Source organism: Ranitomeya imitator, chromosome 4 (assembly GCF_032444005.1).
Source record: "Ranitomeya imitator isolate aRanImi1 chromosome 4, aRanImi1.pri, whole genome shotgun sequence".
In the NCBI taxonomy this organism is placed as follows: Eukaryota; Metazoa; Chordata; class Amphibia; order Anura; family Dendrobatidae; genus Ranitomeya; species Ranitomeya imitator.
In genome coordinates, this window is record NC_091285.1 from 382,300,908 (window position 1) to 382,422,803 (window position 121,896).

General features: G+C 45.4%; 1 protein-coding gene across 1 annotated transcript; it reads right to left on the reverse strand.

Annotated features, from left to right (window-relative positions):
* Positions 1 to 57,065: 57,065 nt before the first annotated feature.
* Positions 57,066 to 118,756, reverse strand: PRPF18 (pre-mRNA processing factor 18). The gene is made up of 10 exons (XM_069765183.1): positions 118,623 to 118,756; positions 110,468 to 110,545; positions 103,995 to 104,099; positions 69,512 to 69,625; positions 69,272 to 69,418; positions 67,490 to 67,558; positions 67,148 to 67,288; positions 63,898 to 63,969; positions 57,814 to 57,969; positions 57,066 to 57,287 (listed from the first exon to the last, which is right to left on the reverse strand). Exons 1-10 carry the CDS (start codon positions 118,686 to 118,688, stop codon positions 57,207 to 57,209), a joined length of 1,029 nt encoding a protein of 342 aa, XP_069621284.1. The 5' UTR covers positions 118,689 to 118,756; the 3' UTR covers positions 57,066 to 57,206.
* Between the last annotated feature and the right edge of the window lie 3,140 nt (positions 118,757 to 121,896).

The window sequence follows — 121,896 nt, forward strand, 5'->3', positions numbered from 1 at the left end:
TGCTAACCTGCCGGGGTTGGGGTTCTTCTTCCGGGATCGGCGCCGGGGTCGGGGTTCTTCTTCCGGGATCGCCACCTCACTGCGTCTTCCCGGTCCGCGCTCTTTTCTAGCCGGCTCCACCCACGAAGCTATGGCTCCTCCCCTCGCGCTCCACACGGTGCGGCAATGGCGGATTTTTGGCGGCAAATAGCGATACAGTGTCTTTGCAATAAGTCACAGTTCAATCACAGTTCCAAGGCACACATGACCTGATTCTTCAGGCTTAAGTACATCCTGTTCGTGACGCCAAGTTGGAGCACCCCCAGACGCAGGGCCGCGGGGTACTCGGTCCTGGGTTGTCACGGTGGCTAGACCCGGTCCCTGACCCTGCTAAGAGGCATCCAATGAAAGGTGATAGCGCGTGGTGCAGAACGCGAGGAATAACAAGGACACAGAGTTGCAGTCTTTTTACCTTTTTACTGAAGGCTTCGGGGTCCGCAATCCAGAGCACTGTTAACAGGGCTGGCTGAGACTGGCCGGTCCGAAGGCACATCCAGAGTTCCCTTTGCAGGTGGAAATCAGTGTCTAACTTCTAGCGCCTGTGTATTGTAGTCCTTCCCTGCTGAGCACCACGGGATAGTCCTCACAACTGTCGTATCCGTTCTTTCTCTCTCCGTCCCCCAGTATAATATGGCTAGGATGCACCCGTATGACAGGTAGGCCTGGAGTTATTCTGGGACCCTAGAGACGCCCCTCTCCCACGATTGCCTCCTATGTCCATTCAGGTGATTTAGGTCAGACAGCCAACCTATAATTAACTGTCCTGCCGCTGTTTGAAGTAATGTGTAGAGTCTGTTACTTCCTCGGTGCTCCAGCCACCGGTTACGCGCATCAGAAGGATGTTGCCGCGGTATTAGGGGCACGACTCCTCCTGATTCTATCTCCTTAGTACTCTGATCCCGTTTCTCACTTCTCCACAATATACTTCGCTTCGTGTCCTTTCTTAAGATGCCGCCGCAAGGTAGTGCAGGCGCGGCTCCGTAACAATCTGTCCTTTCTGCTAGGTACCTGCCAGGAACCCACTTCTAACAGGTCCTTCCTGGAGCTCTCCCAGGCTGCTTTCTCCCTAACTTCCTGTCCAACCCTCAGTTTTACCAGAGTGTGAGGAGTAGCCTAATATATAGAGCCTTTTGCTCCCCCTGGTGGCCGGAGTGTGAAGTGTAATGTGTGACTGTGATACCTGGTCAGGTGAACTCCTTTAGTGCAATCAAACATAACATCACTCCCCTTAGTGGCAGAGCGACATTACTGCAACGACCAGGACTCTGGGGCGCTGCACATACAGCGCCCTCTAGCTGTAACAGGGGTCACTGCCTCACATATCCTCCCCCCTGTTCATACCTGTGGGGTTGAACATTTGTTACCCCGTAAGGGCAAAAGACAGGGCATCGGTATGCCCCCCTGACATCCCCACTCACTCCATTAAGAAACCAAAGTAGGGATCGCAACCATCGCTCAATGCACGCATCCCTCCCCTTTGCCTTTCTCCTCCATATTTCATTACGGGACCACCCACCCTGATTTCCATTGCAGAAGCCAAACCCTCTTTTCTGACTAACCGTAGATTTAGGCCAGTTTTGGGTGGTCTTTACTTTGTTTACTAACCCCACGGGTCATCCTGTCACCTAAGTATCTGCTTTCGGGCCCCTGGTACCGCTTCCTCTGTACCCTTACCCATGCCTCAGTGACTATATCACGCTGAAACGCCACAGACCGCCCTGGCAACTCTGGGCATATATCTGTACTACGCCGCACCCGAACCGCAGCCTCCCGACAATGCTGTCTAGCGAGCACTCTATCAAATTTACTCTGACCCCCGGCCCCTTCCTTGACCGATGCCAGAGGGTTTCTCGTGCGCACGTCCCTGTCGCCTCTGCGATCATACACTCTCGGTTCTTCTCATACCTGCGTCTTTTATATCTGCATCTCCGAAAGAGACCCTGGATCTGAACTGTCCCAACCTTACCAGGGAATTGCCTGTGAAGATTTACTTACCTGGTGCCGCACAGTCTCTGTATCTTGGCTTGTTTCTTACCAGGGAACACCTCCAGCTCAGGGTTCAATGGGGTCCCCACAACCTCTACTGCCACAACCTCTAGAGGGAGCCTATCGGGATTACACTCTAATCCTAAATTGGCGACCCCTGTGGCATACATCTTATGATCTTCAGGTTCTACGCCCGAAACATCTTTAGCTTCTCCTGCCATTACCTCTAGGGGAGACTATCGGGATTACACTCTGTCCCTAGGTTGGTGACCCCCATGGCAGGTATTTCAACATCTTTGGGTTCTGCACCTGGTATAACTTTTTTCATGAGAGGGTTTACCCTGGTCTCCCACAGGGACCAAAACAGGGGAAAATCTCTTCCCAACACAGTCCCATAGGGAAGGGTCTTTGCCACTCCCACCACATGTCTAATGTCTCCACATGGTGTAGAAACATTGACCTCCACGGTCGGGTACTCCCGGATTTCCCCATGGATACCCATCACCTCCACTTTCTGTCCATTGGTGTTGTCCCCAGCAACAAGGGAATGATGGACCAGAGTCACTTTACTCCCCGTGTCCAGGAGAGCCTCTGTTCGGCACCCATTCACAAGTACCTGGCACAATTCTGGTTCACCGCCAGCTGTGCCCCTAGTGGTGATACAGACAGGCCGGTCACCCATAGACTCCTGATCAGTGTTCCCACAGTCCACGGGCTTAGATGTTACTGAACAGTTACTAGCCCCATGCCCGGGCTCTGGTGCAACGTCCTGAGTGGACTTATACCGCTCAATCAATTCTATCAGCAGTTCCAGGTGGCCTAGGTCCCTCAGCCCGACCCAACGCTGCATGGTGGCCGGCAGAGCCCTCACCATCCGATCAGCCACGATTCTCTCCATCATCTCATATGGAGAACAGAACTCAGGCTGGAGCCACTCCTCCACCAATTGCAACAAGTCACTTGCTTGAGACCTGGCAAACCGAGTCTCTACATAGGACCACTGGTCCACCCAATGATCGCCCCTTACCTTTGAGGTCTCTTCAGGACTTTGCTGTTCACCCCTCACAGAGGTCTCCACTAGGGTTGAGCGAAACGGGTCGAAATTTTTAAAAAGTCGCCGACTTTTGGCAAGGTCGGGTTTCATGAAACCCGACCCGACCCCAGTGTGGGGTCGGCCATGAAGTCGGCGATCTTTTGAATCTAGAATCGGAATTCCGATACCGATTCCCGATATGTTTAAGATATCGGGAATTGGTATCGGAATTCAGATTTAAGTGTAAAATAAAGAATTAAAATAAAAAATATCGCAATACTTACCCTCTGACGCACCCTGGTACTAACCGGGAACCTTCCTTCCTTAGAATCAGCCTTCCAGGACCCTGCGGTGACGTCGCGGTGACGTCGCGGCTTGTGATTGGTCGCGCGGCCGCCCATGTGACCGCTCGCGCGGCCAATCACAAGCCGCGACGTCACCGAAGGTCCTGGAAGGGCTGATTCTTAGGAAGGAAGGCTGCCGGAAAGAAGCAGGGCGCGTCCGAGGGTGAGTATATTCCTATTAGGTATATACTCACCCTCGTGATTGTGATTGGCTGCGCGGCCAATCACAAGCCGCGACGTCACCGCAACGTCACCGCAAGGTCCTGGAAGGCTGATTCTAAGGAAGGAAGGTTCCCGGTTAGTACCAGGGCGCGTCAGAGGGTAAGTATTGCGATATTTTTTATTTTAATTCTTTATTTTACACTAAAATATGGATCGCAGGGCCTGAAGGAGAGTTTCCGCTCCTTCAGACCCTGGGAACCATGGAAACCCAATGCACTGCATTGGGTTTCGGGTTTCGTCCAACCCCGACCCCTTTATAGGATCGGCCGATTTCACTCGACCCGACTTTTTCAAAAGTCGGGTTTCGTGAAACCCGACCCGATCCTATAAAAGTAAAGGTCGCTCAACCCTAGTCTCCACTTTACATCGTTGAAGCTCTGTTAGCTCCCTCTGCATTGTCTCCTGCTGCCGCTGCTGCAAATTCTCTTGCTGGGAATGTTGAAACTGCAGCGTCTCTTGTTGAAGCCTTTGCTGACTGAGCACAACGTGCTCGAAAAGTTCCTCCATTTTTCCAGCTGGCTTAAACTGTAGCTTTGCAGGCTTAATCACTGACATGCAGCACGCTTTGGGTATGCCTCAGTTCACATGGCCCGCATTCTTTCCACCATATGTGATGCAGCGGTAGGACCATACACAGTGAATCGGCAGTGACCCAAGCAAGTTCAAACAAAATGTTCTTTTATTGTGTTACTTCACACAGTCAATATAGTATGCAGCTTCTTCATACAGTCCATTAATAATGCATGGCTATATGACGCAGTCAATACACAGGCCGAACTTCCCTCTGTCCAGTTTCCCTGGGTGACCGCACGCTGGTAACAAGTCTCTGTACTCACTCAGCGCACTGCACTCTATCCTCTGGAGTGCAGCTGGGTACACATAAGACAGCCCAAGACGCAGGGTGTCAGTCTCTCTGGTTCCTTTAGCCTCTGTGCTGCTCCACACAGAGAGAGCTCTGCAGACAACTGCCCTGTCTGGAGAGCACATACAGCACCCCCTAGCTGTAACAGGGGTCACTGCCTCACAAGTAGATAGTATTTAATATATATTATCTAAATTATAACTTCACCAGATTTATTTTTATATATTCATGTATTCTAATATATATTATCTAAATTATAACTTCACCAGATTTATTTTTATATATTCATGTATTCAAACATTCGCCCCTTTAATAATAACTCTTTCTTCTACAATTGTTATTCAAGTTATATCCACACATGTCACACAGAATATGGTCTCTTCCCATTTGGTAAGGTACTTGGATATACAGAACACTTCTTTTCATGCCCGTCATCTTTGCAGCACTTGATACCTATCATTGCCCATACCGTATCTTTGGTGGTGCGCATGCGTGTTCGGTTCCCTGTTGTCTGGGCTGTGGCGTCTCTGTGCCCTTGGCATCATTATAGTAAATGGATCCCTCGGGGTTTCATCTGAATCACATTATTTGGAGATTGTTGGAAATCCTGAAGGAAGTGCTCAACATAGAGTGCAGGATAAATGTGATCCAAAATGTTATGTAAAATGCTCCCAATAACAGGTTCAACTTAACCCACAAATAAAAACAAGTCCCCACTCAGATCCATCATCTGTCAATGGAAATGTATGGGGTTTCCACATTACTGATAGCACAAAGGCTCTGCAATTGCACTATGACTCCTGACTCTACAAAAGAAATCCAACGAATTCTGCACTGCTAAATCGAAATGCCCCTCTCCCATATGAGCCCTACAGTGTGCCTAAACCACATTTAGCATCCACATTTTTGACATTTCCCCTTATGGCTATGCAGTACTGTACAGTCACATGTTAGGTATATCTAAGTTCAGCAGAAATTGTGGGACAAATTTTGGCTTCATCTTTAACCATTTACCCTGTGAAAATGTGGAGCTGAAACTAAATTTTTGTGGTGAAAACGTAATTATTTTTTTCTTCACTGCCAAATGGTATAAAATTCTGACAAACCTGTTGTATCAATATTATGACTGCACCTCTAGATGAATTAATTGAGAGGTGTAGTTTGCAAAATAGGGTCACCTATTTGGGGGGTCTGCTGTTCTGACACATCAGGGGCTCTCTCAGTGGGACATGGCACCCGCAAAACCATAACAGTAAAAGCTGCATTATAATATGGTGCTTCTTCCCCTCTGAGCTTTGGCATATTCAGAAGAAATTTTACAACAAACTGAGGTCCATTTTTTCCTACTAGCCCTTAGAAAAATTAAAAACGTGGGTTTTACTTTACTTTTACTTGGCTTTTAGTGGTAAAAATGTCATTTTTCTTTACCACCCAAATTATGCGAGGAACATGTGGTGTCAACATGCCCACTGCATCCCTAGATTAGTTAATTGTGGGGTGTAGTTTGTAAAATGAAGTCATTTATTATGGGATATCTCTGCTGTTCTGGCACCTCAGGGGCTCTGACAATGTTTTTGATCACATATCAGGTATCTGTGTACTCAGGAGAAATTTCAAAACAAATTTTGGGGGCCATTTTCTCCTGCTGTCCTTGCTGTTCATCATTTTCACAGATGAACGTTGTAAAATTTTGTGAAGCACTTGTGGGGGGTTTCCAGTGTTTAGGCACATCAGGGGCTCTCTAAACGAAACAAAACATCCTCAGACTATTCCATCAAAGTCTGCATTCCAAAATGTCACTCCTTCCTTTCAGAGCCCTGCCATGCGCCCAAACAGTGGTTTTCCCCCACATATGGGGTATCTGCGTACTCAGGAGAAATTGCACAACAAATCTTTTTCCATTTTCTCCTGCTACCCTTGTGAAAATAAAAAAAATTGTGCTGAAAGACCATTTCTGTGGGAAAAATTGGATTTTTTATTTTCATGACTTTATGGTATAAACTTCTGTGAAGCACCAGGGAGTTTAAAATGTTCACCACACATCTAGATAAGATACTTGAGGGGCATAGTTTCCAAAATTATGGACACTTGTTGGGGGTTTCCACTGTTTAGGCACATCAGGGGCTCTTCAAACACAGGCTTTGATTCCAATCAATTTTGTGCTCCAAAATGGAGTCCTGCTCTGCGCACAAACAGTAGTTTTTCTCCACATATGGGGTATCGGCATACTCAGGGAAATTTGAACAAAAAAATTTAAGGTGCATTTTCTCCCATTACCCTTGTGAAAATAAATCTGGACCTAAAGTAAATTTTTTGTGGAAAAAAAATAAAATGTTCATTTTTGTTTCTTCCACATTGGATTAATTCCTGTGAAGCACCTGAAGGGTTAATGAACTACTTGAATGTGGTTCTGATGGACTTTGAGGTGTGCAGTTTTTAGAATGGTGTCACTTTTGGGTATTTTCTGTCATTAAGGCCCCTCAAATTCATTTCAAATGTGATGTGGTCCCTAAATAAAATGTTTGTTTTTTTAAATTTTGCTGTAAAAATGAGAAATTTCTGATAAACTTGTAACCATTTCTAACTTAAAAAATATATGTTTAAAAAATGATGTAGATGTAAAGTAGACATGTAGTAAAAATTATTTAACTACAGTATTTGTGTGACATAACTCTCTGGTTTAAGGACATAAGAATTAAAAGTTTGAAAATTGCTACATTTTCGTCAAAGTTACGTCATTTTCACAAGTCATATTGAACTAATTTTACCATTATCGTGAAGTACAATATGTCACGAGGAAACAGTCTCAGAATCAGTGGAATCCATTGATGCGTTCCAGAGTTCTTGCCACATAAAGTGACACTGGTCAGAATTGTAAAATTTGGCTAGGTTCGGATAGTGAAAACAGGCTTAGGGGTTAAAATTGTTAACTTAACAGTGGCATAAGGATACAATGCTGATTGTATAAAAAAAACACACACAATTTGGCAGGGGCAGGCTTTTCCCAAGGCAGCTCTGGTGATTGACAGGTCTCCCGCTATAGGACAGAGCTGTTAATCACCTATAGAGTATCTGAGAAATGCAAGATTAGTCTCACCTCTGGCGTCCCTGGCCGGATCTTTCAACTGTATTTACTCTTTTACACTGGAGCGTTTCGGAAATAGATATACCTAACTACAATCATGCAGCCAGGTTCTGATTCTTGCGGTCTTTGGTTTGGACAGCATGCAGGTGACCAGTTCCCTTTAAAGTTATTGCATTGGCCACTACATGTCATGCTGGCTTGACAAGGACCCATGTGAGGGTTTGAATTTTTCTGCATGTTTTAGTGATGCAAATTGGTTTCTTGCCAAAATGGATGCTAGCAAATGCTCTTTTATGCCAACAGAAATATACTGTGCTGGCAGGCAGATTCCTGCTTCGAATGATTTGGGCAGCATAAATTAGTTGACAGGTTCCCTTTAAAGGGCCACTGTCACCCCCCTCCAGCCGTTATAAACTAAAAGAGCCACCTTGTGCAGCAGTAATGCTGCATTCTAACAAGGTGGCTCTTTTAGTTTTTGTTTCTGTTATTCCCACAATAAATGTATTTATAATTCTGCTGAAATACCTGTCTTTGTCCATGGAGGCGGGACTGAAGCCTCCTCTTAGAAGCGCCCAACTGCCGTCAGTCATCTCTTCTGGGGCGATTGTCGCCGCCCCCTCAGCACTGTTATTGTCCGAAATCCAGCGCCTGCGCTCTGCTCTTCTGCCTGGAGCAGGCGCATAGAGCATTATCCGTCCGAGCGCTGGTGCCGGGTTCCTTTCTGCGCCTGTGCGGTCAGTGCGGCCAGCCTGTTACTGAATCCCCGCCCCGCACTGTGTTATGCAGTATGCACAGTGCGGGGCTGGGATTCCTGGGCATGCGCACTGCGCTTGTCAGACGCTCCACAGGTCCCCCGCCTTCCAGCGTTGTTCTGTGCGGCTGTTCCAAACGCCGGCAAGGATACCTGTATATTCCGGCAACTCTGAAAGGCGGGGGACCTGGGGAGCGTCTGAGAAGCGCAGTGCGCATGCCCTGGAATCCCAGCCCCGCACTGTGCATAATGCATAACACAGTGCGGGGCGGGGATTCAGTAAGAGGGTGGCCGCACTGCCCACACAGGCGCAGAACGGAACCCGGCACCAGCGCTAGGACGGCAAATGCTCTATGCGCCTGCACAAGGCAGAAGAGCAGAGTGCAGGCGCCAGAATTCACACAATAACAGTGCTGAGGGGGCGGCGAAAATCTACACGTAGATGTAGACGTAGATCTGGGTATTTATTATGATGGAATATAGGCTGAACTGGATGGACAAATGTCTTTTTTCGGCCTTACTAACTATGTTACTATGTTACTATGTTACACAAGAGATGACTGACGGTAGTTGGGCGCTTCTAAGAGGAGGCTTCAGTCCCGCCTCCATGGACAAAGACAGGTATTTCAGCGAAATTATAAATACATTCATTGTGGGAATAACAGAAACAAAAACTAAAAGAGCCACCTTGTTAGAATGCAGCATTACTGCTGCACAAGGTGGCTCTTTTAGTTTATAACGGCTGGAGGGGGGTGACAGTGGCCCTTTAACCCCTTCATGACCCAGCCTATTTTGACCTTAAAGACCTTGCCATTTTTTGCAATTCTGACCAGTGTCCCTTTATGAGGTAATAACTCGGGAACGCTTCAACGGATCCTAGCGATTCTGAGATTGTTTTCTCGTGACATATTGGGCTTCATGTTAGTGGTAAATTTAGGTCGATAATTTTTGCGTTTATGTGTGAAAAAATTGGAAATTTGGCGAAAATTTTGAAAATTTCGCAATTTTCAAATTTTGAATTTTTATTCTGATAAACCAGAGAGATATGTGACACAAAATAGTTAATAAATAACATTTCTCATTTTTACAACAAAATTTACGAAACCATTTTTTTTTTAGGGACCACCTCACATTTGAAGTCAGTTTGAGGGGTCTATATGGCTGAATATACCCAAAAATGACACCATTCTAAAAACTGCACCCCTCAAGGTGCTCAAAACCACATTCAAGAAGTTTATTAACCCTTCAGGTGTTTCACAGCAGCAGAAGCAACATAGAAGGAAAAAATGAACATTTCACTTTTTAGTCACAAAAATGATCTTTTAGCAACATTTGTTTATTTTCCCAAGGGTAAAAGGAGAAACTGGACCACAAAACTTGTTGTCCAATTTGTCCTGAGTACGCTGATACCCCATATATGGGGGGGAACCACTGTTTGGGCGCATGGCAGGGCTCGGAAGGGAAGGAGCGCCATTTGACTTTTTGAATGACAAAATTAGCTCCAATCTTTAGTGGACACCATGTCGCGTCTGGAGAGCCTCTGTGTGCCTAAACATTGGAGCACCCCCACAAGTGACCCCATTTTGGAAACTAGACACCCCAAGGAACTTATCTAGATGCATAGTGAGCATTTTGTACCCCCAGGTGCTTCACAAATTGATCCGTAAAAATGAAAAAGTACTTTTTTTCACAAAAATTTTCTTTTAGCCTCAATTCTTTTCATTTTCACATGGGCAACAGGATAAAGTGGATCGTAAAATGTGTTGAGCAATTTCTCCTGAGTACACTGATATCTCATATGTGGGGGTAAACCACTGTTTGGGCGCACGGCAGAGCTCAGAAGGGAAGGAGCACCATTTGACTTTTTGAATGAAAAATTAGCTCCAATCTTTAGTGGACACCATGTCGCGTTTGGAGAGCCTCTGCGTGCCTAAACATTGGAGCACCCCCACAAGTGACCCCATTTTGGAAACTAGACCCCCCAAGGAACTTATCTAGATGCATAGTGAGCATTTTGTACCCCCAGGTGCTTCACAAATTGATCCGTAAAAATGAAAAAGTACTTTTTTTTCACAAAAATTTTCTTTTAGCCTCAATTTTTTTCATTTTCACATGGGCAACAGGATAAAGTGGATCCTAAAATGTGTTGAGCAATTTCTCCTGAGTATACTGATACCTTATATGTGGGGGTAAACCACTGTTTGGGCGCACGGCAGAGCTCAGAAGGGAAGGAGCACCATTTGACTTTTTGAATGAAAAATTAGCTCCAATCTTTAGTGGACACCATGTCGCGTTTGGAGAGCCTCTGTGTGCCTAAACATTGGAGCACCCCCACAAGTGACCCCATTTTGGAAACTAGACCCCCCAAGGAACTTATCTAGATGCATAGTGAGCATTTTGTACCACCAGGTGCTTCACAAATTGATCCGTAAAAATGAAAAAGTACTTTTTTTTCACAAAAATTTTCTTTTAGCCTCAATTTTTTTCATTTTCACATGGGCAACAGGATAAAGTGGATCCTAAAATGTGTTGAGCAATTTCTCCTGAGTACACTGATACCTCATATGTGGGGGTAAACCACTGTTTGGGCGCACAGCAGAGCTCAGAAGGGAAGGAGCGCCATTTGACTTTTTGACATACATAGTGTACATCAGGTTGGTGTGTGTGTGTTCTAGTGTACGTCAGGTTGATGTGTGTGGTGTATACTGCACCACACACACCAACCTGATGTACACCACACCACACACCAACCTGACATACACTACAACACACACACCAACCTGACGTAGGGTCAGGTTGGCGAGTGTGGAGTAGTGTACATCAGGTTGGTGTGTAGTGTACGTCAGGTTGGTGTGTGTGTGTGTTGGATACTACACCACACACACCAACCTGACGTACACTACACCACGCACTAACCTGACATACATTAGAACACACACACCAACCTGACGTAGGGTTAGGTTGGCGAGTGTGGAGTAGTGTACATCAGGTTGGTGTGTAGTGTACGTCGTGCACATCAGGATGTGGTGTAGTGTACGTCAGGTTGGTGTGTGTGGTGTAGTATACACCACACACACACCAACCTGACGTACACCACACCACACACCAACCGGACATACACTACAACACACACATACACCAACTTGACGTAGGGTCAGGTTGGCGAGTGTGGAGTAGTGTACATCAGGTTGGTGGGTAGTGTACATGTGGTGTAGTGTATGTCTGGTTGGTGTGTGTGTGGTGTATATTACACCACACACACACCAACCTGATGTATACCACACCACACACCAACCTGACGTACACCACACCACACACCAACCTGACATACACTACACCACTGACGTAGGGTCAGGTTGGTGTGTGTGGTGTAGTGTATGTCAGGTTGGTGTGTGGTGTAGTGTACGTCAGGTTGGTGTGTGTGGTGTATTGTGTATATCAGCCTGGTGTGGGTGAGTGCTGTAGTCGAATATCAGGATGTGGCTAGTCCACGGACGTGTGATGAATTCTGAAGCATTCATCCAAACACAGTCCAGGTTTGTCGGGACACGTTTCACATTGGAAACGAGTTTCCCTTCTTATCCCCCTTTTATAACATACCCGGCACCTTTTTCTTTTTTGCCCCTCACCGGGAAAATGTTGCCCTGGTACCATACGGGAACCTTGAGTTCCAGCAGTGCTGGGGCCCGCTCCTTCCTCGTCTCCAAACATCAGGGCCTTTATCACCGCCTCCTGGAACTGAAGGAAGGTGTTGTTGGTCTGACCTGCACATCGTGATAGCACGTATGCGTTATACAATGCCATTTGTACGATGTGCACAGCCAGTTTTTTATACCACACCTTTGTCTTCCGCATGGCACTATAGGGCTGGAGGACTTGATCAGAAAGATCAACTCCCCCCATGTGTTTGTTGTACCCCAGCGCACAGTCCGGTTTGTGGACCTGTGCTGTGGTACCTCGAACAGGTGGTGGCCGTGGTGCCGGGACCATGGATTGTTGTCAAGAAAAAGACGTCCCTTTTGTCTTTGAACTTGACCACAAGCATGTTGCCACTACATTGGGCCCGGCTCTCACCCTTTGGGAGAACCTGCTCAATTAGTGACAAAGGTAGACCCCTCTGGTTTCTGCGCACGGTACCGCAAGCAACGGTAGCTCTGGCAGAGAGGGATTGAAAGAGTGGGATGCTTGTATAAAAGTTATCAACGTACAGATGGTAACCTTTATCAAGCAGTGGGTGGACCAAATCCCACACTATTTTCCCACTCACCCCCAGAGCAGGTGGACATTCTGGGGGCTGGATCCTGGTGTCCTTTCCTTGATAAACTCTAAAGCTGAGAGTGTACCCTGAGGTACTCTCGCAGATCTTATAGAGCTTAATCCCGTACCTCGCCCTCTTGCTGGGCAGGTACTGACAGAACTGAAGCCTCCCTTTGAAGTGGATGAGGGATTCATCCACACAAATTTCCCTTTGGGGAATGTACACTTCAGCAAACTTGTTGCTGAAGTGTTCGATGACCGGCCGAATTTTGAACAGTCTATCAAAATTCGGGTCATCGCAGGGAAGGATGTCCGTGTTGTCCCTAAAGTGGAGAAATTTATGAATCGCCTCAAAACGCTTGCGAATCATAACCATGCCATCTATTGGAGTTTGATATAAAATATCAGTACTCCAGTATTGGCGAAGTTCTGGTTTCTTCACAATTCCCATGTGAAGGACCAGTCCCCAATATTTCAACATTTCTGCAGAGTCAACGGGACTCCAAGCAGAAAATGATGAAACTGGGTTTTGGGCAAAAAATTGCAGGGCATATAAGTTTGTTTGCTCCACCATGAGACTGACGATTGACTCCGAGAAATAGACTTTGAAAAAGTCTATTTCCCTGAGGTTGGCAGTCTCAAATTGGATTCCTGAATGGGGAATGAAATCAGGAATCCGTGGAGCTAAATTTTCAGGGACGGGGGTCCAGGTGGGGGTACTAGTGCTAGGTTGGGCGTGACTAGCACTAGGTTGGGGGTTACTCACACTTGGTTGTGGGTCTTCTCCCCCGGCCTCCGACTCTTCTTCCCTGGGCTCCGGCTCTTCTTCCCTGGGCTGCGGACGATTTCTCGTCCTGCGACTTCGTGGTGGTGGCGAGTCCGTGTCACTGGAGGAGGAAGAGTGGGAGGAATAGAGAAAGGTAGGGTCCTCTCCCTCACTATCAGCTTCGGAGGCAATAAAAGAATATGCCTCCTCTGCCGAGTACAGCCTTTGTGACTGGGACGAGCGGGACATTGTGTGTGCGTGCGTGTAAAAAAACTAAGCTTTATTAGTGTGCGTGTGTGTATGTGTGAGTGTTTAGTGAAACTTTACTGCAGGAGGGGGCTTTCAGGCGTGGGGGGCTGAGGAGATGCAGGAGCCGGCAGCAGCAGTAAGGGGAGCGATCAGCAGGGTGCGGGAGCGATCACGCGGGAGCGATCAGCAGGGCGCGGGAGCGATCACGCGGGAGCGATCAGCAGGGCGCGGGAGCGATCACGCGGGAGCGATCAGCAGGGCGCGGGAGCGATCACGCGGGAGCGATCAGCAGGGCGCGGGAGCAATCACGCGGGAGCGATCAGCAGGGCGCGGGAGCGATCACGCGGGAGCGATCAGCAGGGTGCGGGAGCGATCACGCGGGAGCGATCAGCAGGGCGCGGGAGCGATCACGCGGGAGCGATCAGCAGGGCGCGGGAGCGATCACGCGGGAGCGATCAGCAGGGCGCGGGAGCGATCACGCGGGAGCGATCAGCAGGTCGCGGGAGCAATCACGCGGGAGCGATCAGCAGGGCGCGGGAGCGATCAGCAGGGCGCGGCAGCGATCACGCGGGAGCGATAAGTGGGGCGCGGGGGAGCTGTCAGGCGAAGGGGCCTGAGGAGACGCAGGAGCCGGCAGCAGCAGCGCGGGGGGGAGGGGGGGATGGGTGATCAGGGTGATCACTGGGGCGGGTGATCACCGGGGGGGGGGCAGGAGGTGGCTGTCAGGTGCGGAGGAAATGTGGGGGCAGGGGAGATGTAGGAGCCTGCAGCAGGGAAGGGTGATCACTGGGCAGGGGGGTGATTTCCGGGGCGTGGGAGAGAGTGGCGGTCGGGAGGGGGGATCGGACGGCGGGGGGAGCGGGAGGCAGAGAGGGGGAGTACCGGAAGGCGGACAGGCGGCGATCAGCAGACCGGAAGGAGGACAGGCGACGATCAGCCGGGCACGGGGGAGCTGTCAGGCGAAGGGGCCTGAGGAGATGCAGGAGGCGGCAGCAGCAGTGGGGGGGTGATCAGGGGGGCAGGGGGTGATCAGAGTGATCACTGGGGCGGGTGATCACAGGGGGGGCAGAAGGTGGATGTCAGGAGCGGGGGGAAGGTGGGGGCAGGGGAGATGTAGGAGCCTGCAGCAAGGAAGGGTGATCACTGGGCAGGGGGCTGATTTCTGGGGTGTGGGAGGGAGTGGAGGGGTTAACGGATGGCAGGGGGGGGGATCGGACGGTTGGGGGAGCGGGAGGCAGAGGGGGGAGTACCAGAAGGCGGACAGGTGGCGATCAGTGGATGGGAAGGCGGACAGGCGGTGATCAGTGGGGCACGGGGGAGCAGTCAAGCGAAGGGGCCTAAGGTAATGCAGGAGCCAGCAGCAGCAGGGGGGGGTGATCAGGGGGTGATCAGAGTTGATCACTGGGGTGGGTGATCACGGGGGGGGTCAGAAGGTGGCTGTCAGGAGCGGGAGGGGGGGGGAGGGGGCAGGGTAGATGTAGGAGCCTGGGTGATCACTGGGCAGGGGGCTGATTTCTGGGGCGTGGGAGGGAGTGCAGGGGTTAACGGATGGCGGGGGGGGGATCGGATGGTGGGGGGAGAGGGAGGCAGAGGGGGGAGTACCGGAAAGCGGCAGCAGCGGCAATCAGGCAGCAGGGGGCGATCTGGCAGCGGCGGCGATCTGGCAGCGGTGATCTGGCAGCGGGCGGCGGCGATCTGGCAGTGGCGGCGGCGGGTGCGGCACGCAGGGACCTCACTCTCCAGCTTCCACGGACGGGATGAAGCTGGAGAGTGATGTCAGACATGTTTCACTCCGCCCCTCCACCGCTGATTGGAGTGAAAGCGTCACATGGACGCTTTCTCCAATCAGAGCTGGAGGGGGGTGAAACAGGGGGCACAGGAGCGATCGTGGCCACGGGGGGGCAAAGCCACCCCCCCTGGGGTCAACTAGAGGTCCTCACGTACCTGCGGGTCGGGTGACATTTCATTGACCCCGGTCACCCGACCCGCAGGAACGCGATCAAACCATGACGCATACGCTGCGTCATGGGTCGGAATGGCACCGACTTTCATGACGCAGCGTATGCGTCAAAGGTCGGGAAGGGGTTAAGGAGAACCTGACAGCTGATACATCCTGTCCAATCTGTAGACCAAACTCAGCCAGGTAAATTTTACTCTGAAACACCCTTTAAAAGTCATGAGTGATAGGCCTCTGCCAATATGTGCACATATAGACAGAGCCCTGACAATCCAGCGCAGCGGGCAAGGAGAAGCCACTGGTGACCCACCTGTCCAACTAGTCTACAGCGAAGCTCAGTCCCTGGTGGTTCAAAAAGTATGTTCTTCACTGAAACGCCGCAGCATTTCAGAATCAATCATACCTGGCTGAATTTATAATATCAGTGCCTGACCGATGCCACCCACAGATTAGGCACCATGCATTGGCTGTCAGGTTCTATTTATTATTACAGTTAATTTTGAATGATTTAAAACAAAAAAAATTTCTATAACAGTATGAACCATGTAAGGGGGCTTTCACATTGCGTTTAGGCACCCTCCGCAAAACGGGATTCGGACTTAAGTGCCAACAGGGCCATAGACTATAATGGTGCAGGAAAAGCTAATGTGTGCTCCGATAAGCATCCTTTGCGGGAGTGTGTGCTTACTGGAGATGGACACTCAGGCGTAGTAGACGACGTCTGAGTTTCTGCCTCCAGTAGGCGTTCACACCCAAAAATGATGCACGTCAGAGCGCATGTTCGACTGGCCGACACCATTCTAGTCTATGGCTGCATTGATGCATATGTCCAAATCCCGTTTTCCGGGAGGTTAAAACGTAATCCCCAACGGGGCACACTGAGCGGGTGCCTAAACGCAGTGTGAAAACATCCTTAAAGGCCAGGAAAGCATATATAGTGGAATAGTTTAACCCCTTCTATTGTTGAACAAAATAGACACTATCAGAGTTTTGGAAACTGAAATTAACCAATTCATTTCACACATACTGTGCTGTTAAGTCAATAATGTCTGCTCTATCAGCACTTATGGATAAAAATTAGGTTAATAGGTTAAAAACGTCTTGCACAGACAAAAGTGGAAATGCTTTATATAAGAAGGATCAGTCCAGTTAGAGGTCCAGCTAGTGGTGTAGTGACTGCACTAGAGGGATACCGTCTGTGATGAAATCCAGTTACCATAACAGTTTCGCCTGCTTTTCTCTTGGGACAAGGTTTGGATCTCACATTGAGCAGCTGCAAACAATTACATACAGATGCCGTGAGAAACAGGTCCTTTCCCTCCCCTTTAAGTTTCTACAAACACTACATGCAGTCCTCCTGTGAATTAGTATGGGGATATAGACATATTCTGTTATACTGAATAATGGATTCTATCTTAGTGCCTGTGCCACAAAGAAAATATTTTTAAGATATACTAAAAGCAAGGAAATACACAAAACTGATAAGTCCAAAAGATTATTCATCTATAAAAAGTAGGCCTGTGTTGTTTCAATGTCCCATCAAGGCTGACAAGATTGTGCTTTATTAAAATGATGATTTATATTCTGCCTTTACAGTAAGTGAACATCTGCAGTATCAAACAGTCGTATTAGACCATGATCGAAATGTTGGAAATTCTTAAGCACTCCTGAAGATGAATCTATTATGTACAGAAATCTGGTATAGATGCATGAAAATAACCAAGTGGAGACATACAGGAGTGTAATGCCTATTAAATGTACAGAAAGTTTGGAGCAACTGCAATGATTACACTAGGAAATTGCAGAATTGGGTTCACGGCCTTCAAAAAATTAAAATTGTCCAATTCATACTCACTGACATTGTCCCACAGACTAGGTCATCAGGAGATTACAGCCATCTCTGTACGATTTGATGGACTCCAGACACAAGTTAGACCCATTTCACATCACCTTTTGAGTCTACATTTAAATACATACTAGTTGTTAGACAGAATTATGCCATTCTAAAGCATTCATCTTTTTTACCTATGTAGCACGTATAATAAATTGGCAAGGCATACATTTTCATTAATTTGAATTTACTTTTACAATGAAGAAAACAGTTTTGTTTTTCCTTTTTTTATGTCAAAAAGTTAAAATATATGTTTGGCTTAAGCCTTAAGTTTGAATAGGTCACCCAATGATTAAATGAATTAAAAAAAAATTGGATAATATAATAAAATTTTATTGTGTAATTATTTTCCAAGAACAGTAAGATTTACAATTTTTGTTCATTGAGGCTGTGTGAGGGCTTATTTTTTATACCCTGAGCAAATATTTTCATTGATACCATTTTGAGGTAGGCACAATGTTTTTATTGCCTCTTATTTCAGTGTTGTTGACACTGAAAAAATCTAATTCTGGCATTTAGATTTTTTTTCCTTTTTAAGCAGTTTGTCGATGCAGTTACTTAATTTTATACTTTGACAGATCGGACTTTTACGGATGTAACAATATGTGTAATTTTTTTTATTCTTAAATGGAATCTGTCACCCCAAAAATCGTATATGAGCTAAGGCCACCGGCAACAGGAACTTATCTACAACATTCTGTAATGCTGTAGATAAGCCCCCCATGTAACCTGAAAGGTAAGAAAAACAGGTTATGTTATACTCACATACTCACCCAGGGGTGGTCCCGTATGATGGGCGTTGCGGTCTGGGACCAGCGCCTCCTAGCTTCATACAATGATGTCTTCTTCTTGTCTTCCTGCTTCGGCTCTGGTTCAGGCGTACTTTGTCTGCTCAAAAAAATAAAGGGAACACTAAAATCCCACATCCTAGATATCACTGAATGAAATATTTCAGTTGTAGATCTTTATTCATTACATAGTGGAATGTGTTGAGAACAATAAAACCTAAAAATGATCAACGTAAATCACAACTAATATCCCACGGAGGTCTGGAGTTGGAATGATGTTCAAAATCAAAGTGGAAAATGAAGTTACAGGCTGATCCAACTTCAGTGGAAATGCCTCAAGACAAGGAAATGATGCTCAGTAGTGTGTGTGGCCTCCACGTGCCTGTATGACCTCTCTACAATGCTTGGGTATGCTCGTGATGAGGCGGCGGATGGTGTCCTGAGGGATCTCCTCCCAGACCTGGACTAAAACATCTACAAACTCCTGGACAGTAAGGCTGCAACATGACGTTGGTGGATGGTGCGAGACATTATGTCACAGATGTGTTCAATTGGATTCAGGTCTGGGGAATGGACGAGCCTGTCCATAGCTTCAATGCCTTCATCTTGCAGGAAATGCTGACACACTCCAGCCACATGAGGTCTGACATTGTCCTGCATTAGGAGATACCCAGGGCCAACCGCATCAGCATATGGTCTCACAAGAGGTCTGAGGGTCTCATCTCGGTACCTAATGGCAGTCAGGCTACCTCTGGCAAGCACATGGAGGGCCGCACAGCTCTCCATAGAAATGCCACTCCACACCATTACTTATCCACTGCCAAACCGGTCATGCTGAAGGATGTTGCAGGCTACAGATCACTCTCCACGGTGTCTCCAGACTCTGTCATGTCTGTCACATGTGCTCAGTGTGAACCTGCTTTTATCTGTGAAGAGCACAGGGCACCAGTGGCGGATTTGCCAATCCTGGTGATCTGGGGCAAATGCCAAGCATGCTGCATGATGTCGGGCTGAGCACAACCCCCATCCGGGGCACTCAGACCATCCTCATGGAGTCAGTTTCTAACCGTTTGTGTAGACACATGCACATTTGTGGCCTGCTGGAGGTCATTTTGCAGGGCTCTGGCAGTGCTCCTCCTGTTCCTCCTTGCACAAAGGCTGAGGTAGCGGTCCTGCTGCTGGGTAGTTGTCCTCCTATGGCCCCCTCCATGTCTCCTGGTGTACTGGCCTGTCTCCTGGTAGTGCCTCCAGCCTCTGGACACTACGCTGACAGACACAGCAAACCTTATTGCCACAGCTCGCATTGATGTGCCATCCTGGATGAGCTGCACTACCTGAGCTACTTGTGTGGGTTGTTTAGTCTGTCTCATGCTGCCACGAGTGTGAAAGCACAACCAACATTCAAAAGTGACCAAAACATCAGCCAGAAAGCATTGGTACTGAGATATGGTCGATTCCCCACCTGCAGAACCACTTCTTTTACTGAGTGTGTCTTGATAATTGCCAATAATTTCCATCTGTTTCCATCTAATTTTCATCTGTTGTTCCATTTGCACAACAGCATGTGAAATTGATTGTCAAACAGTGTTGCTTCCTAAGTGGACAGTTTGATTTCACAGAAGTTTGAAGTACTTGGAGTTATATTCTGTTTAGGTGGTCCCTTTATTTTTTTGAGCAGTGTATATATACACACATATATATATTGTAGTGCAATGAAGTTTATACAGTGTGACAGATAGGCAGAGACCACAGAACAGCATAAAAATGTCTATTTCCAGACTCACATAAGCAGAAGCGATATCCTGGGGACAAATACCGGCCCTCGTATATGACCCCCCTCTCTAATTTAAAAAAAAAAAAAAATATATATATATATATATATATATATATATATATATATACACATATACACATATACATACACATACATACAAGAAAAAAAGAAAAGCAGCACAAAAAGTAAAAAAATGTGGACTTTATTGCCTGAACGGCGTGGCAACGTTTCGGATATCAAATCCTTTCTCCAGTAGTAAACACAACATAGGTGAGACAATCATTTATATGTTACTCATACCAATCTCATTACAGAGCTCATTAAATATAATATTAAAAATATAAATCAGTTATAGTCAACACCACTCCATAAAGTAAGTGATTCCATGTGAAAAGGATATCTCCATTCAATGTATTAGCAGTGAACAATAAATATAATGTGTCACGTGATTCTTCCCAAAATATCCTTAATAATCAATTATATCCCATTAAAATCAGGTGTCCCACTTCTGATACGTTACGAACATATGAAACTTACAAAAATATTCTTTGTCCTGCACGCCTCGGATCTCGGCGTTCGTCCGCGCAACCGCGCATGTCCGTGACATCAGAGTCAATAGACCCATAATGCCACAGCCCACAGCCGCGCAGAGTCTCTCCGAGGATCGCAGGCGCCATGTTCATTAAGGGAAAACATTGCCCATAAAAATGAAAGAGTAAAAACATAATTGCAGTACGTATTTAATATTTAATAGCATCTGGCCATAACGGACTTACAATTATTTCAAAAACAGACATTGTATGGCTAAAAACAGTCCCGTAGTCACTGATGTTCCTGAGCACCACCACTCAAACGAAAACAGGCATGAACATCATTCTTAATCCAGGGAGGACTTAAACGTGCCATGGACTGAAGGACCAGAGCATAAGCCCTACTTACTGTCACAAGGTCAGGGAGACCCCTACAAAAGGGTATAATGTCCCATTCCTAAATATGGAAACAAAGATCTCTGGGGGGCGGGAAACCCCCCACATCTCTCCACTCCATTCAACGTGACAAAAACGGTCCATATCCTATGGCCACCTTCTGCACATCCCTTTAAGGAAAACAAACACACAAACACATCGTGGTTGCTCCCATCATAATTTATTATATTACACAGATGCTGTTACACAGTGAGTCCGATAATGCCATGACAGCTCAAATTCATTACAAAAAAAGTTGTTTAAAGAAAAATACAAAAATACAAAAAAGTACAAAAAAAATTTTCAAAAAAAAGAAGAAAAAAATTTTTTAAACCAACATTTTCATGGGCAAAAAAATATAAAGACATTTTAAATAAAAAAGTAATAAATTTGTCATATATTCATAACTCAGGACAGGACATCTGAAACAAAAAAAGAGAACAAGAAGGAAAACATATTAGTAATCCCTTAGTCAAAATACGTTCCAAAAACCAATAAAAGTCAAGAAAAGAATCAAATCCTCACCATATTACGCACAATTTCACATAATTTGACTATATTTAAAATCTACATTAAGACCATGTGGCTTTAGAGTCTTGAGTCTCATTATCCACTCCATTTCCCTTCTTTTAAGTAACTGAATACTATCACCCCCTCTTCTTTGGGCTGGTATCGTATCAATAATGCGAAACCGAAGCTCCTTTTCCGTGTGTGATTTTTCCGCAAAATGTTTAGAAACAGGTAAGTCCACGCGTTTTTTCCTTATGGGATGTCGATGTTGATTGATTCTTGTTTTGAACTCACATGTAGTCTCACCGACATACCATAACGAACAGGGACATTGTAGCAAATAGACCACATAGTCTGAATCGTACGTCAAATAATGCCGAATCTTAAATTCCTCATTGGTATTGGGATGAGAAAAACTTTGGCCTTTTAACATCAAAACACAGTTTACGCATGACAAGCACGGGTAGCATCCCCTCCTACCAACACCAGTCAATCTATTCTGGCCCTGTTTCTTAAAAGAGCCAATATCTGATTTAATCAGAGTAGAAGCGATGGTGCGGTTCCGTTTATAAGAAAAAATTGGGGGTTTGGCAAATTCTGTTACCTGGGGTATACACTTATGTAACATTCCCCAGTGCTTGCGTATAACATCAGCGACCATATTGCTCTCCTCACAATAGGCGGTTACAAAGGGGATGCGATTAAGTTCATTTGAACGCAGTTTTTTTTGGAGTAAATTCTCTCTATGCAGTACGTCTACTCTGTTTTTTTGTCTTTGCAATAAATTTTTGGGATACCCTCTTTCTATAAATTTTTTAAGGGTTCCCTCCATAGATTTTGCTAAAGAGTCTTCATTGCTCTCAATTCTTTTAATTCGTATCAACTGACTGTATGGAATGGACTCATCTTTTCCGGATGTTGGCTACTAAAAAGCAACAGATCATTTTTGTCAGTGGCTTTCGTATATAACTGAGTCGCTAATCTGCCATTTTCCATTTGGACATTCACATCCAAGAATTGTATATTTGTATGTGAGTATACGAGGGTGAATTTGATTGACTCGTCATTCGTGTTCAGATATTCATGGAATTCAAGTAATTGGTCCTTCGTCCCTGTCCATATGAGGAAGACATCGTCTATGTATCTCCACCACGCCGCTACATAGCTGAAGTGGTGGGACACATAGACGAGGTCCTCCTCCAAGACACTCATAACAATATTTGCATACGCGCCCAAGGCGGTCCCGTGTAATTGCAAATAAAAAGAATCACCAAATAAAAAATAATTTTTTGTCAACACTAGAGTTGAGCGACCTTGACCTTTTTAGAGTCGAGCCGGGTTTTGCGAAACCCGACTATGTCCAAAGTCGGGTCGAGTGAAATCGGCCGATTATGACGTAAAGTCGGGATCGACCGAAACACGAAACCCAATGCAAGTCAATGGGGCAGCATAGTCGGCAGTGAGTGGGGGCCAGGAAAACACCTAGAGTGGCCATTTTAATGTCAAAACCATCCATTCTTCTTAATGAAGCTTGTCAAGCGTAATTTACCTTATAATAATTGGAAGGCATTTGAAATTGGGGGTCATTTGGCTAAAGTTGTGGGGGGTAGGGCTGGTTCAAGTAATTAGTGGGCCCAGGAAATCTGCACCACGTCACGGCAGTGGAGCAGGGAGAGGTAAGTATTTCAACTTTGCAAGTGCTGTGAACCTGAGCAAGCAGGGGGGGCCCACTCGTTGGCATTGGCACTGGCACAGGGCCCCTCAAAGTACAGCGGTGTGTTTGCACGGCGGGGGCGCCTCCCACCGGCAGCAACACTTTTGCGTACTATGAGAGGCCCTGTGCCAGTGACGTCGCCAACTAGTATTCCTCCCCCCACCTGATGAAGGAACCTGCACTTTCATCTGCACCTTCCTCTTTGTCCCCGTGTAAGGTGGTATGGTATGCGGGAAGAGCAACCTGACTTTCAGCAGGGTCACAATGTTGTTGTGTAGCGTGCACGGGGAATGTTGCGTTATGGGTCAATGTACCAGCAGACTCATCTATCACTGGCTGGGCAATGGGCACGATGAAGTGGAAACACAGATATAGGCCCAAAGAAGAAAGTGGGTTAAATGCAGTTCAAAATTGGTAACACAGGAATAACCAGGGGGCATTGCAGTGGAGGACAACTGGAATGAGAGGCTGACACAGAGAGTAGGGCCAAATCAGTAAGTAGTCGAAATGCAGTTCAAAATTGGCAACCGTAGTAAACAGGCGGCACAGCTTTGTTCAGTGGAGGAGAACAGCAAGGAGTGGCAGACACCGATAGTAGGCCCCAACCCAACTAGTAGGCCAAATGCAGTCTAACATTAACAACTACTTAACGAGAGGCTGAAAATGGTATTTCAGGACAGGAAACCAGGAGAACAGCAAGGAGTGGCAGACACCGATAGTAGGCCCCAAACCAACTAGTAAGCCAAATGCAGTTGTTCCATTTAACCACAATTTAATGAGAGCCTGAAGATAGAAGCTCAGGAAAGGCAACCTGGGGAACACCTTGGAGTGTAACACACCATCTCTCTCCACCCCATACCCATTTTGTAGGCCTAATGCTGTGTACTTTTCTACAACTACTAAACGAGAGTCGGAAGACCGAAGCAATGGCAAGGAAACCTGGGGAACACCTTGGAGTGTAACACACCATCTCTCTCCACCCCATACCCAATTTGTAGGCCTAATGCAGCCTACTTTCCGACACCTACTAAACGAGAGCATGAAGATCGAAGCTCAGGAAAGGCAACCTGGGGAACACCTTGGAGTGTAACACACCATCTCTCTCCACCCCATACCCATTTTTTAGGCCTAATGCAGTGTACTTTTCTACAACTACTAAACGAGAGTCGGAAGACCGAAGCAATGGCAAGGAAACCTGGGGAACACCTTGGAGTGTAACACACCATCTCTCTCCACCCCATTCCCCATTTTTTAGGCCTAATGCAGCCTACTTTCCGACACCTACTAAACGAGAGCATGAAGATCGAAGCTCAGGAAAGGCAACCTGGGGAACACCTTGGAGTGTAACACACCATCTCTCTCCACCCCATACCCATTTTGTAGGCCTAATGCTGTGTACTTTTCTACAACTACTAAACGAGAGTCGGAAGACCGAAGCAATGGCAAGGAAACCTGGGGAACACCTTGGAGTGTAACACACCATCTCTCTCCACCCCATACCCAATTTGTAGGCCTAATGCAGCCTACTTTCCGACACCTACTAAACGAGAGCATGAAGATCGAAGCTCAGGAAAGGCAACCTGGGGAACACCTTGGAGTGTAACACACCATCTCTCTCCACCCCATACCCATTTTGTAGGCCTAATGCTGTGTACTTTTCTACAACTACTAAACGAGAGTCGGAAGACCGAAGCAATGGCAAGGAAACCTGGGGAACACCTTGGAGTGTAACACACCATCTCTCTCCACCCCATACCCAATTTGTAGGCCTAATGCAGCCTACTTTCCGACACCTACTAAACGAGAGCATGAAGATCGAAGCTCAGGAAAGGCAACCTGGTGAAAACCTTGGAGTGTAACACAACCTGTCTCTACACCCCATACCAAATTTGTAGGCCTAATGCAGCGTAGTTTCCACCAACTACTAAACGAGAGCCGGAAGATCGAAGCTCATGAAAGGCAACCCGGGGAACACCTTGGAGTGTAACACAACCTCTCTCTACACCACGAAAGGGCTGATTCTTAGGAAGGAAGGCTGTTGTAAATAAGCATTGCGCGTCCGAGGGTGATTATATTCTTATTCGGTATCTACTCACCCTCGGACGCGCCATGCTTCTTGATTTGTAATTAATGTTTATTTGCAATGTGCTTTTGACTTACTCAATTATTTTTTTAATTATTGATTTTATTAAATTAATAGTTTAACATCTTATTGGAAATAATTTAAAGGAGACGCGACAGGACAACACTCGGTGGATGCCATATCTGTGTTAACAACTCCAAAAAACTTTCAGTTAACTTCTTGCAGGAGAAAGAAATTGTAGCTGTTGGACCTTTGTAGTACAGTTCCAGATATTTGTTGTGTGTTTGTTTTGATTGTTAAAATGTCTGCATTTGAGATCTCAACACGATCTTATTTTTTATAATCAAATTAATTTTTTAAATATTTTATTAGGTTGGTTCAAGGGGTACACGGGCCGCAGTAGACAGGTCAGTGGAGGCCTAGTGGAAGGAGGGACCGCAGATGCGCCACTGTTTCACCCATACACAATTAGTAGGCCTAATGCAGCGTAGTTTCCAACAGCTACTAAACGAGAGCCGGAAGATCGAAGCTCAGGAAAGGCAACCTGGGGAACACCTTGGAGTGTAACACAACCTCTCTCTACACCACGGAAGGGCTGATTCTTAGGAAGGAAGGCTGTTGTAAATAAGCATTGCGCGTCCGAGGGTGATTATATTCTTATTCGGTATCTACTCACCCTCGGACGCGCCATGCTTCTTGATTTGTAATTAATGTTTATTTGCAATGTGCTTTTGACTTACTCAATTATTTTTTTAATTATTGATTTTATTAAATTAATAGTTTAACATCTTATTGGAAATAATTTAAAGGAGACGCGACAGGACAACACTCGGTGGATGCCATATCTGTGTTAACAACTCCAAAAAACTTTCAGTTAACTTCTTGCAGGAGAAAGAAATTGTAGCTGTTGGACCTTTGTAGTACAGTTCCAGATATTTGTTGTGTGTTTGTTTTGATTGTTAAAATGTCTGCATTTGAGATCTCAACACGATCTTATTTTTTATAATCAAATTAATTTTTTTTATATTTAATGATGTTGGTTCAAGGGGTACACGGGCAGCAATAGACAGGTCAGTGGAGGCCTAGTGGAAGGAGTGACGGCAGACAGGCATCAAAGGCCTAACATTGGGCTGGCTGTAGGCAAGTTAAAATTGGTTCCAGGGGAACACGGCCATCAGTGGCCTGGTCAGTGTAGTTGTAGTTGAAAGAACGGGACGCAGACAGGCTTCGAAGGCCTAACATAATAACATAGGGCTGGCTGTAGGCAAGTTAAAATTGGTTCCAAGGGAACACGGCCATCAGTGGCCTGGTCAGTGTAGTTGTAGTTGAAAGAACGGGACGCAGACAGGCTTCGAAGGCCTAACATAACAAACTTGGGCTGGCTGTAGGCACTTTTAAATTTGTTCCAGGGGTACATGGGCAGCAGTGTATGGTCAGTGGAAGTCTAGTGGAAGGAGTGACCGCAGACAGGCTTCCAAGGCCTAACATAACAAACTTGGGCTGGCTGTAGGCACTTTTAAATTGGTTCCAGGGGTACACGGGCAGCAGTGGTCTGGTCAGTGGAAGTCTAGTGGAAGGAGTGACCGCAGACAGGCTTCCAAGGCCTAACATAACAAACTTGGGCTGGCTGTAGGCACTTTTAAATTGGTTCCAGGGGTACACGGGCAGCAAGTGGTCTGGTCTGTGGAAGTCTAGTGGAAGGAGTGACCGCAGACAGGCTTCGAAGGCCTAACATAACAAACTTGGGCTGGCTGTAGGCACTTTTAAATTGGTTCCAGGGGTACACGGGCAGCAGTGGTCTGGTCAGTGGAAGTCTAGTGGAAGGAGTGACCGCAGACAGGCTTCGAAGGCCTAACATAACAAACTTGGGCTGGCTGTAGGCACTTTTAAATTGGTTGCAGGGGTACACGGGCAGCAGTGGTCTGGTCAGTGGAAGTCTAGTGGAAGGAGTGACCGCAGACAGGCTTCGAAGGCCTAACATAACAAAATTGGGCTGGCTGTAGGCACTTTAAATTGGTTCCAGGGGTACATGGGCAGCAGTGTATGGTCAGTGGAAGTCTAGTGGAAGGAGTGACGGCAGACAGTCTTCGAAGGCCTAACATAACAAAATTGGGCTGACTGTAGGCACTTTTAAATTGGTTCCAGGGTAACACGGCCAGCAGTGGCCTGGTCAGTGTAGTAGTTGTAGAAAGAAGGGACCGCAGACAGGCTTCGAAGGCCTAACATAACAAAAATGTCAAAACAATGGTATTGTCAGTGCCAGGCATTGAAGGATGTCAGCGCCTAGACTACACATTGGTGAAGCTGTGAGAGATAATTTTGCTAGTGGTAGAGCACTGTTTGAGCTGGGGGGGGGAACTGTCTTGTGGCCGGCGGTACAGGCACAGGGCCCCTCATATTACAACGGTGTGTTTGACGTTGGGTGCGCACCACCACCGCCAGAGACACTTTATTGTACTATGAGGGACCCAGTGGCAGTGCCGTCGACCAAAAGCGGCCACACCCACCTCTTCAGACAAACAGCACTCTCAAGGGTCCAAGCGCAAAGTGGCGATAGCACGGCCCCGTGTGGGGAGTTTGGCCATTTCGTGAGGTGGAAACATGTCGTATGCTGGACAATCAGGTGAAGAAAATTACGAGATTGGAAAAGTCATTCAGAATAGTCCACAGGCAAGACCTTTTCATAGGAAAGCTAGGTGTCAGCCGGGCAGGGTGGGGCAAAAGATTTTGAAATCCAGTTGTGGTTCATTTTAATGAAGGTTAGATCATCTACATTTTGGGTAGCCAGACGAGTCCTTTTTTCTGTTAGTATTGAACCTGCAGCACTGAATACTCTTTCTGATAGGACACTAGCTGCCGGGCAAGCAAGCTCCTGCAATGCATATTCTGCCAATTCTGGCCAGGTGTCTAATTTGGATGCCCAGTAATCAAATGGGAATGACGGTTGAGGGAGAACGTCGATAAGGGATGAAAAATAGTTTGTAACCATACTGGACAAATGTTGTCTCCTGTCACTTTGAATTGATGCTGCAGTACCTGTCCTGTCTGCGGTCATAGAAAAATCACTCCACAACCTGGTCAGAAAACCCCTCTGGCCAACGCCACTTCTGATTTCTGCCCCTCTAACACCTCTGGTCTGCTGGCCCCTGGAGCTCGTGTGAGAACGATCACGGGCGCTGTGTGCAGGGAATGCCAGAAGCAAACGGTCAACAAGAGTTGATTGTTTTGTTGCTAATATTAGTTCCAAGTTCTCATGTGGCATAATATTTTGCAATTTGCCTTTATAGCGAGGATCAAGGAGGCAGGCCAACCAGTAATCGTCATCGTTCATCATTTTTGTAATGCGTGTGTCCCTTTTGAGGATACGCAAGGCATAATCCGCCATGTGGGCCAAAGTTCCCGTTGTCAAATCTGCGGTTGTGCTTGGTTGAGGGGCAGTTGCAGGCAAATCTACGTCACTTGTGTCCCTCAAAAAACCAGAACCCGGCCTTGCCACGCCACCAATTTCCCGTGCCCCCGGGAAAGCTTCCTCATTAAAAATATACTCATCCTCATCATCCTCCTCATCCTCCACCTCCTCTTCGCCCGGTACCTCGTCATGTACACTGCCCTGACCAGACAATCGCTGACTGTCATCAAGGCTTTCCTCTTCCTCTGGTGCAGACGCCTGATCCTTTATGTGCGTCAAACTTTGCATCAGCAGACGCATTAGGGGGATGCTCATGCTTATTATGGCGTTGTCTGCACTAACCAGCCGTGTGCATTCCTCAAAACACTGAAGGACTTGACACATGTCTTGAATCTTCGACCACTGCACACCTGACAACTCCATGTCTGCCATCCTACTGCCTGCCCGTGTATGTGTATCCTCCCACAAAAACATAACAGCCCGCCTCTGTTCACACAGTCTCTGAAGCATGTGCAGTGTTGAGTTCCACCTTGTTGCAACGTCTATGATTAGGCGATGCTGGGGAAGGTTCAAAGAACGCTGATAGGTCTGCATACGGCTGGAGTGTACAGGCGAACGGCGGATATGTGCGCAAAGTCCACGCACTTTGAGGAGCAGGTCGGATAACCCCGGATAACTTTTCAGGAAGCACTGCACCACCAGGTTTAAGGTGTGAGCCAGGCAAGGAATGTGTTTCAGTTGGGAAAGGGAGATGGCAGCCATGAAATTCCTTCCGTTATCACTCACTACCTTGCCTGCCTCAAGATCTACAGTGCCCAGCCACGACTGCGTTTCTTGCTGCAAGAACTCGGACAGAACTTCCGCGGTGTGTCTATTGTCGCCCAAACACTTCATAGCCAATACAGCCTGCTGACGTATGCCAGTAGCTGCCCCATAATGGGAGACCTGGTGTGCAACAGTGGCAGGTGCGGATGGAGTGTTTGTGCGACTGCGGTCTGTGGACGAGCTCTTGCTTCTGCAGGAGGACGAGGAGGAGGAGGAGGAGGAGGGGGTGCGAACGGCTACAGACAACTGTTTACTAGACCGTGGGCTAGGCAGAACTGTCCCAAACTTGCTGTCCCCTGTGGACCCTGAATCCACCACATTTACCCAGTGTGCCGTGATGGACACGTAACGTCCCTGGCCATGCCTACTGGTCCATGCATCTGTTGTCAGGTGCACCTTTGTGCTCACAGATTGCCTGAGTGCATGGACGATGCGCTCTTTAACATGCTGGTGGAGGGCTGGGATGGCTTTTCTGGAAAAAAAGTGTCGACTGGGTAGCTCGTAGCGTGGTACAGCGTAGTCCATCAGGTCTTTGAAAGCTTCGCTTTCAACTAACCGGTAGGGCATCATCTCTAACGAGATTAGTCTAGCTATGTGGGCGTTCAAACCCTGTGTACGCGGATGCGAGGCTAAGTATTTCCTTTTTCTAACCATAGTCTCATGTAGGGTGAGCTGGACTGGAGAGCTGGAGATCGTGGAACTAGCGGGGGTGCCGGTGGACATGGCAGACTGAGAGACGGTGGGAGATGGTATTGTTGCCGCCGGTGCCCTAGATGCAGTGTTTCCTACTACGAAACTGGTGATTCCCTGACCCTGACTGCTTTGGCCTGGCAAAGATACCTGCACAGATACAGCAGGTGGTGCGCTAAATGGTGGTCCTACACTGCCGGAAGGGATGTTGCGTTGATGACTAGCTTCATTGGCCGAGGGTGCAACAACCTTAAGGGACGTTTGGTAGTTAGTCCAAGCTTTCAAATGCATGGTGGTTAAATGTCTATGCATGCAACTAGTATTGAGACTTTTCAGATTCTGACCTCTGCTTAAGGAAGTAGAACATTTTTGACAGATGACTTTGCGCTGATCAATTGGATGTTGTTTAAAAAAATGCCAGACTGCACTCTTTCTAGCATCGGATACCTTTTCAGGCATTGCAGACTGAGCTTTAACCGGATGGCCACGCTGTCCTCCACCAGGTTTTGGCTTTGCCACGCGTTTTGGGCAAGATACGGGCCCGGCAGATGGAACCTGTGGCGATGTTGATGCCTGCTGCGGCCCCTCCTCCTCCTCTGCTTCAGAACTGCTGCCGCCTGCACCCTGTTCCCCCAATGGCTGCCAATCGGGGTCAAGAACTGGGTCATCTAATAACTCTTCTTGTACCTCCTGCGCAACTTCGTCTGTGTCACCGTGTCGTTCGGTGGTATAGCGTTCGTGATGGGGCAACATAGTCTCATCAGGGTCTGATTCTTGATCAGCACCCTGCGAGGGCAATGTTGTGGTCTGAGTCAAAGGACCAGCATAGTAGTCTGGCTGTGGCTGTGCGTCAGTGCACTCCATGTCAGATTCAATTTGTAATGGGCATGGACTGTTAACTGCTTCACTTTCTAAGCCAGGGACGGTATGTGTAAAGAGCTCCATGGAGTAACCCGTTGTGTCGCCTGCTGCATTCTTCTCTGTTGTTGTTTTTGCTGAAGAGGACAAGGAAGTGACTTGTCCCTGACCGTGAACATCCACTAACGACGCGCTGCTTTTACTTTTACCAGTTTCACGAGAGGAGGCAAAAGAGCTAGAGGCTGAGTCAGCAAGATAAGCCAAAACTTGCTCTTGCTGCTCCGGCTTTAAAAGCGGTTTTCCTAATCCCAGAAAAGGGAGCGTTCGAGGCCTTGTGTAGCCGGACGACGAACCTGGCTCCACAGCTCCAGACTTAGGTGCAATATTTTTTTCCCCACGACCACCTGATGCTCCACCACTACCACTACCCTCATTACCAGCTGACAATGAACGCCCCCGGCCACGACCTCTTCCACTAGACTTCCTCATTGTTTTAAAAACGTAACCAAACTAACGTTATTTGTTGCAGTCACACAACTTACACGGTGAGCTATAACTTCAGTATGATTTAGCTACCCCTTTACAGGTTGGTGAGACCACAGCGAAAATCAGGCCCAATGTTACACACTCTTTTTTTGGTGGCTGCAAATTAGAGAGATGCCCCACACGCAGGACTGTCACTGAAGCACAAATGTTAATATTAATGTCACACTATTATTTTTTTTTTATTTTTATTTTTTTCAGGAACACTTTAGAAACCCCCCCAAAAAAAAAAAATAGATTTTTGCAGGGAGAATTTAGAAAACAAATGTAACAAACTATATGCTTTCTATGGGCCACTGAGTGAGAGATGACGCACACAGGAATCAGGAGTGGCACACAAGCCCAGAGGCCAATATTTTTCTACCAATGATTGATGGAGTTATTTTCTCTGGTAGATTTTGGAACCCAAATCAAGGAAAAAAAATATAGGCTTTCTATGGACCACAATTGGAGAGAGAGAGAGAGAGAGAGAGAGAGAGAGAGAGATGGCACACCCAGGAGTCAAGACTGGCACACAAGCAGAAAGGCCAATATTAATCTCCCACTGTTTTTTTTGTTTGTTTTTTTTTTTTTTTTTTCAGGGAGACTTTAGAAAAAAAAATAATAAAAAAAATATGATTTTATCAGGAAGAATTTAGAAACCAAATAAAATAAAATGATTTTTTCAGGGAGAATTTATAAAAAAAATAAAAACAAAAATAGGCGTTCTATGGCCCACTGACTGAGAGATGACGCACACAGGAGTCAGGAGTGGCACACAAGCCCAGAGGCCAATATTTTTCTACCAATGATTGATGTAGTTATTTTCTCTGGTAGATTTTGGAACCCAAATCAAGGGAAAAAAATATAGGCTTTCTATGGACCACAATTGGAGAGAGAGAGAGAGAGAGATGGCACACCCAGGAGTCAAGACTGGCACACAAGCAGAAAGGCCAATATTAATCTCCCACTGTTTTTTTTGTTTGTTTTTTTTTTTTTTTTTTCAGGGAGACTTTAGAAAAAAAAATAATAAAAAAAATATGATTTTATCAGGAAGAATTTAGAAACCAAATAAAATAAAATGATTTTTTCAGGGAGAATTTATAAAACAAATAAAAACAAAAATAGGCGTTCTATGGCCCACTGACTGAGAGATGACGCACACAGGAGTCAGGAGTGGCACACAAGCCCAGAGGCCAATATTTTTCTACCAATGATTGATGTAGTTATTTTCTCTGGTAGATTTTGGAACCCAAATCAAGGAAAAAAAATATAGGCTTTCTATGGACCACAATTGGAGAGAGAGAGAGAGAGAGATGGCACACCCAGGAGTCAAGACTGGCACACAAGCAGAAAGGCCAATATTAATCTCCCACTGTTTTTTTTGTTTGTTTTTTTTTTTTTTTTTTCAGGGAGACTTTAGAAAAAAAAATAATAAAAAAAATATGATTTTATCAGGAAGAATTTAGAAACCAAATAAAATAAAATGATTTTTTCAGGGAGAATTTAGAAAACAAATAAAACCAAAAATAGGCGTTCTATGGCCCACTGACTGAGAGAGAGAGAGAGATGGAACGCTTAGTACTGGCACACAAGCCCAAAGGGCAATATTAATCTCCCTTTTTTTTTCCAGGGAGAATTTCTAAAACCCAAAAAAAAAAAAAAATAGGCTTTCTATGGCCCACTATTTGTGAGAGAGATGGGACGCTCAGGACTGGCACAGATGGCACGCTCAGGACTGGCACAGAAGCCCAGAGGCCAATATTAATCTCCCTTTTTTTCTGGGAGAATTTATAAAACCAAAAAAATATTTAAATAGGCTTTCTATGGCCCACTATTTGTGAGAGAGATGGCACGCTCAGGACTGGCACAGATGGCACGCTCACAACTGGCACACAAGCCCAGAGGCCAATATTAATCTCCCTTTTTTCAGGGAAAATTTATAAAACCAAAAAAAAAATTAAATAGGCTTTCTATGGCCCACTATTTGTGAGAGAGATGGCACGCTCAGGACTGGCACAGATGGCACGCTCACAACTGGCACACAAGCCCAGAGGCCAATATTAATCTCCCTTTTTTCAGGGAAAATTTATAAAACAAAAAAAAAAATTAAATAGGCTTTCTATGGCCCACTATTTGTGAGAGAGATGGCACGCTCAGGACTGGCACAGATGGCACGCTCACAACTGGCACACAAGCCCAGAGGCCAATATTAATCTCCCTTTTTTTCAGGGAGAATTTATAAAACCAAAAAAAAAATTAAATAGGCTTTCTATGGCCCACTATTTGTGAGAGAGATGGCACGCTCAGGGCTGGCACAGATGGCACGCTCAGGACTGGCACACAAGCCCAGAGGCCAATATTAATCTCCCTTTTTTTCAGGGAGAATTTATAAAACCCAAAAAAAAATAAAATAGGCTTTCTATGGCCCACTATTTGTGAGAGAGATGGCACACTCAGGACTGGCACACAAGCCCAAAGGCCAATATTAATCTCCCACTGTATTTTTATCAGGGAGAATTTATACACCCCACAAAAAAAAATACAGAAAAATGAAAAGGCTTTCTATGGCCCACTATGTGAGAGAGATGGCACACACAGGGATGGCACTCTAGCAGAAATGCCAAATTGCCAATCTTAATCTCCCACCAAAAAAAAAAAAAAAAAAAAAACAGGGAATGTCCTACAATTACTATCTCCCTGCCTGCAGTAATCTCAGCCAGGTATGGCAGGCAGCTACTATCTCCCTGCCTGCAGTAATCTCAGCCAGGTATGGCAGGCAGCAATAAGGAGTGGACTGATGCACAAATGAAATAAAAAGTGTGGACAAACAAAAAAGATAGCTGTGCAGAAAGGAAGGAACAAGAGGATTTGTGCTTTGAAAAAAGCAGTTGGTTTGCACAGCGGCGTACACACAGCAATGCAGCTATCAGGGAGCCTTCTAGGGCAGCCCAATGAGCTACAGCGCTGAGGGGGAAAAAAAACAAAAAAAAACTTCCACTGTCCCTGCACACCGAGGGTGGTGTTGGACAGTGCAAATCGCTGCAGCACAAGCGGTTTTGTGGTTAATGGACCCTGCCTAACGCTATCCCTGCTTCTGACAAAGCGGCAGCAACCTCTCCCTAAGCTCAGATCAGCAGCAGTAAGATGGCGGTCGGCGGGAACGCCTCTTTATAGCCCCTGTGACGTCGCAGACAGCAAGCCAATCACTGCAATGCCCTTCTCTAAGATGGTGGGGACCAGGACCTATGTCATCACGCTGCCCACACTCTGCGTTTACCTTCATTGGCTGAGAAATGGCGCTTTTCGCGTCATTGAAACGCGACTTTGGCGCGAAAGTCGCGTACCGCATGGCCGACCCCGCACAGGGGTCGGATCGGGTTTCATGAAACCCCGACTTAGCCAAAAGTCGGCGACTTTTGAAAATGTTCGACCCGTTTCGCTCAACCCTAGTCAACACCAGTTTCAATAAATGTAATGTAAAAACTCTTGTTGTTCAGCAGAATATTGTGTAGATAACAGCTTCCTGCGAATCGCATCCAGCCCTCGACTGTGGTCAATAGATGTGTAAAGCGATGTGACATCGAAAGATGCCAACACCACTTCACCCACCATCTCTATACCTTTCACTTTTTCCAAGAAATCAGCCGTATCCCTAATAAAAGATTCTGCGCAACCTGCAATTGGATTGAGAACTTTGTCCAAAAGGATTCCAATGTTAGACAAAATAGAGTTACACCTAGAGACTATAGGTCTATAGTGTATATATACAGTTAGGTCCATATATATTTGGACAGAGACAACATTTTACTAATTTCGGTTATAGACATTACCACAATGAATTTTAAACAAAACAATTCAGGTGCAGTTGAAGTTCAGACTTTCAGCTTTCAATTGAGGGTATCCACATTAAAATTGGATGAAGGGTTTAGGAGTTTCAGCTCCTTAACATGTGCCACCCTGTTTTTAAAGGGACAAAAAGTAATTGGACAATTGACTCCAAGGCTATTTCATGGACAGGTGTGGGCAATCCCTTCGTTATGTCATTCTCAATTAAGCAGATAAAAGGCCTGGAGTTGATTTGAGGTGTGGTGCTTGCATTTGGATGGTTTTGCTGTGAAGTAAACATGAGGTCAAAGGAGCTCTCCAAGCAGGTGAAACAAGCCATCCTTAAGCTGCGAAAACAGAAAAAACCCTTCCGAGAAATTGCTACAATATTAGGACTGGCAAAATCTACAGTATGGTACATCCTGAGAAAGAAAGAAAGCACTGGTGAACTCATCAATACAAAAAAACCTGGGCGCCCACGGAAGACAACAGTGGTGGATGATCGCAGAATAATCTCCATGGTGAAGAGAAACCCCTTCACAACAGCCAACTAAGTGAACAACACTCTCCAGGAGGTCGGCGTATCAATATCCAAATCTACCATAAAGAGGACTGCATGAAAGTAATTACAGAGGGTTCACTGCACGGTGCAAAGCCACTCATAAGCATCAAGAATAAAAAGGCTAGACTGGACTTTGCCAAAAAACATCTAAAAAAGCCAGCACAGTTCTGGAAGAACATTCTTTGGACAGATGAAACCAAGATCAACCTCTACCAGAATGATGGAAAGAGAAAAGTATGGCGAAGGCATGGTACAGCTCATGATCCAAAGCATACCACATCATCTGTAAAACACGGCGGAGGCAGTGTGATGGCTTGGGCATGCATGGCTGCCAGTGGCACTGGGTCACTAGTGTTTATTGATGATGTGACACAGGACAGAAACAGCCGAATGAATTCTGAGGTATTCAGAGACATACTGTGGGCTCAGATCCAGCCAAATGCAGCCAAACTGATTGGTTGTCGTTTCATGCTACAGATGGACAATGACCCAAAACATAAAGCCAAAGCAACCCAGGAGTTTATTAAAGCAAAAAAGTGGAATATTCTTCAATGGCCAAGTCAGTCACCTGATCTCAACCCAATTGAGCATACATTTCACTTGTTAAACACTAAACTTCAGACATAAAGGCCCACAAACAAACAGCAACTGAAAACCACCACAGTGAAGGCCTGGCAGAGCATCAAAAAGGAGGAAACACAGCATCTGGTGATGTCCATGAGTTCAAGTTTTCAGGCAGTCATTGCCAACAAAGGGTTTTCAACCAAGTACTCAAAATGAACATTTTATTTCAAATTATTGAATCCGTCCAATTACTTTTGGTCCCTTTAAAAACAAGGTGGCACATGTTAAGGAGCTGAAAATCTTAAACCCTTCATCCAATTTTAATGTGGATACCCTCAAATGAAAGCTGAAAGTCTGAACTTCAACTGCATCTGAATTGTTTTGTTTAAAATTCATTGTGGTAATGTCTATAACCAAAATTAGAAAAATGTTGTCTCTGTCCAAATATATATGGACTTAACTGTATATATATATATATATATATGTGTATGTATATGTATATGTATATATATGTATATACGAGGGGCGATCCAAAAGTAATGATAATCGGTTATTTCTATTGCACACAGAAATTAAAATAAAATGTTTTCTTCTCTCTTAGGTACCCACTAGTCCAGGAAAAAAAATTACTTAAATAGACCACGATTCCCGGGAGCTACATTCATTTGAATATGAACTGCCGAGGAGTGAACATCAAAATGGAAAAAAACGAGCTCAGAGCTGTCATCAAATACCTCTGCTTGAAAAAAATGACTACCAAAGACATACACGGTGACTTGGTGGAAACATTGGGGGACTCTTCTCCTCCATATTCCACAGTTGCACGCTGGGCCAAGGAATTTAAGCTGGGAAGAACATCGACGGAAAATGAACATCGTGAAGGATGCCCATCCACGTCCCTCAATGAAGAAAACGTGAAAAAAGTTGAAGTTGTATTGGCAGATCGAAGAGTGACTATCAGGCATGTAGCTGAGGTCACAGGGATCTCATATGGCAGTATTCAAAGAATCCTTGCAAAAGAATTGCATATGAGAAAGGTCTCCGCGCGTTGGGTGCCAAAAATGTTAACCGACGAACAAAAGAAGAAACGAGTTGACATTTCAATAGCAAATCTCGAAAAGTTCCAAGTAGACAAGGAAAATTTTGTCACGTTTTTTGACCATGGACGAGACCTGGATCCACCACTTTGATCCCGAAACTAAACAACAATCGATGACATGGAAACGAGCCGACGAACCGACGCCGAAGAAATTCAAAGTGTCAAGCTCAGCAGGGAAGGTTATGGCGTCCGTTTTTTGGGACGCTGAAGGAATTATTATGGTGGACTATTTGGAGAAGGGAGCCACTATTACGGGCTCCTACTACGCAGAACAAATAAGAAGATTGCGGGAGGCTATCAAGGAGAAAAGGCGTGGCAAACTGCGGGCTGGAGTGTTGTTTCACCATGATAACGCGCTGGCTCACAAAGCTGCAGTTGCCATGGCTACCATTCAAGAAGCGGGCTTTGAACTGGTGGAACACCCCCCCTATTCACCAGATCTAGCCCCCAGTGACTTCTTTCTCTTTCCTCGGCTCAAGGAACACCTCCGGGGCAAGAAATTTGACGACAATAGCGACGTGATAACCGCTGTTGGGGATTTTTTTGAGGGTCAAGATCAAAATTTTTTTTCGAAGGGAATTCTAAGTTTAGAAAAGAGATGGACTAAATGTATAGACTTGTTAGGAGACTATGTAGAAAAATAAATTTATTTTTTGACTATATTCATTGTGTTTAGTATTGATTATCATTACTTTTGGATCGCCCCTCGTATATATGTATATGTATATATATGTATATATATATATATATATATATATATATATATATATATATATATATATACACACACACACACACACGTCATCCCACAAAAAACAAGCAGCCATACAGCTAAATCAGCAGAGAAACAAAAATTATAGTTCTCAGAATATAGCGATAGAACAATATTTTTTTTCTATAAAATATATTTTTTTCTGTGTAAAAGCATTGAAACAAAAAAAAATATCAATGTGGTATTGCTCTAATCGTAGAATAAAGCAGACATCAATTTTACCACACGCGTCATAACAAAAAACAATTCCTGAATTGCTGGTGTTTGTTCATTCTGCCACTCAAAAATCGGAGTGCACAACAATCAAAAGAATGTCATGTGCCAGAAAGAGCTACCAATAAAAACGTTATTTCATCCCACAAAAACAAAGCCTTCACATGACTGTTGGTTGAAATAAGGAAAAATTATAGCTTTCAAAAATATGGCGAAACGTCTTTTAGTGTGTGGCAGCTGCCAAACAAAGACAATCATATAAATTTGGCATTGCTGTAAAAAACACACCAGCCCGAAGAATAAAGTTGTCTAATCACTTATACCACACGAGGTACAACATAAAAATGAATAAAACCAATTTTTTACCTGCTGTTGATTTGTTCATTCTGGATCCCAAAGATCACAGGCTCGGCTGACATTTACCCTGCACTATATGCTGAGCACTTACACAGGGAGTTCCATGTAAATCTTTGAAGTATGTGATACAGACAGAACCCCCAGTGGAAGTTTTACAATAAACAGGAACATGGAGGCACTGTGGATGCTTTCTGACATGTGATCCGACGCGGTCAGTCTTTTTTCTTAGGCTTGCATAAAAGTGCAGTCATCCACAGTTTTATACACTTCTGAGGCCAGATAGAATCCAGAGTAACTACTGCCTCATTACAGGGAGTGGATTCCTCGGTTGTTTTATCTTAATCACATCACTCAGAGATTTATATGGAACACCAATGTAAGTGCTCAGTGTAGAGCGCTGGATAAATGTGATCCCAAAAGTTATGTAAAATGTTCCTAACAAAAGCTTCAAAGCAATCCACAAAAAAAGCAAGTCCCCACTCAGGTAAGTTTTCGGTCAATGGAAATTAGTGGCTTCCACGCTACGGGTAGCACAAAGGCTCTGGAAAAGCGCTTTGACTCCTCGCCCCCCGAAAGAAATCCAGTGATTTCTACTTTCCCAAATCCAAATGCCACCTCCTTTTTGACCACCAGTGTACCTAAACAGCAGTTATCGTCCACATGTTTTGCATTTTTGTAACGATGAAACCTCGCCTAATTTACGGGTGCATGTCTCCAGAAGCAGAAGCTGGGCACAAAGTACTGGTCACTACAACGTACTGGTCGCTTGAGGGGGGGATTCTGCTCTTTAACACTTAAAAGCTCTATATATGGGATCCGCAAACTAATCTATGAAATGAGCACCTCCGGGGCTCTGCCAATGTGGCATGGCACTCTTAAACCAGTCCAGCAAAATGCCACAGGGTGGCGCTCATAGCAATCCGGCAGTGACAACCATAGAGGTTGACCCGCAATCTCAGGTTCAAAACAGCTGACTTGCCAGGAAAGATGTGGGCTTCGACCCCTGACGAAGCCACGGTGTGTGTGGCGACACGCGTCGGGTCTGTCAAACCCCCTTTCTTCCGCTCCCTAGGTGGTCTTGTGTGCACTTTGCAGCTCCGGGTATCATCATGATACGCCTGATCTCCATATAACTGTTCAGGCCTGACAGCCATGGTATTGTATCAGTAGGGGGTTCTCTTATAGCAGGTAGCAGTTTATATTAAGATATTTGGTATCTTTGATTTACTATACTTCTGACCCATTGATTGTTTCAGGGTCTGTGGGGCACATATTCCATTATACTATGTGTATACCATCTTATCTGCGACATATGCCTGCACTTTATCGGTGATTTATCACAAGATATTTTGACCTTTTGGACCCATTAGTACTGTTTTGCTATGGTGTGAATTTTCAGGCATGAGTTTCTATATCTATTCTGTCTAAAGCGTATGACACTGTTCACACAGACATCACCTTTATATATGTTTAGACTGCTCAATCAGGTGTAGGTCTCATGCATGGTTTATTATATGTACTGGGGAGTTGGTACTTAGGGGGTTTTCTGACCTTATTATGGGTCTAAGTGTTATCTTTGTAGGTCTTGTGTATGACCATTTTTAAATGTTTTTAATAGTTGTTTCTTGATGTTTTCTTGTGTCCATATGTATATGGTCTCTATGTATCAATAAAATTTATTTGTCTTTATACTTGATCCGTGTCTGAGGTGATCCCCTTCTATGGTCTACTGCTTTTTTTTTTTTTTCTTTTTATACATTGAAAGATGTGGGCTCAGCGCTGGAGCCCACATGAAAGAGGGAGAAACGACATGTGCCGCACTAATACGGTGCATGTCGTGAAGGGGTTATTAGAGCTGAACTGCAATATATGGCAGGAAGATCCCTGCACGGAGGAAAAAACTGAATAGGATGGTGAACGGTGGCCCTTTCATTTTCCGCATCAGTGAGTATCCCAAACGTTGTCCCAGTCATTATTAGGTGATCGCATATAATTACAATTTGCTGCCCGCTCACTTCTCTACATCCCTGTTTAGCACACTTTAGTCTGTAGTAAAGGCATTTTTCTTAAATGAGTCTCTCATCAGGTTTTAACTATGAAATCTGAGAGCATTATATTGTAGGGGCTGAGATACAATCACAGTTTTCCCTGCTACAGATCTAGAAGTGTTCAGATTGCAAAACTGTATATATCCCCGCCCACAACACAGATTGACATCTTTATGTGTACACTGTACATTGACAGAAAACTGCTAACCAGTGGTGGAGGTGGTTACTCAGAGGAGGACTTCATGGCACAAGACAACATGTCCTCTAGTGATAATCTCCTGATGATAAAACAGATTTTAGTAAACACCACAGAGCCTAGTAGGTTGCACATTGTCTCTGCCACTACATCATATTGCTCCCAGATTATATAGCAAAAACATGCTGACATATTCCCTGTAAAGAACTAACAAAAACCATGGATCCTTTTCTCCAATCCACTCATTGGGGAACACAGGACCATAGGTGTATGCTGCTGCCACTAGGAGGCTGGCACTAAGTGAATATATAAAAAATTAACTCCTCTTCCTCTGCTGTATACACCTACCACTGGCTCCATTCCAAACCAGTTCAGTGACAAAGCAGGAGAACAAAACTATCAAATACTGGTACAACATGTCAAACCAAAGAACAAACATAGCAGTCAGGCCAATAGGGTGGGTGCTGTGTCCCCCAATGAGTGGCTCAGAGAAAAAGAGTGAGTACACAAAAATCCGTGTTTCTCCTTCACCTCATTGGGGGACACAGGACCATGGGACGTCCTAAAGCAGTCCCTGGCAGGGGAACCTACGACAGATCAAACCCCATGTACCAACTGTCTATAGATGCACTACCGCCATCTGCAAGATTCGCCTGTCCAGGCCCACATCTGCGGAAGCCTGCGTGTGAATCTTGTAGTGCTTAGAGAACGAGTGCAGACTGGACCAAGTCGCAGCCTTGAAAACCTGTTCCGCTGATGCCTGGTGCCGAATAGCCCAAGAAACACCCACTGACCAAGTGGAGTGCGCTTAATCCCCTCTGGGATAAGCTTGCCTCTGAGACGGTAAGACTCTTGAATAGCCGAGCGGATCCACCTGACTATTGTGGATTTTGAAGCGCCGAGTCCCTTCCTTTGACCCTTAGGAAGGATGAATAAAGCGTTTGACTTATGGAAGGACACTGTCCGTGAGATGTACCTCCTGAGAGCCCTCACGAAATCCAGAGTGTGAAGAGCCCTCTCCACCCGGTGTACCAATGCCAGGCAAAATGAGGGCAGGACAATGTATTAAGGTGAAAAGAGGAAACCACCTTGGTTAATTAAGGAGGATGGCGACGACCTGAGAACTACCTTGTCCTGGAGGAAAATTAGATAAGGCGCTTAACAGGACAGAGTGGCCAGCTCTGAAACCCACCTGATTGATGTCACAAGGAAAGCGACTTTCCATGAAAGGTGGGTTAGAGAAACGTCCCGCAGTGGTTCGAAAGGAGCCTTCTGTAAAATACTCAGAACCAAGTTAAGCTCGCAGGCATCCAAGGGCATTCTATAGGGAGGCACCACCTGGGAAACCCCCTGAAAGTCCTCACCTGCGGCTTTGAAGCAATCTTGCACTGGAACAAAACAGATAAAGCGGAAACCTGACATTTGAGGGAACTAAGTGCTAGACCTGAGTCCAGACCGGACTGAAGAAACTCCAATATGGTGGGAATGGAGAAGACAAGAGGAGTTCTCTACACCATGTGAAAAACGTTTTCCAGGTGATAGATGCGCACTGATACAGGCTTCCGAGCGCTAATCATGGTGGACACTATCTCCTTGGAGAACCCCGCTTGGGTTAGGACCCAGTATTCATTGGCCAGGCCGCTAAACACAGAGCCCTTGAGTTCTGGTAGCAAATCGGGTCCTGGGAGAGTAAGAGAGTAAGATCCAGTTATCGCCAGGGGACGTCAATGACAAGTTGCACCAACTCTGCGTACCATACCCGAGGTGGCCAGTCCAGAGCGTCCAGAATCACTAGGACCCCCTCCGCCTTGATCTTCCTGATGACCCTTGGGAGTAACAGAAGAGGGGCAAACACATACAGAAGATGAAACTGACACCACGGAAGAACCAGTGAGTCCGCCCCGACAGCTTTTGGATCCCGGGACCAAGCTATGAACTCTGGCACCTTGGCATTTAGTCTTGATGCCATCAAATCCACGTCCGGATTCCCCCAGCGATGACAAATTTGTTGGAGGACCTCCAGACGAAGTGACCACTCTCCTGAGGTGAGGCCCTGACAGCGGAAGTCTACAACCCAGTTTTCCACACCTGGGATGTGAACTGCTGAGATGACTGAGTGGTTTCTCTCTCCCCAGCGAAGGATGTGTTCCACCTCACCCATTACCGCCCTGTGCGGGTGCCCCCCGATGATTGATATATACCACAGACGTGGCATTGTCCAATTGAACTTGGATCACCTTATCTCTGATGCCAAAGGTGGGAAGAGTAAATTCCTCCCCCAGCAGAAAGTTAAGCATCCCTTTCATCACCTGCAACAGTCTCGTTTCCGGTCCTTTTGCAGCAGTCCTGGTTGGTCCACTACAACTCTTCTGGATCGGGGCACTCTCCTCATGGGGACAAAGGCCCCCAGGTTTTGTATAAGACCAACCAGTTATGGAAGAGCCAACCTAAGCAGTCCAGATCTAAGGGATCCAGGTCCCATAGATTCTCGCCCAAATGACTCTTGGCTTTACCCAGTCGACACTAGCAGAGTAGGCAGCTGTCTACTTTGGTTTCATCATGCCTGGCACTCTGTCATTCATGACAAATGGGTCAGGGACCTGGTGTCCTCTAGATAGAATTTTCCTCCCACCCTCCAGCAAGGTTCTTCCCCTCTCATCCTCCCAAAGTGAAGGCGCAGACATGGTCCTTTTACTGAGCCATCGATTCACTTCGTCAAGAGGGGGTCATTATTTCGGTACCAGAAAAGGAGAGGTTCGAGGGTTTCTACTCGAACCTATTTGTGCTCCGGAAAAAGGTGGAACAATGACGCCCATAGTGGACCTAAAACTCCTAAACAAATTTGTAATGATCCAGCACTTCAGGATGGAGTCCCTCCGTTCTGTCATTTCCTCTATGGAGAAGGGGGAGTTCCTAGCATCTATCGACATCTGAGAAGCTTACCGTCACATTCTGATCTTCCCCCTCACCAGAAGTTCCTGCGCTTCGCTGTCCGAGAGGAGCATTTCCAGTTCACAGCCTTACCCTTCGGCCTCGCTACTGCCCCCAGAGTGTTCACAAAAGTCATGGCGGCCGTCATGTCCATTTTTTGCACTCGTTTCAAAAACCTGACCTGCACATCCAAACATAGACTGAGTGTGAACAGGTGCTGAACCCAGAGTCGCCAACTCGTATATAGTTTTTTTTTTGTTTAAATAGTTTTTTATTGAAAGCAAATGTGAACAATACAATTTATGCATTTTCCAGTATTTTGCAAAATTTTAACATTTTCCAAGCCCCCAACAAAACCCAACCCCCCCCCTCCCCTGACAGCTCATACCCAGTTATACTTTTGTTACCAGTATTGATGGTTCTTTGAGCCATTTGACTCACTTATGTCCGCTTGTTCCTCTAGCACTCTCTTCCTTTCAGAGGCCCTCATCCTCCCATTTCCCATAACTACTCATCCCAGCTCGAGCCACGGAGACCACATTTTGTCAAATGTTTCTATTTTCCCACGTCTTTTATAGACCCCCTTTTCCAAATTGAGACCATATTTAACATAATTCAGGAATTCACCCCTTGTAGGCGGTTCCTCTTTGATCCAGTTCCTTGCTATTACCTTCCTTGCCATATATAATAGCCTAGCTATTGCTATCTTCCAGGTGTTATCCACTCTGATTTCCTCTACATGTCCCAGTATACACACTATCGGATCCCTCGGCACTCTGCATTTATACGCCCCTTCCACACGGCTCATTACCACCAACCAGAAAGCAACCAGTCTTGGACATGTCCACATCATGTGGTATATTCCTGCATTCTCAGTCCCACATCTCGGGCATTCGGAGTCAACACGCAACCCCGCTCTGTGCAACACTTCCGGTGATTTATAGACTCTGTGTAAGATGTACAGCTGCGATAGTCTGTACGGCTCACTCAGTGACACTCGTGGAACCCACTCCAACACCGACTCCCAGGTTTCATCCTCCATTGGGCCTAAATCTCTTTCCCATTTCGCTCTCGCTTTTAAAGGGAAGTCTAGCAGATGTGCATGTAGAAGGTCCTTATAAAGGGTGGTAATGATTCCCCTTGTGGACCCTTCCCCACACACGTATTCCAGAACTATGTCCTCCTGGATCTCAATACCACCACCCTTGTTCTGAGCTTTAAAAGCATGTTTCATCTGAGCATATTGATATTCCCCAGTCGGTCTCAGTCCAAACTCCCCTTGCAGCTGCGAAAAGGACTTTAATCCTTGTTGTTGAATTATCTGAGCCACCAAGTGGATTCCTTTGGCCTGCCACTCCGCCAGCACTCCAAGGGCCGCAAACTCAACCAAATTATTATTAAACCATATCGGTGTAAATTTAGTCAGCCCCGTGACCCCCCGAATCTGTCGCAGTCTGGTCCATAATTTATATATCAAAAACATAGTTGGGTATAATTTCCCCAATGCATCCAAGGAACCATCCTCCAGACACTGCGCTACCGGTCGTCGGTCCGTCATCCCCTCCATCAAGTGCTGTACCGCACTGGAAGACGCCTCCCGCGCCCAGCCCTTCAAATGTTGGCTCTGGGCTGCAAGAAAATATAACTCAGGATTAGGTAAAGCCAATCCTCCATCTTCCTTGGGTCGCTGAAGCGTCTCCAGGCGAATACGTGGGCACCGCCTCCCCCATATCAGACTTCTAAATAGAGCATTAATCTGCCGGAATTTCCCACGTGGAATCCAAACTGGCGCATTATGTAGGACGTAGAGTAATTTGGGCATCACAACCATTTTAATGAGATTAACCCTACCTACCACCGATAAGTGTAATTTATTCCACGCATCCACTTTTGCTTTAAGAGCGCCCATGAGAGGTGTCAAATTCCTATATAAAAACTCTGTAACTGGCATCGAGATCCATATTCCCAGGTATTTGAAAAGGGATACTACCTTAAGCCGCCCCTCTCCCAATGGCTCACTTCTACTCTCCTCCACCTCATCCACCTCAAAGAGGACCGATTTATCCCAGTTTATCCTCAATCCCGATAAGTCTCCAAATTTCCCAACGATCTCGATAGCCCCCTTCAAGGCTTCATCCGGGTCCGCCAGGAACAGTAAGATGTCATCTGCATATAATGCAATCTTCTCCTCCACACTCCCATATCTGAACCCAGGGACCTCATCCGATTGCCGGATCTTGGCGGCCAGTGGCTCCACAGCTAAGGCAAACAGAAGGGGCGACAGTGGGCAACCCTGCCTCGTACCTCTGGCCAGCTTTATAGGCTGAGAAAGCTCCCCATTCACTCTAATTCTAGCTGTTGGTAGTGAGTATAACAGTTGAGTCCACGCCACAAATTGCGGGCCAATACCCATACATTTCAACACCCGCCAGAGATATCCCCACTCCACACTGTCAAACGCCTTATGGGCATCCAAGGATGCAATAACCCTTCGGCCACAATTGTCAGACTTCAGCTGCAGGTTCATATGCAGCCTCCGCAGATTAACCGCTGTAGATCTGTCAGGCATAAAACCAGATCGATCCGGATGTACAAGGTTAGCAATGACGCTGGACAAACGGGTAGCTAACACCTTGGCCAAGAGCTTGACATCGATGGTTAACAGAGAGATTGGCCGATATGACTCAGGCTTCCCCAGATCCTTATCCTCCTTCGGAATAACCACTATATTAGCCTCCCTCATAGATGCTGGGAGAAACCCTTGGCATCCAGCCTCCTCCAGTACTAACTTTAATCTGGGAATCAGCACTTCCTCCAAACTTTTATAGATTTCGGCTGGTAACCCATCAACCCCAGGTGCCTTCCCATTGGCCATAGACTTCAGCGCCCGACTCAGTTCCTCCTCGGTGATAGGGGCATCGAGGCTCACCCTATCCTCCTCACTCAATTTCGGAAGACCCAGACTCTCAAGGAAAGTCTCCGTTTCTCCGGCTGACTCATTGACCTTGGAGGAATATAAGTCCGCGTAAAAGTCCGCAAAGACCTTTATAATATCCGGTGTTTCAGATACCCTGCTCCCCCCATCCGAAACCAACGAGTGTACATACGAGGTACTACGCTGAGCCGCGGCTACCACCGATAGCATGTGTCCAACTGTCTCTCCCTCCTGAAAATAAGCCACCCTCTGAAACTCCCGCTTCCTTTCAGCTTTCCCCAGCAGAATCTTTTCCATACAATTTTGCGCTGTTCTCAATCTTTTCTCTGCCTCGGAAGTCCCCAGCACAACCATCTCGTCCTCCGCGGCTTTCAGCTCCTCCAACGCCACTCTCTCCGCTTCCCTCGTCTTCCTCTTACACCTACTAATGTCTCTAAATAGTAACCCTCTCAGGTACGCTTTCATTGCATCCCAAACGGTTAGAGCATCTGTACTCCCATCATTTAACGCAAAGAATTCCGTCACCTCCTTCCCTATACCGTCCAAGTCAATGCTCTGTAACCAGTTAGGATGGATCTTCCATTCTCTCCCGCTTGCGGTCCGTGTCCCCAACAACCTAACCTCTACCTCAATTGGACAATGATCCGAAAGGGCCCTCGGCAGATAACGCACCTCCCCCACCATTGTGTCCAACAGGCGATTACCCAGTGCCATATCAATTCTGGATAGCGTAGCATGAGCCGGTGAATAGCACGAGTATCCTCTCTCCCCAACATGTCTGACTCTCCATAGATCAATCATGCCTAATTCACGCACATAGGTTCCAAATGTTGTAGTGTGCCCCTCCGACCTATTCTGGGTGTTCTTATTTTTATCCCAAAAGTCATCACATATATTGTTCAAATCCCCAATAATTAAGATTGGCAGTGGTTCCCATCGTCCCACCCTCTCCAATACCTCCCTGATCTTCTTACTTGAATATGGAGGTGGAATATACATTGCCGCAACGCACAATCTCACTCCATACAATATACATTGTATCACCACATACTGACCCTCAGCATCCACGCATACTTTCACCTCTTCATATTGCACTCCCACCGGCACCAACACTGACACACCTCTTGAGTACGTCGAAAAGGTAGAATGATACCCCTTCTGTATCCAACGTCTATTCAGTACGTCCACTTTCTCCTGTATCAAGTGCGTCTCTAGCAAGCATATCATAGAAGCCCGTTGATCCTTCGCATACTGCAAGCTCGCAGCTCTCCTAGACTTATCCGCCAGGCCTCTCACATTCCAGCTCAATATCTTAAAGCGGTCCCCTATTATGTGACTCATCATCTTTAGTTGTGTCGTTACTCCCGGTTCTGAGCTGTCTAACTTCCCTTCCCACCCTCACCCCACTCCCCCCTCCCCCACACCCCCCAATACTATACATTCTGCCTCTTATCAAGAGTGGGGCACCATCACCCATTGCGAACACTCTTGTTAACGTAACCTTCTCCTTCCGCCTCCCGCTACCGTTTATAACAGAATTCGGCGCAATTCTTAGAAGAACAATATAATTGAACCTGTATTGTATTACAACTGCAAGAAACTAAATAAACTTTTAGTACGCTGCACACCCTTCCTCCCTCGTACTTCTCCGCCGCATCAGCACTCCCAGTGCTTTCCCTGAGTAATATCCAACTCCACCCTCCAACCTTCACATTTCAATTACCAGTGTACTGTCAATCAATCTCTTTTTTTCCCCCCTTTTTGAAAGATTTAAGATATCTCCCGACCAACCCGCCTCACATTTTCAATCTCCTTTCCCTTTAAGTTTTTTAGCGTTAAGATCTATCCACTGGGTAGCGTCCTCCGGCGTCTGGAAAAAATGAATCTTATCCAACGCTACCACTCTCAGTCGTGCCGGAAACATCATGGAGTATTGCACTCCCAGTTCTCTCAGCCGTCTCTTGATACCCGTGAACATCATCCGTTGTTTCTGTACCAGGGCGGAATAGTCAGGGTAAATAGCAATTCTTTGACCTCCAATTGTCAGATCCGTCATGTCTCTAGCCTTCCTCAGGATAATGTCTCTGTCTCTGTAGTTTAGGATTTTGGCAAGCACGGTACGGGGACTTGCTCCAGGGACAGGTGGTTTCGGTGGGACCCTGTGGGCTCTCTCTACCGCAAATACTTTTGTCAGTGCTGCATCACCAAAGGTCTCAAGGAGCCAGCTTTCAATATACTCCGTGGGATTCCTCCCCTCAGTTTTTTCAGGGACACCCACTATACGAATGTTATTTCTTCTGGACCTATTCTCCAGATCCTCATTTTTTGCAGCTAGCTCCGATATTGTTTGAGCAAACTTCCTCTCCGCTTTCTGCAGCTGCACTATATGGTCTTCTGCAGTGCTCACTCTTTCCTCCACAGCCCCCACACGTTTGTCAATCTTCTGCAGGGCTGCATTTATCTGGGCTGTATCCCCTTTAACCTCCTGTATCTGCTGGGTCAGGGATTGTTTGCAGGATGATACCAGTGCAAAGACATCTCTAAGGGTGGGCTCTGCTCCTGACTCCTTATCTTCAGGTCCCCCCGCTACCACCGCCATGTCACCATCCCCACTCTCCTGTTGTACCTCCTGCTCCTCTGCTGGGCTTTCCTCCTCTCCTTCTGTGTCTGTGTCCCCTCCGGCGTCCTCCTCTGCTTTTCCTGTGTTCCCTGCGGCTTCCACTCTAGCAAACTGCTGGAGCTTTGCCGCCACCGCCATTCTTTTCTGGCATGCCGCGTTGTCCTTCTCCGCCTTCTCCCTGGCGTCGGCGCCATCTTGGCCGGTCCCTGCCTCGCCGGCTCCGGCGTCTCTTTGTCTCCTCCTGGTCATGTTTGCCGATCTCGGGGCCGCCGCTATTCACCGCCGCACTCCCGGGACTCTCCTGCAGCCGGTAAGCGCTTTGAATCGCCGCTCAACTGCGGCTTATCAGGATAAACTCAGCGTTAGCAGCGGGAGCGCTCTGTCACGCGTCCGCTTACATGGACGTTCAGGCCACGCCCCAACTCGTATATAGTTAAATAAATAGGGCAGCACACTGCAGCGCCAAAACATGCAAACTTGAAAAAACGAAATTTGAACTGCATTACTGCACTAGAAATATGAAAAATGAGAGCATTTTTTGCACTCGGGCATGGTCACCTCAGAAATCGCATCTTTCGATCAACGTCCTGGAGATTCGGGCAATCTGGTTGTCCCTGTGGCGTTTCCATCGTCTTCTAGCGGGTCATCCCATCCAGCCTTTCTCCATGCCTTCCAACTATGTCCTGAAACTCAGGGTGATAGGATGGTGTAGGTACTGTGGGGTCCAATCAAATTGTCAACCTCAGTAACTATAAGTTATCGTATGATGAATACAATGTGTTACTTAAAGGCCTTAATTTTGTTCCCACAACTAAGTTTAATGCATTTGGTTGGGTTAAAGATATTAATTTGTTTGCGCGTAAACTCAAGTGGCACAAATTTTACCTTGGCAAGGATAGAGAAAGGTGTGAAAGTTTGGGTATAACAGCTGATGACCTTGAAGCCGTTGATATTTTGACGAATTTATTAGCGGATAACGAGCGTACTGATGGTTTGGGTCCTTTTACGTCTCTTAAACGGAAGAGTACTAGAGCACCCCCGGTGGGGGGACTAGATTCTGTGGATATCTTCCTCAAAGTTGTAGAGGAAGAGCTATTGAGGATAAACCCCAATGACAAGGGGAATGATGTACATTCTAACCTCTCTAGATCTGAAATGATGGCTTAACTGGATTGGAGAATAATAAAGAAATTGTTATCAAGCCCTCCGATAAGGGGGGCAATATGGTTATAATGAGCCACAATCAATATATGTCTATGTGCCAACTGATACTTGGTGATAAAGAGACTTATGAAATATTGAACAAGGACCCTACTCCACAGTATACCAACACCTTGATGGACATCTTAGTCAGAGGTTTGGACCTCAGATTGATTACTAAGGATGAGTTCGATTTTCTTTCCCCTTCCCTTCCTCTCGTGCCTGCCTTTTATTGTCTCCTCAAGATACATAAGGGACTAACTCCCCTTAAAGGTCGCCCCATAGTGTCTGGTGTCGATTCTCTGTGTCAGAATGTGGGGACGTATGTTGACAAGATTCTTCGTCCTTTTGTTATCGCATTACCCTCGTATTTGAGGGATACTATGGATCTACTTACGAAACTTGAGGATATTGACATTGGGAGTAATACCTATCTAGCATCTATTGATGTAGAAGCATTATATAGCAACATCCCACATGAGGCAGGCATCAGGGGGATGGAATTTTTTCTCAACACCAGGTCTACCCAATGTGTTCCACATAATAATTTTGTGGTGGAACTCATGTCGTTCATTTTGAATCATAACTGCCTCCTTTTTTTGGGGGGTACCTACCACCAGCTCAGGGGGACGGCGATGGGGAGCCCTTGTGCCCCATCGTATGCCAACCTCTTCCTGGGCTGGTGGGAGGAGACTATTATTTTTGTGGAAGAAGCCTGGTGGTTCCCCAAGATTTTGTTTTGGTCGAGATTTATCGACGATGTGTTTATATTATGGACTGGCACAATTGATGAGTTCAACCAATTTATTTTGTGCATCAATGATAATACAATCAATATGAGGTTCACATCGGAGATACAGGTGGAATCCATCAATTTTCTTGACCTCAACATAACAAAGAACCATAAAGGTGGGATTTCCAACAGGACTTTTAGGAAACCAACATCGACTAATAGTCTCCTCAGATGGGATAGTTTTCATCCCGGAGCTTTACGTAAAGGTATCCCCAAGGGTCAATTTTTGCGTATAAGGAGGAATTGTTCTGATAATCATGAATTTACTACACAGGCTTTTGATCTGAGGTGTAGATTTGGCCAGAGGGGGTACCCTGGGGGAGTGCTCGACGGAGCTTGGAGGCATGCAGCAGGTTGTGCTCGTCATGACCTACTTCACCCACCACCCAAAGTGGACACACCTGAAATCCCGAGAATTATTGGCATGTTTGATAACAAATACAGTGTGGTACAAAACATTCTAAGAAAACATTGGGGGATCCTTAGAGCGGATCCTGAATTAAAAGACTTTGTTCCACCTATCCCTCAAATCACGTATAAGAAGGGTAGATCCATCAAGGATCGCTTAGTCCATAGCTTTTATGATCGACCCAAACCATCTGGCACTTGGCTGGATCGTAAGTCTTGTGGTACTTTTAAATGTGGGGATTGTAAATTTTGCCCATGGGTCAGGAAGGAAAAAGTCTTTAAAAGTACCACATCAGCTAGGATTTACTCTATGAGAGATTTTGCCAACAGTAAATCCGAGGGGGTGGTGTATATGGCCACCTGTGTCCACTTAATTACATCGGGAAAACCAAGAGGGAGCTGCATAGGCGTATTGGTGAGCATCTTGGTGACATCAAACATGGACGGGATACACCAATAGCAAAACATGTCAGACTAGCCCATTTAAATGATAGTAGGGCAATCTCGTTTTGTGTTCTTGAAGTTGTGCGGCATAACCCTCGTGGTGGTAATCTAGATAAATTACTCCTTCAAAAGGAGTGCCAATGGATTTTCAAACTGCGTACTCTTGTACCGGATGGTCTGAATGAGCAGCAGAATTATTGCTGTTTCCTATGATGCAGTAATCCACTATCACTAGCCAGTCTGTTTATTTGGATATGTTTATCCGCTATTTATCATTATTACTATTTATCTGTTTTATGTATATCTTTTTTTGTGCAGTACCTGGTTTGGGCTTCCATTTGGTATTTTATTTTCATTAGCTATATGTTGTTTTGTGTGAGCAATATCATATGTATTTTTGATGTAGGAGCCTATTTATCTGTGTATGGCGTATTACACTGTGCGCTCTTTCTCAATCGGCCATTTTAGCTGCATTCTAACTATCTTTCATGTTGCTACGTTTGGGCGATTTGTATGGCGCTACAGCGTTCGTTCAGTCTTTGCGCCTGCGCATTAGTCATACCGCTTTTTAAGACGTTTGGTCTTCGCCGTTTGGCGCCTGCGTACTCATCATCTGCCGCTTGACAGCGTCACTTTAGGGTTTGCGCTTGCGCATTAGCCTTCTATCGGCCTCTAAGCCCTTTGGCTTTCAGCGCGTGCGCCGTGTTAGGTAGGGGTGTGTTCTACCCCATGTCGGGCGCCTGCGTACTTAGTATCTGTTGCTCCACTAACCATCTAGCCTATGGCGCATGCGCCGTATCGGGTGGTTTCTCTGTCTGAGCTTCCGCCGGCGGCTAGAGCATGAGAGCGTCCCCACGTGTATATGGGGGCCTCCATGTTCTTCTTTTCTATGGAGGCGCAATGTAAGTTCAAATGCGCCTTTGGTCTTACGGTCTGTCTGTGGTGCTTTCATCTTGGTGGATCGTTAAACAGGAAACCATCATGCTTGGGCGGGTGTTTAAAAGCGGGACCCACAGGTAATTCTCTGCAGCCCTATCTTCTCAGTCTATCACTGCCATGTTGCTATCTGGTCTCTCCTGATGAACCCAGTTATATTTGGGGGAAACGCGTCGAGAGGTGTTTTGGAGATGTTGTCTGCGCGGTTATCGTTATTTTAGCCACTACATCTGGATTGATCTTCAGCCGTGGACGATTTAATACAGTAGATGAGTATATCATTATTTTCTTCACTGTATTGTACATTGGCTGCATTGTCTACACTGCTGAATATATCTAGACGTTATGTATCTAGATGTTTGTGGTGGCGCGGCTTTATTTATCTATATGGTATATGTGCATTATTTTTAATCAGTCCTAAGCATTTACTATGTATCATATGGTATATGTGTATCATTTCTAATCAGTCCTGAGCATTTACTTTGTATCTTGTATTATAGCATTTGCCATGTATCTTGAATTATAGCACTGGTATATTCATTTTGTTTGTCCTATAGTACTTTTTTTTATGTATATATAGTTCTATCCCTTGGTCTTACATCACATTTGAGGGGAGGGCCTGTGTTGCTGTATTATTGGGATCACATATCTCCACAAGTTATTTACAGCCATCTGGCCTTCTGTTTCTGTACCTATCTCTTATAGGGAGTGGGTAGGAGACCAGGGACAGTCGTCGTACGAGCGGGGGCGCCATTCTCGATATTTCTTAGGGTGCCAACCTCCGCACCTAGGATCAGCCTGTAGGTATAAATATTTTGTATAGCCTGTAGGGATATTTTCACTTACATCAAATCACCCTTACAGTTGCTTCTTTATATCACGAATTGTTGTTTCACACATCAATTTGGTTATCTGTATTTATCTATATGGGGCATTCTACCAGTGTGTATAAAGGCTCTTTGTAGGGGTTTATTGTCCCCTCCCTTTTTAGGACTGTACGCATTAGATAGGGGTTATTTGTAGGTTTTTTTACTTCTTTGTGATTTAATAAAGTATATATCTTTTTACGGGGGTTTTTTCTAGTTGTCAAACATTGATAGCCTCTATGAAACTATTCACCGTCGCCTGATAACCCGGCGAGTCCAGGTCAAGGGGCCCGTCCGACTCATACTCAGTTCTGTTTGCTGCAAACCCCTGGTGAGGGGGAGAGAGAAACGGAGCTCACGGATGCAGAGGTGTGAGAAGGCCCAGGAGACGTGCTATGGGTCTGTTTCCTAGATGCCTGTGTATCTTTTGACTGAGAATGGCCCATGCAGGCTGTTCCCGTGGGGTAGAGGAACTCTGTAAGGCCGGTTTCACACGTCAGTGGCTCCGGTATATGTGGTGACAGTTTCCTCACATACTGGAGACACTGAGTCACGTAGACACATTAAAATAAATAGGTCTCTGCAGATGTCAGCGTGTTTTCACGGACCGTGTGTCCGTTTGCAAAACATGGAGACATGTCAGTGTTCGTGGGAGCGCACGGATTACACGGACCCATTAAAGTCAATGGGTCCGTGTAAACATGTACCGCACACGGATGCTGTCTGTGTGCGTTTTTCCTGTCATAGTTAAAATTGTAAAAATTGTTGCAATACATGGACACGGACAGCACACGGACCCTAAAAACGTACTCACGGACATCACACGGATCCCACACGGATGTCCTACGTGAGCACACGGACACGGATAACTCCGGTACTATTTTCTCCGGTACCGGAATTATCTGGACGTGTGAGACTGGCCTAAGACAGGCAGATGGATGCCCCGACCTGAGGGATCATGAAGGGACTCAATCGCTTTAGCTAGAGAAGCCATGGACTTCGACAGTGACAAAGTCTACTCTGGGAGACTAGGTATACTGGGGTCAGTCACACTGGAGGGCTCCTGAGCTACGCAGAGTGGGGCATTCTGTCCACGTGGCAGCCAAGTCTGACAGGTGATAAATGAGGTGAAAAACACGGTTTTCTTAGCCCTCCTGGATGTTTTAGAGAGAGACATGATCTACCTCTGTGGCAAATATATACACGGCAGAGAAGGGCTAGTGTATAACAGCGCAGCTCTGTAGAAAGGAGCCAGTGGGTATATAGCAGCGCGTAACTTTTAACCTGTATGTCCGGTTAATTCTGTTCTGGCGCCGATATCGTATTGATATTAGAAGTGAATGTGTTGGTTTGTATGGTTGAAATAGTGCTCCTTAGTCTTGGGTGATGAGACTGCCGATGCCTGCTGTTGTGGGAGTCTGTGCCGGCTTCAGATGTGATTGTATGTTCTTCACCGATGGTCTGTTTTTTCATCTCGGGTCCCGATGTATCTTCATCTTACCTATGTCGCTGACGAAGTTGAAGGTGTCCGATGCTTCCCGTCTTTGGGCGAGGGTTCTCCGGTAGATGATAGAGGGAAATCCTCTGCGGTGTTGATCGCAGCGTGTATCACTTCTCCGGCGACTTCAGTCTCCGATCTCTTTAAGTTCCGGTCCATGGCTGTTCCATACACCCGCACAGGAGCTGAGGCGCTGCAGGATTTTTTGTCATGCGATGACAGGTCTTCTGGTGATGAGCTTTTGTAAAGAGCTCTCGCGGTTGTCAGCCACTGCTTGCGTTATCACTCCGGTGCTCCTGGCTGTAGCTCTCCTGCATCCCGATCTACTATACTCTCATCAGTATAGCCTCATAGAGGCAAGCGTTGAAGGACTTCTTGTCTTACAATATCAGGTTTTCCTGCGATGAGCTATTGTTTTGGGCTCTCACAGTTTTAGGCTGCTACTTGTGTTTTCACTCTGGTATTTCCAGCTGTAGTTCTCCTGGATCCTGGTCTGTGGCTGTCACTCAGTATAGCCCCAGAGGCAAGTGCTGCAAGACTATCTTGCGGTGTCGGGTCTTTCAGCAAAGAGCTGTTAAGAGCTCTCGCGGTTGTCAGCCGCTGCTTGCGGCTTCACTCTGGTGCTCCCGGCTGCAACTTTCCTGAGTCCCGGTACATCTGCTGTCACTCAGGTCGGTTGCTTGAAAGCTGAGGTGGCAGAGGGACAGATCTAGCCAGGGCTTCGTTTTCACCTCAGTATCAAGTGTATTTCGTTGTCACGGATATGTTGTTTTACAAGATGGTGGCTTGTCAACGGTTTGAACTGCGTGTATGGCAGTTATGTCTTTTGCCTGCGGTTCAGCTTACCCGCTAGTTTCTGAGGTAAAAAACTGGAGAGTCCAATTCTTTCATGGAAGATCTCAAAGTGTTCCTGGTGATTTACTGAACAAGTCTATTATATAAATGTTTGGGGAAAAAGACTTCAGGTAGCTATTAAAGTTAGGTTTAATTTCCTTTCACTAGCAGCAAAGAGAAGAGACATACCACACTGGACTGTCAATATGACTGACTATGTAACACATGAAATATAAGGCCTTCACTATCTAAAACAAATTTAAATCAATTCTCAAGCAAGCCGGCTGGCCACGTGTACTTTTGTCTATTTTAGCTGGTTAAACAGGGGGTAAGCTTTCCCTTACATAGCAACAAACCTATCATAAATTTTGCACAATTAGAAAAAAAAAAAAGACATCCTTTATTACAAGTCTATTTTCTTTAATAAAATTTATAACAATTTTAATAATTTAACAAAATTTCCAATAAATATGTGATCGCTGTAGTTGCGACTATTGGCTCCAACTTTGTAGATAAAACCTCTTACAATGCATTGTATTCTACACACTTTGATGGATCTGTTGAAAAATGTTTCTGGCACACTGTCATTAACCTCTTCAATCCCTAAAGACAACAAAAAAAGAAATAAAGTATTATTGGAAAGGAATATATTTTTTGTGGCGTCTACAAAAGCTACAGACCCGGACATAGAAATATTACAAGCTAAGAAGCTTGCATTAGCAGTAATGAATCATAAAATCACTTCTCATTATTCAGTTTCCACAAACCATATTGATCCTGGTCCAGAGAATATAACCCATAGGGTGTTCTGAGCAATATCTCAAATATTAAATTCTGCCAGCCCTGAAAGTAGCAGACCCAAGTGCTGCATTTATCTTATGCAATTAAACACATTTACTATGGATAATGAAAGTATTTAAAAGAAGAAATATTGGCAAGGTAGAAATTCGCTTTGTCTAGTACCACGTTTTGAACCGATTGTAATACCAGCAGCTATGGAAGCTTATAATTCAGGTCACTATCTAGTTCATATAAATGAACAGATTATGAAATATTTTATCTTACAATAACAATGCAGGTTTCATAAATAGGAAAGAAAGTTTGGTTACAAATGGAAGAGATTTGTTACCTGGATATATTTCCTCTGGGTTTCATCATTTAGCACATGAGCTACGTGTTTGGAGAAAATCTTCTCGCGACCTGTACGAGCATGGATACCAACCATAGTGACACCAATAGGCCACGGAGCATTGCCAATGGCCATCTGGAGATAGGCATCATTTGCCTGAAAAAAACCCCCAAAAAAACACAGTAATCTGAACTACCTAGTAAAAGTATTATGCACATTGTACAAGATTTTGCAATGTTTATTATTCTAAATCTTGGTTCAACGAAGAAAAAACAAACAAGCTTTCTGCTATTCCAGAAATAATAATACTAGAAACGTTGCAGCTCAGAGTAGACTGCTTGCAAAACTTTCCACTCAACTTGCTTTTCTTGGCATTTCCATGTAACAATTGCTACATAATCCAACCTATTGTTGTTGCTGTTTCTATAAACCACACAGGCTTCAGATAAATCTCACAGCGTACAAGCCTTCCAATACCAGTATCGCTTTAGAAGAAAGAAGTATCACATGTATGGCTACCAGCAAAGGGTAGAGGCATTTACTGCACTTAGGCTAAGTGCACACGGTGTGGATTAGCCTTAGGAATTTCTGGTGTGGATTCTGCCTCTCCTGGCAGAAAACGCACCTGCAGATTTGTCACGTTTTTTGTGCGGTTCCGCAGCGTTTTTTGTGCGTTTTTGCTGCGGTTTTTCTGCGGATTTGCGTAGTTTTTTTACCCCTTCGGTTTTCTATAAAGGAATGGGTACAAGAACGCTGCAGATTCACAAAAAAGAAGTGACATGCTACTTCTTTTAAACCGCAGCGTTTCCGCAGCGGATTTTCTGCAAAGTGTGCACAGCATTTTTTTTCTCATTGATTTACATTGTACTGGAAATCATTTGCGGATCTGCAGCGTTTCTGCACCGCAAAAAACGCTGCGGATCCGCACAGAATCCGTAACGTTTGCACATAGCCTAACACTTCGGATTATGAAGCAAAGACCTCTACAGTTTAAGCTTGTTTATTGTATTTTATTACTGGATTTAATCATTCTTCCCATGTACCATGGAATTAATGTGCTTTAAAAAACATTATTCGTAAATAAAGTTGGTAGCAGCATGAAAATAGCAGAAACAATATATTTCCATACACTTCGCCAATCTGCTTACTGACACTGTGTAACGGATATTATACAATACATGCTACATTTTATCATGTCCTTTATCGTTACACACAGCAGAAGTGTTGTAGGTATTCCAGCAATTGTCTCATACATCTGAACAATTGTAAAAATCACACACATGCTGCACAACCAACCTGTTCAGATATTAGGCACAGATTTTAAGTTGCAAAAATTTTTCTAATAAATCTGCCCATGTGTGAGTTCGCACTACACATCACTTCTGCAGTCTTAATGACGTGAAACTGGCCTAAATGGTAAATATAGAGGATGAAATAAGTACTGAGCACGTCACCAATTATTTTTTTTTCTAAAGGTGTTATTGACATGAAATTCTCACCAGATGAGAAATTAAACGATAGATGTCCATTAATTAAGTTGTGTAATAAAGAGAAATGATACACAAATAGTAATTGAACACATGAAGGCTGCAAAAAGGCCATGCAAAGTCATGACCCGAGCTGAAATCTAGCAGTAATTAGAAACCAATCTTGCCACTTGGTGAGAAATAATATTAGCTGGTTCAGCTGATGGCCTATAAAAAATGTGTCTCATTACCAAGGTGCCACACAGAAACCTCTCACGATATATAACACTAGTGAGCTGTCTCAAGACCTTAGCCAGCTTATTGCTGCAAAACATACTGATGGTATTGGTAACAGAAGGATTTCTTAACTACTGAAGGTTCTGGGAGCACTGTTAGGGCCATAATCCAGAAGTGAGAAGAACATAATTTCACTATAAACTGGACATCACCAAGTTTTCCACGCAAGATTTCAGACTGAGGAGTGAAAAGAATTATCAGAAGTGTTGACCAAGAGTCAAGTACCACCTGTGAAGAGCTACAGGAAGACCTGGAGTCAGGAGGTACAATTGTTTCAACGAAAACTAAGTAATGCACTCAACCTCCATGGCCTGTGTGCACACTCACCACGCAAGAATCCTTTAATGAACAAAAAGCATGTTCAAGTGTGTTTAAATTTTGTTCAACAACCTTTAAACAAGCATGTGAAATAGTGGAAGAATATAGTCTGGTCAGATGAGACCAAAAGGCACTGCATATCACCCCAAAAACACCATACTAACAATGAAGTTTTGAGGTGGGGACAACATGGTGTGGTGCCGTTTTCAGCATACAGTACTGGCAAACTTCATATAGAAAAATGTACACGATATTCTTGAAAAATATCTGCTGCCACCATTCAGGATGATGACGATGAAACAAAAGTGGACATTTCAACAAGACAATGATCCTATCACAGCCAAGGAAACTCAACTGGTTTCAGAGAAAGAAAATAAAGCTGCTGGAATGGCCTAGCCAATCACCTGACCTGAATCCAATAGAAAATTTATGGAAGGAACTGAAGTTCAGAGTCACAGAAGGAGCCCACGGAACCATCAGGACTTGAAGAGTGTTTGTGTGGAAGAATGGGCCAAAATCACACCTGAGGAATGCATACAACTAGTTTCTTCATAAAGGACAAAGTATTAAAATAAATTTTAGTAAGGGTTTCAATACTTTTTCCCGTGTCATTTCTCATTATTACCGTATATACTCGAGTATAAGCCAAGAATTTCAGCCCATTTTTTTAGGCTGAAATTGCCTCTCTCGGCTTATACTCGAGTCATACCCAGGGGTCGGCAGGGGAGGTGGAGTGGCAGCGGTCTAAGCATACTCACCTGCTCCTGGCCCAGTCCCTGGACATCCCTGGTTCTCCGGGCGCCTCAGCTTCTTCCTGTAGTGAGTGGTCACATGGTACCGCTCATTACAGTAATGAATATGGACCCCACTCCACTCCCATAGGGGTGGAGCTGCATATTCATTACTGTAATGAGCGGTAACATCTGACCGCTCACTACAGGAAGAAGCTGCCGACGCCGGGGAAGCAGGGACCGCGCCAGGAGCAGGTGAGTATAACAGTGCGCTATAATCACCTGCTCCCCGTTCCACCGTCGCTGGCCGCCGCTACGTCTTCTGCATCCTCTGCACTGACGCTCAGGTCACAGGGCGTGGTGACATTATTAGTGCGCGCCGCCCTCTGCCTGAGCAGTCAGTGCAGTGGACGGGGAACGTAGCGGCGGCTGGAGGCGATGGAACGCGAAGCAGGTTAATATAGAAAGTGCCGGGGGCCTGAGAAGTGAGTATGCAATTTTTTTTTTATCACAGGAACAGCATATGGGGCAAATATCTGTATGGAGCATCTTATGGGGCCATGTGCAGCATTTATGGAGCATTACATGGGGCAAATGACTGTATGGAGCATCTTATGGGGCCATAATCAGCATTTATGGAGCATTATATGGGGGAAATGTCTGTATGGAGCATCTCATGTGGTCATAATCAGCATTTGTGCAGCATTTTTGGAGTGTATTTTGTATGGAGCATCTTATGGGGCCCATCATGAACTGTATGGAGCATTATATGGGGCTCCTGATTCAATATGGATATTCAAAAACACTTAACCTACTGAAGTCTCAATTAATTTACTTTTATTGGTATCTGTTTTTATTTTTGACATTTTCCGATAGCTGCTGCATTTTCCACCCTAGGCTTATACTCGAGTCATTAAGTTTTCCCAGTTTTTGTGGCGAAATTAGGGGGGAGTCGGCTTATACTCGAGTATATACGGTACATATACCAAATATACTCGAGTATAAGCCGAGGCATCTCATTTTTGTCACAAAATTCTGGGTAAGTTTATTGAATCGAGTATAAGCCAGGTATGCATTGTCCCCTCATCCCTGTCTTGGTATGCATGGCTGCCCCATCCTTTCCTGGTATGCATGGCTCCCCCCTTGGCTGTCCTGGTATGCATGACTCCCCCGTAGCAGTCCTGGTATGCGTTGCTTCCCCGTAGCCGTCCGGTATGCGTGGCTCCTCCCGTAGCTGTACGGTATGCGGGGCTCCTCCCGTAGCTGTACTGGTATGCGGGGCTCCTCCCGTAGCTGTACTGGTATGCGGGGCTCCTCCCGTAGCTGTACTGGTATGCGGGGCTCCTCCCGTAGCTGTACTGGTATGCGGGGCTCCTCCCGTAGCTGTCCTGGCATGCGTGACTCCCCCTGTAGCTGTCCTGGTATACGTGGCTTACCCCGTAGCCGTTCTGGTATGCGGGGCTGGACTGGTATGCAGGGTTCCTCCCGTAGCTGTCCTGGCATGTGTGGCTCCCCCTGTAGTTGTCCTGGTATGCGTGGCTTCCCCTGTAGCAGTCCTGGTATGCAGTCCTGGTATGCGTGGCTCCTCCCGTAGCTGTCCTGGTATGCGGGGCTCCTCCCGTAGCTGTCCTGGTATGCGGGGCTCCCCCCTGTAGCTGTCCTGGTATCTGAGGCTCCCTTCCCCCCCGTAGCTGTCCTGGTATGCGTGGCTCCCTACCCTCGTAGCTGTCCTGGTACACATGCTTCCTATTACGAAAAAAAAAAAAATCCTACTCACCCTCCAGCGTGCTCTTGCAGCACCTTACTCCAGCGCCAGCAGCTCTTCCTGTGCTGAGCGATCACGTGGCACCACTCATTAAGGTAATGAATTTCCCCTCCACGCCTATGGGAGTGGAGAGGCATGCACATTCATTACCTTAATGAGCGGTGCCACGTGATCGCTCAGCACAGGAAGAGCTGCTGGAAGCCAGAACCAATGAGATGCTGCGAGGGCGCCAGGACCAGCGGGATGCTGCAAGGGCACGCTGGAGGGTTAATAGGATGTCTTCTGGAAGCCGGCTGCTGCGTGTGTCGCTGTGCGCACTATAAGAGAAGTGAATATTCATTTCTCTTTAGCAGTGGTACAGGCTTTAGCCACAGCCGCCAGCTCCTGCCTCTGTGACCCGCTGCTCCACCGCTCCCCATCCCTCGCCGGCTTTCTGGGACAATTGACTCATGTATAAGCCAAGGGGGACGTTTTGACCACAAAAAAAAAAAAAAATGCTGAAAAACTCTGCTTATACACGAGTATATACAGTAAATTAATTTATGGACACCTGTGGTCAGATGTATTTGTCTGTGTGGATTGGATAGGTTGTTAACATCTGGTGAGAATTTTATGTCATGTCACTAGCACCTTTAGAAATATACTTATTAAGAAAATTGGAGACGCGTTCAATACTTATTTAATCCACTGTACATACAGCAAGTGAAGTTTGGACCTTTAACACCTTGACATGACTGATATGTTATGGTTCCTAAAAAAAAAAAAAAAAAAAAAAAGGAAGAAAAAAATGGAATGGCAAACATAAAAGTTTGCTACATTCTTAAGGTGTTAAAGTGTACCTAACACTTACAGATAGGTTTTTAGAATAAGCTGGCTTTATCTATTTTCAGTTCTCTCAGACCTAATGAGTTGAGTCTAGCTGCTATGATATCTCCCATACACAGTACCTACAGAAAGGATGCATTATGGCTCCCTTTTAGTTATATTCAGAAGAGGTAGCATATTACAACACAGAAGTGGGCAGTGTAGATGTGAATCCAGCTCTATGATAGGCTAATTCACTTACCAGAATTTGTAGCACAATCTGCCAGTATCTTTGCCACTGCCATACTGAGCTACAACCATATCAGTATCAATTTTAACCTTATGGTTCAGTGAGCTGTTTTCAACAAACGGATTTGAACTGCTTTTCATAGAAAATTAACCTTTCAGGATGCAGTGGTGAATGTGGCTTATAAGTGGAGAAAACACATTTCTCTGATAAGAAACTGCAATATCTTGTATATGTACTATTGAGGTATGAAAAGTTTGTGGAAAGGACAGTGAACATTTGAGTCAGAACAGGTAGGACACAGGCCTCTAGAAAAGTCAAAAATTCCCCCCCCCCCCCCCCCAAAAAAAAAAAAATCAGATGTACTTTTGTTTGTGATGTTATTGTTAGTTTGAGGATTCAGTGGTCACTACTTTTCACATCACATGCTGCAAAAAAGTACAGCACACTACTTACCTTCACATATTCTCTTTGTAGCATATATTTAATAATATCCGTGATTGACTCTTTAATGTCAGCTGGGAGATTCTGGATAGACAAACAGAACACAGAATCAGAGACTGTTGAGAAAGGCACTACAGATCGGACAGAAAAAAAGACATTGGTTTATAAGCAACTTAAAACATGTTTCTATCTGCCCACTCGTTTTACAGGCCAAGGAGAAAAACAATAGCTGACAGCTGCTGATCAGACAAAATGCCATTTCCTAGTGGAAAGCCCCTTATACTCATCGCCCCCTTACACAGCCTGTCATTCTGTACACCAATTATTGCAATCTGATGCATCCTGATAGTGGTGGCACAATCATCCTGAAGAATAGCATAGCAGCATGTAGAGTGCTCATTCATTAAACATACATAACAATACTACATCTAAAAGGGACACTAGTCTTACCTATGTGTGTTGCTGGGGTTGAACGTTTATATTTTTTTAAATTGTATTAATTATCTATTTAGGTAATCACCTTGTAATGTTTTCATTTCCTGTTCGGTCCAGATGTCACTGCATCCCAGAATTCCAAGCAGAGGAAGTTCACCGACCGCCATATTGGGACACCCAAGTAATGGGTGTCACAATATGGAAACTGCTGCTGGTACCAACCTATTGCACGGTACCACCAGCGGAACACCGTCGCACCACACATACGCAGCCTCTTGCGCGGTACCACCAGCAGAACACCATCGCAAACACGTCACCGCAGGGATCAGCCGAACGATTCACACACACACACACACACACAGTCTTTTGCTTCCTCCCCTGCCCAGGAGCTGTGGTATGTTCGGTACATGGTCAGACACAGACAATTTTTAAAATGAACTTTTGTTTGTGGGGAAAACCCCTTTAAAAAGCAAATATCAATGCCAACATGGCTCCTCATAAAAAGTACGCCAATAACAATGAAAGGAAAGCAGCAAAGGCACAACGTCGAAGACAACAAAGGGCAAATAAGACTCTTGAAGAGCAACAGCATCGCTGGGACAAAAACAATCCATAGAAGTGTAGGCTTCAAGCACACGAGTCCCCTGATGCAAAAGTCATTAGATTATCACAGGATGCTATTAGGCAACAACAGCGCCGCATGCTTGCCCCCATCGTGACATCACCGAACTCCCGATGCAATAGCATCAGGCCTTCATCTAGTAAAAATAAGGCTGGTTTCACACTTGCGTTGGGCAGAGCTGCGGAGGGCTGCGTAGTTACTCTGTTAAGCCCCACCCACTGCGGCACCTCTTCCATTCAGCTCGGCCTACGTTGGCATGCATCCTGCGTTCCTATCTTTAACATTGGGTACGCAGGCCATGCAATGCCTCAGCATGCGTCGTCTTGACGCTGCGCTGACCACAACAAAATGCAACATGTTGCATTCGACACAGTTCGGCGTATCAAAACGATGCATGCGGAGGCATTGCATGGCCGGCGTACCCAATGTTAAAGATAGGTACGCAGGATGCATGCCAACGTAGGCTGAGCTGAATGGTAGAGGTTCGGAAGTGGGTGGGGCTTAGAGTAACGCAAGTGTGAAACCAGCCTAAAAAAGTTAAATCTAAATATGTATATTTAAATGTATTTTTTATATTTACTGTAGCCAATATTTGCAGTAAATGGAGAGGGCTCAACTCCTGAGCCTTCTCCACCCGCAATCACCCCAGCAATTATGTGCAGTACATCATACTGTATTAAGGGGTTAAAGAGGCATTCCAATCTGAGATATTTAAAGCATAATATAATACCGTATATACTCGAGTATAAGCCGACCCAAGTATAAGCTGAGGCACCTAATTTTATCATGAAATATTGGGTAAGCTTATTGACTCGAGTATAAGCCGGGTATACATTGTCCCCCTCATCCCTATCCTGGTATGCACGGCTCCCCCGTCCGTCATTGTATGCACGGCTCCCCCGTCCGTCATTGTATGCACGGCTCCCCCGTCCGTCATTGTATGCACGGCTCCCCCGTCCGTCATTGTATGCACGGCTCCCCCGTCCGTCATTGTATGCACGGCTCCCCCGTCCGTCATTGTATGCACGGCTCCCCCGTCCGTCATTGTATGCACGGCTCCCCCATCCATCATTGTATGCACGGCTCCCCCGTCCGTCATTGTATGCACGGCTCTTTATCCCCTATCCTTGTGTTCATGATTCTGGTTTTAAAACAAACAAACAAAAAAAAAAAACCACACACACACAGAAAAAAAAAAACCACACAACATCCTACTCACCTACCTGCGCTCCCTCGGTGGCACTACACTTAGTTTGTTCCGGCACCAGCAGCTCTTCCGGCCGAGCGATCACATGGCCCCACTCATTAAGGTAATGAATATTCACTCCATGCCTATGGGAGTGGAGAGACGTGATTGCTTGGTACAGGAAGAGCTTCTGGCGCCGGAATGAAGGCGATGCAGTGCCACTGAGGGCACGCCGTTTAGGGGGAGTAGGATATGTGTTGGAAGCCGGCGGCTGCGGCTGGCACTGTGCGCTATTGCAGCAGTGGCATAGGCTTTAGCCACAGCCGCCGGTTTCTGCCTCTGTGACCCGCTGCTCCCCCTCCCTCGCTAGCCCTCTCGGACAACTGACTCGTGTATAAGCTGAGCGGCGTTTTCAGCACAAAAAAAATGTGCTGAAAAACTCGGCGTATACACCAAAAATGCCCGATAGATGCAGCATTCAGTCTTGTGCAGAGGGAAATAGTGATGTAGCTGGCCCTCACATTTCTCTTTATTTACTCCAATGGGTCACAAAAAAAAAAAAAAATCTATGGAGAAAGCCAGGCCACTAGCAATGGTGCAAAGTGGGATCTCATTTGTAAGGTAGGTGTGGGCCCCCCATTTATCAACCATTATAATTATACAGACATTAAATGCCTGAGATGGGACACTTAAATGTGTGTTCTTACTCAGATCTGAAAACATTGGTGGCTCTTTTTCATAAACAACAATTATGAAAAATATGGAAAATGTATTCCCCCTGTATCTTCACCATAAATCAATGTTCTCCAACCAGTGGATATTGTGCACCAGCGCCACAGCAGTATCTATGGAATCTACCATTATATTAAAAGGCATATTTGTTGGTTAGGTATTTGATATATCTTTCCTCTTTTAATAGTCAGTCTGTCTGAACAGACATATCTGAAGTCACTCCTGAGCTACAAAAGGTAGTGTGTGTTCTGCTGTTCATATACTGTGCTTTGGTCAGTGGCCTTCACCTTTTTACGCAGTTTTCTGAATAGTGGTTTTAAATAGGACTCGGTTTGCTTCTGTGTGGCACTTGCCAGTTTACCCTGCACGCTCCGCTTAACACAATCTTCTCTTGCATTCAAATCTTTGGCCCAGACTCCTAGAAGAAACTGGGAAAAAAAAAATCATGGTTAGTTAAGTAGCCATCTAATGGAAAACAACAGTACTGCAGGTCTGGGGAAAAATAAGCTCATGTCAATCTGCAGCTTTATATAGCCCAGAAATATGTTATAACCTTTAAAACGGACAGAATGTAAAATACATATGCATGTCAAATGTAAGGGGGGAAAATGTATCAAACAAAAAATTACCTTTAGGACTTTATTAATGACATCCATGTCTTTGTTGTCATTACCTCGTCCCAGACACTCTCCCAAAACCTGAAAATTGAAAATTTATTCTAGTTTTAAAAATAAAAAATCTAAAGCAAACAAAAGACACATATAACAATTGTTTTGCAAGATTATTATTTTTTTTTAAATGCTTTACAACCTGAGCTTAAACAGTAAAATAAGAAAATGAGTTGCAGACTATCATTTCACGCACCTGCCCCAGCCTCTCTGGATGTCATGGAAATCCTACTTTCCAGATGTTTATATGAAATTTCTGCAGTTCTCTGCATGAAATAACAGATTCCTCCCAGAATGCAAACTCTCTCTCCAAGGATAAAGGAATAACACAAAATGTCATGCTTTTAGCAGACTATGTACTTGTGCCCTTTGCAGCAATGACTCTCCAATGCCAGCTGAACAGCACAGCAGCTGCCACACATTCTGTATACTGGCTCAGCTCCTGAGCCCGTTCCATATACTGGTGCTGCACTTCTGCCATACATTCAAAAGAGAAAAGACGACGATCCAGAAGCCCAAGATAGTATAGAAAACTATAACAAATCTGTATTAGATAGTACAATATACAGATAGGGAACAGGAAAAATACATATATGGAGAGCATGTGTCCATGGGGAGCGCAAGATAAGAGCATTGCATGTGTATAGAACAATAACTAAAAGAGATAATATATAATAGTAGTCTATGTTACAAGCAAAACCCAGCAGTTTAGACAACATGGTATGTTATCAAAAATCCATATGGATGCAAGCAACAGTGCTGAACATAAGCATACCTTAATTTGACACCAGTGCGAGGGCTCAAAACTACCTGCGTGTATGCCCCAACGCGCGTTTCGGGCCAGCCTTCGTCAGGGTGCCATACCACTTGGTCTAAACTGCTGGGTTTTGCTTGTAACACAGACTACTATTACAGATCTCTTTTAGTCATTGTTATATACACATGCAATAGCTCCCATCTTACGCGCCCCTTGCACACTTGCTCTATATCCATTTTTCCTGTTGCCCTACCTGTATATTCTTCTGTTGAGTATGTACCATACTTTTTTCCCATGAGCAGTTTTTACTTCTGCCATACATGTGTGGTGCACATCTACAAGGGTTGGGACATTTTTATTTTTCTATTACAGCTTGCTTGTATTTATTACATTTAAAAGCACCACTCTAGTGTGTTTTTCCTTTTTATTTCACCGCTGGAGTGTTAAAGATAACGTCAGATCCCTACCCCATGCAATATACTATGAGACGCCTCTCCCTGACTCCACTCCCGAACCGCCATCTTGTAACTGCAGCTTCTGTCTGACCGGAAACCAGAGATAATAACTACAATCACAAGCTCTTAGTGCAAGTCTACTAGAGCCTCGCTCTGGCTCCTCCGTTTCAGTCCCAATCTGCAGAATACGACCGGAGCGGCGCCAATAAAACCGCGACTGGTAAGTGTATTACAAAGGACAGGGAACATTAGAGACACCACTCCAACATTTTTTTTCTATTTAACTGCCGGAGTGGTGCTTTAATTTAGTTAAAAACCTGACCACCAGCAGCCTCTAAGCTCAGTCTCTAGCCCCTATTCTTTCCTCTCCTAAATACAAATAATGAGGACATAAGCAGCAAAATATAATTTCCGATCTATGAGGAGGGGGAGGAAGGAGCAAGAGGCAGACACATATTCTGTAGCAAGTTCTCCTAAAATGCAAGTTACATTTTAGGGGATAATATATCAACCAGCAAAGTCAAAACACACCTCAAGTTCCTCTATTGTGGTGTTTTCCTCATGAACTTTCAGGTCATTCTGTGTATCTTCTTCTGCTGGTTCTTGACCTGCCACCAGCTCATTCAGATACTGCTGGTCAATCTTATCCAATGCAGCTTTCAGATCATTTCTTAATCCCTGGAAATGCAGGAAAAATAAAAGAGATTCATCTTTCCCAAATAGACATGCAAAATAATAGGAACTTTGCATAGGTAATTCTTCACCAAGTACCTTATTGACTTCTGGAGCAAGAATTTCTATCTTTCGTAAGCGCTGAAACGCGTCGTAATCAGTTTCCCCAAATAATCTGATGGGCTCACCTCTCTCTCGCAGCCTCCGTATGACCTAGAAAATAGTAATAGATGGTATTCTTCTTATATAAGCAATGAAAGAACAGACAAGCTGCATGATTAATGGTATGTTCAGGCCTGGCAGATTTGTAGATTTAGCAGTGGAGACTTTGCAGTAAATTTGTCTGTAGAGTACAAAACCTCATCCACATGTAGTGATACAATTCTGGGATGGTAACAGGGCATTCACCATGGATTTTACCCTTTGCTAGTCACACAGCTTCTCTCCCCAGAGATACAGGCTCTTTGAACATTGCTTTTAATCTGCCGACGGCTGGAAGCAGGAGTGGGAGTTTCATTGCTTCTGCTCCTACAATTTACATAAAGCATTTTGGTTCATAAAGACAATGTTGTCTGCTATCCAGACATAAACCTGTCAAATATACGCCTAAAGAACATTCTTGAAAATATTTCCCTGGGAACATTGCAGTTTCTACTTATGTACTTCTTAACATATGGATTTATGTGCCAGACATCTGCCCCATACTAATTCTAAACAAGATAAACGGATATGCATCCCTTCAGAACAGTACCACTATTTATTAGGGGCACAGAGGTTCACACAATTGTAATTTTGTGCATCTTTCCATTTTTCCTAATGGACAATTTAAATGAATGAACTGATTTATACAATTCTTTCCCATCAAAAAAGCAATGCAAAAAATATATAACTACAAACTTTGATATATCAAACATACTGATGGGTGGAGCGTTGCATCCAATTGTAAACTTACGCAGTTTAGAGCCATGACTTCCGTTCATTACTTTATGGCACTGACTTATAAGAAGGTTTGCCAGGTTTCTGGCGTGTTTGATAAAAAGTACAACACTTCAGATTTCCCCATTTCTGCCAACAAAAAAAACCTGTTCATAGTCTAAGTAATTCAGAGCTTCTATGCTGCTACGGGTCCTGGTTACTGCTGGGCATCAACACAAAGCAGGAATTGTCCTAATAATACCAGCTGTGCAGTATCAGGGCAGTTCAGTGGTGAGAAGGAGTGAAGGACCTGCAGTAACATCATGATCGTGAGAGCACAGGTCCTTCACCTACGGAGTCTGGAGTAGAGATGAGCACATTTTTCAATATTTGGTTTGGATTACGATCGCCGAACATAGCCAAACGCCATGGGAGTCAAGATAAGCAAATATGTTTGAAAACGATTGCCAAGCATAAATTTGGCACAAATATGGCACATTCGGATTCGGCGACAGTTTTTCTGCACATATTTGCTCATCTCAAGTCTGGAAACCGGTAAAGAACTACACAAAATGTAAGAGAAGCCTCGAGAACGCTCCTCTCCCAACCTCCAATATCACATTATTTCTGACATTTAATCCCTGCATTCTGTTATATGGTGGGCAGGGGCGGGCTGGGCCAGTCGCTCAGCAGCTATTAGGGACCACCCGGCCACTTGCTGCTTTAGTAGCTTCTGGGAGGCACTGCACCTTTACATCCTGCAGCTTGTGCCTGGCCGCGTCCTATCATGCAGCGCCTGGTAAGTTGGGTTCCCGGTCTCCTTCCCTGCAGTCAGGACCAGTGCGGTGCTCAGTGGCAGCTCCATGGCCCTGCTAGTCTTTCAGTCCTGCCTTCAGGGCCTCCCTTCTGCTGCACACAGCAGCTCCTGGCCAGAAACAATGGCAAGATGCAAACAGTTTGTGTGTGAGGGAAAGTGGTGTGTTACTGTGTGCTGACCGGTGGAAGGCATGCATTATTATGTACTGTGGGGGCTACAAGAAGTCTGATAACATGTGAATTATGAGGTGATCGGTCTATGTTACCATGTATGTTATGAGGGACTGGGGGTGTACTACACGTTACACTGTGTGTGGGGGATGGAGGATGTAACACTGTACTGTGTGCTGCACTGCGGTGATGATGGGTGAGGGACATGGGGATGAATGTACCGTAGTCCTCGGAGTGGCTATGGTGTGATGGGCTGGGGGGTTACAGAGCTTACTGTGTGTGAGGAGCTTTGTGGATTTTCACTGAGCGAATGAGAGGTTTGTGAATCTTGATTACAGCTTGCAGAGGCTAAAGGGGTGGTCTGAAACAAAATGTCACCCTAAATGTCTTATTAATGGGGTTGCTTCTACAAGCCTGCAGATACTCTATGTGATTGCAGTCTTGTGAATCCTCCCATCGCGCACACTGCACGCTGTGAGGATCCTCAGATGCCGGAAATGGTGGGCACATGACAAAGTAGGTATGATTTTCATACATGTGGTCACATGCCAACTAGTTGGGAGCACCTCACTCAATGCCAGAAACATCTAGTTGGAATGTGGACAGTGTGGAGTATGGAAATCACATACTTGCAGTCGTGTTCCCACCGCTGTTCGGCAGATTCTTTGCAGCTTGCATTGCACCCAATGTGTGGATTCACAAGTCTGCAGTTTGAGTATCCCAGCATGCACTGAACATTCACAAACTAAATGTCTTGAGAATGGAAGTAAAAAAAAGAAAAAAAGCAGTTACAGTAGAGAGGGAGCAGTAGGAAATTTTTAATTAAAGTATTTAAGAAAAGTGATTCAATTATTATATTAAAGAGATAGACATTTAGGATGAACTTTCACCCCTTCACGCCATGGCCATTTTTTTTTTTTCCTATCCTTCTAAGAGCCACAACTTTTTCATTTTTCTGTCCCCATAGCCATACGAGGGCTTGTTTTTTGAAGAACGAGTTGTACGTTTGAATGGCACCATTCATTTTACGATATAGTGTACTAGAAAATTGGAAAAAAATTCAGCAACATTGCAAAAATAATGCAAGTTCCACAATTGTTTTTAGGGTATTTTTACTAACCATGTTTACTATATGGTAAAATTGATCTAGCAATATCATACTTATTATAAGTTTGCAGATACCAAACATGTAGAGTGAGTATGATGTGACAGCCGCCGCTCGCCCTCCCCCGCCGACCCCCTGGGACAATGACTCGAGTATAAGACGAGAAGGGCACTTTTAGTCTAAAAATTGAGCTGAAAATCACGGCTTATACTCGAGTATATACGGTATTTCACATTGACATGCTTTAGCATGAAAGAATGCAACTTTTTTGCATCTACTATATAATTGTCTAAGCGTCACTTCCATCTTTCTGTCTGTCCTTCTTTCTGTCACGGATATTCATTGGCCGCGGCCTCTGTCTGTCATGGAATCCAAGTCGCTGATTGGTCTCACCAGCTGCCTGTCATGACTGCCGCGACCAATCAGCGACAGCCACAGTCCGATTAGTCCCTCCCTATTCCCCTGCAGTCAGCGCCCGGCGCCCGCTCCATACTCCCCGCAGTCACCGCTCAAACAGGGTTAATGCCAGCAGTAACAGACCGTGTTATGCCGCGGGTAACTCACTCAGTTACCGCCACTATTAACCCTGTGTGACCAAGTTTTTACTATTGATGCTGCCTATGCATCTAATGTTAAAAATAATAAAAAAAATAAAAAATCATTATATACTCACCTTCCGCCGCCTTTCCCGCTCCTGGCTATGCTCCGGTGACCGCTCCATGCAAGCGGCAGGTTCCGGTGGCAAGGATGGCATGGGAGAAGGACCTGCCATGACATCACGGTCATGTGACCGAACTACAAGGGGCCCTCGGAAGGGGAGTATATGTTTATTTTTTAACCTGTGACATACGTAGCTGGGCAATATACTACGTGACTGGGCAATATACTACGTGACTGGGCAATATACTACGTGACTGGGCAATATACTACGTGACTGGGCAATATACTACGTGACTGGGCAATATACTACGTGACTGGGCAATATACTACGTGACTGGGCAATATACTACGTGACTGGGCAATATACTACGTGACTGGGCAATATACTACGTGACTGGGCAATATACTACGTGGGCTGTGCAATATACTACGTGGGCTGTGCAATATACTACGTGGGCTGTGCAATATACTACGTGGGCTGTGCAATATACTACGTGGACATGCATATTTTAGAATACCCAATGCATTAGAATCAGGCCACCATCTAGTATTGTCTATGGAGGTAGCTCCTCTTTATATGCACCTATTCACCCTAGTCTGGATGTGCCAGTCAGTTTCTTGTCTTAAGTATTCAGACCCTTTGCTCAGACACTCATATATAAGTCACATGCTATCCATTTCCTAGTGATCCTCCTTGAGATGGTTCTACGCCTTAATTGGAGGCAAGCTGTGTTTAATTAAACTGATAGGACTTGATTTGGAAAGGCACACACCTTTCTATATAAGGCTACTTTCACACTAGCGTCGTACGACGCAATGCGTCGTGGCGACGTACCGACGCATGCTGTGAAAGCGCAGCACAACGGGGGCAGCGTATGCAGTTTTACAACGCATCGGCTGCCCCATTGTGAGCTCCGGGGAGGAGGGGGCGGAGTTCCGGCCGCGCATGCGCGGTCGGAAATGGCGGACACAACGCACCAAAAAACGTTACATGCAACGTTTTTTGGTGCCGACAGTCCGCTACAACCCGACGGTTACGACGTGTGGCAATGCGTCGCTAATATAAGCCTATGGAGAAAAAACGCATCCTGCAGATGCATTTTTTTCTGCAAAACGACGCATTGCGACGTGCGTCGTACGACGCTAGTGTAAAAGTAGCCTAAGACCTCACAGTTCACAATGCATGTCAGACTAAATGAGAATCATGAGGTCTAAAGGAACTGGCAAAAAAGCTCAGAGACAGAATTGCGGAAAGGCACAGATCTGGCCAAGGTTACAAAAGAAATTATGCAGTACAGTGGCCTCCATAATCCTTAAATGGAAGACGTTTGGGACCACCAGAAGTTTTCCTAGACTTGGCCGTCCAGCTAAACTGAGCAATCGTGGGAGGAGAGCCTTGGTAAGAGAGGTAAAGAAGAACCCCAAGATCACTGTGGCTGAGGTCCAGAGATGCAGTAGGGAGATGGGAGAAAGTTCCACAAAGTCAACTATCACTGCAGCCCTCCACCAGTCGGGCCTTTATGGCAGAGTGGCCCAATGGAAGCCTCTCCTCAGTGCAAGTCATATGAAAGCCCGCATAGAGTTTGTTAAAAAGCAAACAAACAAAAAAAACACATGAAGGACTCCCAGAAATAAGATTCTCAGGTCTGATGAGACGAAGATAGACCTTTGTGGTGATAATTCTAAGTGGTATGTATGGAGAAAACCAGGCACTGCTCATCACCTGCCCAATACAATCCAAAACAGTGAGTGAAACATGGTGGTGGTTTTTCAGCTGCAGCGACAGGACGACTGGTTGCTATTGAAGAAAACATGAATGCAGCCAATTACAGAGATATCCTGGATGAAAACCTCTTCCAGAGTGCTCTGGACCTCAGACTTGGCTGAAGTTTCACCTTCCAACAAGACAATGACTATAAGCACACAGCTAAAATAAAGGAGTGGCTTCAGAACAACTCTGTGACCATTCTTGACTGGCCCAGCCAGAGCCCTGATCTAAACCCAATTGATCATCTCTGGAGAGACCTGAAAATGGCTGTCCACCAACGTTCACCATCCAACCTGACGGAACTGGAGAGGATTTGCAAGGAAGAATAGCAAAGGATCCCCACACCCTGGTGTGAAAAACTTGTTGCATCATTCCCAAGAAAACTCATGGCTGTACTAGCTCAAAAGGGTACTTCTACTCAATACTGAGCAAAGGGTCTGAATACTTATGATCATGTGATATTTCAGTTTTTCTTTTTTCAATACATTTGCAAAAATTACTACATTTCTGTTTTTTCCAGTCAAGATGGGGTGCAGTGTACATTAATGAGAAAACAAATAAACGTTTTTGAATTTACCAAATGGCTGCAATGAAACAAGAGTGAAAAATTTAAAGGGGTCTGAATACTTTCTGTACCCACTGTATATAATATATATTGTAGCAAGCTCGGTTCTGTTCCTGTATCTATGCAGCACGCTCAGTTCTGTTCCCGTATCTATCAAAATATAGATACAAAAAGCATAAATAACCAATCTCAGCCAGAAGCATCGCTATACTTGCTTCTCCAGTACTATACACTATTTTCAAGAATAGTGGACAAATAAACAATATTACCAAAATATGAGTGCATAGAAGCACTCACAGACCACTATGACAAAATATAATAAAATCAATAAAGTTTATTGAAAAACAATTTTAAAACAATACAAAAATACCATATGAGGATATCAAAAAGACTGACAAAATTCCATATTTAAGCAGCAGGAATGTACTTATGTATCTCATGGAAAGCATATTAGTACCATAGAAAAATGTAACCTTGGTCCAGTAAAAAAAGCTCACATAAAAATCCTTTAAGGTCCTAATGTTATGTATATAAACCCGGAAGATAAGAGCCTAGTTTCACTTGGACGCCCATGGAATCATAGTAGATAAAGTTAATGCTTACCCATGTTGAATATCGCTGCAGGAGTGCCCCGACACGTGTTTCGCCAATCACGTGCTTTGTCAAGGGGAGAAAGCACGTGATACGCTCAGTTCTGTTCCCGTATCTATGTAGCAAGCTCGGTTCTGTTCCTGTATTTAATAATAATAATAATATAATCTTTATTTTTATATAGCGCTAACATTTTGCAGCGCTTTACAGGTTGCACACATTATCATCGCTGTCCCTGTTGGGGCTCACAATCTGAATTCCACATCAGTATGTCTTTGGAATGTGGGAGGAAACAGAAGTACCCGGAGAGAACATACAAACTCTCTGCAGATGTTGTCCTTGGTGGGGTTTGAACCCAAAACTCCAGCGCTGCAAGGCTGCTGTGCTAACCACTGCGCTGCCCGTATTTATGTAGAAAGCTTGGTTCTGCTGCCGTATTTATGTAGGAAGCTTGGTTCTGTTCCCATATCCATGTATTATGCTCGATTTTTCTCACATAACCATGTAGAAAGCTAGGTTTTGCTCCCGTATCTATTTAGTAAGCTCAGTTGCGGTTTTATGCAGCAACCTGAGATAAGGAGATTTTTGTGTACTCACCGTAAAATCTTTTTCTCCGAGCCAATCATTGGGGGACACAGGACCATGGGTTGTATGCTGCCTGCCACTAGGAGGACACTAAGTTAACACAGAAAGATTAACTCCTCCTCTGCAGTATACACCCCTTCACTGGCCAGAATTCAACCAGTTCAGTAGTAAAGTAGTAGGAGTATTAAACGAAAGACAATAAACTATGTCAAAATCAAAGAAGTAACAACAAGCCAACAGGCTAACAGGGTGGGTGCTGTGTCCCCCAATGATTGGCTTGGAGAAAAAGATTTTACGGTGAGTACACAAAAATCTCCTTTTCTCCTACGCCTCATTGGGGGACACAGGACCATGGGACGTCCTAAAGCAGTCTCTGGGTGGGGAGCAACATATCTGCTAATACCGCATGTACCGCTGGCTTACAGCTAAGGCACTGCCGATTGCAGAATGCGCCTGCCAAGGGCGGCGTCTGCAGAAGAAATAGAATGAATGTGGTAATGCTTCGTAAAAGTATGTAAGCTGGACCATGTTGCAGCTTTGCAAAGCTGTTGTGCTGACGCCTGGTGCCAAATGACCCAAGAGGCGCCCACCGACCGAGTAGAATGGGCCTTAATCCCTGCTGGGATAGGAACACCCTTGACACGACAGGATTCCTGAATAGCCGATCGAATCCACTTGGCTAGAGTAGCCTTGGAAGCGGGAGAATCCTTCCTTGGTCCCTCTGGAAGTACGAAGAGGACATCTGACTTGCGGAAAGGAGCCGTCCGTGAGACATACTGTCGAAGGGCCCTCACCACGTTGAGAGTGTGCAGAGCCTTCTCAATGCGATGGACTGGAGCCGGACAGAACGAATGCAGAATAATCTCGAGGTGGAAAGAGGAAACGACCTTGGACAGAAAAGAAGGAGAAGTCCTCAAGACTGCCTTGTCCGTGTGACAAATCAGAAACGGAGGTCCGCAGGAAAGTGCCGCCAACTCCGAAACACGCCTGATGGATGTAATAGCCACTAGGAAAACCACCTTCCAGGAAAGGAAGGTCAGAGAGACGTCCTGCAATGGTTCGAAGGGGGCCTCCTGAAGGGCTCCAAGGACCAAATTAAGATCCCACGGATCCAAGGGCATCTTGTAGGGAGGCGCCACCCAGGAAACTCCCTGAAAGAACGTCTTAACCGGTAATCTATTGGCAATTTTTCGTTGGAACAGGACTGACAATGCTGACACCTGTCCCTTGAGGGAGCTAAGTGCGAGACCCGACTCTAGTCCTGATTGGAGAAATTCCAATATGGAAGGGATGGAAAATGCCAGAGGCGATCGTCCATGTGTGTCGCACCATGCGAAGAAGATTCGCCAGATACGGTGTTAACTGCGCATGGACACGGGCTTCCTAGCCCTGTTCATGGTGGAGGACAAATTGGGAGTGAAACCCGCTTGGCCTAGATACCAGGATTCAACGGCCAGGCCGTCAAAGACAGGGCCCCTGAGTTCTGGTGGTAAATCGGGCCCTGTGAGAGAAGATCCATGCGATCTGGAAGCCGCCAGGGGACGTCGGCGACAAGCTGAACCAGTTCCGCTTACCATGCTCGGCGCGGCCAGTCCGGCGCCATGAGGATCACTGGCACTTCCTCTGCCCTGATCTTCTTGATGACCCTCGGTAGCAGGGGGAGAGGAGGAAAAATGTACGGGAGGCGGAATTGACGCCACGGGAGGACCAAGGCATCTGCTCCGACGGCACGTGGGTCGAGGGATCGGGCAATGAACTGTGGGACCTTGTTGTTTAGCCTGGAGGCCATGAGGTCCATGTCCGGGGTCCCCCAACGATGGCAAATCTGTTGGAAAACTTCCGGGTGGAGGGACCACTCGCCCGAGGCGAGCCCCTGGCGACTGAGGAAGTCCGCCGCACAATTCTCTACACCTGGTATGTGGATCGCTGAGATGGGCAAATGGTTGGTTTCGGCCCAACGGAGAATGTGGGACGCCTCGAGCATGGCCGTCTTGCTGTGGGTTCCCCCCTGATGGTTGATGTACGCCACAGCTGTGGCATTGTCGGACTGGATTCTGATGGGGAGACCCGCCAGAAGATGGTGAAACCTGAACAACGCTAGCCTGATAGCTCGTATTTCCATGATATTGATGGGGAGATGAGACTCTTGAGTGGACCACCGCCCCTGTGCTGTGTGGTGGTTGAAAACCGCCCCCCAGCCCATGAGGCTGGCATCGGTGGTCACCACCAGCCACTGCACTGGGATAAAGGACCTTCCCTGGCTCAGGGAGGACTTCAGCGTCCACCACCTGAGGGTCTTTCTGACCTGTGGGGATAGAATGAAACAGCGGTCGAGAGAGGACGAGTTCCCGTTCCAGCGCATGTTGGAGGGGAAGGAGGTGAAATTGCGCGAATGGAACCGCTTCCATGGCTGCTACCATCTGCCCGAGAATGTGCATGCTGAACCGAATGGGAGTGGGAGACTGGATGGGAAAGACTCCGAGCTCCCCGCTGCAAGGCTAAGGTTTTGTCTGGAGGTAAACTGACCAGACCGCGGAAAGTGTCCAGAGTCATTCCCAGAAAGGAGATCCGTTGAGACGGGATCGGAGAGGATTTTTCGAAGTTTATCTTCCAGCCCAGGCGAGAGAGTATCCAGCGTGAGATTGACGGACTCTTTGCAGGCTGGGTATGATGGGCCTTTATCAGTAGGTCGTCCAGGTATGGAAGTACCATCACTCCCCTGGAATGAAGAATGGCCATGGCAGCCGCCATGACCTTTGTGAAGACTCGGAGCGGTGGCGAGGCCGAAAGGTAAGGCCACAAACTGGAAGTGTTCCTCGCGAAATGCGAAGCGAAGGAACTGTTGATGAGGAGGAAAAATTGGGATGTGGAGGTAAGTATCTTTGATGTCTATAGATGCTAGGAACTCTCCTTTTTCCATGGACGCGATGACAGAGCGGAGAGATTCCATTCTGAAGTGTCAAATCTTGATAAATTTGTTCAGAAGTTTTAGGTCTAGAATTGGACGTAACGATCCGTCCATTTTTGGGACCACGAATAGGTTTGAGTAAAACCCTTTGAACCTTTGGTGTTGGGGAACCGGAATGATAACTCAATCCTTTTGTAGTGCCCGTATGGCCTGGAGAAAGGCCGCTGCCTTTGGTTTGGTAGGACATGACTGGAAGAACCGTGTTGGGGGGAGGGGGGTAGAAAATTCTATTTTGTATCCGGAGGACATCAGTTCCCTGACCCACACCTCGGAGGCGACCGAGAGCCAGGCTTGACGGAAGGAAAGAAGGCGACCTCCTACTTTGTTGATGTCCTCCGGATGTTGCAACGAGTCATTGGGTGGAGGATCTAAATCCCTTAGACCCAGATGGCCGTGGTCTGGGTTTCCAGTTATGGTTGGGTCTGTATGAGACCTGGGAGCCTTGGTCCCCGCGCGCACCTCGACCTGATGCGTGGGAGAAGGAAGATGACCAATTGGGATTGTTGTGAAAAGGCCGGAATCGAGATTGTTGTTGATACCGAAACGGCCGGGTAGGCTTTTACTTTTTCCCCTGGTAGCATCCGAGATTATTTGGTCTAATTTTTCTCCAACTAGGCGACCGGCTTGATAGGGTAGAGATGTCAATGAACGCTTGGAAGCCGAATCTGCTCCCCATTCTCTGAGCCACAGGGCTCTTCTGATGGATATTGCATTTGCGGCTGCCTGAGCAGCGCAATTGGCCGTGTCTATCGAGGCATTAACTACGAAGTCCCCGGCCTGGGCTATCTGGTTAGCCAGGTTGATCGCCTCTGGAGGGAGATTACTGTCTTGGATGGTCGTGGTAAGCACCTCAGCCCAAGCGGCCATAGCCTTAGCCACCCAAGAAGCGGCGAAGGATGGAAAGACGCTCCTGCGGCTTCAAAGAGAGCGAGCCAGGTAGTCAATTTGGCGGTCAGAGGGGTTCTTAACTGAGGAACCGTCTGACAGTGATAGGATCGTTTTGGAAGCGAGATGCGATACTGCCGGATCCACTGAGGGAGACTGTAGCCAGTCCTTGACTTGTTCCTGAGCAAATGGGTATTTGGCCTCAATAGGCTTTTGCCCCATGAAACGTTTGTCAGGGCGGTCCCTGTGTTTTTGTACGATTCCTTTAAACTCAGGATGAGTGACAAAGACTTTTTGGACACGTTTTGTCTTCTTAAAAGACACCGCGTGTTCCGGAGTGGATGCAGATTCCTCGGCCACCTTCAGGGTCTTGTTCACCGCTTCAATGAGAGAATCTAGTGTCTCTTGGGAAGTAGAAGAATCCTGGACGTAAGAGTCCACGGACTCATATTCAGAATCATTTAGGTTCTCCGGAGAAGGGGAACGAGAGACTGAGCTCGCGGATGCTGAAAGACAAACACGCCCATGGTCGGGGGGTGAGACATGGGTACGTTTTCTGGCACCCCGTCCTGCTGGTGGACGGATCCGTACCGTCACCAGAGTCCTCCGCGGGCTGACTTAAAGATGGACCCCGGAGGGAAACAATTGCCTTGGCTAGGGAAGCCACAGATTGTCACAGGGAAGTGGCCCACTCAGGGGGACTAGGCTCTGCAGGGTCGGCGGCGGCTGCACAGAGGTCGGGTCACAATCCGCACATAATGGGGTATTGTCAGCTCGGGGCAGGGCCGTATTGCAAGTGGCACATGAAGTGAAGAACACTGTGTGCTTCTTGTTACCCTTTTTGGTCTCCTTAGGTTGGGACATAGTGTCTTTAGAGACAGGATATGCACTGTGGTGCAGGGAAGGGGTTAAGCTTTCTTGAAGCAGCTTACCCACGGTCTTGTGTCCCCAGGGAGGAATGTAGCCGCGGCGGTCTGGTAGTGCCAGTCAGCGTGAGACACCTTCTGCAGGATATTAGTGGCAATATGGCCCCCGAGATCTGCAGGGCGCCTCTCGTCCCAGACGAGAAGCGCCGATATAGGGGGCGGGGTTACGGCCATGGGCGGATCTGCACACTGCGGCCTAGTCCGGCTGAAAAGCCGGGGACTAGATTTCTGGGCCCTGCCGGCGATGCGCGGTGGCCGCGATGGAGCGCTGTTGACCACCGCTGACCCCAAGCCGACGGCGCCTCTCCCCAGGGACCCGGACCGCATCTCTACCACAGATGGGAGCGCAGGGAGGGTATGTACTCACAGTGTCGCAGGACCTACTGTCACTGTGAGGGTGCGCGCTCAATCCCTGCACCCTGGATGGGGGATGGAGAGGCCCCTGATACATCTTTGTCTGTCCCCCCAAGGGGGCTTTGTCTTGGGGCTGTGTGACGCCATGAGATGTGTTCTCAGGTTTGGTACACCTTCATCTGTCGTGCCCCGGAGAGGGACGTGAGAGCCAGGCTCTAGGTGTTCGCCGTCTTGCAGGGGGGGGGGGAATCGGGACCAAGGAGGAACCGTTGCCCCGGTAAAATTTGGCATGTCCCAGACGTCGCAGGAGAGGGACAGGGAGGTATACTTGCCGTGCTTGCCTGTTGATGGTTCAGGGGAGAACGGACCCTATAAAAGGAATCCGTCGCCCCCTTCGCTCCGTTAAATAAAAAATAAAAATTTACAAAAAATAAAAATGAAAATAAGAAAGTTGGGGTCTGAAAACAGACCGAAGTGCCTCCTACAGACACTAAGCAAGAACTGGTTGAATTCTGGCCAGTGAAGGGGTGTATACTGCAGAGGAGGAATTAATCTTTATGTGTTAACTTAGTGTCCTCCTACTGGCAGGAAGCATACAACCCATGGTCCTGTCTCCCCCAATGAGGCGTAGGAGAAAAGTACCGTAGGTTAAAGTTGCGTCGCTGCAACTCGTGGGCTACTGTTGTGCGTTTGCCCCTCAGGCTAAAATTTGTCAGCCAGTCGCTGATGGTGGGGATGCTGCTTCCGGTCTAGGAGAGGTGGGAATGGGTAAAAGTGTTGTACCAGTGGGGAATGGTGCTCTGGGAGAACTGCGAGTGGAAAAGGTATAGGATCGAGTGAAAAGCTGCTGCCAGAGAATAGGGGCGGGTAGAACACATACTGTTGTCAGTGAGAAAGAGAAAAATACTGCTGCTATTCGCAGAAGAGTTGGTAACTGGAACATTGCTGCTGTTGATGGGCAAGAGGTCAACATTTCTGCCAGTGAGGAACAGCAAGACAATGCAGCTACCATTGGGAGAGGGGCAATGCTTCAGCCAGTGCTGTTGCTCTGTAGTATTTGTGGTTGTTTTATCCAACCACAGCTATTTGTGAAGAAAAGAATAACCCTTAAATATTAACCTCAGGCTCCATTCATGTGACATTAGCCTCTGTTCATGAAGATTTGTGCAGGCTCAAGTTGCCATTGTCCTAATTTCTACGCTTCTATGGGCACTGACTTCAACCTTCTTCTGTGCAGGTGCTGCCAGGAGAAAAGTTGAAGCTAGTGTACATAGAAGGGCAGTACAATGTGCAGAAGCGAGGACAATGGTAGTTGCATATGCCTGAGCTTTCAAGAAAAGAGCCTGACTTCACACATGCAAAGAAGCAATCAATTTACATACAGAGGCATTAAAATAAGCTTTAGAGGCAGTGTACTGCCCAGAGATCTTAACAGCTCTTTTACATATTAAGAAAAATGTAGCCATCACAGCAATAACTGCACTGATGCAACTGGTTGTGTTCCCGTGCTGTCGGCGGGCGCGTCAAAACAACGCATGCCCATACCTCTGCATGTCCTGCGTACCCAATGTTACAGATAGTTGTGCAGGACGCATGCAGAAGTAGGCTGAGCTTATCGGAGAAAGTATGCAGCCCTCCGCAAAGCCCCTGAACGCAAATGTGAACTTAGCCTTAGTCATTCAATCGAGGTAGCATATTATTCAACTTCCTAAGACCTACATGCCCATGCAGATGGTTTGGGAAGAGTGATCTCACTGACAGATTCCCTTTGTCAAGTTAAATCTGCTTATATAAAAAATAGATTGAAAAAATTACTGCAACATTTCCAAGAATAAAATCAGTATTTTGCAAAAGGAAACAGATCTCTTCATATTTATTAGTAATACACCGCCTTCTCCCACATTTTATGATGCACGTTCTGCTAGTCAAGACTTTCCTGTGGGGACAGGAGGTGATAATTGCTGGCTGAAACATTATTCTCTCCCAACAAACAGCTAGCCTGTAAAGCCAGTTTAATAAACTAAAACAATGAAATGTCTCGTCTGTCTGTGGATTGCTATTCAGGGATTTAACTTAGTTATTTTTGGAAAACAAAGGCATTAGAATTAGGAACTGCTTACATATATATACTCTAGTATAAGACGGTTTTTCAGCACATTTTTTAGGCTGAAAAAGCCCCCCTCGGCTTATATTCAAGTGAGGGTCCCACAAGATGGAGGGGGAGCAGCAGCGGTCACAGGAGGCAGGAGCTGGCTTTTGTGGCTAAAGCCTATGCCCGCTGCTAAATAGAAATTAATACTCACTGCGCTCAGTGAATATTAATTTCTCATTAATAGCGAGCACAGTAGTTGCCGCTGCCGGGCTGCTGCTATGCCGCTACTAAAGAGAATACTCGCTGCTCTCCACGCACATAGTCCCGGCGTGCAGAGCAGTGAGTATTCCGGCAGCTGTCCTCTGTTTGTAAGCAGCGCATGACATCCCTGCCATGTGCTGCTTAGAAGCATGCCAGCTGCTGGCACCGGATCAAGACTCTGCGAGGGAGCAAAGTAAGGTAAGTAGGATAGTTTATTTTTTTATGTTTTTCTGATGGGGGCCATGCATAACAGGATGGGGATCAATGATACCAGGATAAGGATGAGGCCATGCACACCAAGATGGGGGATGAAGAGGCCATGCACACCAAGATGGGGGATGAAGAGGCCATGCACACCAGGATGGGGGATGAAGTGGCCATGCACACCAGGATGGGGGATGAAGAGGCCATGCACACCAGGATGGGGGATGAAGAGCCCATGCACACCAGGATGGGGGATGAAGAGGCCATGCACACCAGGATGGGGGATGAAGAGGCCATGCACACCAGGATGGGGGATGAAGAGGCCATGCTCACCAGGATGGGGGATGGAGAGGCCATGCACACCAGGATGGGGGATGAAGAGGCCATGCACACCAGGATAGTGATGAGGGGGCCATGCATACCAGGATGAGATCATGCACACCAGGATGGGGGATGAGTGGACAATGTATACCAGGCTTATACTTAAGTTAATAGGTTTTCCGAGTTTTTTTTAGTGGTAGAATTAGGTGCCTCAGCTTATATTTGAGTTGACTTCTACTCGAGCATATATATAGATGATACTTTAGCTTGTGAGCTACGCCAAAGGACAAATCATTTTTGAGCCCTTAGACTTAATTGACAGAATTTTACAGAATTGCTGATCCAATGATAACCTGTCCGATCACCACCAAAGAGGATATTGGATAGCGATGTATTAACATTCTGCAATTATGAAGTGCAGAACTGAAATGCCTATGTTACACTATACCTAATATTAGTATGAGAAATACAATTTCTGCAGTATTGGCAACAAAGTGATTACAGTTAGGGCCAGAAATATTTGGACAGTGACACAATTTTCGCGAGTTGGGCTCTGCATGCCACCACATTGGATTTGAAATGAAACCTCTACAACAGAATTCAAGTGCAGATTGTAACGTTTAGTTTGAAGGGTTGAACAAAAATATCTGATAGAAAATGTAGAAATTGTACACATTTCTTTACAAACACTCCACATTTTAGGAGGTCAAAAGTAATTGGACAAATAAACATAACCCAAACAAAATATTTTTATTTTCAATATTTTGTTGCAAATCCTTTGGAGGCAATCACTGCCTTAAGTCTGGAACCCATGGACATCACCAAACGCTGGGTTTCCTCCTTCTTAATGCTTTGCCAGGCCTTTACAGCCGCAGCCTTCACGTCTTGCTTGTTTGTGGGTCTTTCCGTCTTAAGTCTGGATTTGAGCAAGTGAAATGCATGCTCAATTGAGTTTAGATCTGGAGATTGACTTGGCCATTGCAGAATGTTCCACTTTTTGGCACTCATGAACTCCTGGGTAGCTTTGGATGTATGCTTGGGGTCATTGTCCATCTGTACTATGAAGCGCCGTCCAATTAACTTTGCAGCATTTGGCTGAATCTGGGCTGAAAGTATATCCCGGTACACTTCAGAATTCATCCGGCTACTCTTGTCTGCTCTTAGGTCATCAATAAACACAAGTGACCCAGTGCCATTGAAAGCCATGCATGCCCATGCCATCACGTTGCCTCCACCATGTTTTACAGAGTGGTGTGCCTTGGATCATGTGCCGTTCCCTTTCTTCTCCAAACTTTTTTCTTCCCATCATTCTGGTACAGGTTGATCTTTGTCTCATCTGTCCATAGAATACTTTTCCAGAACTGAGCTGGCTTCTTGAGGTGTTTTTCTGCAAATTTAACTCTGGCCTGTCTATTTTTGGTATTGATGAATGGTTTGCATCTAGATGTGAACCCTTTGTATTTACTGTCATGGAGTCTTCTCTTTACTGTTGACTTAGAGACAGATACACCTACTTCACTGAGAGTGTTCTAGACTTCAGTTGATGTTGTGAACGGGTTCTTCTTCACCAAATTAAGTATGCGGCGATCATCCACCACTGTTGTCATCCGTGGACGCCCAGGCCTTTTTGAGTTCCCAAGCTCACCAGTCAATTCCTTTTTTCTCAGAATGTACCCAACTGTTGATTTTGCTACTCCAAGCATGTCTGCTATCTCTCTGATGGATTTTTTCTTTTTTTTCAGCCTCAGGATGTTCTGCTTCACCTCAATTGAGAGTTCCTTTGACCGCATGTTGTCTGCTCACAGCAAGCTTCCAAATGCAAAACCACACACCTGGAATCCACCCCTGACCTTTTAACTACTTCATTGATTACAGGTTAACGAGGGAGACGCCTTCAGAGTTAATTGCAGCCCTTAGAGTCCATTGTCCAATTACTTTTGGTCCCTTGAAAAAGAGGACGCTATGCATTACAGAGCTATGATTCCTAAACCCTTTCTCCGATTTGGATGTGGAAACTATCATATTGCAGCTGGGAGTGTGCACTTTCAGCCCATATTATATATATAATTGTATTTCTGAACATGTTTTTGTAAACAGCTAAAATAACAAAACTTGTGTCACTGTCCAAATATTTCTGGCCCTAACTGTATATGTTGCCAATTCTAAATTAAACTTGCGCTGATGGACTGTAAACCCAGAAATGTCATACTACTCAAACTGCTCTGTAAACCATGTAATGGTGTTTGATGACAATGTAAACATTTTAAAGTTTACAATCTATTTCACTACTGACAATCTTAAGAATTTTACAAGTTAGCAGAATGTACTTGCAATTCACAGGTCATATATATTTTTATAGAAGAGTGATGGATACTCTAGTCAAGGGAAATACTGCAGCTTTTTAAAAGTGGAGATTTTTCCAGAACCATGGTGACTTTAACCTTCCGTAGTAGTACCCTTCTAGTACCCACAATGTTATTGTTGGAGAGCTCCAAAGAAGAATCATCAATGTATGTGCAGAAATTGCTCCGCATATGCCACGATTAATCCCTTATAGCAATATTGTGGATATGGAAACCCAGGTACTTTTAAAGACAAAAAGATCAAATAATGGGATCCTGAAAGTTTAATGAGACTGTCAGCACAGAATGACTGTTCGAACCAAGTACAGGCGCTCGGTCCTTCACGGCGGGACCAATCATTTATATAAACTAAAACACAGAAGGACACCTGTGGCGCTCACACTCTAGGGAAACCTGCAGCAGATATATAAGCGGAACCACCCACCCGCAAAAACATAGACTAATCTGAAAAAAATATATTTAATATCTGCGCTGGAGCAAACACACTAGAGGATCATAAAAACTGATGGATACAAACATACAGTTAGGGCCAGAAATATTTGGACAGTGACACAAGTTTTGTTATTTTAGCTGTTTACAAAAACATGTTCAGAAATACAATTATATATATAATATGGGCTGAAAGTGCACACTCCCAGCTGCAATATGATAGTTTCCACATCCAAATCGGAGAAAGGGTTTAGGAATCATAGCTCTGTAATGCATAGCGTCCTCTTTTTCAAGGGACCAAAAGTAATTGGACAATGGACTCTAAGGGCTGCAATTAACTCTGAAGGCGTCTCCCTCGTTAACCTGTAATCAATGAAGTAGTTAAAAGGTCAGGGGTGGATTCCAGGTGTGTGGTTTTGCATTTGGAAGCTGTTGCTGTGAGCAGACAACATGCGGTCAAAGGAACTCTCAATTGAGGTGAATCAGAACATCCTGAGGCTGAAAAAAAAGAAAAAATCCATCAGAGAGATAGCAGACATGCTTGGAGTAGCAAAATCAACAGTTGGGTACATTCTGAGAAAAAAGGAATTGACTGGTGAGCTTGGGAACTCAAAAAGGCCTGGGCGTCCATGGATGACAACAGTGGTGGATGATCGCCGCATACTTAATTTGGTGAAGAAGAACCCGTTCACAACATCAACTGAAGTCCAGAACACTCTCAGTGAAGTAGGTGTATCTGTCTCTAAGTCAACAGTAAAGAGAAGACTCCATGACAGTAAATACAAAGGGTTCACATCTAGATGCAAACCATTCATCAATATCAAAAATAGACAGGCCAGAGTTAAATTTGCAGAAAAACACCTCAAGAAGCCAGCTCAGTTCTGGAAAAGTATTCTATGGACAGATGAGACAAAGATCAACCTGTACCAGAATGATGGGAAGAAAAAAGTTTGGAGAAGAAAGGGAATGGCACATGATCCAAGGCACACCACATCCTCTGTAAAACATGGTGGAGGCAACGTGATGGCATGGGCATGCATGGCTTTCAATGGCACTGGGTCACTTGTGTTTATTGATGACATAAGAGCAGACAAGAGTAGCCGGATGAATTCTGAAGTGTACCGGGATATACTTTCAGCCCAGATTCAGCCAAATGCTGCAAAGTTGATTGGACGGCGCTTCATAGTACAGATGGACAATGACCCCAAGCATACAGCCAAAGCTACCCAGGAGTTCATGAGTGCCAAAAAGCGGAACATTCTGCAATGGCCAAGTCAATCTCCAGATCTAAACCCAATTGAGCATGCATTTCACTTGCTCAAATCCAGACTTAAGACGGAAAGACCCACAAACAAGCAAGACCTGAAGGCTGCGGCTGTAAAGGCCTGGCAAAGCATTAAGAAGGAGGAAACCCAGCGTTTGGTGATGTCCATGGGTTCCAGACTTAAGGCAGTGATTGCCTCCAAAGGATTTGCAACAAAATATTGAAAATAAAAATATTTTGTTTGGGTTATGTTTATTTGTCCAATTACTTTTGACCTCCTAAAATGTGGAGTGTTTGTAAAGAAATGTGTACAATTCCTACATTTTCTATCAGATATTTTTGTTCAACCCTTCAAATTAAACGTTACAATCTGCACTTGAATTCTGTTGTAGAGGTTTCATTTCAAATCCAATGTGGTGGCATGCAGAGCCCAACTCGCGAAAATTGTGTCACTGTCCAAATATTTCTGGCCCTAACTGTAAATACCACCAAAAAGCTAAAATCACACCAAAAAACTGTAAACAGCACCTTAGGCAACTAGGAGAGCAGCCCGTTACTGCAAAAAATAACAAGTATAAAGTATTATAATATCACTACCTACCAGAGTCATCCAGAAAGAAAAAAAGGTAGGTGCAGTATAGTAGGTTGGAGTATCCCAATAGGGGATAAAGTAAAGTCCGTGCCCGATGACAGATAGGCAGGAAGCAGTCAAGCGGCTTGTTCCAAAGTCCTGTTGTACTTATAGTACCCGGAGGAGATCTGATGAAGACGAGAATAGTCCAATGTGAGTCCGTATGGCAGACACTGCCCCGGCCGGTGGCAGCGCTAGCCTGCGTTCCGTATGGTATGTCCACGCTACTAAACAGAGCCGTTAGGTTTACTGCTGGCGCAGGACCTAATGTGACGTCACACTCACGTGAAGAATCACGTGATAGGCTACAGAGAGAGATGAGGACCAATTCTTTCCTACGCGTTTCGGAGACAAAAACGGTCTGAGGAAGGAGACCGTTTTTGTCTCCGAAACGCGTAGGAAAGAATTGGTCCTCATCTCTCTCTGTAGCCTATCACGTGATTCTTCACGTGAGTGTGACGTCACATTAGGTCCTGCGCCAGCAGTAAACCTAACGGCTCTGTTTAGTAGCGTGGACATACCATACGGAACGCAGGCTAGCGCTGCCACCGGCCGGGGCAGTGTCTGCCATACGGACTCACATTGGACTATTCTCGTCCTCATCAGATCTCCTCCGGGTACTATAAGTACAACAGGACTTTGGAACAAGCCGCTTGACTGCTTCCTGCCTATCTGTCATCGGGCACGGACTTTACTTTATCCCCTATTGGGATACTCCAACCTACTATACTGCACCTACCTTTTTTTCTTTCTGGATGACTCTGGTAGGTAGTGATATTATAATAATTTATATAAACTACATCCTTCCCACCTGCTGAATTTCTAACTACTTCCACCCTTCTCTGGTCCTATGACGCCAGAGCTGTCAAACAAATAAGAGGGGGTGGAAATAGTTGGAAAACAAGCAGGTGGGAAGGTGTATACAGTGGGGAAAAAAGTATTTAGTCACCAAGTTCTCCCACTTAAAAACATGAGAGAGGCCTGTAATTGACATCACAGGCAGAGCACAACTAAGGGTATGTGCACACGTCAGGAAATTTTCCTGACAAAAACCGGACATTTCTGCCAGAAATCCGCATGCGTTTTTACCGCGATTTTACCACGATTTTGACGCGTTTTGGTGCGTTTTTTGTGCGTTTTTTCCCAAATGCATAGAATTGCGGGAAAAACGCAGAAAATCCGCAAAAATAATGAACATTTTTTTACCGCGATGCGTTTTTTTCGCGGAAAAAAACGCATCCATGTGCACATAACATGCAGAATGCATTCTAAATGATCGCATACATTATGTATTTTTTTAATGAGTTTTTATAGCGTTTTTACCGCGAAAAACCGTGAAAAAAAACGCGAAAAAACCTGAACGTGTGCACATAGCCTAAGAGTCAAAATGAGAAAACAAATCCAGAAAATCACCTTGTCTGATTTGGCAAGATATATTTTGCAAATTATGGTGGAAAATAAGTATTTGGTCACCTAAAAACATGCAAGATGTCTGGCTCTCCAGACTTGTTACTTCTTCTTTAACTCCTTTCGAACATCCGACGTACTATACTGTCCATGTGGGTTGGGCCCGTCTGACCATGGACGGGATAGTATGTCATAGCCGATCGGCAGCGCAAACGGGTGGTGTGTGGCCAATCGGGGCCAGGTGTTAGCTGATTGTCACAGCTGACTCCCGGAACTAAGTGCACTTTTACCCCCAGAACACTGCGATCGAACATGATCGCAGCGTTCCGGAGCAGGCACAGGGGCTGACATCCCCGCTGCCTTTGGATCAGAGACCCAGCGCACGCCGTGGGGTCCCGACTGCAGCCATGGAGACCAAATGTCTCCATGACTACATCTGGGTCTCCAGAGCTGAGAGACTTCCTATCATGCGCAGTGCATGTCAGGAAGTCTCTAAGGTTAGTGCACAGAAGCGGCAGATCTGCATGCTATAGAAGCGATCAGCCAGCACAAAATGAGTATCCCATAATGGGACAGTGTAAAAGTAAGAATGAGATAAAAAGAAAAATTAAAAATTGTAATATCACACAGATAAAAAAGACCACAGCAGCAACAGCAGCACATGTACATGAATCGGCCATGTGAAAACACAGACAAATATACATTTCACAAAAATATTTTTTCATAAAAAAAAAAAAAAAAAAAAAAAAAAAAAAAATCGGATGGGAGTGCTGATTTGGTTTTTTTTTTCCTCTATTTGTATGGATGTGGCAACATCCAGACTTATCTTGCACTCCCCCCATTGACCTTGCAGGTGGCGGTAATCAACTTTACCTGCCCATAAATTGTAGGTTTAGCCCAGAGTGACATGTTTGTCCGAAGTTGTAGGCTGGTGGCCCAAGAGTGGCATGTACAGTAGAGTAGGACCCATCAGGGGGAGATCACCTTGCCGTGGTTGATGGGCACACATGAATTGGCCAATTTATGCGCTAAGAATCTCCATTTTAACTAAGTTTTATGGAAAAAAAAATGTTGAAAATTTTTATGAAAAAATATTTTTGTGAAATGTATATTTGTCTGTGTTTTCACATGGCCGATTCATGTACATGTGCTGCTGTGGTTATACATCTATCTATATATATATAATTGTCTAAGGGTTTTTCCGTCTGTCTGTCTGTCCAGGAAATCCTGCGTCTCTGATTGGTCGAGGCCGCTAGGCCTCGACCAATCAGCAACAGGCACAGTATCGACATAGAAATCCCGCGTCTCTGATTGATCGAGGCCGCCAGGCCTCGACCAATCAGCAACGAGCACAGTATCGACGTAGATGTCATAAAGGTTGCCTCGACCAATCAGCGACGGGCACAGTCTGCCGCGAATTCTGGAATCATCATTGTCCATATACTACGGGGACATGCATATTCTAGAATACCCGATGCGTTAGAATCGGGCCACAATCTAATTATAGATATGTATATATATATATAGATTTTCTATAACTAAATAAATAGAGTAAAAAAAAAGTCTAAACAGTAAAGTACACATATTTGGTATCTCAGCATCTGAAAGGACCCAACCTATAAAACTGTCCCACCAATTAACCCCTTTAGTGAACACCATTAAAAAAAATTAAAAACAGCCAAAAAAATGCTTTATCATCATACCGCCGAACAAAAAGACGGATATAAATAAACGCGGTGCCACTGAAAACGTCATCTTGTCCCGCAAAAAACAAGCCCCCATACAGCTCCATCACATGAAAAACAAAAAAGTTATAGTCCTCAGAATAAAGCGATGCAAAAATAATTATTTTTTATATAAAATAGTTATTGTATAAACATGCCAAAACATGAAAAAATGATATAAATGAGGTATCACTGTAATCGTACTGACCCGAAGAATAAAACTGCCTTATCAATTTTACCACACGCGGAACGGTATAAATGCCGCCCCCCCCACCCCCAAAAAAAGGAAATTGATGAATTGCTGTTTTTTTTATTAATTCTGCCTCACAAAAATCGGAATAAAAAGCAATCAAAAAAATGTCATGTGCACGAAAATGATACGAATAAAACAGTCAACTCATCCTGCAAAAATAACAAGACCTCACATGACTGTGGGCCAAAATTTGGGAAAATTATAGCTCTCAAAATATGGTGATGCAAAAACTACTTTTTGCAATAAAAAGCATCTTTTAGTGTGTCATAGCTGCCAAACATAAAAACACGCTATGAAAACCCGCTATAAATAGTAAATCAAACCCCTTTTATCACCCCCTTAGTTAGGGAAAAATAATAAAATAAAAAAAGTGTATTTATCTACATTTTCCCATTAGGGTTAGGTTTGTGGTTAGGTCTCTCTCTTGCTCTTGAACAGGAAGTCACTGTATTCCCGGGTGAAAAACAAAACAAATCCAACAGAAAAACGGATCCGTCGCATCAGTTTTTCACTATTTGCGACAAATCCGTTTTTTATAAAAATTAGCCTGATTATGCCTGAAACAAAAAACCTGATGTGTGAAAGTAGCCTCAGGGTTATAGTTGGGATTAGGGGTGTGTTTGTATTGGAGTTAGAATTGGGGGGTTTCTCCTGTTACCATTGGTAAAATAAAACAAATTGGATCATAAGTAATTTTTTCTGTGAAAAAAAAGTTAAATGATCATTATTTTTATTTTTTTTAAACATTCCAAAAATTTCTGTGAAGGACCTGAAGGGTTAATAAACTTCTTGAATGTGCTTTTGAGCACCTTGAGGGGTGCAGTTTTTAGAATGGTGTCACTTTTGGGTATTTTCTATCATATAGACCCCTCAAAGAGACTTCAAATGTGATGTGGTCCCTTAAAAAAAAATGGTGTTGGAAAAATGAGAAATTGCTGGTCAACTTTTAACCCTTATAACTCCCTAATGAAAAAAAAAATTTTGGTTCCAAAATTGTGCTGATGTAAAGCCATCTTTGATTTAAGGATTTAACCCCTTCGTGACCGTGGGGTTTTTCCGTGTTCGTTTTTCACTCCCCTCCTTCCCAGAGCCATAACTTTTTTATTTTTCCGTCAATTTGGCCAGGTGAGGGCTTATTTTTTGCGGGACGAGTTGTACTTTTGAAAGACATCATTGGTTTTACCATGTCATGTACTAGAAAACGGGGAAAAAATTCCAAGTGCGGTGAAATTGCAAAAAAAGTGCAATCTCACACTTGTTTTTTGCTTGGCTTTTTTGCTAGGTTCACTAAATGCTAAAACTGACCTGCCATTATGACTCTCCAGGTCAGTACAAGTTCATAGACACCTAACATGACTAGGTTATTTTTTACCTAAGTGGTGAAAAAAAAATTCCAAACTTTGCTAAAAAAAAAAAAAAAAAAAAAAAAAAAAAAAAAAAATTGCGTCATTTTCCGATACTCGTAGCGTCTCCATTTTTCATGATCTGGGGTCGGTTGAGGGCTTATTTTTTGCGTGCCGAGCTGGCGTTTTAAATTATTCCAATTCGGTGCAGATACGTGCTTCTGATCACCCGTTATTGCATTTTAATGCAATGTCAAGGCGACCAAAAAACGTAATTCTGGCATTTCGATTTTTTTTTCTCGTTACGCAGTTTAGCGATCAGGTTAATGCTTTTTTTTCTATTGATAGATCGGGCGATTCTGAACGTGGCGATACCAAATATGTGTAGATTTGTTTTTTTTTTTAAATTGATTTATTTTGATTGGGGCGAAAGGGGGGTGATTTAAACTTTTATATTTTTTTTTTCACTTTTGCCATGCTTTAATAGCCTCCATGGGAGGCTAGAAGCAGGCACAACACTATTGCCTCTGCTACATAGCAGCGATCTGCTGTTCGCTGCTATGTAGCAGAATTGCAGGTGTGCTGTGAGTGCCGACCACACGGTGGCGCTCACAGCTACCGGCGATCAGTACCCATAGAGGTCTCAAGGACCTCTATCGTTACAATACTCAAGCATCGCCGACCCCTGATCATGTGACGGGGGTCGGCGATGCCGTCATTTCCGGCCGGCCGGATGCGGTAGTTAAATGCCGCTGTCTGCGTTTGACAGCGGCATTTAACTAGTTAATAGCGGCAAGTGAATCGCGATTTCACCCGCCGCTATTGCGGGCACATGTCAGCTGTTCAAAACAGCTGACATGTCCTGGCTTTGATGCGGGCTCACCGCGGAGCCCTGCATCAAAGCAGGGGAGCTGACATCGGACGTACTATACCGTCCGATGTCAGTAAGGGGTTAAGGGCATGAAAATTCAAAGCTGGAAAATTTCAAAATTTTCGTCAAATTTCCGTTTTTTTCACAAATAAAAGCAAGTCATATCAAAGAAATTTTACCACTAACATGAAGTACAATACACGAGAAAACAGTGTCGGAATCACCTGGATCCGTTGAAGCGTTCCAGAGTTATAACCTCATAAAATGACAGAGGTCAGAATTGTAAAAATTGGCCCGGTCATTAACGTGCAAACCACCCTTGGGGGTAGAGGGGTTAAGAGGCTCCTCTGTCCTCCACTCATTACCTGTAGTAGAGGCACCTGTTTCAATTTGTTATCAGTATAAAAGACACCTGTGCACAACCTCAAACTCCACTATGGTGAAGACCAAAGAGCTGTCGAAGGAAACCAGAAAGAAAATTGTAGCCCTGCACCAGGCTGGGAAGACAAACTGCAATAGAACCAAAAAAGCAAAACATGGACTTTGGAGCAATATTTAAAAAAAAAAAAATAATAAAATAGAAATTTTATTGAGGATTTTAACAAGACAATATTATCATAAAAACAGAATAAACGAACATAAAAAAAAGGGTGTAGTGACATCTTAGTGCCACGTCCACAAAGCAGTTGGTATGGTTACTTAAAGGGCCACTGTCACCCCCCTCCAGCTGTTATAAACTAAAAGAGCCACCTTGTGCAGCAGTAATGCTGCATTCTAACAAGGTGGCTCTTTTAGTTTTGTGTTCATGTATTACTAAAATACAGCGTTTTGAAACTTTTCAAAAATACCTGTCTTTGTCCATGGAGGCGGGTCTGAAGCCTCCTCTGTGAAGCGCCCAACTGCCGTCACTCATCTCTTCTGGGGCGATGGTCGCTGCCCCTGCGCGCTGTTTTCTTCTGAAATCCGGTGCCTGCGCTGTGCGTGCCTGCCTGGGGCAGGCGCAGTGAGAATTGGCCGTCATAGCTCAGATGCCGGGTTCCTGCCTGTGCGGCCACCCTGTTACTGAATCCGCGCCCCGCACTGTGTTATGCATTATGCACAGTGCGGGGCTGGGATTCCTGGGCATGCGCACTGCGCTTGTCAGACGCTCCCCCAGGTTCCCCGCCTTCCAGCGTCGGTCTGTGCAGGAATCTGCCCAGGAATCCCAGCCCCGCACTGTGCATAATGCATAACACAGTGTGGGGCGGGGATTCAGTAACAGGGTGGCCGCACTGCCCGCACAGGCAGGAACCCGGCATCTGAGAGCTATGACGGCCAATTCTCACTGCGCCTGCCCCAGGCAGGCACGCACAGTGCAGGCGCCGGATTTCAGAAGAAAACAGCGCACAGGGGGCGGCGACCATCGCCCCAGAAGAGATGAGTGACTGCAGTTGGGCGCTTCACAGAGGAGGCTTCAGACCCGCCTCCATGGACAAAGACAGGTATTTTTGAAAAGTTTCAAAACGCTTTATTTTAGTAATACTGAACACAAAACTAAAAGAGCCACCTTGTTAGAATGCAGCATTACTGCTGCACAAGGTGGCTCTTTTAGTTTATAACGGCTGGAGGGGGGTGACAGTGGCCCTTTAAATGAAATCAGTCCATAGAAATATACGCATGCACATATAACCCCTGCACAGGGCAGCTGAGTAATAAATATGGTAAAAGTACAAATACAAATGGTAGCAGCTAATGACAATTTCTCTTTAAAAATTCATACAAGTCCCAGAATGTAAAATAATAAATGCATAGTGCGAATAAATATGCGAGTAAGAGTAATCATACAAATAAAGCCCAACCAAATATAGTTTTAAATAAGCACGGCAGACCCCTGCATTTCCACGTCCTCCATTCAGGTTGGTGCATTATGGGCATTCTCCCTCTATTTTCATTGATATGATCTATTGCACATTACCTATGGATTTGTGATCCATCACAATCTGGTTGGTTTAGCCGTGCTTATTTAAAACTATATTTGGTTGGGCTTTATTTGTATGATTACTCTTACTCGGATATTTATTTGCACTATGCATTTATTATTTTACATTCTGGGACTTGTATGAATTTTAAAGAGAAATTGTTATTAGCTGCTACCATTTGTACTTTTATTTACCATATTTATTACTCAGCTGCCCTGTGCACGGGTTATATGTGCATGCGTATATATCTATGGACTGATTGCATTTAAGTAACCATACCAACTGCTTTGTGGACGTGGCACGAAGATGTCACTACACCCTTTTTTGTTCTTTATTCTGTTTTTATGATGGTAATATTGTCGTTAGAATTCTCAATAAAATTTCTATTTTTTTAAATATTGCTCCAAAGTCCATTTTTTGCTTTTTTTGTTCTATGTTGTATTTTTATGGATGAGCTTATGATATATGGCCCTTTTTTCTGGAAATGAATCTGCAATAGGCAAGCAGCTTGGGAGCAATAAGAAAATCGAAGACATACAAGACCACTGATAATATCCCTCGATCTGGGGCTCCACGCAAGATCTCACCCCGTGGGGTCAAAATGATCACAAGAACGGTGAGCAAAAATCCCAGCACCACGCGGGGGGACCTAGTGAACGACCTGCATACAGCTGGGACCACCGTAACAGACTACCATCAGTAACACACTATGTCACCAGGGACTCAGATCCTGCAGTGCCAGACGTGTCCCCCTGCTTAAGCCAGTACATGTCCAGGCCCATCTGAAGTTTGCTAGAGAGCATTTGGATTATCCAGAAGAGTATTGGGAGAATGTCATATGATTTCATGAAACAAAAACACGTCGTGCTTGGAAAAGACAGAAAGCCGAGTTGCATCCAAAGAACACCATACCTACTGTGAAGCATGGAGGTGGCAATATCATGCTTTGGGGCCGTTTCTCTGCAAAGGGACCAGGACTACTGATCCGCGTACATGAAAGAGTGAATGGGGCCATGTACCATGAGATTTAGAGTGCAAACCTCCTTCCATCAGCAAGGGCATTGAAGATGAAATGTGGAAGGGTCTTTCAGCATGACAATGATGCCAAGCACACCGCCAGGGCAACAAAGGAGTGGCTTCGTAAGAAGCATATGAAGGTCTTCGAGTGGCCTGGTCAGTCTCCAGATCTCAACCCCTATGGAGGGAGGTAAAAGTCTGTGTTTCCCAGCGACAGGCCCAAAACATCACTGCTCTAGAAGAGATCTGCATGGAGGAATGGGCCAACATACCACCAACAGTGTGTGCCAACCTTGTGAAAACTTAGGGTATGTGCACACACTGTGGATTTTGCTGCGGATCCGCAGAGGATTGGCCGCTGCAGATTCGCAGCAGTTTTCCATGAGTTTACAATACCATGTAAACCTATGGAAAACAAAATCCGCAATGCACATGCTGCGGAAAAAAACGCGCGGAAACGCTGCGTTGTTTATTCCGTAGCATGTCAATTTTTTGTGCGGATTCCGCAGCGGTTTACAACTGCTCCTCAATAGGATTCCGCAGGAGTAAAACCGCAGGTGGAATCTGCACAAAAACCACGGAAAAAACGCTGTAATTTTTCCGCAGTGCGGATTTACCAAAATCAGTGCAGACAAATTTGCACACCTTTCCGCAAAGTGTGCACATACCCTTACAGAAAATGTGTGACCATTGTCATTGCCAACAAAGGATAAATAAAATATTGAGATGAACTTTTGTCAATGACCAAAATACTTATTTTCCACCATAATTCGCAAAATAAATCTTGCCAAATCAGACAAAGTGATTTTCTGGATTTGTTCTCACTTTGACTCTCATAGTTGTGATCTACCTATGATGTAAATTACAGGCCTCTCTCATCTTTTTAAGTGGGAGAACTTGCACAATTGGTGGCTGACTAAATACTTTTTCCCCCACTGTATAAGGGACTGGCCCTGTTGCGAAGCACAAAGCAACAGGACAGAATTTGAACAGTCATTCAGTGCAGAGTCCCTTTAAGGGCGATACTTCTGGTACCTATCAGTACAACACAAGAGGGTTCACACAATTTAATATGAAGGTTCAATTCACATTGAAGATGCTTCATATGGGTAGTGCAACCTTGGATATTGGCATATCCACCAAATATCTTGCTTAATAAGTGTACTCAGAAATGGTGTCCTCCAAGTCTCATCTCAAATCTCATGGCGGCTGTCTAACAGTTCCCATACACAGACAAAAGAGGGTACAACCGAAGGCGTTTAGGTACCTTCCATCAGAGGAGGTCAGGGAAAAGAAGGGTAAGGTAATTTCAATTCTAACCCCCAACTCTTTTGTTCGAGGCAGACTTCGTTTAAAAAACACGTTAACGTTCAGTGTATGAGGAGGTCGAGAGGGTATGGGCCTGTGCACAGGTTGCAGATTTGTAGCGTTATTTTTGGTGCAGATTTGTCACAAAATTTGAAGGGTGTCCTGATACCAGCAAAGTGAATGAGAATCCTGAATCTCATGCACATATTTATTTTTCACTTGCAGATTTAAGGCTATCTGCACACATTGAGTATTTGATTGTAGAAAGTTCTGCAACGTTTCTGTATATCTAGGAATTTTTTGGCAGCAAAAACGTAACGGGAAAAAATAGGGCGGTTTTGAAGCGTTTTTGCATGCATTTTTGGTACAGCAATGAATGCTTTTTGTAGCTAAATATATTTGAAAAAATAAAAAACAAAGTTGCGATACAATTTCCTTGTTCAACACTTTTATGCTTGTTTGCCCCGCCCAGTTTTAAAATACCAGCCCACAACTTCCCCAGAAATAGCACTTAGCCCAGGCTCTTCCAGATGCCCTGGTGCAGTCACATCAGGGTAAAGGGGTTACGGTCAGCAGCTGTCACTGACACAAAGACCTAGGTTTAGTAATGAAGAGGTGTCAGCCAGACACCCTTCATTACTAAGTCGGTAAGTTAAGAGTTAAACACACAGCATAAAACAGGCACATTCTTTAAATATTTAGATTAACCCAAAATAGGTTGACAGTAAACCAAGGGTTAAAGCGATGTCCCACGTTGGTAAAGCGATATCCCATGCTCCGATTGTCCACATATCGGACGAGACTTGCCAATGAAAGTCAAAAGGTGCGAAAGAAAGAAAAAAATCATAATAATTGCATGTTACTCGGACTATGCAAAAGTCACCCGATTTTTACACACCCATGTCCTTGAAAACCCGACTTTTCAAATGCCGCATTCAGTAAAATCACATTGTGACCTGACAAAATAGAACAGGTATATGCACACAAAATAGATAGATATAAATATGTCAGTCCCGTATATAATTAGTACTGTGCTTGTGTAGCTTACTGAACACGTATTTTATTACTAAATAAATTATTTTCTGAAAAAAAAAATGGCGTGGGGTCCCCGAAATTTTATTAACCAGCAAAGGGAAAGTGGACAGCTGGGGTCAGATGTTTATAGCCTGGGAAGGGGGTAATACCCATGGAGCTTCCCAGGATAACAATATCATCTCACAGCTGTATACTTAGCCATGACTGGTTATTAAAATGGGGGACCAAAAACAAATTACATAGAGTCCCCCTATCTATATATATATATAATTGTCTAAGGGTTTTTCCGTCTGTCTGTCCTGGAAATCCCGGCTCTCTGATTGGTCGAGGCCGCCAGGCCTTGACCAATCAGAGACCGGCACAGCATCGACGTAGAAATCCCGCGTCTCTGATTGGTCGAGGCCGCCAGGCCTCGACCAATCAGCAACGGGCACAGTGACGATGATGTCATAAAGGACGTAGACATCTCACGTTTCTGATTCAGCGACGGTCACAGTATCGACGTAGATGTCATAATGGTTGCCATGGCGACGATGATGTCATAAAGGTTGCCTCGACCAATCAGCGACGGGCACAGTGTGCCGCGAATTCTGGAATCATCATTGTCCATATACTACGGGGACATGCATATTCTAGAATACCCGATGCATTAGAATCAGGCCACAGTCTAGTCTATATATATAATTGTCTAAGGGTTTTTCCGTCTGTCTATCTGTCTGTCTGTCTGTCTTTCTGTCCTGGAAATCCCGGCTCTCTGATTGGTCGAGGCCGCCAGGCCTCGACCAATCAGCGATGGGCACAGTCTGCCGCGAATTCTGGAATCATCATTGTCCATATACTACGGGGACATGCATATTCTAGAATACCCGATGCGTTATATATAATATATATAGTATATATATATATATATATATATATATATATATATATATATATATATATATATATATATATATATATATATATATTATATAGTATATATATATATAATTGTTTAAGGGTTTTTCCGTCTGTCTGTCTGTCTGTCCTGGAAATCCCGCCTCTCTGATTCCAATCAGCGACGAGCACAGCGACGATGAAGTCATAAAGGACGTAGATATCCCGCGTCTCTGATTGGTCGAGGCCAATCCTGGCCTCGACCAATCAGCAACGGGCACAGCGACGATGATGTCAAAGGACGTAGAAATCCCACGTTTCTGATTCAGCGACGGGCACAGTATCGACACCGCCAGGCCTCGACCAATCAGAGACGGGCACAGCATGGCGACGATGTCATAAAGGTTGCCTCGACCAATCAGCGACGGGCACAGTCTGCCGCGAATTCGCCTCAACCAATCAGCAACGGGCACATTATCGACGTAGATGTCCTAATGGTTGCCATGGCGACGATGATGTCATAAAGGTTGCCTCGACCAATCAGCGACGGGCACAGTCTGCCGCGAATTCTGGAATCATCATTGTCCATATTCTACGGGGACATGCATATTCTAGAATACCCGATGCGTTAGAATCTGGCCACAAACTAGTAATTAATAACCAGCAAAGGCTAGGCACACAGCTGCGGGTTGATATTAATAGCCTGGGAAGGGGCCATGGATATTGACCCCCTCTCAGACTAAAAACATCAGCTCTCAGCTGCCCCAGAAATGGAACATCCATAAGGTGCCTTGCACTTCCTATTTGCACTAGTACGGTGGCAAGTGGGGTGATCGTATTGGGGTTGATACCACCCTTGTTTTGTCAGGTGACATCAAGCCCAGAGGTCAGTAATGGACAGGCGCAATTACTAACCCCATATTGATATTGTATTAAAAAAAAAAAAAAAACACACACACACACACACACACGATAAAGTCCTTTATTTGAAAAAAAAAGAGACTCCTTATTGAATCTTAATTCAACCATACCCATGTCAACACGCAGTCCACTGAAGCCAACGTCTCCTGAAAATGAATTAAAATAACAATATTCTTCACCTGTCCGAAGTGAAAAGATAATCCATAATGTCCCACGATGATCCTGATGACTATGAGAGCACTCACTGATGTGACTGCTCTCAAGGACAGCAGGCTCACACTGACACAGAAGGTAATCACTCCTGCAGTGTGTAGCACTGAGTTGCAGTAAGAAAGTTCACCAGAGTTCATCATCAGCTGATGAGCCCCGGCAAGGTCACTGACGGCAACTCTGCTGCGTGTGAACTTTTTCAAGCAGCGGTGCCATAAGTAAGGTCAGATGATGATCTCCGGTGTACTTTAACACCACAATGCAGGAGTGATTACATGCCAGTGTCGCTGGCTGCAGAGTAGAGCAGTCGCGTCAGCTGATGTGACTGCTCTACAAGTGATTTGAATCGTCGGGGGACAGTATGGATTACAATTGATATTTGAGGGATATGGTGGTTTATTTTTTCTCTTTTCCAGGTGACATGAGAATCGGGGAAAAGGCGTTAAGGCGAGTATATGGTTTTCTTTTTGTTTGTTGGGTTTTTTTTGTAATCAGTGAAAGCAGGCGTCAGCTGCTGAGCGTAGTAGTCTCTCAGCAGCCGACGCCGGTGACTTGTGGTACGCTTTTTATCACGGATCACAGTCACATCTGCGGTGTCATGCTGATATCTGACAGCGTGACCCCGCAGCGCTCTGCCCAACGGTGACGATCTTACAGGCAGTAACATTACGGCCGATCAAAGCCGCCGCGTGGGTGTTTCTCACACAGTCACACAGATGACCAGCATGAGAAACACCCGATATGAAGACCGTAAAACGCAAGAAAAAACCTCATCAAATTCACAAACATTTTTATACCTGCATTTCTGCTGCGTATTTGACTGCAGATTTCACTCATACTAATGAGTGAGGAAAAAAATCGGCTACAAAAACGCACATATCTGTTCTGTTGCATGAAAGTATATGAACACATTCAGCGTATTTTCTCATTTGTGTGCTTTTCTTCTCATTATCCAACGACCCCTAGTACTGGCAGTTAGAGCAAGCTTATCCATTCTTCTATAGCACATGAATTGCAACAGCACTTGATCAGAAATGTTGCAAGTCTTTTTTTTTTTTTACATTTATGAGTTTGTGAAATTCGTGTTCCATGAGTTTTTAAAGTTCTTTTTGAGCGAAAATAAAAACACAACATATTTTACTTTCAGCATACTAAATTTTGATATAAACAACACCGACCCCACAATCGAAAATGCTCTGTATGCAAATTTAGAGATTTTACTGAAGACTTGAAAACTGGTTGCAGAATTATTTTTGCCATTAGAAATACCATAGACAACACAGCCAATCTTTGTGAGACACAGGCCTAACTCTGGTAAGGCTTCTTTCACACTAGCGTCGGAATCTCCCCGTCGCAATGCGTCGGGGAGAGATTCCGACGCTAGCGTTTAACGCTTTGCACATTGGGTGCAGCGGATGCATTTTTCCGGCGCATCCGCTGCCCCATTGTAAGGTGCGGGGAGGTGGGGGCGGAGTTCCGGCCACGCATGCGCGGTCGGAAAAAGCGGTCCGTCGGGAGAAAAAAACGTTACATGTAGGGGTTTTTTTTCCCGACGGTCCGCCAAAGCACGACGCATCCGTCGCAAGACGGATGCGAAGTGTGAAAATCCGTCGCAAATGCGTTGCCAATAGAAGTCTATGGGGAAAAAAAGGCATCCTGCAAGCACTTTTGCAGGATGCGTTTTTTCTGCAAAACGACGCATTGTGACGGATTTACAAAAAACGCTAGTGTGAAAGTACCCTAAGAGACTACCAGTACAGTTGACTAGTAGTTTCCACGGCTCACCTCCTGCCTAGACAGAGTCATAGGCAATTTTTCTTCTGCCAGCTCCAGATCCAACACAGGGTTGTTTGATGTTGAAGGATTTTCTTCTTCCTCTTGATTTTGAACCTGATGGTAAAAACAAGAAACAAAACATTTCTATGTAAATCAGTGCAAAATAAACAGGTCATACAAAACTGTACTACACATACTAACATGGAAAACTGAGCAGTGCTAATAAATATCAATTAAAAAGGTGAATTCTCAAGGTTATAAGTTATCCCCCATCCTACTGATGGGGGATAACGTCCCAATAGTTGTGGGTCTAACCATAGGAACCTCATCAATCCTGAGAACCAGGGCTCTGAAAAGCTCAGGGTAAATACACCAGTGGTCAATCACATACAATGCCATTCCATTCATTCTAAAACATCACCACTGGAGGTCACCAAGTGCTTTGCATGGTTGGTCTTTGGCATTCCCATAAGATTGAATAGAGTGGCATTGCGCATTATAGACCAACGTTTGATTCACATGAAGCTCTTCAGAATCCCACTTCTCTTGAATGGTGGGGGGGGGGGGGGAGGAATCTCAGAGATATGATACCCAGCGGTCACTAAGCTAAACCCAATCCCATGAATAATGGCATATTCCAAACTTGAGAATATCCCTTTAAAACATGCTTTTCTAGTCTATTCCGTTGGCTGATACTGAATAATTTGACTATTTCCACCCCATGCAGCAAAAAGATACAAGTGCTTAAATATTTTGCCAACAGGTTCCGGTAGGGAAATACGAGAAATAATGTTTCAATGGTTAATCTACAAGAAGCCATTACAAAACTGAAATTAGTGGGTGCATCTGCCCAATCATAGGACAAGGGGGAACAAGCACATAAAAAGCAATTCAGCTTGTCAAAGCCGTTGTGGTAAGGTCAAAAAGGCTATGCAAAGAAAAATGGCATCGGACCAACAAAGTTGACTAATAAGCAAACAGCGCACTGAAAAATCTTGGTATCTTAAAATGCTTAGTGTTAGTCCGCTATCTGACCGGTTTGATTCACATAGTCAGCATGCAGGCAGATAAATGCATATGATGCTGCACGCCCCTGTACACAATGCCATCAGCTGGATTAGTGTCTCACTGACAGCCTGCCCTGCACTGAATAGTGTTTATACAGTCATGGCCAAATGTATTGACACCCCTGCAATTCTGTCAGATAATACTCAGTTTCTTCCTGAAAATGATTGCAAACACAAATTCTTTGGTATTATTATCTTCATTTAATTTGTCTTAAATGAAAAAATACAAAAGAGAATGAAGCAAAAAGCAAAACATTGATCATTTCACACAAAACTCCAAAAATGGGCCAGAGAAAAGTATTGGCACCCTCAGCCTAATACTTGGTTGCACAACCTTTAGCCAAAATAACTGCGACCAACCGCTTCCGGTAACCATCAATGAGTTTCTTACAATGCTCTGCTGGAATTTTAGCCCATTCTTCTTTGGCAAATTGCTCCAGCTCCCTGATATTTGAAGGGTGCCTTCTCCAAACTGCCATTTTTAGATCTCTTCAGAGGTGTTCTATGGGATTCAGGTCTGGACTCATTCCTGGCCACCTTAGAAGTCTCCAGTGCTTTCTCTCAAACCATTTTCTAGTGCTTTTTGAAGTCTGTTTTGGGTCATTGTCCTGCTGGAAGACCCATGACCTCTGAGGGAGACCCAGCTTTCTCACACTGGGCCCTACATTATGCTGCAAAATTTGTTGGTAGTCTTCAGACTTCATAATGCCATGCACACGGTCAAGCAGTCCAGTATCAGAGGCAGCAAAGCAACCCCAAAACATCAGGGAACCTCTGCCATGTTTGACTGTAGGGACCGTGTTCTTTTCTTTGAATGCCTCTTTATCTCCTGTAAACTCTATGTTGATGCCTTTGCCCAAAAAGCTCTACTTTTGTCTCATCTGACCACAGAACATTCTTCAAAAACGTTTTAGGCCTTTTCAGGTAAGTTTTGGCAAACTCCAGCCTGGCTCAGCCTGGCTTTTTTTTATGTCTCAGGGTAAGAAGTGGGGTCTTCCTGGGTCTCCTACCATACAGTCCCTTTTCATTCAGATGCCGACGGATAATACGGGTTGACACAGTTGTACGCTCGGACTGCAGGGCAGCTTGAACTTGTTTGGATGTTAGTCGAGGTTCTTTATCCAACATCTGCACAATCTTGCGTTGAAATCTCTTGTCAATTTCTCTTTTCCGTCCACATCTAGGGAGGTTAGCCACAGTGCCATGGGCTTTAAACTTCTTGATGACACTGCGCACGGTAGACAAAGGAACATTCAGGTCTTTGGAGATGGACTTGTAGCCTTGAGATTGCTCATGCTTCCTCACAATTTGGTTTCTCAAGTCCTCAGACAGTTCTTTGGTCTTCTTTCTTTTCTCCATGCTCAATGTGGTACACACAAGGACACAGGACAGAGGTTGAGTCAACTTTAATCCATGTCAACTGGCTGCAAGTGTGATTTAGTTATTGCCAACACCTGTTAGGTGCCACAGATAAGTTACAGGTGCTGTTAATTACAAAAATTAGAGAAGCATCACATGATTTTTCGAACAGTGCCAATACTTTTGTCCACCCCCTTTTTTATGTTTGGTGTGGAATTATATCCAATTTGGCTTTAGGACAATTCTTTCTGTGTTTTTTCATTTAAGACACATTAAATGAAGATAATAATAACAAATAATTTGTGTTTGCAATCATTTTCAGGAAGAAACTGAGTATTATCTGACAGAATTGCAGGGGTGTCAATACTTTTGGCCATGACTACATCATTTTGTGCTAAGGAGTTAACATTATATATATATATATATATATATATATATATATATATATATATATATATATATATATATATATATATATATATATATATATATATATATATTACATTACAGAATATTAATCTGAACCTGAAGATTTCAGCTGGACCAACCATTTACCTTGCAGGTATGGGGTCTTTCCAACTCTACTTCAACATATTACGTTGGAGAAATAAGGATCAGGTATGTTCAATTTCAAAGCACATCTTTGTCCCCGGAGGAGACAAGTCTCCAGAGTTGTCTGGAGTCGGCATACTGCCCTCTCCCAATTGACAACACATTAACATTTTAGTATGGGGCGGATCAAGAAAAACACCGGACGACCAAACCAAATGAGAATTAGTTGACAGCCATTCAATATTTTGTAGCAGCTGACAGGTAGAGCATAGCAGCTCTTGTTCCTCTGAATCTGAAGAATTGAATAGAGATATGCTTTTGAGCACCAGAGCAATTAACAGTTGATTGACAGGGTGTCATATCACCACTGTTTATTGATGACTTCTATATAGGTCATCAATATGATCTCTCCATACGATAGGTCATTAATATGGACAACCCCTTTAAAGCTGAGGAGAACCATTATTTTCCTAATTGCTAGCACTTTAGGAGAATTAAACTTGGCTCTTCGACCACACTGCTGATTATCTAATTCTACATAATCAAATAAAGTGCTGCTTTATAAGCATCATTATTATATTTTTTGGACAATAAGATGTACCTCATTATGGGACGTATCCAAGTTTTTAACACCAGAAAATAGGAAAAATATTTGTCACTAATTAAAACTTTCCTAGTGGTATACAAAAGTACATGGGGTAATGTCATTAACTGGTACCATCATTTAGGGTTATTATTACTGCTAAATTATACCCTGCAGTGGCAAAGCCAGCAGCTTTCCCATTAATAGAGTTGATGGGTGAGTGCCAAGTCATCTTCAGTACTGGGCATTTACAGGAGGGTGGACAATTATCTCTATTGTAACAGTCATAAGTCAGATAAGTACCGTTACTGTATCCAGACTGAAATGCTCAGTAGTGACGCCTGATGAGGAGTATCAAGCAGCATGGATGTATATTTTATCCCCTTCCCTGCTTCACTCAGGCCTTTCATTGCTTCCACACCACACATTTTGCCCACCTAGAGGCTGGTGACAGTACTTCTGAGGTGTCAAAAAATAATCCTGCTTGGCAAGTAATTGAAGAGGCAGTTAGTGGATAAGCAAGGCCACAGCACCCACCACTAAGGCTACGTTCACATTAGCGTTACGCTAATGTGCGTCGCTGTTGCGTCGGCGACGCAGCGGCGACGCGCCCCTATGTTTAACATAGGGGACGCGTGCGTTGTTTTGGTGGCGTTTTTCGCCACGTGCGTCGTTTCCGACGCTAGCGTCGGACGCAAGAAAACGCTACATGTAGCATTTTCTGTGCGTCCGATTTTCGTCAAAAACGACGCACGCGTCGCAAAACGCGCGCGTTTGCGCGCGTTTTTCCGTGCGTCGCCGACGCGACGCTAATGTGAACGTAGACCCTCCTCCTAAAACTCCAGCAAGGTACTGATAATGGATGAGCACCTGAGAGATGCTGGGGGTGGTAGTGTGGCCCATGTGCTGCTCAGTATGAAGCCTAAAGATGCCGGATATTCCCATGTTCCTGTGAATAGAGACGTAAAAAAGACTGATGTTCAGGAACAGCAAGGAGTCTACTCTCTCTGGGAGGCACTGAGCCGAGAGCAGAGCACATTGAGGAGGTTGCTATGAAGATCATGGCAGAAATCAGGGCAAGTACATTTTTCCCTATCATTAGCAGACAAGAAGGTCGGGCATTGCAGAGTTCCTCTGTGTGCGAGATGTAAGACACATGCACTTTTTATAGTCCAAAAAACATGTTAACAGATAAAGCAGTCCATTAAAAAAAAAAAAAAAATGTTTTTCTATGTTTAAAGGGAACCTGTCACCCCCAAAATCGAAGATGAGCTAAGCCCACTGGCATCAGGGGCATATCTACAGCATTCTGGAATGCTGTAGATAAGCCCCCGATGTGTCCTGAAAGATGAGAAAAAGAGGTTAGATTATACTCACCCAGGGGCGGTCCGGTCAGGTTCTGGTATCATCGGTGTCGTGGTCCGGGGCCTCCCATCTTCTTACAATGACATCTTCTTGTCTTCACACTGCGGCTCCGGCGCAGACGTACTTTGTCTGCCCTGTTGAGGGCAGAGCAAAGTACTGCAGTGCGCAGGCGCCGGAAAGGTCAGAGAGGCCCGGCACCTGCGCACTGCAGTACTTTGCTCTGCCCTCAACAGGGCAGACAAAGTACGTCTGCGCCGGAGCCGTGGCGTGAAGACCAGAAGAGGGCGTCATCTGATGAAAATAGGAGGTGCCGGACCCGGACCGCGACACCCACGACAGCGAGACCGCCCCTGGGTGAGTACAGTCTAGCCTCTTTTTCTCATCTTTTAGGATACATAGGGGGCTTATCTAAAGCATTCCAGAATGCTGTAGATAAGCCCCTGATGCTGGTGGGCTAAGCTCATCTTCGATTTTGGGGGTGACAGGTTCCCTTTAAAGTGTGAAATCTAATGAGGTTACCCCTTCATCTAAAGTTCCTAGGAATTTATATATGAGCTTGCACTGATTAAGGCTGATGGAGCAGATTCAGGACCTGCCTCTATATACAGCGGATGTCATGAAGGGGTCAAAATGAGAGTCTAGACACATGGAGTTTTGGGAGTCAAAAGTAAGAGTATATTAAGCATCGATCTTTGTTTCTGCTCCCTACCTAATAACCCAAAATTTTGGCTAAATATAAAAAAATTGCTTTATCACAAAGCAGGCTAAACAAGTTCAGCAGGAGAGAATAGAGAAACAATGCACTATGGGAGGCTATCAAATAGGACATTTTGTACAGGCTTATTAGATATGAAATGTATGTGGTTAGGTCACAATCTATGCAATTGTCAAAAATGTGCGGAATGGTGAGAAATAAAATTTTATTACAAACTTAATAGGTGTGAATTGGAAAGCTTCATTATCCAGTGTCCATGCTGCTAGACACATCAAGACATCACATGCTTAGCGCCTTAAGCCAAATGACAGCACACTATCAACAGCAGTCATTTCCAAAATGGTTTTCTGTCGTCACAGGTAAGATAAAGTCAAAAACCATTTGGACAATGTAGCCAGAAGTGAAGCATGCATTCCCAAATCCTACCTTTTGTGCTGGCTTCTCACTTAAAGGCTAACAATTGTGACAGATTAAACAAAGAGAAATGTTATAAAACATAGTATGAAGACAAGACAGAATAGAATTTAATAAGGGTTTTCTGAAATTATGGAAAATTGGATTGAAAAGGGGAAGAGCTCACTCTAAAATGATAAAAGGCCCAGACCTTACCTGATCAATCCCCTACTGAGAAAGTATCCACCAATGACATTCCCAACGATCAAAAAATACTGCTGCAGCCAATCACTGGCCTCAGGAATACACCGCTAAGGACAGAGATTGACTGCAACACAGTGAACAAAAGCTGGTGGGAACCGTATGAGTTTATTGCATTTTCCCCTTTCTTCTCTCAATATTTCCTGATCTCGGAAAATCCTTTCAAGACGCAAAGGGTATTTTATACCTTGTATCCACATCTTTCAAAATAGGCCTCTCTTTCTTTTTCAGCAAGTTCACTGCGTTTAAAATACTTCTTACTTTCCTGGAACAGAAAAAAAAAAAAAAAGACGTTTATGTCTTCAAAAAGAAATTAAAGCAATGCATTTTCCTAAGAAATAGAATTAACTTAATAGATTGTTACAACTAAAACTGGCCTCATTCCCTCTAGATTCCTAGCTCATTATGCTACAACTAGCTATTGAACCCGTTCTACGCCCGGGTGGCGAGCATTTATATTGGTATATGGTCTCCATCATGTGCTGCTGCCATCCTGCGCCCGTTCTGTCATGCGCTGCTGCCATCCTGCGCCCGTTCTGTCATGCGCTGCTGCCATCCTGCGCCCGTTCTGTCATGTGCTGCTGCCATCCTGCGCCCGTTCTGTCATGTGCTGCTGCCATCCTGCGCCCTTTCTGTCATGTGCTGCTGCCATCCTGCGCCCGTTCTGTCATGCGCTGCTGCCATCCTGCGCCCGTTCTGTCATGCGCTGCTGCCATCCTGCGCCCGTTCTGTCATGCGCTGCTGCCATCCTGCACCCGTTCTGTCATGTGCTGCTGCCATCCTGCGCCCGTTCTGTCATGTGCTGCTGCCATCCTGCGCCCGTTCTGTCATGTGCTGCTCCCATCCTGCCCCCGTTCTGTCATGTGCTGCTCCCATCCTGCCCCCGTTCTGTCATGTGCTGCTGCCATCCTGCCCCCGTTCTGTCATGTGCTGCTGCCATCCTGCTCCCGTTCTGTCATGTGCTGCTCCCATCCTGCTCCCGTTCTGTCATGTGCTGCTGCCATCCTGCTCCCGTTCTGTCATGTGCTGCTCCCATCCTGCTGCCATCCTGCGCCCGTTCTGTCATGTGCTGCTGCCATCCTGCGCCCGTTCTGTCATGCGCTGCTGCCATCCTGCGCCCGTTCTGTCATGCGCTGCTGCCATCCTGCGCCCGTTCTGTCATGTGCTGCTCCCATCCTGCGCCCGTTCTGTCATGTGCTGCTCCCATCCTGCCCCCGTTCTGTCATGTGCTGCTGCCATCCTGCCCCCGTTCTGTCATGTGCTGCTGCCATCCTGCCCCCGTTCTGTCATGTGCTGCTGCCATCCTGCCCCCGTTCTGTCATGTGCTGCTGCCATCCTGCCCCGTTCTGTCATGTGCTGCTCCCATCCTGCTGCCATCCTGCGCCCGTTCTGTCATGTGCTGCTGCCATCCTGCGCCCGTTCTGTCATGCGCTGCTGCCATCCTGCGCCACTATTGTATTATGTGCCCCCCATAAGACACTCCAGTGTGTATGCCCCCATATGCTGCTGCCATATAAAAAAAAAAAAAAAAATACCATACTCACCTATCGTCCGGCTCCACTGCAGGTGTCTTCAAGAAAATGGCGCCGGAAAGCGCGGACTGCGCAGGTGTCGATTCCGGCAGCAGGAATCGGCGCCTGCGCAGTCCGCGCTCTCCGGCGCCATTTTCTTGAAGACACACCTGCAGTGGAGCCGGAGTGTGTCTTCAAGAAAATGGCGCCGGAAAGCGCGGACTGCGCAGGCGCCGATTCCGGCAGCAGGAATCGGCGCCTGCACAGTCCGCGCTTTCCGGCGCCATTTTCTTGAACACACACTCCGGCTCCTCTGCCTGTGACTGGACTCTGTCACAGCAGAGGAGCCGGGAGACGGAGCCGCACGCAGCGCTGGAACGGAGGACAGGTGAATATACTTAAGGTACCTTCACACATAACGATATTGTTAACGATATCGTTGCTATTTGTGACGTAGCAACGATATCGTTAATTAAATCGTTATGTGTGACAGCGACCAACGATCAGGCCCCTGCTGGGAGATCGTTGGTCGCTGAATAAAGTCCAGAACTTTATTTCGTCGCTGGACTCCCTGCTGACATCGCTGGATCGGCGTGTGAGACACCGATCCAGCGATGTCTTCACTGGTAATCAGGGTAAACATCGGGTAACTAAGCGCAGGGCCGCGCTTAGTAACCCGATGTTTACCCTGGTTACCATGCTAAAAGTAAAAAAAAACAAACACTAGATACTTACCTACAGCTGTCTGTCCTCCAGCGCTGCGCTCTGCACTCCTCCTGTACTGGCTGTGAGCCGGAAAGCAGAGCGGTGACGTCACCGCTCTGCTTTCCGGCTCCCAGACAGTACAGGAGGAGAGCAGAGAAGCAGAGCACAGCGCTGGAGGACAGACGGCTGTAGGTAAGTATGTACTGTTTGTTTTTTTTTACTTTTAGCATGGTAACCAGGGTAAACATCGGGTTACTAAGCGCGGCCCTGCGCTTAGTTACCCGATGTTTACCCTGGTTACCGGCATCGTTGGTCGCTGGAGAGCGGTCTGTGTGACAGCTCTCCAGCGACCAAACAGCGACGCTGCAGCGATTCGGATCGTTGTCGGTATCGCTGCAGCGTCGCTAAATGTGAAGGGGCCTTTACCCTCCCTCCTGGCGCGTCCACGGTCCCTGACTCTCCGGTGGAGATCGCGGTATGCGTTCAGTGCTTACGCATACCGCGATCTCCTGGGAGCGTCACTCTGTGGGGGCCAGACTGCGCCGGCGCTTGCGCCTGCGCAGTCTATAAAGGCTTCGGACAGAGTGACGCTCCCAGCATTATATTATAGATGTTCTGGACATCACCCTCTGATTACACCGTTTGTGCTCATTGTTTATTATGAGTGATGAGCGAGTATGCTTGTTATTCGAGTTTCTCAGAGCATGCTCGGGTGATCTCCGAGTATCAGAGATTCAGTTTATGTCCCCGCAGCTGCATGATTTGCGACTGCTAGACAGCCTGAATGCATGTGGGGATTACCTGCTTGTTAGTGAATCCCCACATGTATTCAAGCTGTCCAGCAGCCGCAAATCATGCAGCTGCGTCGACAGCATGCTCGGAGAAACTCGAGTAACGAGCACACTCGCTCATCACTATTTATTATCTTATTTTAATGCCGGATGATATAATATCCGGAGAAAATGTCCTTGGATTGTGCTATACATTTCCTACTCCATATATAGCATTGACTGTATTTTTAGGGTTATGTGCATACGACATCCTTCAAATGCTGGGTTAATCTCTGAGCTTTTCAGGCAAAAGGCGTTTCCGGAAAATGCTAGCAGTATTTTATCTGAAGAACCTTTATTGGCATTTGTTAGGCTAGGTTCCCATTGCGTTAATGGGACCGCGCTAACGGACAGCGTTGAATGGCGAAATTAACGCCGTGCAACGTGTCCGTTAGCGCGCCCATTAACAGCAATGGGGACGCGCATCACTAGCGCGTGCCATTTTCGGCACGCGCTAGCAATGTGCCTGTGTTTTGTGGCGCGCTGCGGACGCTGCTTGCAGCGTCCGAGGCGCGCCCGCGGTCCGTTCCCCGCTCTCGCAGATCGGAGATCTGCGAGAGCGGGGACGTTTAACGCGACCCCTTTACAACACATTGCGTTAGCGCAATCCGCTAGCGCTAGGCGCTAAACGGATTGCACTAACGCAATCTGAAACTAGCCTTAGGCCTATTATAGCAGGGGGTTTGGTACAAGGCTGTGGAGTCTGTGTCCATTTTGGTGGTATCGGTATAAAAAGGACCCACTCAGACTGCTAAAATCTATAAGACATTGGGTACAGTAGTACAATGCAGGACGTGCTGTAAATGTTTTCATAGGAAATGTTTTCTATTTTTCTATACTGAACCCACCTGAAGAATGGACAGGAAACATCTTTTAACAATTTTGCGGTTTTGGAAACCTGAAGCGGTTAAAATAAGCTCAAAAAGCTGAACCTAATTATAGCGAGCCTTTATATATAGCAGTGTATATGCTCAACATTTCTTTAACATTTTTGCACGTAGATCACAACGTTTTCGCCTGAAATAGATGTCGCATGCACATTTACTTGTACTTGAAAAACTTGAATAAAAAATGTATATATATCCATCCTCATAATATGCTGCCATTTTTTACACAGTGGATATTACTGTAATCATTGGTGGACTCCCTCATGAACACAAGGGATTTATCACTTTGGGTCCACTGTATTCGGTTTTACGTGCTATAAAAAAGCAACTGTATTTTATGTGCCGCTTGGCCTCAGGGTAGGTGCACACAGTCAGGAATTGGCAGCGCTATGGACACAACACATGTCCGCTCTGTCCAACACAGGTGAATGAGCATGTGTTCATTGACCCGTACAGAATCACCGCATCCAATACATTCTATGGGAGACATTTATCTTGTCGGAGACGCGAGTCTCAGCAAGATAAATAGACATGCTGTGGTCTGGAAAGACGCGCCGCATGTCCGTCTCCGCAGGCATCTAGACGCATAGTGGGCATAGGATTTCTTGAAATCCCATCCACTGTGCTGTAACAGCTGGACGCTGCAGGTTGAACGCTGCGCAAGTACACGGAATCCAATTTGCAACATTTACCTATCGTGTGCACCTACCCGTAGAGCTCAATGGACCCTTCATGAAATCTGCTGCTCTCTGATCATAGTATACTGCCAGAGCCACCTTACTCCTCTAAGGTAAACCTAGCAACACAAGAGATTTCAGATGGCCGTTTTGGGAATGATTGGTCATTCATAGTTGTTCTATGAAGGTTGTCATTTTAGAACACTGTCACAGGTTAAAAGGGGAAAAATAAATAAATAAAAAAGGCTGAGTGATGTAACAACATGACAGCATCCAATGAAGATATGAAACCATATTGGCCATGCATCTATCAGACTCATGAAATGGCGCCGATGGTTAGGCCTTTTCAAAAATCCAAAACCTTTAACCAGGACAGTTTAGGAACACATACAAATCTTATCACAAGGGTGTGAATACTTGCTAAATGCACTTGAATCAGTCACCAGGTTTGTGCTTTGTAATCTGAGGACAGCATGAGGTATGGGTTAAAACATTGCTTTCATCGATGTGTCACTAAGCAGGATTGTGCACAGTAACCTACAGTGTCAGGTCATCACCGTTATACTGATTAATATGATACCTGGGTGATGAAATCCATCTTGTGGTTGCTGTCTAATCTTTATTTGCAGTTTTGAGTTAATGATATGCTCGTGCTCCGGGGCGGCCTGTGGGGGGGGGGTCTTCATGTCCTGCTCTGATTAGGTATAATGGAGCCTGCTGACAGGTCACTGATCCCTCACTGACCTGCCCCCTGGTTTACATAATGAATATTATATATACTTACTGAATATATGTACATAATGGGGGGAAAAAAACTTCTGCAGGCAAGTGCCAGTTGTGACACATGCACTGCAGAATAATCGCATATACAGTCATGGCCAAAAGTATTGACACCCCTGCAATTCTGTCAGATAATACTCAGTTTCTTCCTGAAAATGATTGCAAACACAAATTATTTGGCATTATCATCTTCATTTCATTTGTCTTTAATGAAAAAAACACAAAAAGAATTGTCCTAAAGCCAAATTGGATATAATTCCACACCAAACATATAAAAGGGAGTGGACAAAAGTATTGGCACTGTTCAAAAAATCATGTGATGTTTCTCTATTTGTGTATTTAGCAGCACCTGTAACTTACCTGTGGCACCGAAAATGTGTTGGCAATAACTAAATCACACTTGCAGCCAGGTGACATGGATTAAAGTTGACTCAACCTCTGTCCTGTGTCCTTGTGTGTACCACATTGAGCATGGAGAAAAGAAAGAAGACCAAAGAACTGTCTGAGGACTTGAGAAACCAAATTGTGAGGAAGCATGAGCAATCTCAAGGCTACAAGTCCATCTCCAAAGACCTGAATGTTCCTGTGTCTACCGTGCGCAGTGTCATCAAGAAGTTTAAAGCCCATGGCACTGTGGCCAACCTCCCTAGATGTGGACGGAAAAGAAAAACTGACAAGAGATTTCAACGCAAGATTGTGTGGATGTTGGATAAAGAACCTCGACTAACATCCAAACAAGTTCAAGCTGCCCTGCAGTCCGAGGGTACAATAGGGTCAACCCGTACTATCCGTCGGCGTCTGAATGAAAAGGGACTGTATGGTAGGAGACCCAGGAAGACCCCACTTCTTACCCCGAGACATAAAAAAGCCAGGCTGGAGTTTGCCAAAACGTACCTGAAAAAGCCTAAGACGTTTTGGATGAATGTTCTCTGGTCAGATGAGACAAAAGTAGAGCTTTTTGGGCAAAGGCATCAACATAGAGTTTACAGGATAAAAAAAAAGAGGCATTCAAAGAAAAGAACACGGCCCCTACAGTCAAACATGGCGGAGGTTCCCTGATGTTTTGGGTTGTTTTGCTGCCTCTGGCACTGGACTGCTTGACTGTGTGCATGGCATTATGAAGTCTGAAGACTACCAACAAATTTTGCAGCATAATGTAGGACCCAGTGTGAGAAAGCTGGGTCTCCCTCAGAGGTCATGGGTCTTCCAGCAGGACAATGACCCAAAACACACTTCAAAAAGCACTAGAAAATGGATTGAGAGAAAGCACTGGAGACTTCTAAGGTGGCCAGCAATGAGTCCAGACCTGAATCCCATAGAACACCTGTGGAGAGATCTAAAAATGGCAGTTTGGAGAAGGCACCCTTCAAATATCAGGGACCTGGAGCAGTTTGCCAAAGAATGGTCTAAAATTCCAGCAGAGCATTGTAAGAAACTCATTGATGGTTACCGGAAGCGGTTAGTCGCAGTTATTTTGGCTAAAGGTTGTGCAACCAAGTATTAGGCTGAGGGTGCCAATACTTTTGTCTGGCCCATTTTTGGAGTTTTGTGTGAAATGATCAATGTTTTGCTTTTTTGCTTCATTCTCTGTTGTGTTTTTTCATTTAAGACAAATTAAATGAAGATAATAATACCAAAGAATTTGTGATTGCAATCATTTTCAAGAAGAAACTGAGTATTATCTGACAGAATTGCAGGGGTGTCAATACTTTTGGCCATGACTGTATGTGTATGTAATTATTTTTTTGATGTTATTCATAAATTCCTAAAAAAAAAAAAAAAAAAATCAGTTTGAAAATGGCACCGGTTGCGCCTGCGCAGTATGAGCAATTGGTGATCCTATAGATGCTACTGTGCAGGGGGCGCCATCTTACTGGAAAAAAAAAATGTATTTCCTCCTCCAAGATGGCGCTGCCTGCGCAGTAGCATCTCTCGCCGATAGCTGATACTATGTAGGCGCGGCGGGCACCATTTTCAAACTGATTTTTTAATAGGAATTTATGCAGCAGCCCCTATGATAACGGTGGGGACAGCACATGTGAAAAATACTGATAGAACAGCCACTCACACACCTACCAATTCATGGAGGGGGTCAGCTAGTATTAGAACTGCACACGGATAAGGCTAGTACAGGGCGCCAGGCACACTGATGGAGTGCAGTGTCCGGCTTACAGCCTAGCAGTGATGCCCATACTATTACATTAGGTGGGCTGCCCAGCAGTGCTGTGGAGTCGGTCAGCTATACCTCTCAATTACCCTGACTCCATGACTCCAACTCCACAGCCCCCTACTGAGCATGTGCATAAAGTGCAGCACAGATTCATCTCCGCCAAAAGCCCAGATCCTTAGATCAGGGACAGAACAGACATTTATAGGACATTTCAGAACTTTCCCAAATTCTTATGAGAATATTTACAGCACGTCCTGCATCGTACTATGTACCCAATGTGGCATATATTTTAGGAGTCAGAGGTGGTGTATTTTATACCGCCCTCCCTGCCCAGCACTATATAAGTGCACCGGTCCTTTTTCTCTGAATTGTTTTTTATTTTAGAGCAGGGACTAAAGCACAATGGGGCACTGTGTGTTTGGCCAGAGTTACAGACCAAGAATTCAGGTATTTTCGTATTGCAGATGTTTTTCATTTTTCTCCTGGATGCAGCCCCCTAATGTGACAGTCTGGGCATCACTGCTAGGCTGTAAGCGGACCCTGCACTCCATCAGTGTGCCTGGCGCCCTACACTAGGTGACCCCCTCCATGAACGCTAGGGGGCAGTGGCGGCATTAGCAGTGTGACCCGCTGTTGGGGAATGAGGCCGTTCTGCAGTGAACGGTTCCGAGTTCTCCAAGAAAGCTCTGATGATCGCAGGATGTGCAGTGCTGCCGCCATAGCACTGGGAGCCCCGGCTACAGCCGCCACCACCTCGGCAGCGCCATGCCTCAGCTCCTCACCCCGACCAGCGCCTTCTCCTCCAGCTGCTTCCTCTTCCGCGCTATCTCAGCCTTCAGAATGTCCATGTCACCGGCTCACACCGCACACCGGCCACTCCATCCGCGCTCTACTTCCTGTTTACAGGGGAAAGGGAGGCGTCCGGCAGTGTGCACACCTACTGGGTCCTAGTGCTGCCTGATTCTGCGCATCTCGCCTAATGCGCATGCTCTGTGTGTGGCTCAGGACCCAGTGCGAGCTGTGCCCTGCTCAGATGTCGGCTCATGTACACCCTTCATAGACTCACTCTGGGGTCACACAGGCAGGCTGTGTGCCAGGGGCATGGTATTCCTTAAGAGTCTGGCCATCGCTGAGATTTCTTATTCAGCACTCCTCGAATATGCAGGCTACTATGTCCAGTGATTGGCTGCAGCGGCTCATGTGACCAGGGGAAACAGATTAAAGGGAATCTGTCACCTAATTTTGGCCCTACAAGCTTAGGCTACCGCCATCAGGGGCTCATCTACAGCATTCTGAAATGCTGTAGATAAGCCCCGATGTATCCTGAAAGATGAGAAGAAGAGGTTAGATTACACTCACCCAGGGGCGGTCCCGCTGCGGTTTGGGTCCTGCGCCTCCCATCTTCTTGCAATGTCGTCATCCTCCTTCTGTTGCGGCTCCAGCGCAGGCGTTCTGATTTGCCCTGTTGATGGCAGAGCAAGGTACTGCAGTGCGCAGGCGCAGGGCCTCTCTGACCTTTCCCAGCGCCTGCGCACTGCAGTACTTTACGCTGCCCTCAACAGGGCAAATCAGTACGCCTGCGCTGGAGCCGCGACAGGAGGACGTCATCGCATGAAGATGGGAGGTGCCGAACCCGGACCTGCGACGCTCTTCAGACCGGACCAGGACCGCCCCTGGGTGAGTATAATCTACTTGTTTTTCTCATCTTTCAGGATACATTAGGGGCTTATCTGCAGCATTACAGAATGTTATAGATAAGCCCTGATGGCGGTGGCCCAAGCTTATAGTGCCAAAATTAGTTGACAGATTCCCTTTAAAAGTTAATTCTGTCCCACAGTAGTTCAAGAATAATGGGGAACTGACAAGTGCCATCTCTGCTTAGCAGAAATTAGAATTGACACCCTAAGACCAGTCTCACCCAGATAGCTGAAATCCAGGCTGTAATGCACACTGAGGCCAAAAGAAAGGAGTGGGCCCTAAGGCCGGGTTCACACTGCGTTAGTGCAGTCCGTTAAACACATCCGTTAAATGGACTGCACTAACGCAAGTGCCGACGTTTGCACAGCGCTAGCGCAGATGGAGCATCTGCTAGCTCCATCTGCGCTAGCAGTGCCGGACCCGGAAACGCTGCAGCCCGCATCTCGGGTCCGTCACTCAATGACGGCACATCGCTAGCGCATGTTTCAGTGTACAGAGAGTGAAAGGAGCGTAGGTAAAGTGATAGGAGATTACAGTGAGTGTTATTTATTCCAAAAAGCTCTTTTAAGAGCTGAAGACTGTCTAGTTTAATTGTTTGTTAGGTGGGGATTCAGTAGGGTAGAGATAATCGTACGTGACAATTTAGCAGGGCCAATAATCTTCATTGCTCCGCATTTGGAGCGTGTCAAGCCAATTTAAAAAAAATCATAATTTTCTATTGGTTTAAAAAATAGCGTATCTTTATCTAGCAGTTGTGTGGCTGGCGCAACCTGGGTACAGATAATCTTACATGACAATTTAGCAAGGGCAATAATCTTCATTACTGCGTTGTTGGATTGTGCCAGCAAGGCAATCAATAGGGAGCACAAGTTTTCATAAAGTACAAAACATTAGCCGCCGGGGTTATACATACATGACCACTAAGTACTTGTTGCAGAAGGAGAAGGAGGTGATTTCATGAACAAAATGGGTTTGGACAGTAAAGGTACCGTCACATTTAGCGACGCTGCAGCGATCTAGACAACGATCCCGATCGCTGCAGCATCGCTGTGTGGTCGCTGGAGAGCTGTCACACAGACAGCTCTCCAGCGACCAACTATGCAAAGTCCCCTGGTAACCAGGGTAAACATCGGGTTACTAAGCGCAGGGCCGCGCTTAGTAACCCGTTGTTTACCGTGGTTACCAGCGCAAACGTAAAACAAAACGAACACTACATACTTACATTCCGGTGTCTGTCCCCCGGCGCTGTGCTTCTCTGCACTGACTGTGAGGGCCAGCCGGAAAGCACAGCGGTGACGTCACCGCTGTGCTCTGCTTTCCGGCCGGCGCTTACACAGTGCAGAGAAGCACAGCGCCAGGGGACAGACACCGGAATGTAAGTATGTAGTGTTTTTTTTTTTTTTTTACGTTTACGCTGGTAACCAGCGGCCCTGCGCTTAGTAACCCGATGTTTACCCTGGTTACCAGTGAAGACATCGCTGAATCGGCGTCACACACGCCAATTCAGCGATGTCTGCGGGAGTCCAGCTACGAAATAAAGTTCTGGACTTTCTGCTCTGACCAACGATGGCACAGCAGGATCCTGATCGCTGCTGCCTGTCAAACTCAACGATATCGCTAGCCAGGACGCTGCAACGTCACGGATCGCTAGCGATATCATTCAGTGTGACGGTACCTTAAGAGATGGATTTTAAGACAACTTCACAAACAAAACATTTTGGCTGCTTTTACATTATGTTGCTGTCATCCGTAGAGCTTACAAAGTCACCAGAAATCCAGCCCTTGTTCAGCCTGTCTGCATTTTCAGTTGAATGCAAAAGAGAAAACAAAAAAGCCAGCTCACCGATCTTTTTTTGCTGTGCATTTTCAGTTGACAGCCGCGTTAGCCTATCCATTATGATTGCACCAGCCAAATTAAAAACTCGCTTAGACAATACACTTGCAGCAGGGCATTGCAGCACCTCCAGGGTGTAAAAGGAGAGGTTGGTCCAAATATGGAGCTTGGACAATCAATAGTTAATCAATATCAATAAGTATAAGTAAGACAATCAATAGTTAAAGGGCACTAAAGAATAAGAAAGGACGCTGGTATGGTCACTTACGTAGTCCTTCATCATCTTGGTCAACTTTCCCTCCTCATCATAATTACACCCACAGATAGCCCTTGCTGATGTAACGGCCTCATGAAAATGTGTAAGTTGGTAGACATTTTAACCCCCCTGAGTTGCACCTGATGTGCATGGCCCTTGTGTAATCCTTGTGGGTGAAAAAAGCCAGTACCTCTGCCAGCAGCGTTGTCTGAGGGTAATCTTTTTAGCAAGCCTTCAACGGTCCTCTGGCATACATGCACTGAAAATG

What these genes read in the sequence shown, in the direction of transcription:
- PRPF18 (XM_069765183.1), bottom strand. Translation starts at nt 118,688, where the DNA reads ATGGACATTCTGAAGGCTGAGATAGCGCGGAAGAGGAAGCAGCTGGAG. An exon ending in TGACTCTGTCTAGGCAGGAG is followed by an intron (nt 69,626 to 103,994) that starts GTGAGCCGTGGA and finishes ACTATTTTCTAG; the next exon opens with GTCATACGGAGGCTGCGAGA. An exon ending in TCAGAAAACTGCGTAAAAAG is followed by an intron (nt 63,970 to 67,147) that starts GTGAAGGCCACT and finishes TTGTCTATCCAG; the next exon opens with AATCTCCCAGCTGACATTAA.